At 40.7% G+C, this 112,367-nt stretch overlaps 1 protein-coding gene across 1 annotated transcript; it reads right to left on the bottom strand.

The window, feature by feature from the left end:
- Positions 1–28,110: 28,110 nt before the first annotated feature.
- On the bottom strand, positions 28,111–111,969 carry nalf1b (NALCN channel auxiliary factor 1b; the record flags this gene model as incomplete). Its single annotated transcript, XM_083908261.1, has 3 exons — positions 28,111–28,412; positions 30,630–30,801; positions 111,241–111,969. The coding sequence occupies 3 exons, from the start codon at positions 111,967–111,969 to the stop codon at positions 28,111–28,113; spliced, it is 1,203 nt and encodes a 400-aa protein (XP_083764387.1).
- Between the last annotated feature and the right edge of the window lie 398 nt (positions 111,970–112,367).

The raw sequence follows: 112,367 nt of genomic DNA, 5'->3' as shown, positions 1-112,367 counted from the left end.
TATTATTAGCAAATGCCAAAAAGCCAGAGAAGAGTGAGACTATTTCTTTAGTAAACCTATACTTTAAATTCTATTAATGCCCGAGAAGCTGGGATTGGCACAGTGGAGTGAGTAATGCCCAAAACATTTCCTGCCAACAGTCTAGTCCAGTGGCTGAAGGGATTTAAAATGACGCTGTTTTTTGAGTCTTTGAGAATTTGACTCTTTTGTTTGTGAGTGGCTAACTGGTTTACAAACAATGACATCATCACAGTTTCAACTGCGCAATCAAAACAGGAGGAGCACATTATTATGGGAGACGGGCTACAGTATACACCATTAACTCAACCCTTTGGCACCTAGGCCAAAAAGTCAGTATACATTTCAATTAAATGTTATTTTTATAGCGGCAAATCACAGCATACATTACCTCAAGGCACCGTACTGTACATAGCAAGGTAGAAACAATACAATATTTTACAATATAATGGAGAGAAGAGAAACCCAACAGTTCACACAATGAACAAGCACTAGGCAACAGTGGATAAAAAGCTCCCTTTTAACAGGAATAAATCTATGACAGAACCAGACTCAAGGACGTGCAGCCATCTGCCTCGACCAGTTGGGCAGAAAGGAATATGGGAGCAGAGGAGAGGTGTGGGATAGAAAGAGGGGAGAGGAAGAGAAAGTGGGAGGCGATGTATAGATGGAACAGAGTGACCAGGGCCATTTTGTCAGTAATATTGGTTGTGATATTTTTTACAGTATTACATTGCCATTTGTACACACAGTAGCATAGGTTGTTGAAAATAAATGCTACTGATATCAATATCATAACATAAGAATGATGACAATACTAATAGCCTCGCAACTGGATCTGGATCCTGCAGCCCAGGGGTCACCTGCAAGATGAGGGCAGAGGGAAAGGCACAAGCTAGGGAGAGAAGGAACAGGGTTAATGACATGCAATAATGTCATATTCAGTCAGTGAGAGGATGTGAGTGTGAGTGCACCACAGGAGTTCCCCCGGCAGTCTAGGTCTACAGCAGCGTAACTAAGATGATGTCAGTGGACCTGCTCCGGTGACAGTTAATGGTGGCACAGACCTTCCCAGCACCTATCTGGGCAGCATTATAAGATGGGATGGATATTCCCATATTCCCATTCTGCCAATGAAAGGAAAACAAAGGGTACTTTTAAACACTAATAGTACCATTAAGACTTATGGTTTTCTATGTTTTCCCTCAATCACTTAACAGCAGCCTTGTGACTTTAAAGTCTAACTTTGCAGGCTTGTAGTTGGAAGTAACTCTCTGGCTGTGAGCAAAATGAGAACCAACATTTTTCCACAGCCACAAGAAAAGTGTATCCCATTAGGAGTAGTCACTAGGTACTGCATTAGGTAGCCAAAACATAAGCTCAGGTAACAATTACAGAGAAGCAAATGTAATTCAGCAAGAGGAAGTGAGCAAGGAAAGAGATGCATTGTTGACCTTTTTTCACATTGACGAGCTGATGTCATAGGGCTGAAAGTATTTTGTAAACATAGGTCTACTGTTTTATTACGTTTGAACCCTGCCATGCTAAAGCACATCTCTGAACTCATCACCATGGAAACTTCCATCACCTGCTTCTGTTCCAGATCTTTAGATACTTGAGAATGCAGACTATATGTAATTTAACAGTATTGTGATGGCAATTTAAGATTATGCAATTATAAATATTCCATACATTCTATACTATCAGCTGCAAAGGAGAATCTGTATCTTTCTGGGTTGAGTATTTACTTCACAAATCCCATGGAATTATGACAGTTATCCCCTTTAATCTAAGAGTTAATTGAAATGTTTGGATTCCAGATTTTCCAGATTAAATTATGCATGGCTAACAAAGCAAACAGTGTGACTGTTGCTCTGAATATTGTGGCTTGTGCTGAGCTGGATATGGCAGCTGTCTAATTGAGGGAGTGGATTGGAAGAAGTTTCAGGGACAGGATCGCGTCACAGAAACATGTAAATGGGGGAAGACAAGTGACCTTTAGGTAATTTCATCATGACAACAGGATTTCTCCACAGGGAATTTAGGACATGAGTGCATAAGAGTCATGGCGTGAGGTGACAGAAAGCTGATTACTGGGACAATCAATAGTTTTAACATTTAACATTTAACTCATTAATTAATTAGTTTAAGTCCAGAGTGGTTTACACACCCAAGACCCAAATAAATAAATTAAGATAAATTGCACACAGGTTTGCACAGTTATTCCTCATAGGACAGTGTGTTGAATTCTGTTCATTTGGACAGACTTACAAAGCATTATCCCTAACCTGAACTATATACAGTTAATTATAAAAAGTTAATAACACATATACACACACATACACCCTCCCTAGACCCTTACACTAACCTTTAGCATCATAATTAAATGTCCAACCCAGATATAATTGTAACCCTAACCCTAAAACCAGGTCTTAACCATGAAAAAGCCCTTTAACCTCATGGGGACCAGATACAGAGATAGGTTTGTACGTTTTGTTGATTGATTAAAAAAAGGTGCACTTTGACAGGAAGAGCTTTGCAATTAAAATTTGTTTGATTACATTAATTTTAATTCACTCAATATTCTGTCTATTTGGGATTAGGTAAACATAATGCTTACGTTTTATTTAACCACAATGGGTGGATTTTATTCCAGACATTTTTTATTTGAAATGTAATTCAATATTTGCCTCAAAACCAATATATATTGAATATATTTTACCTGATACAATAAATTAATCTACATGACCACAGAATCATTTATTACAGTGATAGATCCTCTTCGGTTTTGCCTCAGTGTACACACACACACACACACACACACACACACACACACACACACACACACACACACACACTCTTGTACTTGCTGCATACTGAGGACCAGCATTTCCACTTTATTATAAATCAACACAATTACAAATATCTACTTCATGAATGACATTAATAAAGAATTACTGGTTGCAGTACCATAAAATGTCTGCAGGTGGAGCCCCAGAGCAAAAAGGGCTGGAAAACTTTTTTAATTTTTTAGATTTTCGGTCCAAAATTAGACGAAAACGTCATACTATAATATGTCGTCCAAAAGTTGAAAAAAAAAATTTGGTGCAAAATTTGACAAAAATACATTTGACCCAAAATTTTGGGTCCAAAATTTGACAAAAACGTCATACTATACTGTCGTCTAAATTTTTTTTTTTTTTACAAATTGAGTATAGCATGTTATAGCAACCTAAGGAAGAGATTTCAATGAAAACAAAGTGAGGACCGGCCAAAATGTCCTCACTCCGTAAAAATGTCCTCACTTTTTTGGTTAAAAACCCTCACTGGTCCTCGGTATGCTGCAAGTACAAGAACACACACACACACACACACACACACACACACACACACACACACACACACACACACACACACACACACACACACACACACACACACACACACACACACACACACACACTCACACACTCTTGTACTTGCTGCATACTGAGGACCGGGTTGCTGACAAAGTGAGGACCAGCATTTCCACTTTTATAAATCAATACAATTACAAACATCTACTTCATGAATGACATCTTTAAAGAACTACTGGGTGCAGTACCATAAAATGTTTGCAGGTGGAGCCCCAGAGCAAAACGTGTGTGAAACACCAGGGCTGGAAAACGGGTTTTTGTACCAAATTGAGGAGCTCTGTTAAAAACAGAGTATAGCATGTTTACGACCTAAGGAAGTGATTTGAATGAAAACAAAGTGAGGACCGGCCAAAATGTCCTCACTTCGTAAAAATGACCTCCCTTTGTTGGTTAAAAACCCTCACTGGTCCTCAGTATGCCGCAAGTACAAGAACACACACATACATGCATACTGAAATCCTAATTATAAATTCAATTTTAGCAAAACATTTATTTAATTAAAATAGTTCCAGGTGATGAGTGTTGTCACCTGCGTCTCACCCTCTAATGATTCCTAAGGGGGAGAAGAGGGAGTGATGCGCCAGCGTAACGCTGCTAAGTGTGTTTACAATCTCCTCTGTCTGCCTGTGGGATTTTGGTAAATTGCGATATAGACCTGAATTCTAACATGCTAATCAAAGAGTGAGACTGTTCCCACAAAAGGGAAATCAGTACTTAATTTAGCATTGAGCAAAACATGCACAGTACACTATAGAGTGTAGAGAGTCGAAGTCACGCATACATTTTCTCACACCATGTCTCATGAGGCTCGATTGAACCTCAGTGGAAAGACAAATATCTCTAAGCTACAGCAAAAACCTGCCCCAAATGGAGCTGGCAGCATGACTGAGCCAATGTGTCATGTTTTATTAAACATTAATATATCTACTTTCTGCCCTGGGCGTGAAAAATATCATCAGCCTTCAATTAACCTTGCAGCTTGTCATCTCCTCCGGCCCTTTCCTCTCATGATTAGAGGTGTGGATCGCTGAAGGTTGCTTTCATAGACCCAGCGCAGGTCGACAACTCAGGTAATCAAATCCATCGGCACTAATTACTGTCTTCCGTTCAGTGCCTCATACAAGAAGCTGAATCAGTGCTTGACAGAGAACAATGCAGCAAGCAACGGCAAGGATGATGCTGCTGTAACACACTTCCTTTACCAGTTAAGGTAAAAGAGAAATGTTTTTTTCATCCCTCTATTTTCTTGTCATAATATTTGAGGCAGCATTTTCCATATCTCACCCATTTAACCCTGTTTCCTGTTCCAGACTTCTTCACGTTTACAAGTTCATACATTTGTATTGTCAAATGTCACTATTAAGCACAATGTCTGTGAGATAAAACACACAGAAAATAAACTCATTGACTTAAAGGTAAGGTTGGAGATCCTGGAAAAAAAACTGTTCAAGCAGACGACATTTTGAATTCAAATGTCCAAGCCCCTTTAGTCAGACTTCCCGCCAAAGCTACCCCTCCAGAGTAGTGTTGTGTCGGTCACGAACGATTCATTCGAAAGAACTGAGCTTTTGAGTGAACGAACTGACTGGGATCCCTTCATGAACTGATTCGTTCCTTTCTTAGTTCCGTTGGGCTCAGCAGCGAGTGAGGTGGCCGGGAGTGGAACTGCCGCGTCCTGTGAGTCACTCGGGAATCTTTGGCGAATGACGTCGTGAATCTTCGCCAAATGACACCACCACCGTGCGGGCAGGGAGGGAGGTGGAGTCTGTCAGGGCATGGGAGTTTGTGCAGTCACTCACCCGCGAACGTACTGACGCACTGAACTGCGAGACTGAGGACGTGAATCTCGCGAAAATACTGAATCACTGAACTGCGAGACTGAGGACGTGAATCTTGCGAAAATACTGAATCACTGAACTGCGAGACTGAGGACGTGAATCTCGCAGACGTACTGAATCATTGAACTGCGAGACTGAGGACGTGAATCTCGCGAACGCACTGAACTGCGAGACTGAGGACGCGAATCTCGCGAACGTACTGAACTGCGAGACTGAGGACGTGAATCTCGCGAACGCACTGAACTGCGAGACTGAGGACATGAATCTCGCGAACGTACTGAATCATTGAACTGCGAGACTGAGGACGTGAATCTCGCGAACGTACTGACGCACTGAACTGCGAGACTGAGGACGTGAATCTCGCGAACGTATTGACGCACTGAACTGCGAGACTGAGGACGTGAATCTCACAAACGTACTGAATCATTGAACTGCGAGACTGAGGATGTGAATCTCGCGAACGTACTGAATCATTGAACTGCGAGACTGAGGACGTGAATCTCGCGGACGTACTGAATCATTGAACTGCGAGACTGAGGACGTGAATCTCACGCACGCACTGAACTGCGAGACTGAGGACGTGAATCTCGCGAATCTCTCCCTGGATTCAAGCCCCGGTTGGAACTTTGGTCACTCTAAATTGACCGTAGTTGAGAGTGAATGGTTGTTTGTCTCTATATGTGGCCCTGCGGTAGACTGGGGAATTGTCCAGGGTGAAACCCGCATATCGCCCTATGTCAGCTGAGATAGACACAGCACCCCCCCGTGACCCTTACTGTGGAGGATGAAAAGGTAGATACTGGATGGAAGGATGATGAAAAGCAACAACTACTCTCAAAAGCTCACAAAGACATAAAGTGAACCTACCTGTGCACTAGAAACAGGGCCAACATGGCATCACTTTGCAGCTTTTCTTGGCTTTCAGTTGTAGCGTGAACGTAGCACGTTCACTCTGGCCTTGGATCGCTCTGCATCAATTTATATCTTGGCTGTAGCTTTCTCCCAAATAAACGTTTTTGGTTTGCAACCAACACCTGTTGTTGGCACCTGAAAGCTACCAAAGGGCGAGTTGTGAATATGTACTCATATGTACTCATTATCTTCTTCTTGAGTCTCCCGTTATAGTCTTCCATTGTTGTTACCTTGACTCTTCTGCAAACAGCAGTTCAGGGCTCACCGTGGTAATGACATGTTCTGTATCTGAATGCATGCAGCCGCTCATCTGGCCTGGTGTCACACAGGTCAGGTTAAAGCTCATCCAGCATTGAGAAATACACATTCAATACATCAGTGTAAAGGCAGGTCACAGATGCTGAGTAAACACATTCCCTCTGGAGGCTCCTTGCTTCTCTTCAGTATTAAGTGAATCAAAAAAGAAAAAATGTAATTAAAACTGCAAGCAGCATTGACAGTCGCTCACACTATGGTGCACTGCAGCATCATCACATATTTCTGTTTAGACCCCCACACAATGCATTCTCATTCTGTATAACCTGACTGGAAGTTACAAACTTGGGGACAAAAGGCAAGTCCTAGTTCTGTTGAACTATAGTACCTACCAAGTCAGCACATATCGGGTTTTTCACTTTGACTTTACGAACCACCAGGATTCAGGATTTTAGGTGTCCATGTGGTGTGTTCTGTTCGTCTTGAACTGTTGGCATGGGTTTGGAGTCAGGGTGTCACATGACAAGTTAGCTATTTATTTTTAAGAAAATATATTCATCAAATCATATAGAGGTACTAGGCTAAATGAGCGTGCAGAACTTAGCAGGAGGTTTGATATTCGCTGGATATTCGTTTTGGAAAGACATTTTCTCAATCAACAAATAGACATTTTCCCATTCTAATTGCTGTAGTAGTTGCCAATGGTAGACAGCTACTTACTACAGGTGAAGTTTTGTTGATATGCCATTATTGTGAAAGAGTATGAAATGAAATATTTAAAAAATTCACCAAAAATCAACAAAAAGACATTAGAGAAAATTTTTCTCATTCTGATTGCTGTAGTAGTTGCCAATGGTAGGCAGCTATTCAACGAAATCACATTGCCATCGTCTGTTTGCCGTAGACGGCTTGTTGCCAATGGTAGGCTGCTACTTAAGGTGACTTTCGGTGAAACAGGGTGGGAATAATTCTGAAAAACACACCAAAGGCATCGTCAACAAGTAATTTTTTTTATTACAGAGTATTTTAGAAGAATAATATTTATTATAATTAATTTCATTCTGTTTCACAATAAGGGCACATATCAACAAAACGTCACCTGTAGTAAGTAGCTGTCTACCATTGGCAACTACTACAGCAATCAGAATGAGAAAAAGTCTATTTGTTGATTGAGAAAATGTCTTTCGAAAAACGAATATCCAGCGGATATCAAACCTCCTGCTAACTTATGCACGTTAAATAAGCGATATTAATTTCAAATATAAGATATAAGATGAATGCCATTGTTATTTTTTTGATTAATATTTGAAAATACACTTAAAATATCCTTTAATTGATTTGATGTGCTGTGTGACTGTGTCAGAAGAACCTAATTTCAGTTACTGCAGGTGTCCTCTGTGATCCAGACACCTGTCTTTGAGACTTTAGCATTTCTGTATTTCTACAACAGGTAACAATAGCCCGGCCTTGGACGCTCTTATCAGCCTATCTGATGGAAAACAGTTGTTGTAGTTTCACTGCAGGATTTGATAAGGACTATAGATAAGTGATACGGTTTCAACATCTGGGTGGAAAAGTGTGCAGCACAGACAATACTCAGCCTTGACGGTCAGACATCCACCCACGGCAGATTAACCGACTGGAATCTCTTGTTGACGCACTGATCTGTCGGGGCTTAACTGTTGGCTCAATACAGCAAGTAAAAGCTGGAGGAAAGCATGTCCAGGAGTCTTTACCCGCTGCCCTTACACTCACATCTCATCTCATTACAACATAGAAATATATGCAAAAAGACAGAGAACTGATGAAGCCAAAAGACACCTGACTTGCCTGCTTTTGTTTGCTTCAGTTGATTAATAACACACATAAAAGCAATTATGACGTGTGTGTTAATACAGATTCCCAAACTGCATGAACTTTATTTGCATATCTTTATGGATAATTAAATTTAAAAAGTGAATCATGTGTCAACGTTTGAGCGATTCAACTTCAATTTGGATTCATTTACATTTTCAAGTTCTTTTTAAACTGGCAGTGTTTTAGCAGCACGGAGCGTTAAATGCATTTACAACAGTTCATGTGCCATAGAAAATCCATGAATGTATAGAAAAAGCTTTGGTTTTGTGAATGTGTGTGTGAGTGTGGAGAGAACCCAACTGTGTTGCCAGCACTGATATTTAAAGGTCTGGGTAAAGCGGGCACTGCACTTTGAGCACAGCACGGGGTCAAAGCAAACACAGTTATTGCTATTTTTAACTCACAGAGCTGCTCAACAGCAGTTCATATTTTTACACCACTGAGCAAACTAACATTTCGGATGGTTAAAGCTCACATAGAGTGGTCCTACTACACATTATATGTTAGTTATGGAGGTCTACTTACATAGATTAACTTGTTTTTATGGTCAAAAACCTCCTAGTTGTTGTAAACAAGCTGATAGAAATCGTTTCCCAGCCGCGAGATTTGAGACTCAACTCTCTCACACAGAAGACAGTCTTGGGATTGGCCAGTACCTGGAAGTGACATATCAGCACACCTGCTCTCAGAAGCGCAGCTCCCCCCTCTGGAACGGTGGATGCACTGCTACTCATTATCAAAACATTGTTTTAATAATGATTAAAAATAGCTTCATCACGACTCCCCGCCGCAGTCCCTTTTATGACTTTGAGTCAGACCCAGAGTCAGAAGACACTGTCGCTCGTGAAACACCTCCACAACGGACGTTATTCTTCTTCTGCGGTTCAATGTACGCAACCGGATGTACCCGGACTAGTGCCCGGAGCAGGAGGATCTGCTGTTCCAGAGAACCGCTGTTTACGTAACCGGACCAGGGTGTTTTCAGAGATCTCGCTGAGCCCCAGATTACAATAAAACACAGCGTTCTCAGCAGTGGCTGAAATGTTTGTTTAGAACCTTCAGGGCTTCATAAACAAGGTAAGGACGCAGATAGACACTAAAAAACAGCGTTAATTGGAACTTCCGGTCTAGGTCGGCTTTAAGGAATCACATGTTTCCCTTCTGAAATATTTCTCCCACTCTTTCACTCTGAGGGAATTAAGCTTTCTGATGTTTTTTGGGGAAAAAACAGGAACACAATTTGAATGATGAAACCCATTATCAAATGCTTGACATACTTTTTTACACAATAGGTTTCTCTAGCAAAACCCCCAACGTCACTGTGTTCAAGGGAGTATAATAATCCAATTTATAACCTGGCTAAATATATATAATTAAATATTATTTGATTAGTTTAAAAACAGCTTAGACACTGACATGAGTATGTCCCTGAGTGGCCATCTGCTCTGGTGGGCTGATGAAAACATCACATTAATCCCCTTCACTGCCATTCTGGTATTTCAGTCTGAAAGCCTCCAAAATCCCCTTTTATAACATCAGCCAAGTGAACAGAGCAGACAGAGAGTTAAGCCACTCCAGGTTTGTAAAATATCCAATGTGAATCCAAATAGTTGCTTTGTGTTTGTGTGTTTTTTTCACTAGATTTAGTCATCCAATAGTTTCATCCCCAATACATATCCCAGTTAGTAAAACAAAATGTTATTGATTTCGTGTAAAAAGCGGGGACAACTTTATCTTCTAATGGTATCAACTCCTCTTGCTTCTGAGCACGTCATCACCTCTTTGCCATAATTCGATGCTATTGCTGTCACAGTACTGCAAAACCCCTGACTACAGTACGATTGGTTGTGCTGCTGCACTACGTCACGTTACGGAAAACACCTCCAGACAAGATGCTCAGCTCAGTCTGAGTCACAGCACATGCTGACAAAATGCCGCAGACTCAGCTAAGATTGAAACTGTGAAAGCGTGAAAATGTGCTTCTTTCACAAACGCACGAGTCGCGTTTTGAGGGTCTCCTGGTGCCATGATGACTCACAGCAGGAAAGTTGCCGGTTTGCATCCAAGTTTGGCCGAGCGTATGTGGGTTTTTGTGGTGTGCTACGGTTTCCTCCAACCACCCAAAAAACATGCAGAAGTTAAGTGGACGCTCAAAATGAGTCATAGGTGTGAATGAATCTATACATGTTGGCCCTGCAATGGACTGGTGTCCCCCACCTTTAGCCAGATGTCGGCTGGGATTAGCTCCAGCTGGAGGATAAAGGCGTAGACAATGAATGATTCAATGGGCACATTGTGTTGGACATTTTAAGACCACTTTTTAAGAACGTCTGAGATAGGCATTAATCTAGATTTATTGATTGATTTTGTGGAGGCTTGAAAACAGATAACTGTACAAATAAGTCGAATACAGAAGAAAAAAGTCCCTATTTTTATTTTTTTCCTTTTCCATGTAAAAATATTGCTTCATCACCCATGTAATTTAATTGCAGATAAGCACACACCATTCATGGTTGTCCAGACGACATTTCACATCCAAGCCGCTAGGTGGCGCATGGCGCTTGGGTAGATAATACCATTGCTGGCACGCACGCACAGATGAAGAAGAAATCCACCTGCCGTTAAGGTAACACCAACCCAACGTGAGTGTCTCTATTATTTTCACTACAGGTCAGTAAACATGTCATAAAATGAGTGTACATTCAATATTTCAAGAGTTGAAACACGTAACTGATAAGGTCGTTTGCACAGGTTGGTCAGAGTAACAAGTTGTTGTGAGAATCTTGTGTAAATGTAGATAGAAGACTCTAAGCTAACTTGCTAATGCTAGCGGACCTCTGTCGATTGCATGCAGTCTTCATGCAAAAAGTTATTATTTAAGTTATCAGTAACAATATGAATATATTCGTGTTTTTTGGCTTAAGAAAAATGCGTTTGCCAAGTAGTTTATTACACAAAATGGCTAAAGCACGTGTGTAAAGCATTGAAGATAACATCGCCAATTAAAGAAGCACATGCATTTTGCATGTAGTTGTTTTACAGCAACTGAAAGGGTTATGTATACTAATGGATTTTTTTTATGTTAGAGAAATCAAACCGGAACAAAAGCCATTTTGATGGAGTTAGATAAACTTTTGCACTGAAAGACAGTTTCTGTGAGACAGTAAAAACAAAGGTATTTATGAATTGTCATGATATGGTGGAAATATATGAGAATACAGAACCGAAGAATGGTTTGTTTATCTGACTCTTGAGTGGATGTGTATAAGGCCTAAGCAGCCTAACTGAGTAATCTTGTGCATTAAAAACACGAGAAGCAATTTTTTTGTATCATTTTGTCAGAGTAAGACTAAATCCTCCTGCTGTGAAGGTAACATCACCTTGACGTGTGTGTGTTTCTATTATTTTTACTAGAGGAAAAATAACTTGCATCTTTCCCTGACCGCCAAGTCAGGGATGTAACATTTTCAAGTAAATGAAAGTGGCAAACTAGCCTTAAAGACAAATTAGATTGTATGTCTCTACCAATGTGATTGCCAATAGGTAATGCCAGGACAATAACAATATATAAAACATATTGATTGCTGCCTGTCAAGATGATGTATGAAGACTCAAAAAAAACCAACTAAATCAGCCTGATTGAACCAAACATAAGAGCTTCGCATATACAGCTAAATTTAGACTCCCCTCTGCTTTGTCTATATTAGATTTCCTTTGGACAAAGAAAACACTTATGAATCACTACAATTCATCTTGACTTCAAGGACACAAATAAGGCAGAATACACCCTCTCTCTGTGTGATCTTTCTTTCATTAATCCGTCCTTTGTTCTTCCCTTTTCGAGAATAAAGTTGCCATATTATGAGAAAAAAAGTCATATTATGAGGAAAACAGTCACAATATTATGAGAATAATGTTGTAATATTAAAAGAATAAAGTTGTAATATTAATTTTTTAATCAGCCTGACAGTCGACCAATACCAGCCATTTCCTCCTCTGCAGAAGAGATTATTTCTGTGTTATTCTGTCTTCGAAACAGACTCAGCTTCTTGCACAATCTTTTCAAAGTCTTAATGCCAATGATGATATTGTGCTGATGTGCCAAAAGATTACTAAGTATTTCTTTAGTTGTGAAGCCCAAACCAAAATATATCTTCACAAAATACTCATCAAAATGCCTCATCTTGACATAGGTTGCAGTAAATCACCTGAGACTTTATTCTCATAATATTATGAATTTATTCCTCCACTTTGATCCCAATACTCCATCGTAGAAGAGAACGTTTATTTGATAGTTTATTTGATAGTGATATTGTTGAAATAATCACACCATAAATTATTCCGTCCTAACTCAATAACTGCTGTGTTCATAACAAGAGCTACAGACCCCAATTGTTTTCCACAGAAAACTTTATAAATTGATGGCTATGAGGTTGTTGAGAGGATTTCAACAAATACGAAGTATTTTAAAGAACAATTACAGACTTGATGCTTTAAGAAACCTTGTAACGGCCACAGTGACAGCTTAAATGAGATGTTTATTTCATGTCTCTGTCTAAAATTGATGAAGTTCATAGGCTCACAAAATGACAAAAATGTCACTTAATTAAATGTGATTATCATGTTTAATAGCACTATGGTTTGAGGTGATTAGCTTGACTCGAGCAAGACACAGCATGATGCTTGGTGATGTAAATGATTGCAAGAAGTTTTGTTTTCTAATAACATAATCAACCACATGCCCATTCTCACCTTTAATTCTTAACTGTTGTGTGCATGAGCTAAACCAAGCCGTATAAAAGTTGTAATTATCAAACCAACTGCACTGTCCTTCCATTAACAACAAAGAACATGATCAAAGTAAACATTTAGACCAATCTTATTATGGGTTACACAGATGTTCAAGTTCTGCTAAACAAATTATAGAGGCTATGAATAAGTTTAGTAGATCGAAATATGACATATTCAAATAACCCTGTCATTTCTGCACACCGTTCAGATTAGCTGCCCCATGATTAGATTAATATTCTGTTTTCAACAATTTGAATTGTTTGTGTTTTGCTTTGGGAAGGGAAAGAACACCCTGCAACAGATGTGACCAACCATTAGATTAATGACTTATTGTTTCATTTCCCATTAGATGTGGACTCCATACCCTTGGTGTGATGTGTTATTTACAGTATATGATTCATTGTTAGAAGCTGTTCCCCCAAGAACACAGATACTGATTACTTCTGAGACGGCGGTCCCTCAGTGTCTGTGACTTTGTTTTATGAGCACCAGGCATGCTGACAAGCTCCACGCAATCCCTTATTCAAGTTAATCACATGTATTGAACCGTATGTTTTCACAAATTCAGTTTACAGTTTTCTTCGGGTCACAAACCCCTGAGAGGAAAACAGTGACTATCGACGTTGCTAAATATAATACACTCTGTCACAGACCATCAGAGTGAGTCACTGTTGCTATAGCAGACGAACGCAACTAATTGTCAAACGCTGTGGTGAAATTATGACACCAGTGCTGGCTACGTATCGAGTTCAGACATTTTCTGCACAGTAGATTTTCTCTGTCAGTCTGCTGTGTTGACAGAAGACAACAGTAAAAACATTTATGCTTCGAATAACATTGGATATTAGCTCATAATTATAATTTTGATACACTATTTAAAATCAAATCAGGGTTCTCTAGAAATCAATGTTGTTACCATGAATCAGAGGGAGCATGCATGCGTTGAATTGCAGGGAACCTAAAATAAGAAACACACCAGATGGGGAGGAAGAAGCAATAATCATAATAATGTGCTCGAGACCGGAAGGTAGCCGGTTCAATCCCCGACCAGTCTGCAGCTGAAGTGCTGTTGAGCAAGGCACTTAACCCCCTCACTGCTCCCCGAGCGCCGCTCACTGGCATGGCAGCTCACTGCGCTGGGTTAGCATGTTCTCCACCTCACTGTGTGCTGTGTGTGTTCACTAACTCACTGCAGAATTGAATTTCCCCTTGCGGGACTTAAAGGGTTCTTAATCTTAATCTTAATCTTAAAATAAAAAATGTTTAAGCTTGGAATAAGTGACAAGATTAATAAAATACTTTTTTAAAAAGATGTATTTTCAGAGGGGATTTCAAAAGTTTGTTTGGGGAATTTCAGAGCCGAGTGGACGCCAGTGAGTATCTTCAAACATCACTGGGACGGAGTCATTTGACGGACAGGTGACCCAATCCAGAGCCACATCTCCTTTGCCCACAAAATTCAAGACATTCATCTGTATCTGGTTCGCTCAGATACTCAATCTGCCTTAATCGTACATCATAAAACAAGATACAGTGAACCTGAATTGTCAAAGTAAGCAAAATACTACAACTAGCCTTCTCAACAATACTAATAAGATACAAATTACCTTCATAGTTATCAATGTAATTTGAGGCAACATCTTAAATTCCTTCTTTATACGCTAGGGATGCAACGGTACAGTTTTCCCACGGTTCGGTATGCATTGCGGTTTTGGGGCAATGATATTGGTACGTTTTCGATATCTTAATATAAAACTGCTCAGACTAGCAAAGGCAATATTACATTGTAAAAATAATTAAAAGCACAGATATAATCACACCACAAACTTATAGTGCACTATCAGATCAAATGAAATGGCAAACATAAAACCACACAAATTAAAAATAAATAACATTTTAGCCACTCACAGAAACTACAAATGCACCATGCTGCTCCAAATGAGAGAGACGGGTGATTCCGCTTGCTCTTGGTGGCGCTGTAGAGCGAGTGCCTGTCGAATATCCAAAAAACCAACCAACTTCACTGCGCTGCATAACAGATGCTTGCACACCGTGGTTTATTTGTTGACTTTCATTTTCTCATTCTCATCGTAGTCTACGCTCACGTCTCTGCTCCTGAGTGGATCTAATCACGCAGTATTGTGTATTTTAATACATTTTGACAGACTGAAACGTACCAAAATACCGTTGTTTGCCATTGCGTAGTGAACCGAACAGGGTCTTCCCGAACAGTTCGGTAAAATACCGAATACCATTGTATCCCTATTATACGCTGAGCTCTCTGCTTGTACCAGTCCTTGGACATCACTCATTGAGATTTTTTTTTCTATTTTCTAAAGCTGTTTCCGCGTTTTCATGCAGCGTGTAAGTAGGCCTGTCACGATAACAAATTTTGCTGGACGATAAATTGTCTCAGAAATTATTGGGATAATCGATAATATTGTTGTTCTGAGATAATTTTCATCTAATACAATGATAATGGTATAATAATGCAGGTACACCTTTTCAAAGAGAAATAAACTTTTATTTTTAAAGAATATTTAACACTAGAACACAATAAATTAACAAACAAGCAAAAGCAATAAATAAAATAGGTTAGCTGCACTCTGCTGTGGTAGGCTACGTCAGGAGTCCCGCCTCCCCCCACACCATGCGACTGACAAGTGACTGACATGAAGGTTCACTCATCGTTACTCTGGCTTTACACGGCAACGCTCGTAGTAGGTTGCGTCTTTAGGGTGTCCTGCCTAAAAGTGGGGCGTCTAATTAGGGTTCGAGCACGACTGTGCAAGAAACCTATTGAAACTGAAAGAGTTATTTCTTATTATTTTCAGTACAGGGCGCCCGGACGCCCTGCTGGCTAAAAGCCTGTTCTGCATATATTCACAATTTCCCCACATTTGTGTGACCCATCTTCAAGACAAATCTGTGACAGATTCCATTTCGTGCATTAGACCTTCAGGCCTGTCCTTTGAAGTGCTTCCATGGTGATGAGATGATGGAAATGGGGAAACAGCACAGGTAGTGTGTGTGTGTGTGTGTGTGTGTGTGTGTGTGTGTGTATGTGTATGTGTATGTGTATGTGTATGTGCGTGTTCAAGTGAGTGTGTTAGACTTGTTTGAACCCCACCATTAGCTAATGTGGACAATGTATAAATAGACACTGTACCTCCATTTGTGGAGATATTGTATGTCCTCACCACATGGAATTTGCATTTTAATTTTGTTACTACTTTGGTCATCAAAACCCTATAGGTACATAACAAATGTGTTTGATGAGAATCAAAGCTTACTGTTGTTAACACGTCTGATTTCTGAATTCTTTAATCTCACACAGTCCCTTTTATATCCGTTGGCTCAAGTAATGACGTATGACGCGTCTCCAGACTGTTCATCAATGGATTTTTATAAACGACACCCTGCCTTATTAAAAATGCAACTGCTTCTCATGGTGTTGATGTCTTCCTAAAATAATAGCTAAATTATCCTTTTATGAAATAGATCTCTAGACCACTGGATGAACTAAAATAACTTAGTTATTAGTATTAGTATAGTATTAAAAGTGCTCACTAATGGTCTTCCTGCTTCAGTAATGGTGGTTTGTATAAAAATATACATATACATTTTATATTTTCAGGATGTGTCCCTCCATTTCAGATCTTTTGCTAACCATTGCTTTCATGTAGATGGATCCACTGTATGTATATGACGGAGATGTGAATGTGAGACAAATAATATGCTTATTTACTCTTCACTGATTTAAACTCTCATTACATGTGCTTCTCTCACACAAGAGCTGCGGATGGAAAATTGTTCCATTCACGAGATTACTTGAAAATACCAGCTTACCGAGACTGAATACAAATGAGCCATATGCAGATAAACAGCAACAGGACAAATCTGCATGTGTGCATGATCTCATACAGGCTGAGCTACAGCCAACAATCATCCACTGAGCTTTCAGTACACCTTTTCTGACTGAGTGCAGCCAAGTTATGTTTGTGTTTAATTGCTGTTTGAGGAAATTGTTCTATTTACATATTGTGGCTTCTATCCGATCTAACTATCCTCTCAGGTCATTTTGTCTAAGTCCAAGACATCTGAATCAATTGCTGTGTCTTAAGTGTAGTAATTTGTTTCATTGCACTACTCCATCCACAGTGAGAAGTCTTATGCACTACTAGTACTACAAAGCTCATTTAAAACAGCTGACTGCAAACCGTGGACAGTTGCTCTATTGAATTGTATGAATTCAGTTCAATAAAATGTTATTTGTATAGCGCCACAATCACCACATACATTAAGGCAGAAACCTTTACAATATTATAGAGAGACATTAAACCCAGCAGTTCATACAATGAGCAAGCACTAGGCATTAGTGGAGAGAAAACTATTGCTTTGAACAGGAAGAAATCTCTGACAGAACCAGACTCAAAGATGTGCAGCCATCTGCCTCGACCGGTTGAGGAGAAAGGAAAAATGGGGGACAGAGGAGAGAGCCCAGATGCAGATAATTGTATAAAGTTAGGTTTGGCAGGACAGTTCTGAATCAGTTATGTTTATAGTACTACAATATCATTAATACACACAGTAGTAAAGCATACTGAATTGTATCATATCATAGCATTATGCAAAAGAATCATAGCATAACTATGATGACAATACTACTACTGCTAATGATGATTATCATCATAGCCTCGCAACTGGATCCTGCAGCCCAGGAGTCGCCTGCAAGATGAGGACAGAGAGAGAGGACAGGAACAAGGAGGCTAGGGAGAGAAAGAACAAGGTTAATGACATGCAATAATGCCATTTTCATACCCTGAGTGTAAGGGAGTGAGTGTGAGTACACCACAGGAGTTCCTCCAGCAGTCTGGGTCTATAGCAGTGTAACTAGTAAAAAGATTGTTCAGGTTTTTGGAGGGAGGGTGTCCTCCTCCTGAACTGACATTGGGAGCTGGTTCCACAGCAGAGGAGTCGGAGGTACCTAGTAGCTGGTACTAGGTACCAGCTACTTGCATATACTCTGGTAACCACACGTAAGACTACATTTTAGGACCGAAGCGATCAGTTGGGATGATGAGGAAAGTTATTTCGGGTATGAAGGGACTTTGTACATGAGGAGGATTTGAAATTGAATTTAAAACTGTATAGGTAGCCAGTGTAGAGAAGCTAACACTGGAGTGATATGGTCTCTCTTTCTAGTTCCTGTCAGAACTTGTGCTGAAAAAAAGTAAATAAGACGCTCTATAATGCACATTCTTCTTCAGATTGAAAATAGCACTTCTTTGGGTGGCGTTTATCTTTCATCCAGACATATGACACTGACTACTGGAGTTTATAAATCTAAATCTGTTTATACAACAATTCTGAAAAGTTGCCATAGAATAATCCACTAATGGGAGATTATGAGTATGTAATTGACAAAAGCATTAAAAAATGTGTTGCAGCAGCAAAAGTTATGACAGGTTAAGTGCAGATCCTCCAGGCTGATGAGCACACACACCAACACACTTACTGTTCAAATCAAATTATTGATTTGATCACGACTTCACAGATATGAAACAGCACCTTCCATGCAGGCGTCCTCTTTGCTGTTATAATATGATGCGGTTTTGCTGAAGAGGGGGTAATGATTATGGTTAATGTCTGCTCCCTCCTGGTTGATGGAGCTAACCAGCACTGTATATTCATGAAGCTGGTCATATTCAGTTGAATGACATCATCCTGTTATCAAACAGTTATTGTAATTGATTTAATGGACTAAACTTAATCCTGAGGTTATTCATTAAGCTTGCTCGGGTGAAATGACTAATTTGGCTTCATTGCAGGTTCAAAGCATCACCATATAATGTATGGTAATGCGCGTATTATATAGTTATGTGCCGTGTTTTGCTTTGTTCCATGACTCAAAACATGATCCCATGTATTTGCACAGGCACATTACATGTGTGGGAATGAGAGACAGAAAAAGGAAAAAACAGAAAGTAATTAAAAAAAAAGAAAAAAAAAAAGTGGGCCCTTATTTCTTCCCATTTGCCAAATGATGTGAGATGAGTGGGGAGTGTGATTACTGCAGGCACATGTGAGGTGTGAGGAATCTATGCAGGTTTTGTTAACTGATGGATAGGGCTGTGTGCTGTAGTGTGTGTGTGTGTGTGTGTGTGTTTGCCTGGCAACCAAATTATGCTGTGATTCATGTCCTGCAATCTGCCTTTTGTCAAAGAGGAACATTTTCACAATATCACCGTTTTCAGCATAAATAAAACCCGGTTGTTGTTTTTTCGTTACTTAGTATTGTCTTTAGTGGCTCCGTGTGTCTGTCTGTTTGTTTGTGCTTCCACACTTGCCAATATGACCAACAGAGGCTTGTGAAATCTGCCATTTCTGATTGCCTTGTTTTTAAAAAAAAGGTATATTTACACATATATAGACATTGTCTCTGTAATCCTCTTTCCTCAAAGCAGATCTGAAAGTTTATCTATTGATGAATTTAACTCCTTACATTACACAATATAGAGTGATGTTGCTTTTTGAATGATGGAGAAGATGTACAAAGACATTGGCAATTCTAAGACTGGTACATATTAGGTATGGGGCCGATCCAATCCAGTATCGGGTTCCGATACACACCTAATTCAATGATCGGAAATTTCCGATCTAACTGTAGAGATTTCCCATCTGATCTGTTTTATTCAATGTTGTCTGCTGAAATGTTTCCACAGGTGATTCCCTGACTGCTCTGATAGCTGATTGCAAAAAGTGGAATGGATTTCCTGATCCGAGGCGTGTCTCAATGAGACGCTGAGTAATGATGCATGCCTCTGTTAAGGAAATCCATTCCACAGTTTACAGCCAGCTTGCGGGCGAGCATTATTGACCAGGAGTTAACCAGGAAAATGAGCTCCGCAACCTCCTCTGCAGCCGACGTAATCCCAGCCATCACAGTTTTAAAACGCCTGCTCGCTGAGGAGAAGAGTACCGACAGTGGCATAAAAACAACGAAAACCACATTCCTCAAAGCCAGGGTTTACGTTAGCCAATATTTGCTTTTTGCCGTTGTCACGTGAATTTTGCAAAACAAAATATCACCAATTTGCCAAAATGTCCGATGGAAAAAATGCCAAATAATTACATCAATGATTAACGGGCCGTCCACACGGAGACGGTGCTTTAGGACCTGAAACTGTATTATTTTTTTTTAAACGCCTCCCAGAGTGGGGAATTCGCAAAAAGGCGGCCTTGTGTTGTGTTTGGAGATTGAACATCCACTCGTCGTCTGTGATGTTAGATGGATCTCACTCGTGCGACAGAATTGTACGTTCTTGTAGTATTTAGCTTTATGACAGAAAGTTGCGAGATTTGTCACTGTTTTTAAAAATGTAAAAAAATCGCCAGGGGTCTGTTAAGCCGTACATATCATGCGTGCCTGTAAAGGAGTCATATCGGAATAGTATCGGTATCGGCAGATATCCAAATTCAGGTATCGGGATCGGAAGTGAAAAAAAGTGGATCGGTGCATCCCTCGTACGTATGCATCGAAATTTGTCGTTATGTTTTCCTTGATTCAATCACTGCCACAGTGGGCTGGTGAACTTAGAGGCAATAATACTCAAGGCAGCTCTCGGGACTAAGCTTGTTTTTATTGATGAAATTATTACATTTAGCTTCCAGCAGTGTTCTCCTTATCCCCTTTATTAGAATCCAGGGCCTATGGATTGAATGCACTGCATCAGTAACTAAGGGATTATGCGACAGGTAATGCATACACTTCTCTGTCTGTCACTGACACTTACATAAACATTCACCAGTCAGCTCCCATTTCATAAACTACACTCCAGCATCTGTTTTATTCTGCCTCATCCACTAACTGCTTAAATGTGAACAAACTGCCCTTTTTTTGTCTGTGTCAGCAATGATATGGATGACGCTTGTTTTGTCTGATGTGTGTAATATAGTTCCTTTCTCATGAGGCAACTCCTTAGATTCCTGTAATCCAAATGTGGTTATTAAAATCTAAACACACACACTCTGCTGTAAAAACAAGAACAATTCGAAGATGTGCCAGAAATGTGGTTTTTTAAGCTGTTGCATAAGGAGTTTGGAGGCTGTGATTTGGTGGAATAATAATAATTGACACAAGCTGATGTGTATCAACTCACTAGTTTCATGCGCGACATAGGAAGTCATTTATTCTAAATGAAGCGATTAGAGTGCAGTCGGCAGTGTGAAGGCTTGTGGACAGAGGTTAAGGTCACCAAATTCAGTTTAATTTAACTGTCAGAGATTGGTTTCCTCACAGCTCACCTTTGACCTTTTGGTTCGCAGACTGCTTGAGATTTGAAGTAAAATGGATGTTGTCAACTGGGAACAAATCCATGCAATAATATGTTTCCATGCCAATAAGTCAAATTAATTTAAATCTCTTTGCTATATTTCTTTTTTTAATGCGTGCATATTGACTTCTGTTGGTGAGTCCAGGGCAGCACAGCACTTCATTCAACATATATTGAGTGGCTTTATGTAATCAAAGTATCATTGAAATACAAATGACTAGGGATTGTTGTTGAAACATAATGATTTCATTCACATAGCCTCAGTAGCCCACACCATACTCACTCACTCATTCACTCAGCATGCAATCTGAATGACAGGTGGAATATTGGATGCCGGCTATTGGCAGGCTAGCTGAGGATTAGGATTCACTGAGTACTTCATCTCCCCCGACAAACTGAAATAGAAAAAGGATTTAATCCGAAGAAGAGAAGCCGATGACACAAAGCTGTCATTACAATAGTGACTTTTGGAACTGTCATACAGCGGCGCAGGCAGCACATCTCACTGACCTCTACAGAAGTTGAACGTGACAAAATAGATGGTTACTGCAAATTGAGAATGTGATGATATTAAATATTAAAATGTAACACCTAGAAGGGCCAGCGTTTCACCGACAGCTCAGATCGAAGGTGTCGTCATTTTTAATCTTGTTTGACATTGTTTTGAAGATAAAACCAGGGCACATTTCCTGAATAATTATTAACTGATTCCTCTGTTTGAGGTTTGACTCTGTATGATTTCAGCTAAAAAAAAAAAGAAAAGTAGTAAATCCTTGTGGATATTCTGTCTACATGTAGCTACTTATATAGAGTTGAGCCAGAACTTGTGCCATCTAATATGACAAATATGCCAATGCTGCCATCTTTTGGTCTTAAGAGGAAATAGAACGTGTCGTCTTTATTTACTTGTATAGATACAAGGTATGATAGGTATATTTTGAAGTCTGTCACAAAACGCCTTTGACGCCGTCTGTTGTGTTTGGTTTGGGGCTTGATTGACTTTTATAAACTGACTTTGTTTCAGAAAATATCAGATCTATGAAAGTCAATTGGAAAATGGAAGATCTATTTGTCATAGAGAGTTGATTTACTCTCTGAGAGAGAATCTAGTCAGTAAATACTGTGTATCCAGTGACTTTACACATGAAGTGTATTTGCATCATCTGTATCTCAGCCTGGAATTGGAGGCGTATATGTTTCTGAAAGCAGGAGATCTTTTTTGTTGTTTTAACTTTTTTAATAGGATATCATGTGGCTGTCAGTCACAGTTTTTTTTGTAGATTTCATTGTGTATGAGAGAAGATGCTTTAGTAAAACATTTGAAATGAAGAATCTTGACTTTTTGATGAAGCACACATCAGCTGCCCTTAACACCACAGCTTATGTGGCCTCCTTTTTGACGAAATAGACTCATAGCCACATTAACAAGCTCCTTTGAAGAAAACATGTCCACCATTACCATTGTTTGGAGAATGGAAATATCTTTGATAATTTCCCTGTTCTTTTGCACCGCTAAGAAATACAAATATTCACCCTTTCATTATGAGCAAAAACATTTTTTTAAAGGCGCCATATGTAAAAATGTGGCCAAAAACAGTTACTACACTCGAATTCAAAATACAGAGGTCTTTTAGGTTTCGTTTTCTCCGCCATTGTGGCTCAGACTTAACTGGCAACCCGTGGTTACTTGGCAGCTGAGACTCTACTGACTGCAATGATTGGCAGACGGTGGTAGGTGGCGCCACATACCAAAACAGGAATTCAAAGCATAAACATGATTTGCAGTCTGCAAAATATTTTTTTTAATGCAAATATTTTGTCTGTACTGTTGTTGGTTGTTGGTGAGTTCAGTTTGTTATGAACATTATTCCTGAGTCTCTGTGACATATTAGGAGGATTTTATGGCCAGTTGCTTTAGTTTTATTACATAATGCACCTTTAAGCGTTATCAGTTTAAATATAATGTATGTTTGAACTATTTTCTCTTTTTTTATACATACATACATGCATCAAATGTCATTCCATGCAAGAAGACGTCAGTAGAACAGATTATATGTCTGTATTTATTTTCATCAGAACACAATTTTTAATCATCGTAGCAGTAGTTTTCATACTCGAAAAGATCATGACTCGTGAGACTGCTTTATAAATCATTTCATCAAAGTTGTTTGTAAAAAAATTAAAGAAGTTACTTGAACTAAAGCTTCTATAATATTACAATATACTGGTAGTATAATAGTAATCATAATAATCATAATCGCAATGATACTTCTATATGCCTTTGAACCTTTTTCATTACTATAATCATAAATCTTTCGCTTTTACACACATGCGCACACACACACCCACGCACGCACACACACACAGAATCACAACCTTTCACAATAAGGTTGTGAAGCTATAAGGATAAGTCTATTGGTTAATTCTCACATTCTCTTTTAACATCAATGATTTCAGACACTCGAAATACAAAAAAAAAAAAAAAAGTAACTGCATGACATCAACTGAAAAATACACGAGGAAACCTTGACGGAAAAGACATACATTGTTCAGCATACTAGTGAAAATATTTACAACCAAAAACAGGAATGGGCTTCTGCATAGATCCACAGGATAGAGAACAGAACTACTGTGAAAACAGAGAGGCTGAGACGGGGGTGGAAAAAGGAGATATTTGTGTACATGCCATTTAGTGATGGGTGCACAAGAGGTCGGAGCAAGAGGCAAACACAGTCTATACTGTGTGTGCAGGGGTGAAACAAAAAGTTCTTAGGTTGCTATGTCAACTGCTACAGACCATTGTCTGGGATCTAGACTGGATGTTCTGTGTCGGGGCCTATTCAATTTCTTCTCAGTATAATGCAGTAAAACATTTACATATCAAAGTGTCACGGCTGGTAAAGGCTGTGCACATTACCATCAAAAGCCAAATCTGACTATATTATCGTTTGGGAAAGGTCTTGCACACAAAAATGTCCGTCATCCTTGCTGCAAAACGTGTCATAAAGGGACAATGATGCGCAACATATTTGGACAGCATTTGCACCCGTGCAACCACAGTAAGGCCGCACTGCTGCATGTAAAGCAGATATGGCCTCTACGTGACTGTGGATGGATAAATTGATGTCCAGCAGCAGGTTTTTTGGTGGTGGTTAGATCACAGCATGGCCACGGACAGGATCGTCAGAATGAAATCGTGCGTATGTCGCTATGAGACCCCCTTCGCATGAGCCTGTGGTGATGCTAATATGGCACATTTCTATGAAAGACCCTGTCCTTTTGCCCATCCAAAAGCAACGTCCGATATGAATTAAGTTGACTTTCCTCATACAAATACACACATGTATGCTTTGGCACCAATGTCATATCATTGTCGAACTCTTTCACTCTGCTTCTGACCTCTTTTATCTCATTTGAGACAAGGATTTGGTCAATTATTTTAAACACATTTACTGATAATCTGCTTTGCGTCCCGGGGCCGTGACACGGTTAATTCATATTGTACTGCAGCTTCAGGACCGCAGTGAATAATGGGACTGTTGTAGCCGATCCCTGGAGACAAGTGGAGGTTTGCCACACCTGTCCTGTAGGCACCAAGGTCATGGCAAAACTAATGAGCTCTCCAGAGAAGACATGGTAATTAGACACACACACTCACACACACATACACTTTCCAGCCCAACTTCTCCTGATCCTTTTGTATCTGACAGTCATTGTGTGACAGGTCTTCAGCAGCAGTAACGATGTGAAAACAATCAAATATCTCCATCTACTGGTGGCCAATAATATAGCAGCAATCCAAGAATGGGCATGGGTGTGCTGTGGGGTATTTCCACATTTTTATATCTGAGCAGGAGCTGAACATGATGAAGTGTCAGGAAAAAAAGAGCCAGTATACTTGTTCAACAGAAAGAGTACGAGTCATGATGAATTTAAATCCTCAGTAAGCTGTATACTAAAATTCTTGACATCAGATATGGAATTGGACATCTCATTTAGTGAATCAACATCAGTTTTTTTTGTTTTCTTCTAAATACCTGATCTCACAGCCTTGTTCATCAAAGAGACACAAAATCAAAAACTAGAAACTAAAGCCCTTTAGGTCATACCATTTCTTTCTGTCCACACGCTGGTCAACATTTAAAAGCTTAACGTAAGAATCAGCTGACCAGATGATTATCGCGTTTGGCCACTGGTGGTTAATCGAACAAACCCTCTGCGTTTCTGTTTCTGTTCGTGCTCTCTGGTAACAGCCAATGGAACGCCTCTGATCTGCAGGAATGTAAACTATATATATAACAGAATATGAGCCATGTTTTTTTTTTTTTACTGTATGTCTGTTTACAATCCAGAGCATTAGAGTGTGTCTGACTATGTTGATGATAATGTACTGTTTGTCTTCATAAGCCCTTTTACTTAATGATAAATTTGTTGGATGTTTTGAGGAGGAAAGTACAAGAGAGAGTGGTGGGCATGCTACAGAGAGCTGATTTGGGACCGGTGCAGGGAGAGGCTCTGAGGATAATCATGCCTCCACATGCAGTTCATGACAATCAAGTCACATGTCCTGATTCATCAACAACAATAACAACAACAGAAAAACAAAAGAACAGAACATGATTTTCATTGATGAGATGTTGAATGTCACTCTCTACCTTCTGTATGACTCACCTATTAGTGGGTCCAGCTATTTTCCACTATGCTACTGCAGGTAGCATCATGCTACCTTTCTAGGGAACATATTGACATTTCTATGTTGATCCTAACAGCACTGGGATCACAATTTACGAATTATAAAATGACTTTAAATGTAACATCCAGGCAGCAGGTTTTGCCCATAACTGGCCTGAGGTTACAAATACACCACTGATATACTTTTGGTTCAGGAGAAAACAGCTAATTATTATTTTTTGTTTGTTTTGAAGTAGTGGTGGTGGTGGAATATAGATCTTATTGCATATGTTGCTGTATGCTTCAGGCATTATTTTGACTGGATACTGCATTTAAAAAATACAGAACAACAAAAGCGTCCATGTCTGGAGCAACGAGGATCAATTCAGTTTATAATCCAGTGCTGAAACCCAAATGTCAGTTAACTTTGCTCATGCGTGCGGCTGAATAGTGACCAGAATCTGAATGACATGTTGGTTAAAATGCCTGAAATAACAATCTTTGGTTAAGACAAGCTTAAGACAGCGTCATGTTTTGTTGTGTGAGATAAATATTCTTCCCTGTGTGCTTTTAAAGTCCAACAATAAGTGGCCGATTGCTAATGCAACATGTCTTTTCCTTGTCTTTTGTTCGTCTTTAATCGAAATAGCTGTAGTTGTGTGCAACTTGCAGAGTCCTAATTGAACTCCTATCCATGAATATCATGTGCACAGAATCCAAATGGCAACCGATTATATTGTTGTTTTGAACTTTAACTGTCAGTTTGTGAGGTAAAATTTTGTTTGATCATATGGCTAAGCCCTGTTTTATTTTGTTTTGTCATTGATTCTTTTAAAAATGTCAGCACTGTCTGGCTATAATGGAGTCAAACTGGATACTTTACATTACGAATAAGCTTTTTAATCAATTATTTATAATATGTCATGCAGCGTAAAAAAAAAAGTCAATGCACCCTAAATGTCACTTATAAACCTTCATTGTGTTTATACACCCAACCTGGTCTGGTTGACCTAGGGTTTATTTGAATTGACAAGGCAATGCAACATAGTGGGTTTATCCTTTTTTGAGTGCTGGTGACAGAGGAAGAAATCCTGTTTGTTTCCTGATGTTTTCACAGTCTAGCCAGATGTTACTGATGCTAATAACAGAAATTGTTTGATCCCTATCAGAAAGGAAACTAGTGTGACTGAGTGAATATTATCTCACAAAACAAACTGAGGGAAAAACTAACTGTAAACCTGCTTTGTTATTATGCCAGAACAACATTCAAAAACCAGGTGTCCAACATCACCAGCATGGCAGAGCTAAGTGACACTTGATGAAAAGAGCAGGGTCCATACAGATTTCATTGCTGCACCAGTCTGTCACGTAGACTTAAGGGTTCCTGTCAAAGCAACACACATTCATCTCTTCATACACACTAAAGACATGCATACAAGCACACACACACACCCGCACACATTATGCACACAACACATTCAGTCCACACACACACACATTTGCAGCTAATTCTTTTTTTTTTTTCCTTTTCTTTTTTTTTTCTTTTTTATTACACATTATCTGTTTTATTCAGAGAACACATTTTCTTCCTGTATGAGAGACTTGGGGAAAACAAACACAAAGGATGAACATTAGAAAGAGAATATGATTGTGATATTCCATAGTCAGCCAGTGCAACAGAAACCAATAATTGGAACACAGTGTAAAAAAGCGTAGTGAGAGAAACTCAGCCGTGAGTAAGCTGATCTTCCCACTCAACAAAGGCTGTGGCATTGTCCCCTTTTCCTAGCAAAGGGACTGGTTCAAGTCCCTTCATATGTCTGTTTGTGTTATTATTTATTTGTTTTGATTGATTCGTGTGTCTTGCGTCCCACATTTTTTCCATTTGCCAGAAAAAGCGTTGCAGAACGTCCACAGGCTCACCGCTCCTGTGGCTGTATTTTTCCCACATCCGCCGGGTTGCCATGGTGAGGGAAATCCCAACCCTAACACCCTCACCTCCTCCTGGCAGCTCCATCACTCCTCATTGGCAGGGCTCTCCTCCAGAGGTGTGATGGCAGGGAGGCCCAGTCCTGTCGCATTATGGGATGCAGTGAGGCTGGCAACAGTGTGTAGAAGAACAAGAACCAGCAGGCAGAGTTTGAGCCGGCTGTTACACAGTCTGCAGGCCGCCGAGGAGCTGAGGGAGGTTCGATGCTGGCACGGCGGGTGAGTTCTTTTCAGGGTTCCCCAGGATCGGTTGTCCACTTTCACGTCCCACCGCACATCACAGCACTCTGCTTCTGGGTCAACACCTGATGGGTGGTCCTCTAGTAGCCCTGATTTGGTGATGGAAATATGCACCATTAGCTCTCACGTTGTCACGCATATCATGTACATGCTTCCTGTCGTAGACTGTTCATTTTTACAACAAAAAACTATAGATTTCATTGAGCATCAACTGCTTAATAAGCATAATTACTCTTATATTGGAATTATATAATAAATTAAAGGTGCCATATGTAGGAATGTGGCCAAAAACAGTTACTACATTCAAATTCAAAATACCGAGGTCTTTTAGGTTTCCTTTTCTGATGTAACTGGCAATCCATGGTTGCTCGGTAGCTGAGACTCTACTGACTGCAATGATTGCACTGATTGGTAGACTGCAGTAGGTGGCACTACATGCCAAAACATGATTTCAAAACATAAACATGATTTGCAGTCTAAAAAAATATTTTTGTCTGTACTGTTGTTGTTGGTGAGTTCAGTTTGTTATATGAACATTATCCCTGAGTCTCTGTGACAAATTAGGAGGATTTTATGGCCAGTTGCTTTAGATTTATTACATAATGCACCTTTAACTACATACATTATCAATTCTTAAAAGTCAATGTTAACAGGATTCCAATCAGTTTTGTGTATATATATATATAATATGTATACAATTTTTTACTAAAATCTTTAAGTGCTGGTTAGACAAAACACTTTTTTTGTTCTTTGTCTCATGTGTCTCCACTTCTATTCTACCCTGCTTAGCTTCCAAAATTGCAATTAAAATGTCCAAAACAAAATTAAGAAACATTTTAAATACACATCATTGGAAAAGTCTTCCAAATTCACCTGTGCAACACTGTCTGTCACCATCTGGATGTAAACCTCACCTCAGCTGCATTTAGAGCAACAACACCACACAGTCAGCAGACTGACACTTACCACTGACATCATAAGCAAAGGGTGTTTGTGATGATCTGTGTATTCGCCGGTGTGAGGGAGTGAACTGCGAACACGTCCATGCCCACTCAGCACAGTTTGATTGTCAATAGCTTAACCGTGACAAGAGGAACCATGTAATTACAGAGAGTTCTATGTTTGCACAGTGAGTGACAAAACACTGTATGTACATTCATATAAGGCACAACATGAAGCACTGGAACAGCTACTGTCATCACACTCATTCACTGTTTTCAAGCAAATGTTGGATCATTCCTGCTGAAACCATCACTATGTCCAGACAAGAAACTGGTCAGACACTAACCTTAACCCTAAATTACTCAAATAAAACATCTGGTTGACACGCTCTTTAAATTAAATTAAATGAACACGGACACTGTTCTTATTTTATTTTTCTCTCCTATGGCCATAAATAATCTATACTTTCTTTGATCTGTATTCTAATGTTGAATGAGAATGTCACTGAACTGAGTTTTAATTTACAGTCAGAAAGTCAAATTGTTCCTGTTTGATTTGATTTAGAAATTTTTACATAGTTGGTTTTGGCTTTTTTAATGATTTGTTGATAGAAACAAAAATGGTATGGTAACAATTTAAATACTGTGCACTGTACTGTGCTTTCAAATTGTCAGCGTTACAACTATGAAAGACTGTGGCCTGATGCCCAACTTGACCAGCAGAGGGCAGCATCAACACGTTGTGTGAAGTGTGAGTCTTTGCATCATGCATTTCTCACATCTCGAGGAGAAACATCAACTCACGTGGTCACGTTGTGTAGGACTCGCTTCACGAGAACGTGGTCGTGCAAATATGTAGGACACAATATGAGACCCGTAACTGGTGCTAAGTGCTGACACTGAAATGCCAATTTCACTGACAACAGTCCCCCAGGGTGCTGTCCACTGCTCAGTAAAGACAGAACATACTGAGTTACGGTCAAAGTGTTCCACCATGCTGCTAGTGCTGTAACTAAGTGGCAACAATTAGCCTGGTTGTCATGGTGCATCACCCTGTTAGGCTGCTAATTAAAGAGAACATCCTGTAACTGTAAAGTGACAAGTGTTCACTGTGTGTCCATCAGCAGTTTTATATCTCTGAAGTATCATCGAGTAAGACTCTGTGCTCCCTGTTTGCCCATTAGGTGCAAAGTAACTTCGGCCAAGGGCAGCATCTACAACACACAGGGTGAGCAGCAGCGGAGGTTAGTACAGTTTGTTATTCATGGATCTGAGAGTCATGCTCGTTTATCAAAAAGTCAACAAGCATTCATTCGAAGACAAAACGTGATTTGCAAAGAGTGCGACATGGGTTTAACTTATTACCTGTGCATATAAAACTGGGGCTGCCTCCATGAATGAGATCATCATTGTCAGGCAGGACGAAGGGGCACCGCTGCTGCACCTCCAGGCAGTACTGACCGCAGGGGATTCGCTTGCTGCAGTGCATTTGGGTGGTCTGGAAGTACTGAGAACACAGCCAGGGCTTATAAACCATCTAGATAGGAGACAGACAGGTGAGGGCAGGGGAAAGAGAGAGGGAGAGAGAGGGAGGGCAGTGTACAAAGAGAATATCGATGAGTTAGTGAGCGCTGCCTTGGATGATACACATTCACTTATGCACACACTTAAATATACAGGCATCATCCGTGACCCCTACAGCTATTGATTCACACAGTACTGAGCAGATATCCTGGTGAGCCTGCTACTGTTTAATGGCTGTGGCTACTGTGTACAGTCATACCTAATCTCCTCTTCAGGGCAGCTGAACATTTACTGTTCACTGTGCCTGCCTCGATTCCTACTGTCGTCGGAAGCATTGACTTTTGCATTCAGTAAATACAAAAGCGTGGCAGGCATGAGAAGCGTTTAGCATCACAACTCTTTAAAGGTCCAGTGTGCAACACTTAGGAGGGTGTATTGGCAGAAATCAAATAGACATAGAGTATGTAAGTCTGTATACATGTATAATCACTTGAGAAACATATGGCTTGTTTGATGGTGACTACCATCTTGCTCTGACATGATTCGACAGCATCCTGAGTGGATGTGTTTGTGTTTTGAAGTGGAAGCTTCATTAAATTTAATGTATAAATCACCAAAGGAGATGGAAGAAACTGCAGAGAGAATGGATGAGGTTAGAGATTTGAGAGTGTTCACATCCTTTTTTTCCGGTCTGCAATGTCATCGTTAGATGGCGCTAATTTATTACTAGTGCTGGGCACGTTAACGGCGTTAATGGCGTTAACACATGGCACATTTCCAAGATGACTGACCGGAAAGAGATGCGTGCGACACCATGTTTAAAGTTCTCTAAAAGCATGTGTCAAACTCAAGGCCCGGGGGCCAGATGTGGCCCACCACGTCATTTTATGTGGCCCCGCGAGAGTTTAATTGGTCTTTATAATCTGTGTTAAAATAGGTCTATGCTGCTTTAAGGCGTGCGTTGACCATAAACTACATTTCCCACAATGCATGGCGATTGTGTTACCCGCAAAGTGACGGCATCCCGCCACTGGATCGGAGTGTATCATTGTATATGCATCATGTGACGAGTGAAAGTAATAAATACAGAAAGTTATTTAGCAATATGTTACAGAGTAGTAACCTTTATTTTACATTATCTTTGGTTACATTTGGTTACATTTATTCTGTATGACAGTTTCATCTGGCCCTTTGAGGGTAACCATTATGCTGATGTGGCCCTCAGTGAAAATGAGTTTGACACCCCTGCTCTAAAGTAACTCAAAACTTTTAAAAAAAATACACATACGCAGTATATATACGCAGGTTATTTGTAGCGCTGCTCTTTTCGTTTAATACAGAGCTAACAGAGCTAACTGTAAACGGTACCTGGACTCCGGTGCCGCGGCATGAAAAACTGTTACTTTAGAGACTCATTTTAACAATCGGAAGTCACATAAATATGACTATTTGGCACTAATTATTACACATTGGACCTTTGCAGTACCCGAGGACCTACAACTTGTTTAACAGCCTTTATAGAACTGAATACATTCAAATTCACATGGCTAAGAACTTGTTAATGAAATCTATAACATCGAAACAACAACAAACAAACAAAAACGTTTTTGTGCCAAAAAGGCACAGTTTTGTGTCTGTTTATATCACAGCCCCAACATAAGGATTGATCCTCAACAGAAGACGGTGTGTTCTGTGGTCATGTGTAACACGTATTCGCTGTATTTGGCCCCATTAGTGAGTCACTTTAAAACCTGCGTGGGAAAAGCCGACTCGGCCATGAAGAATAACAGCTATACTGTACTTGTAACATGCATGCATCACTGAAATTGAAACACATTTGGACGACCTATTAGAGACAAAATGACACAGCTTTATAAATACACAAGGATAAGTAGAAAACTTGTTTCAAGTCCAATTTTATTAACGTTGCTTTTACTGTAGTCAGTGGAGCAAACGTTTAATACATAAATGAAAAGACAGCCGATACTTCTGTTGTTGTTTGGTATGCAAGTGCATATTAAGGACCATTCATTCATTCATTCATTCATTCATTTATCTTCTACTGCTTTATCCTTGTTTTGCCTGTTAGGAATAACTTGTAATAAGGTAAATGATGCCTCTTTAAGTCAGGAAAATAAGGCATTAGTGTATGCTTTTCTTTCATTTCACACCTTACTGCACATGTAAAGAGGATGTGTTTGATTTCAATAAAAAAACAAAAAGTTACACTGCATTAAATGCATTATTCAGAACTGGAATGGCAGCAAATTACCCTCGGTGAAAATATTTAACCACGATCTTGAAAAGTACCTATTGTCTGGTGCTCAAATCGCCTTCGGGTCTGAATAATCTGTTGCTCCGCTGCATCGGAAATGTTGCACTGTTTATCATTGTGTTGTGATGAAAAAGATCTCTTCAAAAATAACACTGTTAATTCCTGGGTTGTGTCATAAGACGTGGATATTAGAGACGGTGAACGCATGACTAAACACAAACATGCACTGAGACTGAGGCTGTACAGTAAATTACTATGAGATCTAATAATTAGATTACCACCTGAAGATAGGGCTGGTTTCTAAGGACACAGCACACACACTCACTGCCTCTCTCTCTCTCACACACACATGCAAACACACACTGCTCATCTCGCAAAGCTGTTAGCACTACGTAAATGTCATAGAAAATGTGGTCACATGACTCTGTGTCACATCTTGCGTACACGTCTGTATGTTTGTGTGTGCGTGTGAATGTGATTGATATGTGAGAGAGTACACTTCTGTCTTCTTCATTTCTGGTGTTTAGATAACCGCTCATCCTGAAACTGACAGCGCGGGGCGATGAAGACACACGGGGCAAAATGCAGGCTTTTCTCTCATTAAGCAAAACACATCGCATTCCACTAAGATGCTGCTGGCAACGACTGTGATCTCGTGTCTGTGCTGGTGCCTATTAAACACTTCCCGATTCTCGCATGGAAAAAATTCAGGGTTTGCACAGTTGTTTGCAAAGAGGCTCTGATATAAAATCCCTCCAAAAAATCAAAAGCTGAATAATCAATAACATCACTACTGAAGAGATTATCGTTTTACACCAGCCGACGTTATCCGTAATTATTATACTCGCGGCGATTCAAAAGCTACATAATGTGAAGCCTTAGAAGACTCATGTATTCTCTGCGGGAAGAAATGGACCGACAGAACAACGAGGGAGCTGGTATACGTGATGTCAGTGGAGTCAGTGGAAGCTGACACATGAAGAGAAATGTTAAATGACATCATAAATCAAGTGAGAAGGAGGTTCATTTGTCCATAGACCCATTCAAATATAGTTGTTCTTGCAACCAGTGGAATCACCCCCCATAGTGGTTAGCACTCTTGCCTTTGCAGCAAGAAGACCTGGGTTCGCGACCCAGTCGGAACAAGCGTCTTTCTGCATGGAGTTTGCATGTTCTCCCCGTGTGTGCGTGGGCTCTCTCTGGGTTCTCCGGATTCCTCCCACAGTCCAAAAACATTCAGATTTGGGGGATATGGTCAATTGGACACTCTAAATTGACCATAGGTGTGAGTGGGAGTGAATGGTTGTCTCTATATGTGGCTCTGTGATGGGTTTGGCGAACTGTCCAGGGTGTACACCACCTATCGCCCTATGTCAGCTGAGATTGGCACAACACCCCCCCATAACCCTCATGTGGAAAGTGGTAGAAGATGGATGGAGTCACCCCCTGGTGAATACTCAGTATATTCTTACTTTCTGCTTTTATATAAGGTCAATGGCCTTGACTTGAGCCCAAAATGGCTCTGTACATTTTGTTTGCATCGACCACTCTTTCGGTAATACTTGTTTACAAGGACAAACAACTACAGTAAGTTAAATCTAGGTGACACCTAGCCCGTAAAACTAGAACAAAAAAGGGCAAACACCCCCCCCCCCCCCCCCCATGAGCCTGACATGGGGGGGGGGCTGTGGTGTGAAAACACCACAGCTCTTTTTGGCTGTCTGCCACACACTTGTGTCCTGCACACAGCGGCGAGCAGTGAAGCCCACTCCTGCTGCAGCACAGATCATTGCTCCCTCAGCCATCGCTCGACTGTAGACCCATGACTCCCAATTTATCATCATGCTGTCAAATCTCAGAGAGAGAGAGAGAGAGAGAGAACGTGGCGGCAATGAGAGAGACGGGGAGAGGACTGTCATGATGGAGATAGTGAGATGCACCCTCTTCCCCTCCATTTATATAACTTTCTCATATCTGGTGCATTCTTCCATGCCCTCGGGGAGAGAGTACAATACTGCTTTCTCCTCAATCACCAGGAAGTGTGTTAGAGGTCAGCCAGCTGGCTTTAAAAATTCTGTTTGCCTTTTGCTGTCACTTATCAGTTCCTTTTACACGTTTCGTATGATTTTTGCTGTTTTACTCACTTCATTGCATTATATGTCACATTGAGGCCGTGTCAAGAAGGTTCACAATACAGGCGTTGGGGTCACATACTCTGTTTGCCTTTAGTTTATTTATTTATCAGAGACGGGACACAATAATCAATTTCAGTGGTTATTGGGTCTCAGTCATCCATTCGTGTCAATCACTTTGCCTTTGCAGTTCTGTCCATCACTGCGATGCTATACTGTCAGCTCATGCAGATCTTTCAGATTAAGGACTTAAAGTAGACATATTATGCAAAATCAACTTTTGAATCATTTAAATCCTTATAATTGGGACTCTGGAGTTCCTATCAGTCGGCAAAGTGTGAAAAAGATGACTCACTCATGTTTTTGTGGTCCTCCTCAGTCTAAGTACAGGAGATAAAACACGGGATGTTGACTTCCGTGCTCATTGGGACGTCACAATGCGCTAAATTCCTAGAATTGTTATCTCGTGGAGCTCCGCTTTGTCCGTAAAACAGTGCTGGCGAGGGCACCATTATCCGAAAACCGGAAGTCTGCTCAAAAGTTCTATTCTTGGCTCCACAGTGCAGCACAGAGTTCTACACAAACTTCCATCCTCAGAGGATTTATCTGTCCAGTGGATACATGTTATATATGACGGCAATGTGCCTGCTAGAGCCTGCAAATAATCACTTTTCCAAATGCTAACTGCTTTTAGCTCCCAGTAGCCTACGTGGCTGATGTCATTTCCTGCCCCTTGAGTTTTTTTTTGTTTTTTTTTTCAAGGTGGACCATTAAGGTGGACCTAAAGAGATACTACTAAACAGAGCGTTCTGAACAGGGCTGTTTTGGCAGGGTGATTGAAAAGCATGTCACAGACATGTTCATTAGGACACCAGGGAACTAGGTTAACTTGGAGAAATAGGGTATAATAATGTCCCCTTTATGGTCCAATGTGTAACATTTAGCTGTAGCAGAAATTCAATGTACTTCCCAGGTATGTTTGGTTTTCATAGCCTTAGAGTCTTTAATTTTGGCAAATGAATTGCTTTGTAAATGGCACCATGTTGTGCTGCCATGTTTCTACAGCAGCCTGAAGCAGACAAACCAGTCAAATCATGTGTTTTGATGAATTTTATGGCAAAAACTTACTATGAAAAGGAAAAAGAGCATTTTCTGTTTAAATCTGTAGTCCCACCATAAGATGTCACTTCTCTTTACAAACCAGACCTTTAAGGGAAGGAAGGTTTTTTCATTCATTTTAGATATATCACTACTAATACAACATTTCAGTAATAAAGGTATCAAGGAAAGTTGAGATATAGTGCAAGAAAGCACACTATTGTAGTTCTATACAAATAAAACTGGTCTATTCCTAGATCTTTTCTACGTCAGAAGTTTGTACATAATGTTAATATTGGAGTTTGTTAACGACTGACATCTGCTCAAATGCTGGAGTGTCCTTGAGAAAGACGTCGGGTTCCTAACTGCTCCCCGTGTCTGTATGCAGAGAAAACATATAAAAGAATGAATGTATGCAAATGTAAAAGAACAGGTGCAATGTAAAATAAACGTCCTCATTAGTATGAAAAATGCTTGTACGCGGGGACTTCTACGTTCAACTGTGGGCTGTACATTCTGTGCTCAAATCTCACTTCCCAAAGCATGTGCGTCAGCTCAGCACCAGTTTACCGAGAAACGGGGTATTTAGAGGTGAAATGACTGTAAATAAAGTAAATGGAAAAAAAAACAGAATGGAGAGGAACAGATGCAAATGTGTTAGACTGAGCGTGGATTTAAAGTTGCTGGGTGAAATATGAAGAACGCATAAAAAAATGAGCAGCTGGAAGCGTCTCCAGTTTACTGCTAATCTGGAAATCGAATCGACTGTCAGGTGTCACAAAAATCAGGAGCTGAACTTGGTTGTTGAAACCACAGCTGTCAAAAGGAGATGAAACTTTGCTTTCGAGTGAGCCAATTTTAGAGCTTCAACTGACACACTCTACAGTGAAAATGCTCAATATTTGTGTTAAACCCGACTCTCATTGCTACTCTTCTGGTGATCAACAGAGTTGAGACTCAGCTGTGTCCCGGACTGGATTATTTCATTACAATAGGCTATTAAGGTTGTAATTGATGAAAGGCCTTATTCTGCCCTGTGGTATTGGTTTTAAGTAGCCCCAGATGGCCCTTCCTTGTCAGTGCCTCATCTTTAATGCTTTATCTAGACTTGTGGCTGTGGCTAAACTGCTGACAGAGACCTACTCAATCATTGCGACTCATTCTCCTTCAGCATGCAGTGCATTACAACAGTGAACAGAGACACTCTGACTGACACATAAACGCATCCAACATCTCACGAGCCACCTTGTCAATTAACTAACGCAGCCATTCACTGCTCCCCTGCATTAAGGCAATGCTCTTTACTTTTATCCTCTTTTCCGCTCTGTGTATTTAAACAATCCTTGGCGACCAGGACAAGTGTAAAGCACAATAGCCTGGTATTAGCGTGCCTTAAAGTTGCGTGAGACGGGGGCAATGGGATTAAAACATCAGAGGCCAACATTGACAACTAAGACATGCACAGGTGTTTTCTTAATGATCAAAAAGATGAATGTATGTCCTGCTGTTATGATGAAACACATTGATAACATGAAAGAAACAGATGAAAATATAATAACCATGGTCACAGTGCCACCATAAAGACTGTGAAAATTATAACGTATTAATGCAGAAGTGGAAATGATCCGTTTTGACAGATTGACGGTATGAGGAGGGTGGAATAGAGTGGTGGTGTTCTTTAACAGCGGGCGAGTGGAAATGGTTCATGTCTGAAACTGATTAACGGCTGATCCCCAAAGTGTGCACCCTTTGTTGCCAAAGCAGTTATTGCAGAGGGTGGATTGTGGTACCTGCAAAGCGACGGAAAAGAAGTGTGGTGAGAGTGTGTGTGCCTGATATTCCTTATGTTGTGGAGACTGTGTGTGATGGTGGTCAGTCAGTATGTTTACAAGCACAGTTTAATCGCGCTAAGGTCGTAGTACGACTGAGACGGGCAACAGGACAACTCGCCGAGTCCGAAAATCGATTTATTGGCTGTATATACGTCTGACTCTACCTCCTCAGATGGCCCTGTATCTCTCTACAAGCTAGTGCATATTGAATCAGTTTCCTGTTGAGCTCTAGGTCACAGAACAACAAACAGAGAGCGATGAGATGGACCGCGCTGTGGTTCTGTATGTTTCGTACCTGCTGTACATGTTAATTGTCATACAAATTAGATGGGGCATGTCTCTTGTGGCGTGCTGTGTTGTCCGCAGACAGACGCCACCGCCACCGAATGATTTCCGTTAACAGTACTGCAGTTTATTTTACACCATCTACATCTATCGCCAAGTTCAACGCTAGTCTGACTAAGCCTATAAATGCAGGTGTACTCAGACTATGAATCACATCATCCAGGTCCGACCAAGACTAGCTCAACTTCAGTCAGACTAACATGTTTTTGACTTTAAGGGTGCTTTCACACCACTAGTTCGATTATTTGCTCCGCACCAGGCAATACAATCGTTATTATGTAACATATGACTCCAGTGTGGTCCGCTTTCACACCAGCAAACAAACCAAAATTGGCACGATTGACGTTTCATCAATGTGTATATATCTTCCGGTAGAAAAGCGCCACTTTTACAGTTTTTTACTCACTATGGAGCAACATGTTCGCACATTGCTACTTGCTCTGACCTTCGTTTATTACATTCTCTGTATTGGCCATTTTTGGCAAAATATCCAATTCGTGAATGAGTCGCGGCTGCGTCTGGAGAACAATCAGCTGATGCACTGGAGTCGGCGAAGACGTATATCGCGTCATTTCAGGCAGAGGAGACGCGCTATTTTCATGAATGTGACGAAGATTGCTCCAAAGACCTACAAGGTAGGCTATGTCCATGGCATTTATTGCGGAATATGGTTTGGACCCGAGTTCGCGTTCTCACCAGACGGACCGCACCAGAGTCTGACATTTGGTGCGGAGCCAAGCGGACCGTGACCACCTCTTTTTAGCGGTCTCGGTCCGCTTGATTTGGTGCGGACCCGAGTGCGATTGATGCTTTCACACCAACGAAAACGAAACGGGCTAGAGTTTTTTGTTCGAATGGATCGTTTGCTGCGCACCAACTGCTGTTGGTGTGAAAGCGCCCTAAGAAAACAAAAAGATTGTCTTAGTCCGACTAAATTTGGACTTTAAACATGCATGTAAACAGACTGAATGAGTCACTCTGTCACAACGGGCTTAGTTAAGTTTTTTTTTTATCCAAGGCTTTAATCTCACTAACATAATAAACTGCAGTTGTATTATGACCAAAGTTTATATTTCACTTCGAACATGTACACATCCAACCAGTCAGAATGCATGTTGATTGATTTCTCCGAGAATGCAGTTCTTTAGTGTAAAATGTGAGTCAGCGTTGAGTTAATGGCATCAGTTGCTAGTTTCAAGTCTTCTCCAATAGCACATGTTGTCCAGAGGCTTGAAAATGTTCGATCTGATACTAATGGGTGGACACTTGGGTCAAATAGAAGGTTTACTAAAAGCTATTATGTTATCTTTTGTTAATCCCTGCAGCCAGTGCAGCAGTAGCAGCAGTAGGAGTAGTAGCAGCAGCAATGCCTCTTGGGAGTTCCACTACAATGGGTTAAGGGAAAGCAAAGGTTACACTAAAGATAATCTGATACACATTCACATTTGCCAATAAACCAATGTTCACATCGAACAGCGAAGTCGGTGAATATTGAAGACAAATGAAAGCACCGGTCCCTGTGAGGAACGTTAACAAATACTTAATGAAGTATCATTGACAGCAAATTCCATGCTAACTTATGCAGATGGAATACAATTGACTGTGATGTATATACGTGCATGTGTGTGTGTACTGTACAGTAAATGAATGCATGCATGTATATTCACTAGCCTGGAGGCAGCACCTGGCAAACATGCAAAGTGTGTCAACAGCACTGACACAGAGAGAATGCAACGTTACTAATGAGCGAAACAACAGGACAGACATGAAATAAACATGCAGGTTTAGCCAAGGTGGTTAGAGGAGCCCATGAGAACGCAGTAATGAAACAAAAGAATGAGCGAGACATGGCACAATACATTGATTGGAACTGAAGTGAAGCAGAAAGCACTCATTCAACTCCCTGAGAGGCATCTATTCAATTACATAAATGTTACATTTGAATGACTATAGACACACAAGGCTCAGTTTCTAAATAATGACACACCGGCTATTTTTCGGGGATGCATTTAAAAAAAAATCAGCAAAAATCAGCAAACACAGACACACACGAACCATCAAAACATAAACTACACTGCATATCATAGTAAATAAGAGGTCAATCCGTCAAAAGAAATTATTATTGACCCTTAACAGATCTGTGCCGCAGGCAAATTGCTGTGGGACTAATACTCAACTCCTTATATGGACATCCTGGGGTAGAATATCTTCAGGCTTTCCAAAATGCATTTTTTTGTCTTCTTATATGTGCAGAACACATAGACCTTGGCTGCTAATATTGAGAAATCGAGCTATAAATTCGTCCGATTGATTTCAAACTTGGCAGGTGTCTTGCTACAGGCACGAGTAAGTAGAGTGCCATGTTGTTTGGATGAAGTAATGCAAAAGATAGCATTAAATATATTGGTTAAAGAAGCACACACAGGCTTTAGCTGCTCTACTGTAGCCACTCACCCTCTCACTCACACAGCACTGTGAGTGAAACAAGGCGCGGTGAAGCTGAGGCAGGTAATTCCTTATGCCTGATGTAGTATATTTGCATATCTAAATTTCTATCAATTGAATGTGTTTTATTAAAATTAACAATCACCACTTACAAATATAATTGGACATACATTCAGCCATTAAGGGGTTAAGTGAGATTTAGTACCCGGTGAAGAAGAGAGAAAGACATGAGTGGCAGTTGAACCTTAAATCCACCAACCCTGAATTGTGTCCTAGCACAAAGTTCACCAGCCTCTTATGCCAGGCCACAATTCAGTGTATGTGTGCATGTCGAATAGCAAAAACAATGCTGCAGTATAGGATGACATGAAAAATTTATGAATGAAAGGTACGGTCATCGCAGTGTGTGAATTAATCATGAAAAATCATGAAAATGTATTTCATCTACACTGGTGGTGTTGACAAGCTCTAACCATGTGTCAAGTGGTGATGTGCTGCAGTGCCGACGCATTCAGGTCCTCCTGTCAGAATGTCAGAGCAGTTGATAAAATAATCAAGTGAAACATTATGCGCCCCCCCCCCCTCCGCTATCTGTAAAACTATTGACAGGCACACATCAAGCCGCAAACAAAGTCATATATTACTCAATTTGTACTTTTAAAACCACTGATGTTTTATGTGGCTGATGATGGAGTGAGTCATTTATAAAGTGGTGTCATCATATCGACGAAGTGAAGTCCACGCAGGGCCAAGCAGGAAGAGGAAGTAGCAGATAACAAATGATATGATATCTCACACTACAGTTAACAGACAGCAGTAAAAGAGGGAAAGCAAGATTTTAACATACAGCACTGCTTGTACTATTTAAGTGCTGTGCTATTTATATTGCATAATAACAATAAAGAATCTTGAATCTTTAAAGCCAATGTAAGTGTGCTACTGATGTCTGTCTTACTCTAATTGACTGATCACAAATGTTTACACAAACCAATAAGCCATAAACTGTAGAATCATGCTGAAACATCATCCACACCTCAAAGCTGTACTCGATGACACTTCTACCTGCTGTGCTTCCAGGGTTTCAGACAGGAGACGAGAGGAAAAACTCTCAGAGAGAGTGATGGAGTGAGAGGTGTGACAATGAGGAATTATGAACAAGGGGATGGTGATGGATAAAAAAGGAATAGGCCATTTGAGGCACATCCATGCAGACAAAACACTTGCCATAAAACTCATTTTGTTAATAAATCAAGGTTATCGGGATGTAATTCACTGACACTGTCATGCTGAAACTCCCACTGCCAAAGATAAGTATCAGCGACATGAGAGTTGAATTGACACACATCGATTGCACTTATATGTTAGGATGGCTCCATAGCTCTTTGTCTTACCCCGAAACTGATCACAACCTATCATTTCCACAGTATTTTTCTTCTACATATTTTAAACTATAAAGCTGTTGACGACACATTAGTGCTGCTGCACAAACACCTAACCATAACCAGCCATTTCGAAAACATGTTGCTCTAACTGTGCAACAAATATTCTGCTAAGCAGCCCACAGCACGACTCAATTAAAATGATGTTGCTGCTTTTTATTTAGATCTTAGCAGTCTGTGCTATAGTGAGGAAGGATGTTAAGGTTTCTGATACTGCGCCAGTGAGTTTGACCAGTATATCACACAGATACTGAGTAATCGCATCAGCTCATCCATACGTTGTCTATGCGTGTGCTTGCCTTGTATCTACAGCCCGGTTATCTGCAAGCTTTCTCCATTTCCAGCCATTGCAAATCTGCATGTAATCTCTGCAACAGACAATGTTTCCCCACAACTGCACAGCAACATTATCAGCATAACATGTTGATATTACTGTCAAAGATTACTAACAAAAAGTGGGACTATATTATAGTGTCACTTTTTGTGTATTTGGTATCTCTCCTGCCACCCCTGAACCCACCTCACCTCACACTGCATCCGCTCCTTTGGCTCCCGCTGCAGTGTGTGTGTGTGTGTGTGTGTGTGTGTGTGTGTACTGCAGCATTCGGATGAAAAATTGCCCTGAAGTGGGGGTTGGCACAAGGTTGCCAGCAGAGACATGACAGATACACACACTCACCTTCAGACACACACTGTACTTGCTCCCTTTCGAGCTTTAAGCTTTTTTTCCACATACTTATGGGCATCACTCTATAAAGCAAGTTGTATCTGTGTGTCTGTCTGTCTTTCTGTGACAGGCATATCTCACTGACTGTTAAGCCCAATTTATACTCCTGCGTAAAGTGCTCTACGTAGGTTACGCTTAGCCTGTCAGAGAGCCTCTGTGTCGTCTCCGACTGCACAAAATATTTTTTAAGTGTCCGTCACTCCGTCAAGGGACAACGGAGACGGCACAAGCTGCGATTGATCCTCAGGACAGGCTGAGCTAAGCTGCTCTGTGCCGGCTCACAGTGCACACCGAGCGTCCACAGAGGCGGAGATGATCACCGCCGACAACGTTGCTGCCAAACTATAAATACGTCATATCTTATCACACACACCACCTGTTTAGACTCTAAATGGACAATTTCTTGCCTCAAATTATCTTAAAACTGCGTTCCGTGACACAGAAAAGTGAGAAACGGCCACTGTTTCAACAACAGTCTTTCTCTCTCGGACGCCATTGCTTACTGTAGCCAAAAGCACAACAACCTTGCGCAGCGACCCCTACTGATCGGGCGGGAAATTGCAGCGCGTATCCGTCCACGACGCAGAAGTATGAAGGTTTGAGGGGTGTCTGTGGTTACGCAGTCGAATAACGTATTACGCAGTCGGAGAAGTATAATGTGGCCTTTAGTCAGATCGCCCTTAGACTTTGGATATGGGTTGAGCATGGCCCCGATGGTGTGCATCCTTGATTGCACATTTTTTGGAGTAATTTTAATTATCGCTGATTTATCATGCTGCACTTTCGCTGATTTATCACGCTACACCAGGCAGGCAGTGGCTCATCAGCAGCAGCTGTGCTGTCTGGAGCTGGGAGGTGAGGGTGAAGAGGCTGTCCTCACGGTGGGTGAGATTTTCACACGGTTCACCGCAGAACATGGTGTTATACTGAAACGACAAAGTCGGTGTCCATTCACCAATACGCGAGCACATGTTTATTTTGCATTAGCATGCTGTTACTTTACGGCTAACTTGGCGAACCTGTTTCCAAAGGTTATCTAGCGAGGCTACGATTAGCATTAGTGTAGGGATAACTTAATACAAACACTGTGCAACCTCATTAGGCACAAGGCAAATGTTTTCATTTTCGATTAGTATTAGCGTAGCAAGATGTTGTGACTGTCAGCCACGCCAGAGGTGTTTGCATTATGTTAGCCTCTACGTTCCTTATCATGCTTTACCATAACTGAAAAATCTTCTTCAGCTCCCACTATAGGAATACATACTTCCTACGGGGACCGCACTAGTGTAAGTGAATGAGAGAAGAAGATAGAGACATTAAAAAAAATGGATGCGTGGTGTTAGCATGGCTTGCAGTAAAAACCTATTATCAAAGCTTTGTCCTCCCATGGTTTCACTGACCCAGCCCGGCCAGCTGTATCAGACCTCTTAATGGAGGGTAGAGCTATAGAATTGCGCCCGTGTTCTAAATGGGTCTCACAGTTTTCGGTTTAATCCTCTATTGTTTTCCAGTCACATCGATTATTTGCTCATTTTGTGTGTGTGTGTGTGTCTCGTAGAGCTCGCATTTTATGTAAAAAAATATGAACATACATACATACAACTGTCCCTTTAATAACTTCTACCAGATGTTTTGCATAGACATGAAAGATCAAGTCAAAGAAAAAAGAAGGGGAGGGGATCTTCAAAGAAACTGAAACTTATCTCAGGATTTAGTTTGGGGAATCAAAGCTTTTTCCAAATCAGATGGATTTAATTTTTTTTTTAGTTATAATCTAGTGCTTGGGTAAGAAGAAGAAAACAACAGATGGACATGTAAAGGTTAAATATCCTGGTAATAGAAAAGTTTGCAAACAAGATGCAAATCAGTACGGTGTTTTGCAAAATATGTTTATAGACTATACTTAAGTAATGTAAATCTGTATTTCATTTTCCTGTAGGTGTGTTTAATTATGAAAAGCAGGTTGTTTATAGTTATATATATTCACATGGGATGAGAAAGTTAAGTTAAGTCTACCCACTCCTTTTTGAATATGTTAAAAGTTGTTATATTGTTATTAGATAAAAATATATTTATTTATATACTATATTAGATTTTTGTTTTTCATATATACATATATATATATATATATATATATATATATATATATATATATATATATATATATATAGTTTTAATTCTTCACATTCTTCTTAAATGTGTTCCAAATAAACGTTCATTCATAAATGAACATATAAGGAGGAGAATCTGTAGCGCCATCAGTCACTATGGTCATGTAACAGAAAGAGTTAGAGGTAAATGCAGCACAATAGAGACAATCAAGTATGTTTTTAATAAGATAAAATACATAATGCACTGATGTTGCGATGTTAATCTGCAAAAAGAGGTTTTGCCATGGGCTGTATGTACAGTCTCTAGGTACACAGTAAAAAAAAGAAATCAGAACTAACAACTGTTTAATTATCAGATAAGAATCCAACAGAATTGACTATTGATAATGGAGATCTTGTCCGGACTGGTCCACACACACACACACACACACACACACACACACACACACACACACACACACACACACACACACACACACAGAGAGAGAGAGAGACTGCGCTGAGGTGACTACTGACAAGGTATTTTATTACCTTATTAAATCAGACACTAAATTTACAATGTATTAGGTCATTATTTGAAGGCAGATTAAATCAATTAAAAGACATCTGCTATAAATAGATATTTTGTAATTTGAGTGATGTTTTTTGTAATATTTGTTAAAGTTAGATTTTGGAAAGATTTGACCAAAGGCATTTTCTTTATGAACTATATTCATTTTGTAAACATTAAAACAGCCAGTGGTGAAATAATATGGAGATAAATGTTGTTGCTTGAGGTGATATATTTACTGTAACAATGACTCAGTTAAAATGGTGAATTGAAAACATTTCAATAAAATAGGAGTGTTAGCACGAATTAGCCGTATTAAGTGTTTTGAATAAGAAATCCCTTTACATGATTATACAGTCTTCAATTCTCATCAGTAGTTATGACTGATATAAAAAGACATTAGTTAAGTGCAAGGTAACTTGCCTCAGATTGTTAAAACTAATTGCTTACACTTTTATGCTCAATTTGACAGGGTTTTCGACCACATCTCACCGGATTAAATATCAGCTGAACAGTGTGTCAATCACTGTGACATCTTTACCACGCATTGATGTGATGCATCCATGCATTTGAGACTACACGGCCATTATTGTACACATGTAAGACAATGAAATCAATGGAAAGTCTCCATAAAACATCACGTTGCAAACTCTGCCGACCAACCATGAAGGGTAAAAAGGGTAATTCACTGAATATATGGGGGTTGTGTCATGGCTATGGATTAACACATGATTTATCCGATCTATATTGTTGCATCATGCTTAGGACAGACAGGAGGTGCTGTTGAGGTGGGTCGATGATGACGCCTTAAAAGCAGCTTCTTATTAAAGGGGGTTGTTAACTTGCTAAGGATGAAACAGAAACGTAAGATTGAAAGAGTTTATCAAAGACCTGACATTGACTCACAATCTATTCATACGTTTTACACTGTCAGATACTGTACATTTGGCCGGCCAGTCTTCCATCAATTCATGTACCAGAAATGCTTTTCCTAGATTAACCAGGTCATATTACTTTCTAAACGGATGCTAATAGAACGTGTGGGACAACAGAGACTGCAAGAGCTGCAATTGGTCCTCAGGACGGGCCGAGCTAAGCTGCTCTGTGCCGGCTCACAGTGCGCACCGAGCATCCACAGGCGCGGAGCTGATCACCGCCGACAACGTCGCTGCCAAACTATAAATACGTCAAACCTCAAATTATCTTAAAACTGCATTCCGTGACACAGAAAAGTGAGAAACGGCCACTGTTTCAACAACAACAGTCTTTCTCTCTCGGACGCCATTGCTCACTGTAGCCAAAAGCACAACAACCTTGCGCAGCGCCCTCCTACTGATCGGGCGGGAAATTGCATCGCGTATCCGTCCACGACGCAGAAGTATGAAGGCTCGAGTGGTCTCCGTGGTTACGCAGTCGGATAACGCATTACGAGAACATTTTAACTGACTGAATCTCGATTAAAGTTCTCCTTCTCCTTCTGTGCTCTCTGATGTTATCTCTTTATCACAAATAAAGACAGGGAACTGGGCCAGAATTTGGCTAGTGTTTGAAATGCAGGAGAGGGGGAAAAAAAACTGCAAAGGAATGTCAGAATCTGATGGGGTCACATTGTCTGGGCCAAACCTGAGACATAGTCTCTTTGCTGCTCCCAATTAGATTGAAAACTACAGGCAGAAAGTCGGAGACTAATGCATTCAAACCAGGCCATATCCCACCTCTGTGCTCGTCAGAGACAGAGCAGGAAGTGGGAGAGCAGAAGAGAAACACGGAGACGCAAACATTAGAACACGAGAAAGGAGAGACCGAAGATAAATTGGTCAGCCCTCCCCCTCCCCCTCCCCCTCCCCCTGCCTCTCTCTCAGGACTGCTGTGCGAGACTGCAGAAGGATTCTGATGTTCTCATTTATGTCTTAATGATTGGGTTAGTATGCAGCTTGTGCTCTGCAATGCTGTGCTTAGACAGAAAGCAAGATCACAGAAGCACACAAGCATATATGGGTGTGCTCACACACACACACACACACACACACACTGCAAGATGAAGGGATTAACACAGAGATGAAATGCATGCAGCGGCACATACACAGATATACAGTGAGGCCCCAAAGTCTGGAACCACTAGTGAAGATCATACGTATTAGCATAATTTTCATTTGTGTCAAAAGTGATGCCAAATTCTGTTTACATTCAAACACCAGCATAACAATTAGAGTGAAAAGTTGACTCTTCAAAGACTGCGTACACGTGTTTCAGATTATTAAGCATATGAGCCAGTTCTCATCATCATGAAGTGAATTTTGTAAGCCGTGTTCCGATTTAGAGGAAAATATGATAATGCATACAGCATGTGAGTGGACACCAGTGTGATTGACAGTTGGTGTCGTCCAATAGGAGCCTGGTTTGCAGGTGACACACCAAACCACAATTCTGGATGCTTCACAATGGGAGTCCTGATTCTTATGATCATGAACGGATGCCTTCATGTAGCAGTCTTCTTGCAATGTTTTTAGGTGTTTTGGGTGTTATTATTAGTGGCATGATGCCATTTCTTGGACAGGATGGAGTAATGGTAAATGGTCTCTTTTTATATAGCACTTTCTATTCTTGATGACCACTCAAAGCCGCATTTTTTAAAAATCATCTTATCTTTCATACACATTTACACGCTGCCGGCACAGAAACGTGGGATTGTCAAGTGTCTTGCCCAAGGACACATAGACTAGCGGAGTCAGTTTGGTTTTACATTTAGTTAAATATATTGACTGACCTAAGAACAGTGTGTGGCGTCTTGGATATTTCTTGTTAATTTTTCAGATTATTTAAAAATGATGGCGCTTTTCCACCATACCGTTCCAGCACGGCTCGCCTCATGTCGGCTCAACTCAACCAATGTTCTTTTTTGCTTTTCCATGAGGGGTAGCACCTGGTACCTGCTTTGGCGAGGTTCCAAGTCGGCTGAGCCGTTACTAAATGTTATGTCGACAGACTTTCGACCATTGATAGGCAAAGTGTCGTCACCAGAAGAGTCATGAGAGAAATGTTCGACAAATAAATGAAATCGAAAAATGCTGAACTGTAGATCAGTTAAAAAGACTTAGAAATCCCAAAAAAGTGAATTCATAAAAAAATCACAATATTTAACAGAGAATAGAGTATATTTTGCTACAGCAGTGTTGAAAACACCATATTTTAGCATTTAAATATTTTGAATAAACTGATTCTAATGATGCAATACTTCAAAAACAACTGTCACTAGTTTGTGTGTGTCATGTAAAAAAGCACATCATAGCAGTTTCATGCTTCCTTGATGTGGCGACCCCATCCGTGTTGAGGAGGCTCTAGTTATAGTAATGGAAAACAATGTGATCTGATCCCAAACCGAGTAGAGCTGAGCTGAGCCATGCCAGAACTGTATAGTGGAAAAGCGCCAGTAGAGATTCTTCAGTGTGAGCTCAGATTTAGTCTTTATTGAAACCACAAAGATTACACTGAATATCCAAAGCACTTCCATTCATGTGCATTTGCTCAACATTGTTTCATGAAACAGTTAGCATGTTGCAGCATGCTATTCTTAAATGTACCATTACTGAGGGGAAAGCCTGGCTGGACCGAGATTGTAATCGTTTGCCTGAGGCCAAATGAGAAAATAGAGGGAGGCAGAGGAAGAGAGATGGTGCTTGTACTGGCATGTCATGTCATCACGGGCGCTTAATGCTAGGATGAGCATCATTTTAGCAAACACCTGTATCATTTCAATATTTTATTAAGGCCAATTACTCGCTTGTTTATTTATTAATACGATTGCAGCCTCCAGTAGAAGCTGCAGCAGCCTGTATCACAGAGAAATGATGGTTGGTGCAAGCAGAGGACGGCAGAATAGAGCAGCAGCCCCCACACTGCTGCTGCTGGCCCACTGCAGGGAGATGGATCCAGTTTACACTGAATTATAATGATAGCTTGGTGAGTATTATCATGATTATGAGTGAAGCATTGAAGGTCCTTGATGATTGTGCACACCAAATGCAAACCCATGCGTATCCATGCAAACATGAATGTGTGAACAGTTCTGCTCAGAGTCATAAAAATACTCTTTTAGAATTATACACGTGAAATGATTGTTAGTTAAAAAACCCTCCCCCAGATAGCGATCGTGCAATCAGTAACAGTAGCAACTTACGTGTCTATTTTTATATGCGTTTGTGCAATGTTGTCTGTTTTTTAAATCACAACAAAAACCCAGCATCTCACCTATAAATATGTATTAGTTGATGTAATGATGTATATATGTATACAGTATGTATTGTTGATGCATTGACTTTGCCCACACAATTACCAACAGGTGTGGGATTCAACAGGCATAGAGGTATTTATTATAATACAAAATGTTCTTTTCCAAAGTACTTTTCAAGATTCTGAGGCTAAAAAAAAGGTATACAATCTTCAGTAGACAGTATCACGAGAACAATTGCTCATTCTTGAGTTTTATTCAACAGGTTATTAAAATACTAACATCAGGTCTGAGTTCCTCTCACCACTCGAGGCAATATTTCATGACTCACTTTTAAACTACTTCCTTTTTTTTATTTTTTTATTTTTTTAAAGGTGTCTTTGCAGGATTGAGAGTCAGTGCTGGTGCTGGAGTAGTGATTCTTTCTTTGAATGGACCTTTACTAGTTGTTGGAGCTCTTTCTCTCTCTGTCTCTCTCTGTCCTGTGATTGTTGTATGAAGGGCCAGATTTTACAAAAGCAGAAGCAGAAGTTAAAGGAGATGCAGGAGTGTTATTCTCTCTTTCTTGGCAGTTCCTCTACATTTTGCTGGAAGGTCGTAATGTATTTATCTGTAATTGCAAAAAAAAACACATTAAGTGCTTAACAACTGTACATTAGTACTTGATAACTATTTATAACACAATTCCAAAATCTTACAGATGCTTTTTTCCACAATTCTGGAAGATGTTTTGACGTGTACATGCACTACAAATTCAATAACCTATGCTTGTGAATGTGGACCATATGTTCAGACCAAGTGATGACAGGTCCATTAATCTTTGCTATATACTGTATCTCATTACAACCGACTGTGTAGGTACACAGTAGTGTTCCATTCCCTGCTGGCTTATTACAACTCAAGGGCCCACTCGAACCACCTTGTCTGCAATCCCTTATCATCAATCTACACCATAGTATAACATATAACAGAATACATTCTATGCTCACGTTTAACAGTTCATGACAGAAAAACAGAGATAGGGAGTGAGGGTGGCAGAGACGGGTGCATTAACATGTGTTCTTTTAAGACCCACTTCCTCACATCCAATATTTAGCCTAACAGGAACATGGCTGTGTTTCCACTGGGCTTTGATGACAAAATGGACCATCTAATATAGTGTCATTGGGCAGATGAGCGCTTGCCTCAGGGCTCTGCTCACCACTGCTTAGAGGAGTTGATATATGAGATGATGAGAGGGGAGCAGGAGGGAGCAGAGCAGTTTTGGGGGCAGCAGCACTTTCCCATAATAGCAACACTGCAATACCTGAAAAATCCATGATCACTATGCTGTGTGTTTAGCACAGCTGCACAGGTGTAGCAGGGTTTTATAGAAACAGGTTGGGCGGAGCATGTGCGTATTCCCCTGTGGTCAGGCTTGCCATAATCCTGTGATTTTCCACTCTGTTGCTTTCATTGTGAGGAGGAGAGAACACAGGAACTCTTGCTGCGCTCTGCTCCACTTCCAAACTCACTCCACGTAACAAAGGCTAATAGTGCACTTCAGCCTCATCATGTATATGTGTCCTCTTCAGCATTAATCACTAGTCACCCACTCACAGAGGCCTGGCTTAATGAGGAACGTTCTCACCAAACGTCTGCCGTGATGAAAGTACAATGCTCCAACAGATAACCCATATCTCACTTCAATAATTGCTAGCTTATATCTCCTTGCAGTTCGTGGGGTTCTCAGCTGGATGTCAAAGTTCAGGGGCCTTTCACGTAAATCTTGTAAGAAGTGAGGTTATAGTGCCGACCTATAGAGGGATCACAACTCTGGTCAGATGAACAAATTCAGTTCAAAGTTGCATTTTCCTTTAAAGGACATATTGTATCTGGTGATATTCTTATTATCAATTAATATGTTAATATAGTAAAATGACCACAATCAACAATACACTTCAATGCAAAAAAAATTGACGAAATGTATATTTGTCTATCCGGTAACACTTTACACACTCTTGAAAACCTAGCTCTTCCAAGAGCATCTTCTGTCCGAGCACCTACCCTACCCTCTACCCCCTCCCCTGCATCTCCTTCTGCGCTGACTACTTCTACGTAGCTTATTCCTCTTTTGTAAGTCGTGTTGGATAAAAGCCTATGCTAAATGTTTAAATGGAAATGTATAAGTGGAATGTATGAATGAATGATAAATGAAACATATACAATAGAAGTTGCGAAGACTTGCAGTGGAATAATGGCCACAGGAGAACATTTTGATGTCATATTAAAAAAAAAAAAAAAGCAACCTTCAACTATTCAGATATAAAAAGCACATGCAGGGCACTGTATTCATACACCCCGGCTGTAATCATCTGACTGCAGCCAATTAATCACGCTCCACTTTTACACCAAGGCAGTCCATTTTATATGAGACTCTTTCCTCTCTCGTTTCTTGCACCAACACCAAAGCTGCCTCACACCACTGCTGCTGCTTGCACAGTTTTGTTGCCACCACCCCAGCCCGCGCCAGAGTCTAACAGGCTCAAAAGTTTCAATTATTTTTATACTAATCCAATGTCTTGCTTAGGTTGCGATAGCTCAGTGGTATAGTCCACAGTCCTTGGTGTGGCAAGCTGGGGTACAAATCCCGGTCAGGGCAAGGTCAGCTAATACCTAGTGTGGACCCCGAGGCAAGGCCCTTAATGCTACTTGCCTTTCAGTGTCCGGATATATCGGTTGCGTCAGGAAGTGCATCTGGTGTAAAAAAAAAAAAAAAAATCTCTGCCAAACAAAATTTGTTTGCACCAGATAATGTGCGGGTGATCCGATGTGGCGAGCAGCCGGAAGTCTTACACACACACACCGTCTTGCTTAGGTTGACTCCTGTATAGGGGATCCCCTGCATCATGCTTCTAGTTTGGCTTAGCAGGAAGCTTAGCCAATCCAGGAAGCCTATAAACAAAAATGTGCTCGCCACATCAAAATATCTGTAATTCTAATGAGCTTATCCTTGAGTGAAAGTGGTATTTGTGCCATATGTAATGTAATTCCCTTAAGTTATTCCACAAAAACGCAACAGACACAGAAACCTTTACCTTTAACCAGAACACAAAAATGCTATTATGTAATCTGTTTATCAGTCAAAGTGAGCATTTGTGTCATATTTGAAGCGATTCCTTGGTGGCATTACCGAGAAATTCCATCGATACACTCATCTCATTCTTATTCAGGAGTAAAGTAAGGGCACACTCATTAAGAATTACAGAGAAAAGGCTGGTAAATACAAACCATCCATCCATCCATCATCTACCGCTTTATCCTCCACCAGAGGGTCGCGGGGGGCCCTCTGCCTATCTCAGCTGACATAGTGCGATAGGCGGGGTACACTCTGGACAGTTCACCAGTCCATCACAGAGCCACACATAGAGACAAACAACCATTCACTCACACTCTCACACCTACGGTCAATTTAGAGTGACCAATTCACGTAAATACTAGAGCTGGTTGAGTCATGATTCAACTGACTCTTTAACCCGTGCCTTTAAATTAACCCATGAGTCGTGAGTCACTAGCATCATTAACCCGGATCAGTTGAGTCATACTACAACTTCATTTAAACACGTCGCCACACACAAACATCTTGCAACATTAGCTACTAGTCTTAGCCATCTTAGCTGTCAAAAGTTGTAAACTTACAATTTCGACGGCAACCACAACTCCACATGTCAACTCAAGTCCAAGATAGGAACCTGCAGAGCCATAAACAGAGCCGCGACTCGCGCTAATCAGCCGGTTACGTTGTCATGAGTGGATCTGTAGAACTTCCGGCAGAGCTGGAAACAGCGCTGAGTCATGACTCGTCATTTTTTATCATCATTTATTAACTCCACTTTCATCGAAGGGAAACACTGCAGAAAACTACTATGTTTAGTGGTTAGATACAATGGGGCTAGGACTGAGTTTTCTTGGCGATTTAGCAATACTGACTCAAGTGAATCAAGTGACTCGCGTAACCCGGATCATTTGAGTGAGTGACTCAGAATAAACCGAATCCTTAAAAAGAATTGAGCTTGCCAGGCCTAGTAAATACAATCCCTCCCAGAGATATAAAATATGTTTGTCTGTGACGCAGTGTATCATCTAAACATATTCAGTTTAGCTCCTAATGTTGAAACCCTCATTGGCCTGTTTATTCTTTGTCCTTTTTACTGTCGCCCTGCTGTCACTGTCCTGTTTCAGTTGTGCTTCTCACTGTTTGTTGTCTCCTTGACGTTCTACTGTGTTTGCTTAGTTTGTTTACTGCCATAATCTGCTACTTCATTCATTAACCAGATCTGTACAGCAAAGGATCTCGGCACCGCGGCATGGTTTACTGAGCCACGGAAATGTGTTTTATGACGCTGAAAATTTGGAACAAATTTTTGCATAGTCACAATCCATGGTAAATGTGTTCTATCCATTATGTAAATGAGTCTGCAATGAGAGCTCGTCCTGAGAAATTATGAGAGCCCAGCACACATTTACAAAAAGCCCATATGTGCATGCTCCACTGAACTGACTGCAGTGGTGGCACCTGTAGCTAACATGAGTTACCATGACATTATGAATGAACAGAGAGCAACAGCATGTGACAAAGCTGCACATGTGGTTCTTAGCACAAAGACTATGCTGACCTTCTTCAGGTCTTTCTTCTGGGAGGTGTAATGATCCCCGCAGGTCTTGCCCTTGGCGAGGTTAGCGACAGCAGATAATCATGGATAATGTACTCACTCCTCGGGCCTCTAAACATTGCCACATGGTACATACATGATGCAGAACCACTTCCGTATCCTCTCCTGGCGCATATACACGCTTCTACGACCTCACATTCCCAACATTTGCATTTAAATTGAAAACCAAGTAAATAATTCCTTAATTCCCTGAGTGTCCACAGTCCCATATGACCCCACTCCACAATGTCCTCTCCCACACATAACACAAGAAGAGAACATGTTTCTTTTTTTTTTCCTGGATACCATGCATGCTTCACAACTCATCTGCCTCCCCCACATACTATGCACAAAAGGATGGACGACATGCATAAACACAAACAGACGAAACACACAAAGCCATATCAGTACCAGAGGAGAACATGTCAGGATTAGATCCTTACATGTCCTTTGTGTTCGCCCTAATGACAACACACATTTTGTGTTGTCATTAGGGCGAACACAAAGACTCCTGCACTGTTGTGAGCTCTTTTCTTTCATAGTGATGACTCCATTTCGAGGCCAATGCCTGTGGACCGAGGACATCCTTTGCTCTGCAGCTAATAATAAATCAAGGAATCTCTATCTCTTTCTTTCTTTTTGTCAGTTTGTCCTTTGATTTTCTACCACTGCTGCTCTAACACAGTTTCAGTTTGTCACAGACCTGTAATCTGTACTGGCTGCTGCATTGTCATCGTGTCTGAAACAAGACACACACACACACACACACACACACTTTGATGACATCATCAGCGTCTTATTGTTTTCTAACAACAAAGCAGGAAGCTAATTTTACATGTATGGAAGTGATCCGGAGACCGTACTTTCATGAAGACTTTCATGTGACATTTCAAAAAAAAAGAAAAAAGAAACACTGCTGAATGTCAACCACACAGTTACACAGTTTTTTCCATTTCATTTTCATTTGTATTCTTCCTTATTTCCTTTTTTTTATCCCTCTCTGATCTTTCTTCTTTTGCTCAATCCACTGTCATCTGCATTTCAACCTGCAATAATCTGTACGAGAGTGATTTTCCCTGTCTTTTGGGTAGGTTCTTGCATAACTACTGTGTATAGTGTGCATCAAGGTCTCATCTCTGACCTTGTCATTGCTCACATGGAATCATTAAGTTCAGCGCAGCAGGGAGTGTGGAGCAGCAACACCTCGATCTCTAAGGGAAAGGTTGACTTAGCGATAGAGCACCGTGATGCTGCATAGTATTCAGTGTGCATGTTCTTGCATCAGATTAAAAGCAAGCGCACTAAGGTTGGTTTCAAATGACACGTGACATGATACGTTCCTTGCTCAGTGGGACACTAAACACATTTAGAGTGTTTGAAAACACGTGCATCTACTGCCCCAGGTGCTAAGCGGCCTTAAGTGTTTTTTTTTTCTTTTTCAGTGTGGAAGCTGTTACATAACTTAAGGGAAATGCCAGCATGTGCAAAGGCTGTGTATCCACTGGTCCACCTGTGTAGCATCACAGTGGATTGTGTAAATTCAATCTAAAGATGAAAAAGGAAGCTTCACAGTAGTATAGATTGGTATTCTTTGTTTGCAATATTAACTTCCTCCCTAGGCACAATGGACATGGGGAGATCTTATGAAAAGAAGCATCCCAATTTCCCCACAGAATTGTTCTTAGCGTAATTAGCTGGCTAATCGATGGTAGGAGATCCATCAGCTAGCTCCCGGAAGTAGTCATGGTCTTGGAATTGCTGTCCGTCTGGAACTTAAAATTGAACGTTTTTAAAGTTTGTCAGATTATAAACGTTGGATACTTTCAATTATTTTGTCGGATGTTGACAGGGAGAACTCGGGGAACGAGTTCCAGACGGATAGCGACTCCACAACTTCAACAACTTCCATTGAGCTGTCACTTCAAAACTCAGTAGCCAATCAGCAGGCAGCTTCCTCAGGCATGCCCGTGGTCAGAACCACAAACAATTCATAAAGTGTTACTTGCTTCATGAAACAAACCTTACCCTATATTAGTTTGGCCTTGTATTTCTGACAATATACAATGAGCCCGACTATGATGCAGATATGGCAAATATGTACGATGTGATGGTAACACATCATAAACAATCATGACTCTTAGGGATTCACTATATATCTCCACTCTATTTTCATCATATTATACTTCAGTCTCATAATTTATAACGTGTCTTCAAGTCTCCTCATTTAAATAAGGTCCCCTGACTCCCTGCTCTCCTAAATGTCATCAGCATGCAAATGCAGTAGTCACTAACTTCCAATAAGTGGCTTCTACCTCTAAACCTTGAAGGGAAAGGTTCCTGTCTTAATATGCTAAGATGAGCTCTCCTGGCCTGTATCACTTATTAATAAAACAACTAAGGGGTCCACACTCTAGGGTTTGATCAATGCTGAATCACTTAATGTAGTTCAGTAGGACTCTGTGTGTGTGTTTGTATGCATGCTAATGTGAAAAATATTAATGACTGTTTGTGTATTTACTTCTTATATGAACTTGATTGATGATCGTTTGACCTACGATTAATAGGGTTGGCATAGAAAATGAGGAGCTGCATAAATATTTACACGCGGTACATTGTAATTACTCTGTACATCTTGCAAACAGTACACGCCTTAAGAATTTCAATGAAATGTTTAATTCATAACAGATAATCTGATATGATCTGATGCACTCTGTTGACTAAGCAGTTTGAGGTGCATTTAACCACCCCCAAGGTCTTACTACTTACTACAACTGAGGAAACTGAAGTCATGTCCTTAGTATTTTTCAGAGAATTCAGGACTTGAAACAGCCGGGGGTGACTTAGATTCTACATTTTAATAACAAATGTTCTAAAGGCAGATACCTGTATTGTGGACTTGTAAACCTGTAAATGTGGATGATTCAATATTTTGCCATCTGAATTGTGCAGTATAAAAGCTTTAAAGGGGACATATGCAAAATCAACTTTTTAATCATTTAAATCCTTATAGTTGGGACTCTGGAGGTCCTATCAGTCGGCAAAGTGTGAAAAAAGATGACTCACTCATGTTTTTGTGGTCCTCCTCAGTATAAGTACAGGAGATAAAAAAAAGTTATATTTTTGGCTCCACAGTGCAGCTCAGAGTTCTACACAAACTTCCAGCCTGAGAGGATTTATCTGTCCAGTGGATACATGTTATGATATGACGGAAATGTGCCTGCTAGAGCCTGCAAATGATCACTTTTCCAAATTCCCAGTAGCCTCTGTGACTGATGTCATTTACTGTCCCTAAAGTTTCATTTTACTTTTTTTTTTTTTTTTTTTTTTAAGGTGGACCTAAAGAGATACTACTAAACTGAGCGTTCTGAACAGGGCTGTTTTGGCAGGGTGATTGAACTGCTGTGGTGCTTCATCCTTAAGGTATTTTGACCAAAGCATTTCACAGACATGTTCATTAGGACACCAGGGAACTAGGTTAACTTGGAGAAATAGGGTATAATATGACTACTTTAAAACAATGTTTCTCACTCCTGGTCCAGGGGAGCCACTGTCCTGCATGTTTTAGATGTTACTCTGCTCCGACACACCTGATCTGATATCGCTGTGTTTTCTCCCCTTGTACACTACTAAATAAATGTGTCATTAAAAAGTAAAGAACAAAATGCAAAATAAAGTCTCTGCACTTTGACACTTGTATAAGAAGTACCAGGCTCTGGGCTGCATAATATTTAGAAATAATATAAATGGACTACTGTGAGGGAAATAATTAATTCCACAGACTAAATTCCGAAGACAGGAATATGTGGTTTGTCAGGGAAGAAAGTAGTAAAGGGCAACATGAGAAATGTCACAATTTGCTGTAAAGTTACCAACGTTAGTAATAGAGTGACTTCTTGGTATTCCAGCTGACAGCTTAATATTCTTTTGACATTAAATTCACCATTCTCAATTTTTAGCATATTTTTCTGTGCGAGTTATCCTTAAGTATCTTCCTTTACAGATGCCCTGCTCTTCAATGAAGGGATCTGTCTGTCCTCTAATTCTTCTGTTTTCTTTTCCTCGAGAGACAAAGACAAGGCTCGTCGTCATTTTTTTTTTTTTTTTTTGCTGGTTTTTTCTTTTGACCTTGCATGAAAAAGTGATTTCATTGAAAGAGCTTAATGCTCCCTAAAAAATTGAGTTAATCAGTAGTCAAAATGTCTTCTATTTAAGCCGTTTTGGTTTCAGGAGCTTGGTTAGTTAGCTGAGCTCTTCATTTTATATGGGTTTGTGACTTGGGTCAGAAACTGCATGGAGTTTGCATGTTTTTCCCGTGTGTGCGTGGCTTTTCCAGCTTCCTCGGACAGTCCACAAACATGCAGAGGTTGATTGGACACTCTAAATAATACTCTAAGGGCCTGATTTACTAAAGCTTTTAGATTAGCGTTGATGCTGATCTACTAACAGGGCGCAACGAGGCGCGCGTCCCTCAGACGGGCAAAATAGCACTCGCAACCCATTTAGCGTTCTTGCCTTAAAGGTAAAATGTGTAGTATTTATGGGTTTATATAACCCAAAATCCACTTTTTTATACATATTATGTGCTCCTGCATTGTCTAGTCGCTGTATAATAGTTTTTGTTTCATTTTCGTAGTGTTTCAAAAAGTCATGTAAAATAACATGACGGCGGACCGCGGTTGCATAGCCACTGTTAGCAGCAAGACGCCATGTTTCTACCGGAGCCTGTAAGGACAAACGTGAGAGAACAAATCAAGCGTCTCTTTACTTGTAGCGGAAGTCCCGCCTCCTCTCTCTCCACTTCGTCTTCTACGGCCGCGGTAGCTCGCCCACTCCCTCACCTAACGAACCTCATCTGCTGACACGGAGAAAGACAACGAGGACGACATTTGACCAGCTGCGGATACCGTAGCGCTCAGGGAAGGGAGGGGGTGAGCAGAGGAGCAGGTCTTTGTTGTAAATTTCAGCCTCTCCTCTAGATGGCACTATAAACTACTTATTTCCCCTTTAATGCATATGCAATATGGGGCGTTTACACGCTATTTGTAAATTCAGTATTTGTAAATCAGGAAATTACGCTTTTCCAGAGCATGTTCAACTACGCGTTCACAGATGACGCACATTAATTTCTTATTTGGTATATCTGAATAAATTAAATATAGATATCCATAGGATAAATGCGTGTTTGTACTGGTATGGGCTTACCTTGGTCTGCAGTTTGTGGTTCAAGGAGGGGTCGTACCTATGTTCCCCGGTTAAGACCGGAGGAACAGGGAGGAACCCCGCTTAGCTTAACGGGTCCAGCTCTAACCTGGTCTACTCTCGGTGCACGGCGAAGCGCAGGTGGCACAGTGCGCACACGTCACCAAAACCTCACAGGCAGGTTACCCTAACTCTAACCCTTCCAGTTCCAGACACATTTAAATGCAATAAATAATCACAACAATCACTATTTAATGTAACTATCTGAATCAGCTATAGATATGTCATCTATATCGATTGTTCCGTCGCCTCTTACATCAGATCAAAGGCTGTTGGCACGCGTAATGGAAACTCAGCCTGACTGAATGAACACAGATGAAACCAGGGACGGACTGGGACTAAAAAGCCGTTTTGATGATCCACTTTATTTATTTATTTACTTATTGACAAAAAAGTGACTCATCCATTGAAATTAGACCTATGTGTAATCTTGATAGAAACTGCAGAACTCGCTCCCTGGCAGCTGTCAGTGAGCTGCAGGTGAGTCAGGAGGAGAGCGCAGCACCTTCTTCTTTTTTCTTCTTTTTTTTTTTTACAGCAACATCCATTGTCCATAGTTTTCTTTGTTTGATACGTCAGGTAATGATGGAGCTGTCCAAAATACCGACGCAGGATTAAAATAAAAATAATATAAAAAGGTCCTATGGACCCGGGGAACAAGGACGTTATATATCCCTCGATCTCAGTTATCAGCTCATCGCTGAACGTCACTTTCTGTTCAGTGGCTTCAAATTTAATTCTGTGCTTCCGTTGAGTCTGCTCTTTCTCCATGACAACTCTTGACTCTTGAAAATCCTCATTTAAATAGGGCGGTCTTAACCACTTCTGCGCCTGTAGTCAATTGCGGCCGCAATCTTAGTAGTTCACCCGCAAAACATAATCCAGTAACAGGCGCAGTCTTTCTGCTCGCGCAAGCAATTTAGTGCTCGCTATTTGGAATCTTAGTAAATCAGGCCCTAAATGTATGACTGTAGGTGTGAGTGTGAGAGTCAAACGTTGTTTCTCTCTATGTGGCCCTGTGATGGACTGGCGACCTGTCCAGGGTGCACACCGCCTTTCGCCCTATGTCAGCTGGGATTGGCACCAGCGCCTCCACATGACCCTCATGTGGAGGAAAAAGCAATAGAGGATAAATGAATTAATGGATGGATATATCTTTAGAAACACACTAGTCGATGTAACGACTTCGACTTTTGGTGGTAGATATGATAGGATAAGAAGGCAGCATGCAGGTTAAGATAAATAAACTGGGGTGTTTTGAGTTAACAGCTGCAAGAAACACCAACTCAGTGGAGCTGCTGATGCTTTTCCTTGCTACAGTAGCAGGTTATCACCCCCTTTCAGCACATTACAAACAAACTAACAGCATGATTTCACTATAAGCTCCATTGCTCTAAGCCCCTGAAGGCATGCAGATGTGGTTTTAGCGTCCAAACTGTGCACTTTTGTGCAACTGTGTTGAAAGATTGGAGTTTTGCAGTTTACCTGGGCGTCTTCCCTCACACAGCACACATAGAGGCGGCAGCTGAGTCGATGCTTGTTTGAGATAAATACAAGCAAATACATAGAGACATCTTACTTCTGGAGCACTGTTTGATCTGCGTCTCAGTTGACCATGTGTCATTGTTTGTGGCAGCTACAAAGAGTATGGCAGCGCCGTCACAGTATATTTACAGTAGATGGTAAAACATTTGTTAACTACACACCATCTGCTGCCGTCTTTGTTCCTGAGCTCAATTTTTATGCTTTGTTCCTGACGGGAGATATTTTCCACCTTGGGTCATATTTCCCACACATACAACTCAATAACAGGAGCCTATCTTATGTACATTTAAATCTCCGCCATTATGTCTTATTAGCAGATAATGTGCGTTACTGAACAGAAGAACCCTGTACGGATCTTTGTGTCTGAGATCTGTGCACTAACAACACATGCTGACAGATATGAGATGTTTCAATTTCTAATCAGTAGCGTTTGCTTTAGAATCTCTACACCAGTGATATAATGGAGTGCCCACAAGTGCTACTGCTCTTTTAAAAAAGATCTCTTTGTGAGATTGAAATGATATTGCCTGTTTCATTCAGAGGCTCAACTGCGATGCTAACAGAGGGGTTGATTTGGCCCCTTGAGGCTCTAAAAGAACTCCTAAAACTACTACAATCATGTTTTCATGATTTAAACTGTTTCAGTAAAGCTAATATTACAAAATTAAATGCATTGTTTTGCATATACCACATGATGATGTGATTAAAAACCCATTTTACTCCATGTAAAATGTCCTTATTGTCTTTCATTTTTTTGCCATGTATGGGAAAACGAACGAAACAGAGGAAAGTGGGTTTGTATGGTGTTGAATAGTAAGAAAATGTCAGAATGAAATAGAATGCATGATTTGTAGGATAGAAAATACATCTTTAATGGTTAGCCTAAGAAAAATGCGTATTACAGATGTATTTGTAACAGTGGCTGCATTTTTTGGACAAAATTCATGCCATATCACGAAAATGATTACGCTTGCGTTAGGGTTTTAAATAACAACTCCTTTGATAGATTAACACATAAGTTACTGTACATAATTCTGCTTTAAATGCAGCTAATAAATGTGTCACTGCAAAACTTATTGAACAAAACTGAGAATATCACCAAATATTTCCTGCAGGCTTTGAGTACTGGATATGTTTCATCCACAATAGCAGCAGGGTTAGAGGTTCAATAGACGTGAATTTGTCCACCACTTTGGTGGCCGACCTGGCTTTTCCCTCCGGTGCCATCAGCAATAATTTTGCTTTTGTACGTTTTACAGTACAGATGACAGGTCCTACAATATCAATGAAATGCCTCAACCTTTGCATGTATGTATAAGTCATAATTCCTACGCCTTACATCGCAGCTTTGCCTTGTGTTTGTTGTTTATTCCCACACCCTCTTAAACACAACGACATAATTGCCGAACATCAGCATGATAGCGTTGTCATTGAGCAGGCTGCTGACATTCGTATTTAAACGTGAAGCACAGCTGACAGTGCAGGTCGTGTAGCGGTACAATCTTCGCTCGTACTCACCGGGCGTTGGCAGCAAGCCGTGCTTTTAGACTGATTTAATATATTGACAAGCTGGAGAACATAAATAGGGTCATTATGCAAATCGGTCTTTCAAATGTAGTCTGCGTCACTGTTTGGGTGGGTGCGTTTGCATACTGTATACGTTGCTCCGCTTGTTTTGATGTACGCGACGTCTTGCCGTTCTCAGTGACTCAGTGAGGATAATACAGTCTGTGAAGTGAGAGAGAGAGAGAAAGAAAGAGAAAGAGCGAGGTGGGGGGATTTGGCTCTCATGCACTCGTTGAGCGTGCAATGAGAAAAGAATGTAAATATACCCAGAGTGAATCACCTAAAATGCGTAAACGTGCTGGAGTAGGATGTTCTCAGCCTTGAGGTGGTCTGTGTGTGTGTGTGTGAGAGAGAGAGTGCATGAGAGAGCGAGAGATTCATTTGCCCAGCAAATCCATACGGTGTGTAAGTCTAACGCTACCAGTACACACACACACACACACGACAGCATGACTTTGAAGACTGCAAGGTCAACTCACATTTGCCGTGTCATCAGAAATGTAATGGTCACGGTTAGTGTGTTACCCTAATGACAGCAGGACAAACGGCTCCTACAATAACAAGTTTAGTGACTTGTGTGTGTGATAAACACACACACACACACACACACACATATAAATATATACCCAAAAGAAACGCATGTGAAGTGCTTGTGTAATGACTGAGTGAGGGAGACAGATGGTGAGTCATACCCCACTTCAGATTGCCAGCACTACATTTCCCATGAGGCCACTCGTAACGCCTGCTGTCAGAGGCAATGTTCCTCCTGTTTTTCCGTGATTGGAGTGCAGCCTCTTGGGAGGAGGTCAGGTGTCAGAGCAAGAGAGGGTGACCAAAAGCAATACATCACACCGAAAGATTATGAATAGCATCGGTTAGTTGTGTGATTAATGGAGTCGACGGGTTACTTTCGAATTAAGCAGTCGTGTTTATTCTCTCAGCTGCGCCAGCTTCTCCGACTTTAGCGTTATTTATTATTTCTTACATTTCACTGAGTTGTTTCTTAACAACGTTCGATAAAGCATCAAGCGGAAATGAGCCCGAATTTCGACGACGCTGTTGCCTGTGCATGAAATCGTTGCGCATCATTAACATCCATCATGCTTTATTTCTTTAAAGTGCATTTGTTATTTAATCGTTTTTAAACAGGGGTTCATAGTGTGAGAATAATGATGCTGCGCTGGCTAATCCAGACCGATGGAGGCTCACCGCCCTCTGAGGCAGCACAGAGATTAGTATTATTTCCTCAGGCTTGTCCCTGTTCAACCGTGGTGGAGAATGGAGACTGGAAATGTCTTTACAATAATTTGAGCTGTGAATAATAGCTCCATTTTATTGAAAAAAAATAAATAAATCTATTTCATCGTGCTTTACCCTGGTCAAAGTTCTGGCTTTGTAATTGTATATTCACAGATTTGAAGCGGAAAGCAGAACAGTGTATGTGGCATATTTGCTTATAACTAAATATGAATAGATAAAATAGACAAATTACATATACTACATACCCAGTGACCGTTTATATATTTGTATTCCAAGTTCCTTTCATGAAGGTCACCAACCAAACGTTTGCATTAAAATAATTCGCAAAGACTCGCTTCAGTTTTTTTTTTGTTTTTTTTCAGCAAAATGACTTTAATATTTCCATCTTTTACAACAATAGAGTAAAAGGCTCTCAACAACACCTTGGGCACTCTGCATGGTCACCACTTACTAACACCCCCTCTGTAAAGTACCACCTTTAAGAAGCTTTTTCCAGCTCTGTGAGATTCTTGGACTGTGTTGCATAAACTGCTCTTTTGAGTTATATAAACATTGATGATGTTAAGATGTGGGGACTGTGAGGCTCATGGCAAACCTCGTCCCTGGGCCTCTTGAGGTCGTCCACTGTGGATTATGAAGTGCGTTTTATTATCACCGTCCTGCTGCAAAAGCTGTTGTATCACTGACAACGGTGTGGCGTTTTTTTTCTGTGTTTAACACAAGCCGCTCTTCCCTCTGCGCTGAAACTGAAATACAAAGCAAGATCGATCCACCTGCATGCTTAACTGAGAAAGGAGAGGTGTTTTGATTTTGATTTTCTCAAAACTCACAGTTTTCACCCCCCACAGGACTTGTTTCAGCGCGACATCGATCTTGCTAAGACGTTACCTAACTCTATGACTCTGAATTGAGTGGAGTTTTCTTCTGAGGACTCGTTCATGAAAGTCATAATTGTTCAAGTGTCGCTGCATAGCAGAGCAGTGCATCATCACCACCCAAAAGTCTGCTAAAGTCTTTCTGAAAGCATTTTTCTGTCAACTCCATCTCTGTCTCCTAATAACATGACAGACTGAGGAAAGGCTGTCTTTGTCTCCTGCTTTGTGGACATCTTTTTTTTTGATTTTCAGAATTCTGGGTATCTGATGAGAGAAAGATATTAAGATACTAATATATAATATATATAAAATGTCTCTTAACTTGCAATGTCATTTGGGTACTAGTATTTAGAGACTTGGATCGATGCACGGGTAGCAGGTGAAATGCAAGTTTGTGGGTATCATTTTCTGCAGAGGTGGAAAAAGTACTAAAATATTGTACTCAAGTAAAAGTACCAACACTTTGATGATATATTACTCAAGTAGAAGTAAAAAGTAGTTAATTTGAAGTATACTTTAAAGGTGAAGTAAGTAGTTTATAGTGCCATCTAGAGGAGAGGCTGAAATTTACAACAAAGAACTGCTCCTCTGCTCACCCCCTCCCTTCCCTGAGCGCTACGGTATCCTCAGCTGGTCAAATGTCGTCCTCGTCGTCTTTCTCCGTGTCAGCAGATGAGGTTCGTGAGGTGAGGGAGAGGGCGAGCTACCGCGGCCGTAGCAGACGAAGCGGCGAGAGAGGAGGCGGGACTTCTGCTACAAGTAAAGAGACGCTTGATTTGTTCTCTCGCGTTTGTCCTTACAGGATCCAGTAGAAACATGGCGTCTCGCTGCTAACAGTGGCTATGCGCGGCCCGCGACCATGTTATTTTACATGACTTTTTGAAACACTACAAAAATGAAACAAAAACTATTATACAGCGACTAGACAATGCAGGAGCACATAATATGTATAAAAAAGTGGATTTTGGGTTATATAAACCCATAAATACTACACATTGTCCCTTTAAGTAAAAGTTACTTAGTTACTTTGCGTGGGCTGTGAGGGTAGTAGAAACAAGGGGTCACAAATCCAAAACTATTTTGGAGCTCACGTGCCCGGCGCGACACAGGATATTACGTCACTTTTGGCGCGCGCCCTCTATGTTCACGCGCCAGTGCTGGTGATAATCACATCATCATTCGTCTGGTTCTGGTGTATATTTTCCCCCTGTAGGTCTTCATTGTGCTGAATTTTTATTTTTACTCAGTAACTGATAGGATTTATAAAGTAACTAAGTACAATACTTGAGTCAATACGTACTCAAGTAAAATACAAAATCCTGATTTTAAATTGTACTTAAAAAATACAAAATACACAAAAAAAAGTATTCAATACAGTACCTTGAGTAAATGTATTTCATTACTCCCCACCTCTGCTTTTCTGGCATAAAACACTGAACTAGTCAGGACCATTCATCCTCATGGAGACCAAAATATAGACCCAACGAGGCAGAACCTCAAACTGAAGAAGTTTAGGACTAAGATTTAGGGCTAAACTGGTGCAAACCTCTGTTTGTCCTCATCTTTAGAACTATGAGCTGTCAGATGCTTATGCTGAATGCTCATGTGTAAGCAGTTACAGCCTGGAGGAACAAGAGTATTGTACAGTAAACCATTCTGCTGTAGGTGTTTCATATTGTCATATTTGGCCTGTTTCCAACTGATTGAGCTAAATTGGCCAATGCGTGAGTAAACAGGAAGAAATCGTTCATAATCCCACATTTAAAAAAAAAAAAAAAAAAAATGGTTTCCATGACAACTGAAGACCTAGTTCAAACAACAGCTCTTGTTAGGAAGTATTAGTGGTGAACCAGGTTTCGCAGTTTATCACAGCAGAATGTGGCACATTTGAAATCTGCTTAAATATCTAATGAGTCAATATGTTCAAACCAAACATCAGAATAGGGATGAAAGGTGATTTAACTGACTTTAAACAAGGCAAGGTTTTGGCATGTCATAGTTCATATTACATATATTGCTGATTTACAGATAACAGTCAGAAAAGGAGAATATATCCAGTGAGCGATAGTTCACCGGCTGAGAGAGTTCAGGGACCAAGTGGCTTGTTTTACCAGCGTGCGTGTCGCTCTTAGTGATACAGGACCTGACAGATATTTAAGAACATGCCATCAATCGGCACAATCATTAATTATCATTATCATTATCTTAGCTTATCTGAGTCAAACCGGGTAGCAAACTGAAACTGAAACTACCCCAGAGGTAGTGAGAGGAAAAAAAAGTAAAAGTGACTTATTCTTGTTTTTAAAGAAGTATTTGGCTTAGTGTTTTTTTTGTGGGTATGATTGAAAAAATGTACATCACCACTAACGTCCACACTCAATCTAAAATTCATGCAGCGACGATGTTGTAAAATTCATGCAGGTGTTAATTATTCATGTAAATACTTTGTGAGAGTCACTTAATAGCACTTTTGCCGCATTGAAGAGTTGACCCTATTGAAGGAGGAAACGGGAAAAGAGTGTGAGAAAAAAATAAATAAATGCAGAGATTAAACCACAGACATTGTGAGTCTTCTGTGATGATGTCTTTCTCCATGCAACAGCAGGCAAAGCAGGCAATTACATGGGTCCAGCAACCCCCAGATCCATTTAGCCTCGGGCCGCCAAAGGCTCTCTAAAAGCTCCTGGTGTTTCTAAAAACACTGCACGGAAAAAACCCTGTCAGTCTGATGTTAAATGATGTGCTTGATTCATTCATTCGTTCACTTAAAACAAAAAAAAAAACCTGCCTCTAAGCATAATTCAGTCAGTGATTTTACTGCCACGACAAAACACTGTATATGTAAGAAACATGGTAGGCAGTGGTACAGTCAATCATGTTAAATATACAGATATGGGTTAAGGCATTTAACCAGCTGTCAGAGTATTATTTCATTACAATAACAATATGAAGTGGTTAATGTAATGGAGAAGAGGAGTGGTTGTAGTGACAAAGCAGAGAATTATCACTTGACTCTGTAGTTCCCCTCAGCTCCACTATTTATAGCAGTTTGACTCATTGTTTGCTTGCACCTTTACAGTCTAGCATCACTCTGACTTCCAAAAAAATCGCTGTACTGTCTCTTCTCAAAAACCAAGCAGAAGACAGACACAGTTACCAGCTATAGCTTGTAAACATAAAAGAAAATTTACCAAGCAAGTCCAGTTGCCTACAGCTAACTCCTGAAGATGACTGTGACTTGGACGACTGAAAACCTTCACGGACATTTCTCAAGCAAGTCTAGTAATGGAATGAGTTTTTGTTTTACAGTCACCACCCACTTCCAGGTACACAAACGTGTTTATCTAATTAGCCAATGACATGGCAGCAATTCAGTGCATTTAGGCATCTAGACATGGTCAAAATGAACCGCTGGCGTTTGAACTAAGCATCAGAATGGGCAAGAGCATTGATTTAAGGTGGGGTTTGGTACAGTACACATAGAAATAAGGGTTCCAAAAGGGTCCTTCTACAAGGGCTGAGGTTGTAACCATTTGCTTCTGAAAAACCCTTTCCCAAAGAAAGGGATTTTCAAGGGTTCTTGGTAACACTAATGGTTCCAGTAAGAACCATTTTGATCCAGAGAACCCTTTAAAACCCCTTTCACGAATAAAGGGTTTTAAAAGGGTTCTTGGTGGAACCCTCCAAAAAGGGTTCCAGGTGGAACCTTTATAAAAAAGGTTCTACCTGGAGCCAAAAAGGATTCTCTTATAAGGGCAAGCCGAAGAACCTTATATGGTTCTACTTGGCACTATTAAGGGTGTAGGGTATGTTTTTTTGTTGTTTTTTTTGCACTTGTTTCCATTAAGAACAGTACCAGAATAACCAGTACCTACAGTTTCATTTTGGCACCCTTCCCTTGGGTTATTAGTGTCAAATGGTACAGTAAGGTCAGCGTGGAGTTGAGCCCAATTTATACTCCTGCGTAAAGTGTTCTGCGTAGGTTACGCAGAGCCCTCTGTGTCGACGCAGAGTCTGTCGCACAGCCTCTGCGTCATCTCCGACTGCACAAAATATTTTTTAAGTGTCCGTCACTCCGTCAAGGGACAACGGAGACAGGACAGGTCGAGCGAAGCTGCTCTGTGCCGGCTCACAATGCGCACCGAGCGTCCACAGAGGCGGAGCTGATCACCGCCGACAACGTCACTGCCAAACTATAAATACGTCAAATCTTACATACATACAATACACAAACTACATGTTTAGACTCTAAATGGTGAATTTCTCGCCTCAAATTATATTAAAACTGTGTTCCATGACACAGAAAAGTGAGAAACGGCCACTGTTTCAACAACAACAGTCTTTCTCTCTCGGACGCCATTGCTCACTGTAGCCAGAAGCACAACAACCTTGCGCAGCGAGCCCTACTGATAGGGCGGGAAATTGCAGCGCGTATCGGTCCACGACGCAGAAGTATGAAGGCTCGAGTAGTCTCCGTGGTTACGCAGTCGGATAACGCATTACGCAGTCGGAGAAGTATAATGTGGCCTTTAGTGTTTCTTCAACGCCCGAAACCTTGATGTTTGATTGAGGCAATCAGCCACAAACCGAGTAAGAAAACAAAGCTACTGGGTGTCCTCCAATGTTGTCTGTTGTCGCCGTTCATTGTCGTAGTTTGTTGTCGTACAGGTACTGTTCTCAGTCAAAATGCAAGCCTGATCCAGAGCTTTACCATTCCAAACCGTACCATAATGTACCAAACCATACAAAATCACACCGTACCATGATGGATACACAAGTGACTCTTAATGTGGCATAGTTGTTGTTGCCATATTGGCAAGTAAGTGATTCATAAATTGTTGATCTACTGGAATTTTTCAAACAAAGAATGGTCAAACATTTAAAAATATCCAATGAGCAGCGGTTCTATGGGTGAATATGCCTTGTTGATGTCACAGGTCAGTGAAGAAGGATCAGACTGTTTCAAAATGATAGAAAGGCAATTATAATTTCTTAAAATCCAGGTATGTAGAAAATCAACGCACAACATGTCACACTTTAAAACATGGTTTAAAGCAGCAGAAGACGCTAAGATACCTAAAGAAGTGACTGGAGCAAAAGACCATATGATCAAATACATGGTAATATAACTTATCAGCTGGAGTTTTTTTTGTGTAATGTACCTGAAGTTATTACAGTCCAGAATGAGGTTAACAGTTTTTCCTGTTAACCTCTCGCTCACACAAGACTGCACTCTTGTGTGCACGTGTGCTGTTTCGCCTCTCATTTAATTTGGCTAAACTTAAAAGCTTCCGAAGTAGACTGAGGTAATAACTCTCAGTGGGACTGACAGTACGAGCAGTGTGATCAGATTAACAGACACCATTGAATTAAACGTTATAAAATTACTTAGTCTTGACTGAAATTTGTTTTGTGAAATAATTCCACTTATGTCTGTATAATGTGAGCAATTAAATACCAAATCAAGAATTTGACCTTTTCTAAAACTGAAACAGTGACTCTTTGGGTGGTTTGTTTTGTGCAAAGAAAAGAAGGAAAAAAAAATACCACAAACACAACACAGATAAACTCGAGACAGACAATCACAGAAGAGCACACAGGTGTACTTACATACAACAGATTAAATTTACGGCAGCCTAAGCCCAGTGAGCGGAGCCTAGAGATCATCCATGGCGTGCGTTTAGAGCTCCCCCAAGACCATTAAATCAGCCCAGAGTGGATCAGGAAGTCGTCACCATAGCGACAGGAGAACTGGGGGGGGGGCATGATTTACAGTGGCCCCACCAAATGCGACAAATGCTGGAAACGCATTCAGCCACCTCTTTCGTCACACACCTTTGTGTCTTTCCCTCTCTCTCACACACATTCACGCTCATTGTCATCTTCCTTGTTTTCCTCTTCTTCATTTAATTGCGGGGTAGATGGTAAAAAAGCTGTTCTTTTTGGCAGAGCTCACGAACAGAAGTCAGGAGCCTGCATCGTTCCACTGGCTGAGGAGGGACAGTGTGACAAAAGACTATAATGCACATACTCTTTTACTGCCAAGTTCACTGAGAGAACTTCATTAAATGTTTTCCTATTAACATTCAGGATTAGTTACTTCCGAAATACAAAGTTTTCCCATAAAAGTCTGCTTTCCCTTTCGGCTTTTCCTCATAGGAGAACCCTTTTTGGCTCCAGGTAGAACTTTTTTTTATAAAGGTTCCATCTGGAACCCCATTGGAGGGTTCCAACAAGAACCCTTTTAAAACCATTCATTCAGGAAAGGTTTTTTTTAGAAGCAAATGGTTCCAGGTAGAACCTCAGCCCTTGTAGAAGGACCCTTTTGGAACCCTTATTTCTAAGAGTGTAGTTGAACAATATTAACGGTTCTAGTTGGTTCCAAACTATTGCAAATGTTTAATATGACAACTAACACATACAGCATGTAAAATGTATGTTTCTCCTGAAATAACCTTTGTAAATGTATAAAAAAATTTCCATTAACTTTTAATCATTCATTCGTTTTAATTGTCATTCATTTTCTACCACTTTATCCTCCACGGGATGATCACAGGGGGCTGAAGTCTTTCTCAGCTGACTTAAGTCCTTTGCAGGGCCAACATAACCATTCGCGCTCAACCTCACGCCAACAGTCAATTGTCCAGTTAATCTGATATGCATGTTTTTGGACTGTGGGAGGAAACTATAGACTACCCAGGGAAAACCCACAGGCACACAGGGGGAGAACATGCACCCTCGACACAGAGGGGCGCCGGGTCAAACCGAGATCCTAACCTGTGACCTTCTTGCGGTGAGTCGAGAATGCTAACCGCTGCGAAACGTGTCTTGAAAACAAAAACTGTAAAAGGAATAAGAGGGGATGAGGAGCTGCAGGTGACGAGCTGAGCACCTTCAAGTGTGACTTGACTTGTTCATCAAACAACAATGCAACTGGCTTGCAAGTAGTACGTTTTGTTATGTCCTTCTTTCCATGGGCCACAAAATCTCTTTAAACATCTATGATCGAAGGCAGGGTTTCTCACTCCTGGTCCTGGGGAGCCACTGTCCTGCATGTTTTAGATGTTTCCCTGCTCCAACAGGGTGTGTTGCAGGACAGTGCAGGACAGTGGCTCCCCAGAACCAGGAGTGAGAAACCCTGATTCAAGGTGTCACCAAATCCATAAAGAGTACATTTGTATGGTTAAAATTGTTGTGGGGTCTATGTTAAACATTCTGGCTTGTAAAAGACAATGGAAAAGTAAAGCAGAGTCTGGAGCCAAAACTTTTCCTACAGTTCCTAAAAAAAAAAGGGTTTTGGCAGCAGCTCCAGGTGATGGTTATTTTCCACATGGAAGGTTTGTATATTTCAGTATTGTTGCCATCAGCTCTCCATTTGCCCCAAAGGCAAACGAAATGTGAATGAAACTCGAGACAGAAGGAAGGCTGTAGGACTCCAGAACAGTGAATCTATATAAGACAATAGGAGGAGATGTGAAGTTGGGGGGTGAGAAATAACTGGTGCAATGCAGGTAGGTGAAGAAGAGATTAAACGGGGGGGAGAAGAAGGAAGAGAGAGCACCCGGCCTCTGCAGTGCTTTGCTGTAGGAGAACATCAATCCAGAGCCCACTTAGCTGCCATCGCTGCCTTCACACTCCAACAGGGTGCTGTATATGTAGAACCAAAAGTGAGCCTGCCCTGCAGCACTGTACAGCTAACTGTGCACTACACAACGGCATATTTTTGTTTCTGTCAGTATGTCACTGTGCCTCTTTCAAGTTGGTTCCGTTGTTGTTTTTTAAACGGTCACAGTTGTAATGACCCTGTAAACCCTGCCCTCCTCCTGTGACCCAGCTGCAATCGCTTCACAACTGACATTGCATCGTGTTACTGAAGCAGTAAACTCCCAGATGTGACACGAACAAGAGTCCACTCCAGCTGTCCGACGCAGAACATCCGAAACACGATCCATTGCTCGCAACGCTCTGATCTGTTCGGCTATGGCTTGGCATCCGTTTATAACTTGTATTCTAGTCCCGTTGCCTCTGTGTTGTTTGGTTTGCCTCCCATTAGAGTGTTGACAGACAGTGGATGCTGCATGCTGTGGAGATGCAGAGAGCGTAGGAGTTGATGGCTAGGATTATGCCACACAGTGCAGTCGATGCCGGCTTTATCACATTTAACCATTACTGTGAGTCTATCAGTATGAAGCAAAGCTTTTTTTTTCATTAAAATGTGCACTAGCTTAAATAGTAGCTGGTGTATTTACTATGCTGTAATATATATACAATTGCAAATGCAGCTAGCAGAAATAAACACTTCTTCTTTATCTTAGGTGCAATGTCATTTTAATACATTCAGATTTATTTTCATTATCTTTATTTCACTGATTCAAAGAGTTTTCAATTTCCTTTTTTTCCCTAACATAAAGTATGAAATAATGCATAAAAGTTGATGACAAAAACATACGCTCTGTTTAAAAAATGCCTTACTCACTTCAGCCTCATACACCTACAGTACATCTTTCTGTCTCTCTTTATCTCCCACACTGCAGATGAACTGAAGCCGTTTTCCTTATCCGTCCGCTCTCCTTTGCCTCCTCTGTGCTCTTTCTTTTTTCATTCTCTTCTCCCCGCACTCTATTTTCAGAGAATATTATATAGCATCTGTTGATAGGTCGCATATTTCTTTTTTCATAGGCTACTCGAGCGAAAAAGACATGACCTTCAGTAATGTAGACTGGCTCTGTTGCTCTAACGATCGATATGACCCACTTCGAGAAATCTCTACATTGCTGGTTTGACATGCTGTATCTGTTTAATGCTGTTGTCTAATGTTTCATACAGAAGTATTCAACCTTTCTATTATTAATGGTGGTTAAGCAGAATACATCATTAATATGTCTTTGCGTGTCGTTTAAAGGCAGTGTTATATTTCCAGCATCCAACACTTTGAGGTCTTCTGTGGTCAATGTGATGTAAATACTTGTAATCCTCTAATGTCTATATATACCATTGCTATAACGCAGTGCTCACATTTGCATCTGCTCCGGAGAGAACACAGCTGCTCTGTTTTACGCTAAACAGCACCCAGACTTTATTGGTTGCCACCGCCACATTTTATTTCATGCCAAAGCAAAGCAGAGACTATTTTCTCTCTACCAACGATGCAATTAACAAGCATAGCAACGTTTCCCGCATGTTACCGAAAGTCGTGCACGCGCTGAAAGCTGATGCCCACAAAAAATAAAACTTATACAGGGATCTACGGGGTATTTCACATTTCAGCCAACATGTACTGGTATATGCCGAGCTCTAGTACACAGATACCGTAACATCAATGTCCACCTGAACCCCTGACATCAACTGCACATGCTTCAGGTAGTACTGGTGATGCAAGAATGGCACATGCTCATATTCAATTATGAATGGAACCGTGGACGTGCACATTATCAGTACGTATACAGTGTAGTTCTCTGTGTCATTTCCCCATATGTTTGTCAGGGGTAGGAATAGAACTTAGGCGACTGTTCAAAAGTTTGGGGTCACTTTTTTCCTTATTTTTGAAGGAAAATCACTTTTTTTTCAATGAATATAACATTAAATGAATCAGAAATACACTCTATACGTTGTTAATGTGGTAAACGACTATTCTTACTGCAAACGTCTGGTTTTTTAATGGAATATGTGCATAGGTGTAGTTGAATCACAACATAATAGAGGCCTATTTCCAGTAACCATCTCTTCAGTGTTCTAATGGCACATTGTGTTTGCTAATCGTGTTAGAAGGCTATTGGATGATTAGAAAACCCTTGTGCAATGATGTTAGCACAGCTGAAAACAGTTTTGTTGGTTCTTTGACCAAAGCAAAGTTTGAAGGGCAAAATTATAATTTTGAATAAAAATCATTATTTCTAATCTTGTCAATGTCTTGACTATATTTTCCTTTCATTTTGCAACTCTTGAATGATGAATAAAAGTGTGACTTTAATGGAAAACACAAATCAAATCAATGAGTTGCATCATGAGAACAGACAACACAGAAAACAACCACCACAACACAAGCAAAACAAGTCACTAATTAGATCTCAATTTGAGCAGCTGCAGTCATCAAGAGAATGGGTTTCTCTGTCCTTTAAAATTGATTTAAATCCACTTAGGGTGAACAGTTCAGACATTTTCAAGTCATTTTGATAGTGGTTCCAGGACGATGGCCGCGTATTTAAAAGCTTTTTCCCCCCCATTCTCTGTTCTCACACTCGGTATCAACATCTGTTCTTTGAGAACAAAGAGCATAGTGAGTTTGATTAAGAGCCAAGAGAACCTTTGAGAGAACACTCAACAAATGTAAACCTCATAATGTTATAGAGCCACCTGTTAAGACCAGGCTTATTCAACCACAACAGGACAACAAAACACATTAAATAGAATATGTTAACTATACAAGGAAGAAATGTGGTAATGCAAAAAGAAACACCAGCAAACTTAGTGAAGAAGATTTTACATCCTTTTGTTGCCATTATGGATACATACAACCACAGTCTAATGAGTTTATATTAAAAAATAAATCTGGGAAAACTCAACAGGAAATCTCTAAGACTAATGTCACCGTCAAGTCTTACCACTTGAACTAACTCAGACCTTCTCTACACTCTAAAAGTGTCCAAGCAGAGAAAAAACACATGATGTTCAATTGTGACCTTGATTATTGTAACTTTTACAAGTTTAAATGAAAGTTGGACGAACAGTCTGAAGATTATTGATGTTTGCAGAAGAGAAAACTGAATGAAAGCACATTTTATAGACTGGGCTGAGATGTTTGTGTTAAATCGATAAATGCCTCTTTTTTTATTATTGTGGTCTTAAAACAAGACCAAGAGTTATTTATATTATATTAACTCTTTGGCACTGTATTGTGCCATGTTGCAAGTGCCACAGCAGTGATGCTTCTGCAGCTCTGATCCAGCACAACTGTCTCTCTCTCATCCTACTTCAGCAGTTCTGGATGCCATCTCCTTCCCATTGCCAAAACCCAGGCTGTTTTTCTCTTCTCCTAACTGGATTATTAGTAATCAATAGTGATTATGGGGTGGAGCTGCCGTGGCCTGTAGCCGGGGCAGCGTGTGCCAGGAGTCAGTAATCACTACAGCAGATGGTTTGGCAAGGTTCTCAGCCAAAAGAAGGAAAAGAAAACACGACTTGCAGGTCGTCACAAATACACGAGTCGCATTTATTACACAATGAATATTGACCAAGAAGTTTGACTTTAACAGATTATATGAAAAATCACCATCTCAACAAAAAAATCACAATACTATATTTTCCTAAGATTGTTTAGCCATAATCCACACTAGTTTCACTTCAAGTTTCAATGAAGGAACACAAACTACATCATACTGTACAGATCACATGGATCCAAAGGAACCTGAATACAAAAGAATGATCTAAAAAAAGATTATAGTTATCACTCGTGGTTATTTCCTAATACCCTAGGGTTCCTTCATGCCACAAAGACAATTAGTAGCCCCGAATCATCGCTGGCTAGAAGCGGGAAGAGCAGGAGTGAAAGCTGCTAAAAACAGCTGCAGCACAACTCCCTGCGTCGATCCAAGCGGTAACAGATCATTTGAAGTGTAAAAGGGACTCGAGCTCGTACAGTTGCAGCCGTTTAAAAAAAAAAGCCGAAGGTGCAGATGAAGTGGAAAGTGCTGCCATAGATGCTGTGTGTGACAGTTTGGATTTATAATTAACTCTGACAGGGACAGGACCTTATGTTGTTTGACTTCAGCTACACTTTGCATTAGTAAAATACAAAAAAAAAGCAGAAGGAGGTTAATCTGATAGTAGAGATGTGAATCTTTGGGTGGCTCACGATTTGATTCGATTCCGATTCTTAGTGTCACGATTCTCGATTCAAATGATTCTCACTTCAAAAATTGATACAATGCATAGTGTGTTAAGGCAAATTATGGCATCAAAACAATACAGTTTGTATAAGATAATGTGACTATGTGATCACACAAAGGCAAACTGAAGACAAAAGTTAACATTTATTCATTCAAAACAAATAAAATCTTACTTACTGTACAAAACAATAACTTGCATAAATAAAAGCTTACACTAGCTGCCTTTTTCTCCCAGAAGTTACACAATTTCATTCATACTCAAACAATGGGCCATGTCAGTCAAGCAGTTCATGGACTTGAGCTCATATTTCATTCCAGTAGTGATGACTTCTTACCCAGAAATTGCCCTCATTTGCGTTATCTTGCAGTGCTTAACAGTACATGTAAAGGTACTGATGGACTTCCTTATTTAACTCAAGCAAGTTTCCATTGCTTCTCCGTTGTCTCTTTGGACCAAAACAAGAACATGCCACTAATTGGACTGGAAAGTGTTTTGCTACGGGGAGCATATGCAGTCGGCACGAGTATTCGTCCACACTGACAAGCCAACCTGTCACCATTGTCTGTTTGATTTTTGGTCCTTGATACAAATCCTAGCATTAACTTGAGTATGATTTTCGTCAGTTGAGTAGCTAAATGAAGAGCATATTATTATCCAGAGCAAATAATCATTTTTATTATTTAACATTGTAGAACACAATACTTCCACACTGCTGTAGCCACATTATAGGCTGATGTGTAAAAAGTGATAATGAAATACAAGTTTGGATGATGCACATGTCCAGCGTTGAGAACATCAACACCAACCACTCGGGCTGATAAATAATGTATAGTTTATCTTGGAATGATTTCTACTGGATGAAAAGACAAACATGTATTTACTGTGCTGTAAATGAACTGTAAAAACTTTTATGCAGCTACTATTTTTTTATTTTGCACAAGCCAGTAAACGAGTCAGGAAAAAATAAGCACAGAATCCTTTTTCGGACCGTCTGATGCATTCATGAAGAAAGAGTCACATATATTTGTATGTATATTTTACAAGATATCACAGTAAAGCAAGAAAACTTGCATAATCACCTCTTTCTGTTGTGAGTATGTAAACACCTGTCTCTCTCACACACAAAAGTTGTTCCCTGTATAACTGTATACAGTTTAGCATAGAGAGCAGAGCAGAGAGACAATGATCCACATGAGCTGACTGATGCTTTATTAAGCTTATCAACCTAGAAGGGAACAGAAACCCTAGTTCTCTGCACGACAAAACAATGAGAGCCTGGACCAAGGTCTGCATGTTAATTTGACATTCTCACCTTACAACATGCTTGTCGATAGTATGCCTGAAATAGCAATCAGGATAATTTAAGAACTGACAAATGATCAACAACACAAAAGCAGAGTCATTTTTAGCAACAGTATTATGTCAAAACCTTTTTTCCAATTATCCTGACTCTCTCTCTCTCTCTCTCTCTCTCTCTCTCTCTCTCTCTCTCTTGCTCTCTTTCACACAAATAGCACACATTCATTTTGTCTTTCCCATGAGGTAACTGGCATTTCTGTTGATTCTCTCTGAGGAAACCAACACCTCCCACTGCTTTCCTCTCTCCTGCCCTTCTTTCCTTGTTTATTGTTACCTCATGTCTTCACTCTGCTCCTCTTCAGGTCTCAAAGCTCTATTTATTTATTTTTTTGTAGAAGAAGACAGATTAATTTTGTACGACATACTACAGTACCGGTTTATGCAAGAGACAATGACAAAGTACCAAAAACCAAAATTCACACAACTTCAGAAGAAGATTCCTTTCTCTTCACCTCAAAATAATTAATATAAGCGCTCTACAGCTCTCCCTACAGTTTAGGAAAACATATTTTTACGACACCAACGTAAACGTCCATCCATCTATTGTCTGTCGCTTTGTTCTCACTGTTGTAAACACTCACCACTGACGCCGCCCCCCCCCCCCCTTCTCCTCTCCTGGCCATGTGCATTTGTTTTCAACAAAGCTGGAGAACACAAGCTGTGGAGCTACGTCCGAGGCTGGTCAGCATCTGTTTTGCATGTTTCTGTGTTTTTGAATTGTTGCCATTCGAAAAAAAAGGCAGAAAAATTGGTCCGATGTTTACTCGGATGTGTGGTTCCTCACCTGTTCAGACCGTCATTTCCTCTTCCTCCCATTTTTGTTGGCTCTGCCGTGATGAACATCTAAAATAATGATATCATTGCATCGATCTTATAGCTGGTACCTGGGGTGTGAGTGTGGAGTGTAGTGAGTGCTCTTGCAAGTCCGTGTCTCAGGTTTTGCAAGGCCGATCTTCTGCTAACACACGGTCGCAGAAGACAATGGTAACAATCACAACAACTCCAAAGCTGGTAAATTAGGGTAAAATCCTGCATAAATCTGCTTTTAAGAAAAAAGTCAGCAGGGTGACATGACAAGGTGTAGTGAATCTAACAAAAACATAACGGCCCTGTCCCATTTCTCCCCCTTAAAATTTCCACTTGGTTTGGAGTGCCCACCGTAAATTCCCATCGTTGAGGAAAGTGGCTTCCCTATGGAATTGGGACACCACTATATGCAAATTAACTTAATGAACATAAAGAACGTGCTAACCTACGTCACATGTTGACAATTCTACCGGTGGAGCGTGCTACTATTTTCATTCAGGAAAAATGGATCCAGCTGTTGTGTTGCCTGTTGCGTTGGCTGTGTTTGTTTTTTTCCCAGTCTGAACAACGAACAGAGGAGAAGTTTCTCCGTCCTTGTAAACGCTATATCACGTATGTCATTTAAATCTGACAAGTTCAGGATATGCGTGTTCAAGTGGACGCCGGTACACACATACAAAACACTGACAAAACTGAGCTACATGAGGGGCAAACTCTCTCGAAGCACTCGACAAATAACCACTAGCTAGCTAGTTAGCTAGCTGCTTTCATAAATTGTCAGTACACATTGCTGTTCAAAGCTCAACGGTCCTTTGGATGTAAATCAAACCAACATATCCCAACACATTTCGACATTGTTACATTCTTATTTGCGAAAATATACAAACAAAATTGTTCCTCTGCAGATGTGGCCGCCATCTTTGTTGAAAAAAATCAGCCGGCTCGCTGAATTTGCAAAGCATCATGGGTAATTTCATCTTCCACTTCATTTTAAATATTTTATATTTCTTTTCATTTTTTATTATTTTATTTTATGTATGAACAATAACAACAATCATTATTTTATTTTTTTTATTTTACAGTATAGTATAGTATAGTACAGTATTTCAGATACAGGCCTCTACCAAACGGTTGAGATGTCTGTTCATAATAAACCTGGTTTGCATAATTCATAAAGTACAACATTCAGAGCAAGTCACATTAAGTGTTAGTGAGTTCAGCTTGATGTATTGAGTTTCAATGACTTAAATTGTGTTCGACCAAATGGTTGAGAAGTACCTTAAAGGGTTAAAATAATTTGTTCTGCACATTTACTCACAAGAGTGACTTTTATTACAAATATGTTGGGTCCACTCTGCTTTAAAAGTGCTGATGTCAGACTGTAAATAATGTCCTCTGTCCTTGTTTACACCATGGTCCACATGATCCATGCAAGTTTACCTGATTACAACACATACTTCTCGTCACACCTTAAATATCACAGAGTATCTGCCATAGTCCTGGTAGCTACTGTGCTTGTTTTGAAGTGCAGGCCAGCGGAAATAGGCTGGTGCACTAAGTGATGACTGTGCTGGCCACAGTGACACCCATGAGCCTAGAGCTACAGCACACTCGCTCAGAACGTAGCACACTTTCTAATTAACTAATGAAATATTAACCACCTCTTCATTCTCCTTCTATTCTGTCTGACTCCATCTACACTTTTCTCTCCGTGTTTCCTGTTACCCTCCTATAACCCTCTTTACCACCATTTTTCATAAGTGTTTCATGTTCTAATTTACTCTGTAGATGAATTCATGCCTCTAAAAATGGGTTACAGCTACACAAATGTGATTGTGCATTCCCAAATCTCTTTTTTTCTAAAATATTGGTTTAACACAATTATTGAAATGGAATAAATGAAGACATTTAAACATGAGGGGGAAAAAAGAGAGAAAAGCTGATTTTGTGTCACTGAAAACAACACAGGACTTTCAGTCCAGTGTTAGACTGTGTGTGTGTGTGTGTGTGTGTGTGTGTGTGTGTGTGTGTGTGTGTGTGTGTGTGTGTGTGTGTGTGTGTGTGTGTGTGTGTGTGTGTGTGTGTGTGTGTGTGTGTGTGTGGCAGGGGTGTGAGACAAGTATTTTTCTTTCATGCCCATAAAGCATATTTTAGCAAAGATGAAAAAATGAATATTTTTGTGAATAATTAAGGGGCTTTAAGAGCCACAATGCAGATGCACAAAAGACACAATAACACACACTAAAGGACAGCCACTAGGTCCATGTGCCGCTGTGATATTGGCAGCCTATCAATAAAGCTCTGGAATAGGCCAGGGGGGCCGGGGCCACATGCTGCTCTCCCAGGTGCCTGATCTATATTAAGGTGGGTTTCCAGACCAGCTGAGCCAGCAGGGGCTGCACAGTGAGGGGAGATGGGCCAGCCTGAACAGTAGTAGGCAACCTCCTGCCAAGACTTTCATAATGGGAGCACTTAATAGCCACACAGACGCATACGAGCAAGCAGGTTAACACGAACAATGAAAAAATTTGATTTTAACCGCACAATGTGACGCTTCACTTTTCTATTTAAAGTTGTGACTGATAGTGTCAGGATATGAAGAAAAGAAGACCCAAAAGTAGGTCTGCTGAAGTAAAAATAAACCACATGAGTCTTGATAAATTTAGTAAAAAAAGAAGAGAGAAAAAAAATCCAAAACAGATGGAGGTGTAAAAGATGTGATATGAGCATAGAGACTCATGAGGGGGGGCAGGGATGGTTGGAAACAGGTAAAACACATCAGGGCAGAGCAGACGATCACAGAGAATGGAAATAAGAGTTAAGAACCAACAAGGGAATAAAACAGAACCACTAAAAAAAATGCAAATCTATATCAATATATCAAAAACTCCAAATCAGGAAAAAGTCCAAAAGTGACATACCATGACATATAGCATGTGTACAATTACAGCATCGTAATTTAATTCTTACAAGTTTGTCTAAAGCTAAGTTTAATTATAACTTTTTAAACAAAATATTTCAAATATATTCCAGTACATGTCGGAAATACAATTATCAGAATAACTGGAGAATCACTTTTAGGGTTTTTTAGGGTGACTTCATGCCAGTTTGAGCAAGATCCTTTTGTATTATAAAATGTATCTTTGGCTGTTTCACTTTTGCATCTTCGTCCATCTTTTACCCTCAGAAAACCTGCATGTGTGTATGTGTGTGTGTGTGTGTGTGTCCTCTCAACATCAGTAGTGGGTAAATCATGCAGGGGACAACTAATACTCAGGTTCTGTTACCTTTCATGGCACCGAGTTTATCTTAGGTGACAAAGCCTCCATTTGAAGCAGGCTTATGTTAGAGACTGGCTAATTCCTAATACTTCTACAGTGATGACAGCCAAGGCCGCAGTCATTATGTATTCAGTTTATCTGTCAGCCTGTTCCATTCTCATGAACAGGTTATCAAAAACTGACTTGAACTATGGGATGAACTAATTACCTTTTGGTGCTCAAGGTTATAAAACTTTTTTTCTCAATTTATCACACTACTTATGATTCATTCATTCATTATCTACCGCTTTATCCCCCACATGAGGGTCATGGGGCTGCTGGAGCCAACCCGAGCTGACATGGGGTGAACCCCGGACAGAACCCCGGTCCATCACAGGGCCACGCACAGAGATGAACAACCTTTCACTCTCACACCTACGGTCAATTTAGATCTGTCCAATCAACCTCTGCAGGTTTTTGGACTTGTGGGAGGAAACCTGGAGAACCCAAAGAAAACCCACACACACTGCGAGAAAATGCAAACTCCACACAGAAAGTGTGGACACAAATCATTTATTCAACTAAACTGATTGCATATTCTACCAATTGTTCGACACAATTCCCATAGTCCAAGATTTGGCAGATTTGGGGATTAGGCAAATTGATTTTACATGTGCGTGTGAGAGTGAATGGTTGTGTGTCTCTATGTGTCCCTGCGATGGACTGGTCCAGGGTGTACCCCAACTTTCACCCTATGTCAGCATGACATAGGGTCATGTGGAGGATTAAGCGGTAGAAGATTAATACATGAATGAATGTTCAACACCGTAACCCAGAAACAGGTGAGATTGTGACTATACTTCTCATTTTGTTTGGACACTAAATTATGTTCACTTTCAAACTGATCCAATGTGCACGAATTGCGTCATGAACACGCAGGTTGGGCGTGCAGCCCAACTTTTGGAACCAAGGATGCGTTGTAGGTGGAGTATAATGCTGTTTTCCAGAGCCCATCCAAACCAGTTGGACGTGGGACTTACCCTAACCCTACAACTAGAAAAAGTGCACTGGAATGCCTGTCGAAGTGGGACCACCTACTCGCGAAGTCGAGGCTGATCGATCTACCCCAACTTTTCTGCGTGTAGAGTTGTTTTAGAAACAGCAATTTTATCACAACCTGTTTTTCATGTTATGGTGTGAAATTATGTCGTCGTTATCTGTTAGCATGAAGATATGTAGGGCTACGGTAAAAGTATACTCATGGCGTTACATATTGATATGTAACGCTTTTACATAATATACGGCTCGCTTGTATGCAAGTAGACTGAATTGCTGACAGTCAAAATGCCTCTTCAAACATAAGTCTAAAGCGCCGCGATCTCTATGTTTTCTAACATTCGACTTCAATTGCTGGAACGCTTTGAAGTATGAGCTAGTACAATCCAGGTAGGATAAGTCCCACATCCCATTTGTTTGGATGGGCTGTGGAACGCACCTGGCGACATTCAAACAGGCTGGCACTCCTATTCCCATGCCCGACTGGCCTTTCATTTAATGAGCCACTCGAGCCGCACGTGCCGAGGGAGATGTTGTTCTCTTCTTCTTTGGTAGGAATGCGTTCTATTCCCTGCATCCAGACTTGTACCGCCACCCGATGGTGAAGTGGGATACTACAGGACCCTGACGCGAGAGTATACCAGGGTACGCGCAATGCGACGTATCCCGGGGCTTTAACAATGACAAATAACGGAGCAAAAACAAAAAAAGGCACAACAAAGTAATCCCTTAACTCCTTCATATATTGCAAATCATGGCGTTAGTATAATTCAAAAATGCCAAATCCATTTTGAGATGAGAGTTTTATGTCAGACTGCAGGGGTCTGTAAAAATCAATGGTGAATAATTTAAACCAGATGTTAGTAAGCATTATCGTAATTTAGAAATATACAGTAGTATCTTGTAAAAAAAAGAAATAAACTGTTGTGATTATTCATAAACAGTATGTTTAGATACGGCACACTGACATCTGGTCCTTCTCTTCCTCACAGCACTCTCGTTTGAGGAACTATGCTTCCCAGAAACGAGGCGGTATCATTCATATTCAGAGGGTATTATGTCACCGAATATAAACTTTGTGTCCTGAAACATAGCAGAGCAAGCGAGTATTGTGTTGCCGTCAACATCACACGCAGGTGCTGCACAAGAAACACTCACATATGGAGGTTTTATGAGGATAAGAATGAAAATGAAGATGCAGAAGAGGATGAATCATTTAACGACAGGAGAGGGAAATAGTGTATGACAGATTCACCCTGGGGACTTTTTACATTGTTAATATAATTCAGTGTTACTTTTTAAAAAATCCTATCTTGTTGATAACGGTCTCACCTTGTGCTGTCCAGCTTTATCAGTGCTGTAAACAACTGCTAATGGAAATCGAATTTTTTATCCTGCTGCTGCTTCACATCAAAAGCAAAAAACACTGTTTTTCGTGTAGTAACAAATAACACGATTTTGACTATGGCTTAAGATAAAATGAATGTATGTCTTTGTTTGTGCATTGTTTTGTTTATAGCAGCTTTTGGGTGGTGATCCAGACATGGCTATGTAGTTAGGATTTTGAGCTATATATACATACATATATATATATATATATATATATATATATATATATATATATATATATATATATATATAATATGACTGACCTTGTGAGATAGGGAAGTGTATTGACACTGTGGGAAACTCATAGCTCATGTGGGCTTTGGCAGACGGTTGATAAGTTGAAGAAACTTCCCCTCATCATTAATATCTCCAGCAGTGCTGCTCATGTGATACATAAAAACTTAACAGATTCAGCCACAGGATAGAATCTTTAATCTGTTTTTTCTATTTATAAATCCGTAAGAATAGAATCAAAAATGTTTAACTCTCAGTATTAATACAGTTCCCCCACATTAGAAATTAAAGTCTCCAAATAACAATAAGGTTGAATCAACATCTATTAAAGCTGTCATTACCATAGAGTGGGTCACATCATTTTTTCTTTTTTCTTTTTTACTGCTTAATTCTTTTTTTTTTCAGTAAAAAACAATATAAAATGTGACAGAAATGGCAATAAAAAAATGGTAGTGAACATTAAATTCTGCCAAATTTAGCTCTTGTTACAATTTATATTCTGTGTATTGGGTCATGATAGTTTATCATCTTCAAAAAGTGGGTCCCCATATAAAAAAAAAAGTTTGGGAAACACTGTCCTAAAAACCAGGAAGTCACATTGAAATTAAAATCTCTTTTCCATAAGTTATACATAAAATGTTGAGAGTATGTGCCGCCATGTAAACATGCCCTTGTCAAATTCTAGGTGCAATAGCTAATCAAGACTCTATAATTCTTCCAAAAAAAGGTGCTTCATTATGACCGCGACTGTCAGCGGCTCATAGTGCTGTAAGGATTATAAAGCCAATGAGTCTTAAGATTTTTGATTCAGACCCATGACTACAGTTGAAATTCGAGGCATAATTGCCTGAAACTGCCATTAACAAGGCAACCATACATATTCAGCAAGGCTCAAGGATAATCTCTCGTGGTCTCTTCCCCCTCCCCCCCTCCCCCCTCCCTCTATCAGGAACACCTGGAAAGGACAAAACCTACCTTTCATCAGCGGAGGTTGATAACGCCGTGGCTTCAGAGAGGCCTCAGTGACACAGGACAAAACATAAACAGGTGTGTCTGACACCAGCTCCATCTCTCTCTCTCTCTCTCTTTTGCCCTCTCTGTTTGTACATGGGTAAAACAACACACACACATGCACATGGACAAACCTGCACTCACAACTGAGTAGGAAACCTGAGGCTGCAGGTGTGATCTGTACAGCTGTGCAGCTGCTGCAATATTGTGACAGCAGACACTGTATGGCCTTTAATCTAATAATATTGGTTTCAGTATTATACACAGGGCAACACAAAAGACTGTAAATTGCGCATTGGATATGTCCAGACAGACTGGCTATTGTTGAACATCGGAAATGGTTGAAGTTCCTATTGACTATGCATCTTAGCCATAATATATCAATACACACCATTCTCAGAATTTCTTTTGCAGCTTTGCAACCACCACCACCACCCACTGAATTACTGTCTGTCAGTTTGATCTCCTTTCATGTCGTGAGTGACAAGACTAAGGGGCTGAACATGCAGCGGCTACGATTTTTTTTTAAAGCTTCCATAGAGTGTTCCTGTCGCACATATATGTGAGTTATGGAGGTCTACTGTGTTGTTTTTATGGTCAAAAACCTCCTAGTTGCTGTAAATGAGCCGATAGAAATCTCTCCTCACTGAAGCTCTCATCAGTCGGGCTGTTTCAGACTGAAATCTCACCCCCAGAAGACAGATTGTGATTGGCCAGTAGGGGTGCAACGGATCAAAAAACTCACGGATCGGATCATTTTTCGAATCAGCAAAAAAAAAAAAAATTGGAAAATAATTTAAAAATAAACGTTCGTTTATAAACACTTTTAAATTATTAAATTAAAATACATAAAAGCAACTTAAAGTACACAAGGCATAATATCTTCTTTTTCAACACAATTAATGAAAAACAGCTTAAAGTTGCAACATAAAAAGGTATATCTCCTTCCTTTTCAAATTCAAATTGGGTGAATTCAAATTTACTACATGTGCAAAGCACCCTATCTGTGGGCCCAGTCCTGAACTGTTCGTTTCAAAACTTTAGGGCTTCATAAACGAGGTAATGGCGCAGACACAGACCAAAAAACAGCCTTAATTGGAACTTCCGGTCTATGGGAGCTTTAAGAAAACACAGGAAACCAGGTTGTGCTTTTAACCAAGGTGCTTGTGAGGCTGCACTTCTGCCTCATCTGTCGCTACTGAGCAACCGAAACCTGGAAGTTGCAGATGTGACGGAAGTTGCTGCATTTTAATGAATTCATTAAAGCATTAAACTACGAAAAACTATCAATTTCCTGCAACGCTTTTCCCCCTCACCCACAGCTTTACTATCTGGAGCATTTTTCTCTTTCACCAACTGACTCAAGGGCTTTGTCTGGATGATGGAGGTTCAACGTTTATTTCAGAGTGAGCAAAGACCACTTTGACCTACTTCTTTGACCAAGTATCATAAGACGCGCTGAACGCACTCTCTGCATTCCAAAAAAAAAATCCTCTCTGTGTCTCTCTCGCTCTCCTTTGTGCACACATCTGACACATGCGTCCAGTGAAATATATTTGTATTTAAATTATTAAATAAAATGAATAGTATTAGAGTTTTTATTGTATTTCTATCTATCTATCTATCTTTCTATCTATCTATCTATCTATCTATCTATCTATCTATCTATCTATCTATCTTTCTATCTTTCTATCTATCTATCTATCTATCTATCTATCTATCTATCTATCTATCTATCTATCTATCTATCTATCTATCTAATCACATATAATGACACCCACCTGAAGTCAGACTGCCTGAAAACAACATGAGCATTTGCATATAGAGCACGAGTGTGACATCACATAACATTACAGTCCATCCATAGATGGGTGGTGTTGTACCAGATGTGAACGAAATCAGCTTAAAACTGCTTTAACCGACACAAAGGATAACTACTATAACCTGACATCTTCAGGTCTGCTGCTATGCTCATAACCAAACCTTGTATTAGGAACATTAAAAAAAACAACAACAAAGAAAGCACTTTATTAAATTCTATTATATTCTATTATTCTAATACAACCAAAGAGCCTCTGAAATGTCTTTGGATCAGACACTGATTCCAGTGACAGTAATATGGGTGCTGAATATAGAATGGAACACTCAGACAAAAACAACAACAGAAATAATATGGTATCAACCCAAAGGCCAAATAAGATCAATATGTAATCCAAGTCAAATCCAGATAATGTAAAAAAAAAAATGCTTTTTGTCAACTTTTACTCTGCAGTAGAGCTGGCTTTGGATCTTGGATGCTGCATAATACAAATCAGAGACTCTGTTTCTTCCAGAAACAAATTAGCTGGTGTAGGAGCCAAGTCCCACTTCAGGTGCCAAATTTCGCTGAGCTTTACTGTTTGTTTCAGCCCCTAACCTTCGAAATGGCGAGAGGCAGAGTATACTGTATATACTGTATATATATATATTTTATGCCTCTCCTATATTCGTTCTGTTTTTCCGTCTGCAGAGAAACTGCAGATCTGCGTCAGCAATGACATATGAGACGAGTCTCATGGCTCTGCTATCGCGGTGTTGTTTTTGCAGCTTCACTTCTTTGCAGACTTTTTTCACTAAACCTGCTTTTATGAGATGACAAAAAAAGAAAAACAGCAATTGCAGAACATTTATTCAGAAGAACAAAATAGACCTCTTCCAACATCAGGTCATGATGATACAGTGATGATGAGATACTCTATTCATTGCAAGACAATTTGATTCATGACACATGTTTCAAACACCTTGCAAAGTGCAGTCTGAACTTATTGCACTCATAGCTCATAAATTGGCAAAAGAACAAAGAAAAAGAATGCAGAAAAATATCTGGGCTAAAAATGTTTGGCTCCTCTTGAATCTTGAGATTAAAAATAAATGTAACAAATAAATATTAAGCTGCGTCATATCCAGCAAATGCATCGTTGAATGTCTATCTGCAATATTTCTGCCCTTTCCTGGCAGCATCCATGAGTTTTTTTGTCGTTGCTATGTCCACAAGCTTCTCGATGTTTGTTGTTTTTATGTTATCTGTAGAAACATGTCTTTTAACATCTTTCAATGGTGCCTTTTCCCTCAATGTCACAGCGTCAAATAGTGCAAAACCCACAGAAGTCAAGTTGTCCTTACTACTGTTGAGATAAAGCCATGCTCTTTTGACAATTCAATAACGTTACGTTTCAGTATTTCTGTGACGTTAGCCACAGCCGGTGAGCATCAGCAGCAGCACCTCTTCTGTGCGTAGCCCACACTTGGAAGCCTTGTTTTCATTTTTAACCAATGATACATCAGATACATTTGATCGACACAGTACAGTGCATCTGGAAAGTATTCAAAGTGCAAAGGTTGCGAATGCTTATGCGATAAGGAGATCGGAAGTTATGATGTGTTTCAATGCAACTCCAATAGGGCTGCAGCGATTCGTCAACGATAAAATTTAAGCGTCGACGTGTCGTGTTATTGTTGTTGTAAATCACACACCGGCCACTTCATGCTCAGCTGTAACACACACTTGCGCTATCCAGAACAAGCTTCATGAAATGCTGCTGTGGGCAGTATTGTACACTGTTTACATGCCGCAAGGGAAGCAGAGAAGAAGAACGCACAAATTATGGCGGAAACAGACGAAGAGTCTCGAAAACTCCGACCCAAAGTTTCTAAAGTTTGGGAACAATTCATTGAAAATAAACCAGATAGATATAAATATATCTATTATTATGGTGCTAAAAGGGTTCATTTCAACCCCTGTCAAATCTAGCGTTTATAATGAATTGTAAACCTCTTTCACTTATCAACTGTGTGATTTGGAGCATATTAATTCGATATTTAAGCTGTAAGAAATATGTGACAATTTGTTTCAGGTATTTAAAGGTGTATTATGTAATAAATCTAAATCAACTGGCCATAAAATCCTCCTAATATGTCACAGAGACTCAGGAATAATGTTCATATAACAAACTGAACTCACCAACAACAACAGTACAGATAAAATATTCGCTTTAAAAATAATCTTTTGCAGACTGCAAATCATGTTTATGTTTTGAAATCATGTTTTGGCATGTGGCGCCACCTACCGCCGTCTACCAATCATTGCAGTCAGTAGAGACTCAGCTGCCGAGCAACCACGGGTTGCCAGTTACGTCTGAAAACCAAACCTAAAAGACCTTGGTATTTTGAATGTGAGTGTAGTAACTGTTTTTGGCCACATTCTTACATATGGCACCTTTAACTGTGATAAATGTTGTGTTATTAAAGCACACGCGTGAGTCCACTGTATGTAGGTTAAACAGAAGTCCAAAATAGGTTCTGACGAAGATGATCGTGATTAGTCGACTAATCGAAAAAATAATCGATAGTTGCAGCCCTAAACTCCAATAAGGAAGACAACTGAGGCAATACACGCTATTTCAAATCCTGACTGCCCGGCCTAAATCTGGACGTATGGCCATCGTAACTTTAACATGCAGTCCAGACCAGCTGTGAATCTATCTCTTAGTGAGACATGGTGTACTGCCTTAAAGCGCCATAATATACTGCACAGGATATCATTCCATGGGCACATCAGAGATGATTAGCTCTGTATTGGCATGTTAGTATTATCGTCTCCGAGTAGAAAAGCTGTTAGGGCTATCTGCTTGTGTGTTAGCATGCTAGAGAATCCAAGGGTGCTAAAGTGTTAATGGCTGATGAGCTGGGATGTGTGAAATCAGACAGGACCAATCTGAGTGCAGAGACCCATATCCTCCTCTGACCCACTTCACTCACTCGCTCTGGTTGTTTTACTTATTGTAACTGCTGCAAACAACTCAGTCTAACGCGCTGCAGACGAGCACTTATGGCCAGGTGCATTCACACAGAATCCGGGTGGGTCAAAGGATGGGAACACACACACACACACAATGCAGGGTGATGAAGGAAAGAAGATGGAAACAGAACAACAAGCATCTCATTTTACACCAGCAGTGGCCATGTACTGTGATTTCAACGCAGTTCAACGGTCAACGGCACATTTTTCACTGAATTCCAGCCCGTTTCCTGTTACTATAGAAACCTATTTCTTCCATCTTCCCAAATCTTCCTGTCTTGCTTCAGCATAAGCTTCCTCAAATAGTGTGTCTAAATACAGAACTGTTAAGTTATTTAATGAAAATGTGGTGAAGCAAGAGATGACTCATCACATCTGGCAAATCACACATCATTCTGTTTTAGCCTTATGCCTCAACTTTTAAATATTGCAGCTCTCTTCAATGGAGCACTTGTGCAGCGTTTGACTGATCTCGCCAGCACGAGTAATGAAATCAACGGCACATCAACGACGACGACGAAAAAAAATAAGAAATTGGTGCAAGGAATAATTTGTGGTGTTTACTTAGGAAGCCTTTACCCCCCTTCAAACACACACACACCGACACACACACATATACACACAGCCATGGTGGGTACATTTTGCTGCAGTGGATGTGTCGTTGGTGTCTTCACAGTGACACTGGTGCTAAGTTACACTGCTAATGAGAACTTTAATGTCACCCACACACACACAGACTCCGAGCAGACAGATTAGAGCTGTGATTACACTGAGCCCCATGAACACACAGGAACACAATAACACACACACACACACACTGAGTGCATGCCCAACTCATATCCACACATGCTGGCAAACAAACAGAAATGTATTCATGTTTTCACAGGCAAGATTTATAAAAGCATCATGTGCTCCACCTGCAATCTTGTTTCCCCCCAATACTGTTGCTACTGTAAATGCAGCATTAAGTGCAAGAGAGAGAGAGCGAGCGAGCAAGATAAATTCAGACAGGCAGTACAAAATACTTTCTGCTTCTACAGGATGTAAATTTAGTCATCCGCTCATTTCCACTGTGGTCCACATGGACTAATAGGCGGACAAACGTGAGCACACCTCCAGTTTGACTTCACAAGGATTGTACATGCATGCTGTGTGTACAGTAGCACAGCATTTTCTAGTCCAGTTGGTGGCATTCTCTTGAAAGGAGACAATGTTATGCAAGGAGGTCCACCACTACCCACACATGTACAACTCAGTAGGAGTGGGTCAAAAATATCGATTTGATGATATGTTGCCCTCTTTCCTCCTGCAATAAGATAATCGATATGGCAAATGTTGATATTTTAAAGAATATGAGGGATGAATGAGGGAAAGTTACCTGACCGAAAGGGGGGGGGGGGGGTTTCAGCGGGATAATGGTGGAGGAAGCTACATTAAGAGATGCCCCATCCACAGTCAATACATAGACTTTATGCACTTTGGTCTTTATAATGTGAGTAACAGAGATTCCTGCACTTTTAGGTAGATATCAACATAGGTATTGCTACTGTCTTGCAATATATTTATTATCACTTCATCGTTGTATCATGATGTTACTGGTATCGTGGACCATGTATCGCGTATCGTGAGGTACCCTGTGATTCCCACTCCCGAAAGAGGGTGAATTGTGGTGAGAAATTGCCACTATGTAATGAGATATTTTTAAAAAAGCAAACGCGATTACCCTGCTACACCCAACATGGATTTTTACCAAGAATCAGTCTGCTCTACAGTATGTGTCAGTATTACTGTAAGTTACAGTGCTGTAGCAACAATTTCTTCTGCTTATCTCTGTGCAAGTGCTCTCCATGGTCCTGAAAACGGCATCATACATTTCAGGACTGGTTTCAGAGATTGGTTTGCACCAAATTTGAATTACAAATTGGCTTTGTGACAGGTAATGTGATCTTGGCGTCGCTGTCACTGCCGTTTATAGGATACTGAGCTTTAGCACAGTACGACGTGTATTTCACATGTGCTGAACAGCCACTCCACATTATAACATTCTATCTACCAGATTGAGAACATAATGTGCGGAACACAAGACTAAAACGGACCCTCTTTAGTTATGAACTGAAATGTGGGCATATGTATATGTGCACGTAGAAACATGAAGCAGCTCTCTATGGATGTGGAGCTGTTAGCTGGCGATTTACATGTTGATTCAAATGGAATTTTCTTTGCGTGACATTATATTTTGGTCTGTTGCGTTACTGTAAATGACTGTGATGGACGAAGCCTTTTAGCTTAAGGGTGGTTTTCATCCTGTTATGTATCTTTAAACATAAGAATCATTCATTCATTCATTCACTTATCCACATACATGCAAAGAAAATCCACTGAAGCACTGAAGATAGAAACAAAAAACAAGTCAGAATCAAATGATAAGACTTTAAAAGCTTAAAAAAACACACATGCAGCACTTAATTTTTCAAAAAAAAAACAATGCCATGGATAATTGGTTTGGTGAAGAGATGTAGAAGCACATGCTCAGGTTGAGAGAAGCCTATTCTAGAGGTCTGTGTCTGTTGTTGTTGGATCGGTTCAATGAAAGCACCATTTTATAACCCTATAGCAAAAGCATTAATATTGTCCGAGCCAGCAGTTACAGCAGCCTTCATCGCTCATGTGTGTAGTTATTAAAAAATGCACTGTAAGACCAATATTCCCTTTATTTAGCTCTGTATTTGGTATCCAGTTCATGACACTTGATATAGAGCTAACAGCCCGATGATGCGTTTAGGGAACAAAAACAGGGCAATGAGCTAAAATGCATCACAAAGCTCTGCAGAGCGGAATGAGGCGCAGATTTAAAAAAAAAAAGAAAAAAAAAAAGAGGCACAGTTACTGCATTATACGGTTGTGTATTACATGGGCAGCAGATGGAAAAGTCACATCAGGACAGAGAAACAACCTAAGACAGAAAAAGAGATTTGTGTGTTGCAGGTGTGTGGATAACGGATGGGGGTGGGGTAAAAGCAAAGTGATTCAGTCCTGCTGTCCTCTGTACAGGATATGACCCCCATCATCCCTATCAATCAGTCACAGTCATTCCCTTTGCCACACTTGTGTGTGTCTTTAATCAAAGCAGGGGTATATACTAAACGTCCCACCGCCGGCTCTCTTTCTGCTCCCCCAATATCCTTTAACACGTGTGTCCAGCTTCCCATGTTTCAAATCATCATCATCCGTTCTTCTCCTCTGCACCACCTTCTCATTTTGTCGTTCCTCTCCACCTCATCTCTTCTTTATTCGTCACAACTCCACCTCCCAATCTCTCGCATGCAATACCTCATCCCCCCCGCGTTCAAATGGGAAATCAATAAGTCAGTTTGTGTAAGTCACTCTCATTCTCTCACTCATTCATTCCATTTACTCCCTCGCGCAATCACACATGCAGTCACATCTGCGTGCACAGTCCAACAACACTGCTGCTAACTCACAGAACATCATAATAGATGTGGGGAATTTTCTTTTCTTTTTTATGTTCTGTCTGACAATTTCACATGACCGTTTCATCCCATACTATTTAAAGACACTGCACTGCGGGTATGAAATAACACACGGTGGATTATACTGAGGGAATTAAGCTCAAGTGCTGCAACGCATACCATAACTGACTGACTCCAAGGGCAAGAGGACATCGGGGAAAAATATCGAGCGCAGACATTTGTGTCCAACTGAAAGTGAGAACAATGAAATTTGATAAGGAGATGGATTAAGATAAATGTGAAAGCCTGTGTCACTGTTTGTTACAATTCCATTTCACTGTGTCTGAAAAAGTGCTGCGTGATTCTTACAGAAAAGCAGCTACATTTGAGCAGCAACTGGACAATTAACCAGTTTTCTAGCAAGTAACTAAGTATGATTTTACCTTCTACACATTTTTGTTGTTAAAAGTCCCATATTATATCCTATTTCCCCAAGTTAATAGTTCCCTGGTGTCCTAATGAACATGACTGTGACATGCTTTGGTCATAATACCGTAAGGATGAAGCACCACAGCAGTTCAATCACCCTGCCAAAACAGCCCTGTTCACAACGCTCTGTTTAATAGTATCTCTTTAAAAACATCAGCCACAGAGGCTACTGGGAGCTAACAGCAGTTAGCATTTGGAAAAGTGATCATTTGCAGGCTCTAGCAGGCACATTGCCGTCATATGTAACATGTATCCACTGGACAGATAAATCCTCTGTGGCTGGAAGTTTGTGTAGGACTCTGTGCTGCACTGTGGAGCCAAGACTAGAACGTTTTGCGGACTTACGGTTTTCGGATGCCGTTGCCCTCGCCAGCACTCTCACGTGTTTTTACGGACAAAGTGGAGCTTCGCGAGACAACAATTCCCGGAATTTAACGCATTGTGACGTCCCAGAGAGTGCGGAAGCCAACATCGCGCTTTTTATCTCCTGTACTTAGACTGAGGAGGACCACAAAAACATGTATTTTTTCACACTGGTGGCTGGTAGGGCCTCCAGAGTCCCAAGTTTACGTATTAAAATGATTAAAAAAGTTGATTTTGCATAATATGAGACCTTTAAAGTACAAAGCATATATATATATGAAAAAAACGTCTCCAAAAATTCATGAATTAAACCTGTTTTGCTTCACTGAGACTGCCTTTTAAGAACCAGAACCTTGACAAATGAGATTAAGATTTGTTTCTACCTGATTGACATGTTTTTAAGAAAGGATTTTTATTCCTACACAGGAACATACTTTTCAATAGATTTTGTCAATGGGAGCCGCACTGGTTGAAACATGCTGAAAGACGCAATGAAAGTCGCAAGGCCACAAACTGATTGTGACTACATTAGGCTTAAATGATATATTCACTTGACAAGTTTGTTCCCTGACCTTTCTATTTTCATATTCTCTAAATTCTCAAGTCAGCTTTCCATCAGAATATAGCTGCCTTTTTCCATTATATTAAAAGCTGTAGAGTTTAACTTCTGTTGCCAAAACAATGCTATAGCTAGAGCGCTAAAAGAAGGATGTGAAGGGGCACTGCCATTAAGAGAAAATATAGGAGACGGCTTTATCCAAGCAAAGAACCTGCGCAGGTGGATTCGGGCTACAAGGAGCATACGGATGTTTCTAATAGTGTGAGAGAGCAGAGGGGGGCGAATAACCAGCTTGATAAAATGAAAAGACATAATGATGCAAAATGAAATATGGGAGGAAGGGGAACAGAGAAGACTCTTGAGATAGAATCAAGAGGTCAGACAGTGCAAGGACTGTATAGAAAAACCTGTACAAAACCCTCAATTTCAAAGCAAACACGACAACAGTTTGAATCCCATTAAAAGCCTCATTCTTTTTGCCTTTAAAGGCAATGCAAATACAAATCACCAAAGTGGGACTGGAGGTAACAGTCGGCATAGAGCAACTTTGAAACATTCCACCTCAGTCAGCAATATCACAAAGTGAGATTCTGGCGCTCGTGTGAGAGCTGCGCTGAGTGAATACTGGCTCGAAAAATATGAACGTCGTGCAAAAGCCTTCACTGAAGATTATGTTGTCTGAAGTGTGCAACAGGGCTGCTCACTCAAATCAGTGAAGAAACCTCTGGAACTAAATTAGCTATAGTTTTAGGTCATGTATGTTTCCATTAATGTCACTATTTGACTCATTAACAACCTGCAGTCCTGTCTTGAGATGTAATGTTTGCATGCTCAAAAAGAGACAGGAGTCAATGGTATTTTATAAAAATTAAAAGAGAATGTCAGTAATAACTGCTGAAAGAGACTGAACGGTAAAGATGGATTTTTTTTTGTTGTTTTTTTTCTACGAGTTAGATACGAGCACCTATAAATGCAACGGCGCATATTTTGTGCAACCCGAGTTAAAAGGAGTACAAAACAGTGAGGTACCACAGAGTGTCGCAGGGGTACGGCAGCAAGGGACAGGAATGTTCCAGTTCGAGCGCTGTGCTTTTGAGAAGTCAATGACAGATGAATAATTTACAGAGAATCAGTCAGGGTTTGTCAGTGCCTCTGTAAAGCAACACCGCAACAAAAGAAAAAGACACTTTAAAACCATCATCCAAGTTGTACAGGTTGTTCCCACACAGATTATAAATGTATTAAAAGGTAAAAAAAAAAAAAGTCTCAGCTGCAGTTGGACAAAATGGACAAAGGAGTTAAAGACAAAGAAGGCTGACTTCAGCAGGTAAAACCCCCCCATTGTCCCTTGTCCCATTCATCTGTTTCACACACACACACACACACACACATACATACACACAAAACGCAGGCAAAAAAAGCCCATTATGAAAACCCGATCATTAGGTCAAGCTCCCATCCATTCCTTTCCAGTCTTGCTTTGTTCCTTTTCCATGTTGCATTTGAAGTCATCAATAACATCTCTTTGCCTCTGCCCCTCCCACCTCCATCCACAATCAAATTACTTTGTCAGAGTGAAGGAGGTGAGGGGGGTGACCATTCTGTTTGCTTGGCTTCAGCCCACTCGCAAAAATCCTCATTTGGACCACAAAACATAGGCCTGACATACTTACATACGAGCTACACCACACACCAGAAACGCTTCCTCCGTGGTGAAGGTGGTTGCTAGGTGTCACTGGAGTAACAATGTGAATAATCAGCCTCTCTGGCTCTATAATGAGAGCTGTGAGGAGGACAGCACTAACTCATTTGCATCAGTGTAAATGGAGGCGTTCAGTAGAAAAACCAGTGGAAAAAAATGCTTTTTAGTTTACAAAAAAATATAAACATTAAAACTGCACATGAGTGATTGTGACCCAGAGAGCAAATTTGCAGCCATGCATTACTGGAAACATGGAATTGTCATTTTTCTTTTCTTATTTTTACCAGACAAGAATATGACAAAATAAATAAAAAAGGCATTTAGTTGAAAGCATACTCACATAAAACTATTGGTTTTGTTCTTTTTCTTTAGTTGACATGGACAATAAAATGTCCACCATTCATTCTTTATTCAGTTAGTTATTGCCTTTAAAGCTCTCTCCACTGTTTCAGTAAAAGGTCCAGTATGTAAGAATGAGTGCCATCTAATAGTGAGACTGTGGACTGCAACAAACAGAGGACTCCTGCACTCAACTCGCTCTTTCCCAAGTGCGTCAGGAACGACCGTGGCCTTTCACATACAAAAAGGGGTGAAGAGCATAGTCTAGGCTAACCCAGCCTCATCCCAGGAGCACCATATAGTGCTGCTCTGTCACATGCCTCGGCGTCGCCTGAGAGATGCACAAAGTATCCTCCCGCATCAGAAAGAGATGCACCGACTCCAGTGTAAACAATCTGATGGCGCATTTAGACACTCAGAGCAGGGGTAAATTAAAAGTCAGAGTTTAGGATTAGGGACCAGGATAGGATTGAAGATAGGGTTAGCATAAGTTAGAGATTGTGGATATTCACTGTTGGCTCACGCTCAATTATAAATAATGGAGTATATAACACGGTTGGTGTAGTGGTTAGCGCTGACCCCGACCGTTTCTCTAGTTCTGCACGGAGTTTGCATGTTCTCCCTTATGTGTGTGGGGATTTTCTCCGGCTTCCTCCTACAAAAACATGCAACATGGGGATTACCTAAAATTGGACACTACATTGACCATAGGTGTGAATGTGAGAGTGAATGGTTGTTTGTCTCTTTACGTGACCCTGTGAAGAACTGGCAAAATTGTCCAGGGTGTACCCTGCCAATCGCCCTATGTCTGCTGAGATTGGCACAGCACCCTCCGCGACCCTCATGTGGAGGAATAAAGCGGTAGAAAATGGATCGATGGATGTTTTCCTTGACAGTGACTGCTTAGTACCGGCTTGACGTTTGCAGCGATGCTTAAATGTGCAAGGACTCTTACGGCAGCTGCTCTGAGCATCTGAATGCGACGCCAAGGGACGTGACAGAGCGGCAGTGTATGGCGCTTTTGGAATGAGAGCAGGCTGAGTAGGCCTCCACTTCAAAATGTGAATGGTGTGGCTTGTTTTGTCTGTACGGGCTGCTGCAGAAATATGGCATCGCAAAGGCGGCAGCCTCCATAAAGCAAGGCCCTTGTCGAAAGTGCGCATGTAAAATTCCTATTCTGTGCTAAAAGCAAATATGTACTGAAACGCACAAACGTACGGTTGGTCTATTCAATTTCCAACAATAAAATGTTGAAATGTTGCACACTGGAGTTTTAAATGCATGACATATGACGAGGAAATCAATAACAACAGAGCATTTTTAATGGTGCAACCGCGCCAAAATGCACTCATGAATGCACACATGTGAAATCTCTCAATGAAAGCACACACACACACACACACACACACTGGTATGATTAAAATGGAAAGGATTATGTGAGACTCCGTGCTTAGATTAATTGTTTGTATGACACCCAGGAAAAAACGAGTATATGTGAAATGCACGTAAATCACGTTCTGTGCCTCTTCTCTTTACTTAAGTTGGTGTCAGCTTCTCTCTCTTGTGTGTGTGTGTTAGATCCCGTTTATGTGCAGTATGTGTGTGAGCTGACAGATATGAGACTTCATGTACATGTGTCTTTCTTCTCTGGCTATTCTCTCTGAATCAGGACATGCTGTGAGCAGCTGATGATGATGATGATGATGATGATGATGGTGGTGGTGATGACTCAGTAATGTGAGAATGTCACCAGAGTCTGGGAAATGTGACTGTTTTCTGTCTCCCTGCCAGTGATACTCACACTGTAGTTTTGTCAGCACACTTGCACCATTGCTGCTGTCAGTTTCTTTTTGTTCTTATCAACTCACATCTGGTTTTTATCTGCAGTCGAGGTGTGCGGTGTGAGACGAGAGGAGATTTAACACACTTTTTTTTGTGACGTCTTAAATCCACTTGCCAGATCCCATAACCGATTATGTTATAGGACCTAGAGTCAGCATTCAGACCAGAGTGCAACGGTGATCCACTCGAAAACTGCTGGCTAAAAGACTATGCACACTTGCACAAACACATGGTTGATTCATGGGCAGACGAGCAAGACAATGGTTTGCTCATGCTTCTCACTCACGCTGCTCCCTCGCTGATAACTGACCAGAGGTCTTTCAGTGGTTGTGCTGATCAGGGATCTGATAAAAGTGCCACCACAGCAGTATATAATGTCTTCTGTATGGCTTTTACATCACTGTCTTACTTTGTCCCCGTCGATTTCAATGAGACTGACTCTTCACGCTTGTGCGTGACTTGTGAGGTCTGAAACAAAACGAACCATGGGAAGAAAAAACAAGTACGCCATATCCCTCAATTATTATGTTACAGTGGTTACTATTGTACTTCAGTCTATCTTTAAATTGGTTAAGATGAAAGGACCAGCAGGATAGATGATGAAAAAATTCATTGATGAAAGGAGGCTATACTAGTGGTGTGTTGTAGCATTGCAACAGGAATGGTAAATTTCTTTCACCTAGGTCTTATTGCCAGTTAAAGGTCCCATATTATGCAAAATCAACTTTGTAATCATTTAAATCCTTATATTTGGGAATCTGGAGGCCCTAACAGTCAGCAAAGAGGGGAAAAAATATGACTCCCACATGTTTTTGTGGTCCTCCTCAGTCTAAGTACAGGAGATGAAACATGCAATGTCACAATGCGCTAAATTCCTTGAATTGTTGTCTCGTGGCGCTCCGCTTTGGCCATAAAACACGTGAGAGTGCTATCGGTATCTGAAAACCGGAAGTCCAGGAAGTCTGCGAAAAGTTCTATTCTTGGCTCCACAGTGCAGCACAGAGTTCTACACAAACTTCCAGCCTCAGAGGATTTATCTGTCCAGTGGATACATGTTATATATGATGGTAATGTGCCTGCTAGAGCCTGCAAATTATCACTTTTCCAAATTAAATGTTAGCTCCCAGTAGCCTCTGTTGCTGATGTCATTTCCTGTCCCTTAAGTTTCATTTTACTTTCTTTTTTTTCTTTTTTTTTAAGGTGGACCTAACGAGATACTACAAAACCGAGCGTTCTGAACAGGGCTGTTTTGGCAGGGTGATTGAACTGCTGTGGTGCTTCATCCTTAAGGTATTTTGACCAAAGCATTTCACAGACATGTTCATTAGGACACCAGGGAACTAGGTTAACTTGGAGAAATAGGGTATAATATGACCCCTTTAAAACTGTTTCTTTGTTTTTTTGACCAGTGGCAATGTGGGATAAGTTGCTTCTTCCGCAGACTGTTTCATTATGTAGTTACTTTTAATCAGACAAAGGATTATCATGGACATACAGATTACATTCAGGTAGATTTTCTTTTTCTGATAAACAGCTTAAAAGGAAGTGCTGCCTTAGCTCAGGGGAACAATATAAGCCTAAGTCCAAAGCAAAGAAACCAACCGCCCCCTAAATGTAAACAGGAAGTGGTCGGAGATCTCATAAAATAGGCTGAAGGGAAAAAGGGATGAGACGTGGTGCATCTGAAGATTGTGAAAAGAAAGCTGCACTCAACTCAAAACCACACGGCATCTTCTTTATCTGTACAGTCAATCATAATTAAGATGCTTTTACCTGCAGGAGAGATCGTAAATGAAATGTGACCCGTTCTATATTTTGCCCGATATGTACAAAATCACTGAACAGCTCAATGACACTGCTCTAAAAATAGTGAAACTTTGCACTTTGTGTTGCACAAATGGTCGTCACAGAGCTGCTTCGGTGAAGTTCTGATTAAATAGACGACGTTTTCATCAGTGACTCATCCCACTGAGAAGCAAGTTTGTCTTCCTTTCAAATAAACAATTCAGTCGACTGATCAGCCAAATTAACGTGCATTTCAGAACAAAAGAGAACAGGCTGGAGATGTGAAACAGGGCTGGGGTGTATTGTAGCAGGAGTATTTGTCAGACTAGTGCAGTGCCTGTAGGAAGTATGTATTCCTATAGTGGGAGCAGAAGATGATTTTTCAGTTATGGTAATGCATGATAAAAGTTAACATAATACAAACACTGTGCAAACTCATTAGGCACAACGCAAATCAAATACGGCCTTGTAAAGAGATTCCAGCGTGGCTGAGAGTCACAAAACAGCTAGCTAGGCTAATGCTAATCATAGCATCGCTCGCTTACCTTTTGGAAACGGGTTCGCCAAGTTAGCCGCAAAATATGGTAATGCTAAATAAATATGTGCTCGCGTATTGGTGAATGGACACCATATTCTGCGTTGAACCGTGTTAAATGAGCCGCTGCCTACACGTTGTTGACACTCTGACTGTTGCTACCTGGTGTAGCGTGCTGGTGCAGCGTGATAAGCGAAAATTCTATTTACTCCAAAAAAAATGTGAATCAAGGATGCACACCATTGGGCCATGCCCAACCCATATCCAAAATCTTACGGTAATCTCACTAATGGTCAGCGATATATGCCCGTCACAGACACACACACACACACAGACAGCCACAACTTGCTTTATAGATAGCTGGTTAAAATCCAGTTGCATGCTTATGACGCTTTTCCACTACACAGTTCTAGGACAACACGGCACAGCTCGACTCTACACGGTTTCTGTATCAGGCTCGTCATTTTTCCATTACTCCACAGTACCTCCTCAACGTGAGCGAGGGTCGCCATATAGCACAGATGCACGAAACTGCTGTGACGTTGTTTTATATTCAGCACACACACAAACTTGTGATGAGGAAAGCAGTTCTTTTCAGTGTACTGAATCATCAGAATCAGTTCATGAAAAAGACCAGTTCATTACTTCCTGCGTGACCGCAGCGCAGACTCCGTTTGACACTGAGCTAAAATACGTTTGTTCACGATTGCAGGCTTTCAGACTCCTCTGTTAAATAATGAGATTTTTTAGATTAACGCTTGTTTTCAGGATTTTTAACTGATCTACAGTTCCGCATTCTTCGGTTTGATTCCTGTGTTGGAAGTCGCGCTCATGAATCTTCCAGTGACGACACTCTTGGCCAATCAGTGCCCGGCAGACTGTCGGCGTCACATTTTAGTATCGGCTCAGCTCGATTGGAACCTCGTCAGAGCAGGTACTCAAAAAAGCACCAGGTTCCAATATCCTTATTGAAAAAGGGATATCTCCACACGGGGGCGCTGGGGCCACTGTAATGACATTAATAGTTAGCTATGAAGATTAATCCATTTTTATATATACGTTATATGGTCTGGCTAAAAGATTATTTATTACATTCAGTCATTCATTCGTTGTCAAATATTATATACTCTTTAGAAAAAAAATACAGAAAATGTATTTGACAAATGACTAATTTGCATGACTTTGCATCATTAGTTTTTAACAGTTTTTTTATATCAATATAATCAATTTCCGCTCTCTCTAGCCACTTCTTTCTATTCACAAAAAAATCAACTTAACACATCACCCACTCGTCAAATTATTCATGTAAGCAAAAGAGACATAGGAAAAAAAGTGAGACAAAAAATACATTTGTAAAGTTCATAATTTGTATAATCTCAGACTGAAAAATCTCCAAGTAACGTATATATCTCTGTTTCTGAGTACAATAATTCACTGGATGTGTGAAGCCTGTTCTTGCAACGCACACGTGGACAAGCACATGCAGTCGCTGACTTTTCAGCAGACCTAAGCAGTGCCCACGCATCAGAAAAATAGGACATCACTCCTCCATATATTAGCTGTGTGAAGATAAGGACTGATTCTGCATGGTGGGCTACAAAACAGTGTAGGGGAATATATGGCGAGAGAGAGAAAATTGTTGTGGATGTGTTGATGGGAGCTGAGGCCCAAGGCAGTGACGGAGAGAGCCGTACAGTCTCATGTATACGTAGATGGGGAATAGAGGATGACGAGGAGGCGTTTCCATGGGAGTGCTGCCGTGTTCTTCTCGAACAGACGCATTCCCTTATCTCCTGCCAGGGGAGAAACAAACACTGGCAGCTCAAACGAAGGGGAGTTTCCCTGGATCTGTTTGAGCTGCAGAAAGAAACAACACAGTCCTAAATTAATTTGAGGGGGAGAGAGAGAGAGAGAGAGAGGAGTGCAGGACTTAGAGTGGGGCTGTGCCATCTGTGTTTATAGCACAACAATATGTACATTCTGTGCTGTGTTTAAATATGCTTTAATCCTTATGCGGATATAAATAGGCGTGGTACAATATGCATTTCTATTTAAAAAAACAACTGTGTGAACAGAAACATGGTGTATGTTGTGTCTTCTTATAGTAAACTTTGCGTTTACCTAAAACTTATAGTATGATACAGACAAATAATTCATATTTAAATATTAAAGGACTCATATGAAATACCCCATTTCTCCAAGTTAACCTAGTTCCCTGGTGTCCTAATGAACATGTCTGTGACATGCTTTGGTTAAAATACCATAAGGATGAAGCACCACAGCAGTTCAGTCACCCTGCCAAAACTCTTTAGGTCCACCTTAAAGGTCCACCTTAAAAAAAAAAAGGAAAACAAAACTTAAGGGACAGGAAATGACATCAGCCACAGAGGCTACTGGGAGCTAACAGCAGTTAGCATTTGAAAAAGTGATCATTTGCAGGCTCTAGCAGGCACATTGCCGTCATAGATAACATGTATCCACTGGACAGATAAATCCTCTGAGGCTGGAAGTGTGTGCTGCACTGTGGAGCCAAGAATAGAACTTTTCACGGACTTCCGGTTTTCGGATGCCGTTGCCCTCTCGCGTATTTTATGGACAAAGCGGAGCTCCGCGAGACAACAATTCCAAGATTGTGACGTCCCAATGAGTGTGTAAGTCAACATCGCGTTATCTCCTGTACTTAGACTGAGGAGGACCACAAAAAACATGAGTGAGTCATATTTTATCACACTTTGCCGATTGATAGGGCCTCCAGAGTCCCAGATATAAGGATTTAAATGATTAAAAAGTTGATTTTGCATAATATTGGACCTTTAAAATAATAGAAAGTGGACCCCACTGCATCTGCTAACTAATAAGTACTGTATAACAATGGTTGTTTTTTATTATTATTATTTGGAGCTGCAGTAGCAGTGCCAGTGGCGCTCAGTTGGTTGATTGGTCAATTATCTTAAAAAAATAATAAAATACTGGGATCATTGCCAAGAAAAATTGCACAGACAATTGTGGTAGCCTCCTGACTCATTCCCCACTCACTGTGCATCTAGTGCCACAGTGTAATGTATTTTTCCAAGACCAAAAAGGTGACGTCAAGGTTCATCATTAGCACTCGTTGTCCCCCTGAAGAGCATGTAATGCTGTTGCAGAATCAAGAAAGAAAATTAAAGGTAGATTAGAATTAAAACTGGCTAAACAAAAAGCTGCTACCAAGCAATAATTTTGTGTTTATAATCCAATATCAATAAATCTTAAAAACAACAGCACTGTGTATGTAATGCTTAGTTAAAACACAAACCTTAAACAGGGCTCAACTGAATGTAGACACAGAGAGTGATAATGGAGAGGTGATTGAATTCACAGAGAGCCAGAGAGGTTATATGAAGGAGCAGACAGTAGGATCTGTGTGGACAGGCCTGTAATTGAAGGGACGGATAGGACCTTAACCTAGATCAGTATCCATCACTCTAGCTGCAAAAGAGAGATCAACACCCATACATCCAGAAACGACGAGGGGTGAGAAAAAAACAAGGCCTCTAAATGGGAAGGAAAGGCCATGGGGACGAGGGACGGGAGTGATGTAGAGGCAGATACTGGCCACATGTGCATGTGTGATGTTGGTTCCCCCAAGAGCTCTGACACTGATGGGAGAAAGACAGAGAGGGAGAGGATGTGAAAGTAAGCGAGAAACAGTGACAGATAGAGGGAGAAAGGACATCAACATGTTGAGACAGAGCCCAAGAGACACGGCCACTAGAGAAGCAGAGAATTATGGGAGTGCAAATTAAATTACACCGGAAGGGACAGTCAGGTCTGGACCTGCAGGAAACACTGCACATGGGACTCTTTGTATATGTGTGCCTTTTATCTATGTAATATATAAATATATATATATGGATCTGCAAGTGCACACTAAGCAAACACACATATAATAAAAAAATGAATAATCTGTTTCAGTTGCTCATCATCTGTATGAGGTAAACCGCACACTGCACCAAACGATCGGCTGTTTTCAATATTGAATTAGAGATTTTGTTGCCGTAGACAAAAAAAAAATCCTGATTATTATGCAGAAATGATCAGGAAATGCAATGTCGCAAAACACTTTGTCTCAGTAGGCAAAGCACGGGTGTTGCGTTCAACGTTAAACATGACTTTGATTAGCATGTCCTCGAACCTAATCCTGTTTTGTCCCGACACCTGCTGATACAACCCACCGGATTGTCTCCTAAATTGGCAGCAGCAGATATGCCACAGACAACGTGGTGACATGCAAGTGTTGAAAAAACGAAACGCTAATTTACAATCTGACAATACCACAGTAATGGGTTGGTTTTGGTTTGGTTTATGAACAAAAACAAGTAGGTTAATAGAAGGTTCTTGATTTGGGTCCAAAAACTTCATGTCCCTTCACATCCTTATGGTCGATATATAAAAGAAACCTACAGAATACATTCCCAAATCCACCACTTAATTTGCATCCACACCAGTATTTCAATGGCTCTTGCAGGTCACATGTAAAATCACATGTGGAAATTCGTTCAGTCGCATTGGAATAAATCCTGCTCATAAATAAACCAACAAACACATGGGTTTGTTAAGCACCACGGCAGAGGCAAGCAAATGTTTACCTTCATTCTACAAATATTGGAATTCAGTCCAATAAAGTAGCTCCTGCATTAGCCTCATACTGTATATACTGCACAAGTATTTAAAGCTCACATAGAGTGGTCCTGTTGCACATATATGTTAGTTATGGAGGTCTACTTACATACATTAACTTGTTTTTATGGTCAAAAACCTCAGAGTTGCTGTAAACGATCTGATAGAAATCTGTCTTTTCCAACGCTGTCCTGAGCCACGATATTTCAGACATAAATCTCACCCCCAGAAGACAGACTGTCTTGTAATTGGCCAGTACCTGGAAGTGACATATTCAGCACACCCGCTCTCAGAAGCGGAACGGTGGATGCACTGTTACTCATTATCAAAACATTGTTTTAACAGTGTTTAAAAATAGTTTCTTCACGACTCCCCGCCGCAGTCCCTTTTATGACTTTGACCCAGAGTCAGACCCAGAGTCAGAAGACACTGTCGCTCGTGAAACACCTCCACAACGGATGTTATTCTTCTTCTGCGGTTCAATGTACGCAACCCGATGTGCCCGGACTAGTGCCCGGAGCAGGACGATCTGCTGTTCAGGAGAAATGCTGTTTATGTAACCGGACCAGGTTTTTTCAGAGATCTCGCTGAGCCCGAGATTACAATAAAACACAGCGTTCTCAGCAATGGCCGAACTGTTTGTTTCGAAATTTCAGGGCTTCGTAAACAAGGTAATGACGCAGATACACACTTAAAAAACAGCGTTAATTGGAACTTCCGGTCTAGGTCTGCTTTAATAAAATTAAAAAAAGAACATCAATATCCATCCCATCAGGGCACCTCCACAACATCTGCATTGCTCATGATACAGAATCCAAATTGGCAGCGACCATTTAGCGCTTACCATCGCTGATGGGCGCTCAAGCTCAAGTTTTGTCAAAATGTCCGTAATGTTATTATCATGTGCTTCATTTGTTCTGCTTCCTAAGATGCTTGCTTGTGCTGTAATAAATTTTATTTGATTTTTTTTATTGACAAAAATTTGTAAACCATTCCTGTGACAGTAAATGAGGCACGATCAGTATCATATGGTCATATATATATGTATATATATATATATATCTTTCTTTCTCTTCTTCTTCTCACCAAACACCCGTAGCAGCACAGCACACTTCAACAGTTTGACAAGAGCCAGTGATGGAGAGCCAGTTGTTTAAAACGGAGAGGTCTGAGGTTAAAGATATCCGAGGCACAACAGTTAAATGTGTATTTATTTCGAGCCGTCTTTTGTCTTTGTTTGTATTGTCCAACAGAGTGGGTCTTCAGGGAGCAGTGGTTGGTGATGCAGGCCTGAGGTGCTGTGTTCACAAAGGTCACACGAACACTGAGGCAGATTAGCGATTCAGATTGGACTAAAAGGAGCTAAAAAGGCTGCTGTGGCCCTGCTTCACTTCTTATTACATTAGCAAAAAGTGGGAGAGCAAATGCACACCCCTGATTAGATCAGACACAAGCAGCTGTAAGATGTTTCAGTAACTAGATGAATGCATATAGCCACACAGCATGTACTGTAGACGCTCCACTATGACTCATGGTAAACAAATGTAAGAGCAGCATATGATTCCGATTCCGAAGGTTTTTCCACGGTAAATACTTCTCGTAACTCTTCTGCTTCACACTGACACACATTATCAGCACTAGCATGCTAACATGCTAACCATCTTCCCTTGCCCAGTATCCATCTCGTAGAAAATGACTTTGGGTTTCAGCGTCATTACTATAGCACTTTTTAGGAAAGGGCTTCCTTCTTTCTAAAGTGTATCCCCTGATTTGTGTTATATAGTGTTGTCATGGTGACGATGCAGCTCTCCTAGCATTAGAACAGCTGTCATGACAATTCAAAAAAAAATCTTTATATTCAAGAGCAGGGAATTGGTGAAGAGAGCATCAAACACAAAATATTGTTCAGAAGAGGCAACAGTTAATCTGCCACGCACAAGTAAAACTAGAATGCATTTCCGGGGGAACTGCAGAGTGTGCTTGCTCCGGAGCAGCTAGTGGAACAGGGTGTGTTGATGCTTCAGCTGAGAATTTCATCAGTACTTCATTTTTCAGATCTTGTGCTTCCTCATATTGGAGTCCCGAGTTCATGTACAAAGTTTGGTTTCCATACGTGAAAGCGTTCCTGATATATGACCCAACTTCCTGTTGGGCGGCTACGTCACCGATTTCATGTGGCTGTGACGGGCAAATGCTTCCGAAAATCAAAAATCCTTCTAGTAACTTTTTTGAGGCTTGCTACAAGGATCGTGTACGTCAAGTTTCGTGAAGATTGGACAAAATTAGTGACCTGTGAAAGTTTAGTTTCACTTTCTATTCAATCCAATATGGCGGTAGTACGACAAGGTTCAGTAACACTATCTTCAATTTCCACACTACACCGCTTCCGGCCGGACATTCCAGAGTTGGACCGGTGGAGATATCTCAAAAGGTCTAGGAGCAGGAGCTGACCAAATATCTGGCTGACAGGAATAAGAAAACTTAAGAAGAACAATAGTGTGCTGCACTTCAGCAAGCAAACTAACTAAATAAACTATAGATCTACTGTGGTGTTGTATCTATAACATGATAATAGATTATTACAATTATTACCAATGTTCCACGCTTTTAATACGACCACTTCTAAATCCTGATGATGGAAGACTCCCTCACTGCAAAATATTTACTTCTTTCAGGTGTATTCAACCACAGAGTTCATGAACACCTCTAGTTTAGCGAAACGGATGGGAACACAGTTTCGGACACAATAAATGAAACCGATTCAAGTATGTAAGAATGTGGTACAAAAACAGTTACTACATTCAAATTCAAAATATAGAGGTCTTTTCTCCCCTCCCCTTTTAGGTTTCGTTTTTTTTTTTTTTTACGTAACTGGCAACCCGTGGTTGCTCGGCAGCTGAGACTCTACTGACTGCAATGATTGGTAGACGGGGGTAGGTGGCGCCACATGCCAAAACATGATTTGCAGTCTGCAAAAGATTTTTTTTAATGCAAATATTTTGTCTGTACTGTTGTTGTTGGTGAGTTCAGTTTGTTATATGAACATTATTCCTGAGTCTCTGTGACATATTAGGAGGATTTTATGGCCAGTTGCTTTAGATTTATTACATAATGCACCTTTAAAGCTGCAGTGCATAACTTTTGGTGACTCAGAAGCAGATTTGAACCTGTTTGCTTGACGCACAAATTAATCACTTCCTGTGTGCAGCATGGAGACGTCACCGGGCAACACAAGAACAAAAAACATGCTGCATAAAGATGTATAATCTATATCAGGGGTGTCAAACTCATTTTCACTGAGGGCCACATCAGCATAATGGTTGCCCTCAAAGGGCCAGATGTAACTGTATGAAAGAATAAATGTAAACGCACTCTCAGTTTATAGGTTATGGCTTTTGTGAACACATTCTGCTGAGATCGCAGTTTGCCTTTCAATTCTTTGACAATTTGTTGTTTTCCTTGAAGGCTAACTTTGGCATACTTAACTCCTTCTTTGGTGTCAAAATGCCTCATAACACAAAAGACATACCGGTTTTCCTCCTTGAAGCACAAACATGTATTCCCCTTCCCATCTTTCTTGAAACTGCCTTCCATCTGCATCAATCTTTCCCTTCCTGGATATTTTGGGATCATTAGTGGATATTTCAATCTCAATTTCATTCATCGCATGATGCACATACAATGATACACTGCAAACTAGTGGCGGGATACCGTCACTTCACGGGTAACACAATCACCATGCACTGTGGGAAATGTAGTTTATGGTCAACACACCCCTTAAAGCAGCATAGACCTCACGGGCCACATAAAATGATGTGGTGGGCCACATCTGGCCCCCGGGCCTTGAGTTTGACACGTGATCTATATGAATGTTAAAGTCACACACTTGTATATCCTCACTGTTTCTACAGGTGTGTTTACAGTGGACCTCGGGAGTGTAGACGAGACAAAGCGTGTGTGTTTGTAGATGATGTGCAGCACATGTGCACAGACGACATGTTATTGGAGCAACAAGCAAAACGGGGACAACGCAAATCCTGGATTAGATGCAGCAAATCACCTGAGAGCTATTAATGATATTGAAATGAGAACCGGTCAATAGAAAGACAGCGCTGTGGTGGAAGCCTTTCTTCAAAGGTCAAAAGTCACTTCCCTCCACAGCCACAGTTCACAAAGTTCACACCAGAAGAGACTTAGAAACACAGATAAAGAGAAAGAAGAAGAAGAATTAGAGAGAGAGAGAGAGAGAGTCATGTGGTGACCTCAGCTCTCTTCCCCTCATGATGTTTTGATGAGGTCAAACTGCACGTGATGCAGTAAATGCACAGGGAGCCTATAATGCCTATAATCTGAACTAAAAAAAAAGTTAAATACAAATACAGTATATACTTATAGATACGATCAACGGTTGCCATGACGACTGTAAACCTATCCCCCTCCAAATGCACTAGCGCGTATGCGCGTGCGCGACGTGGCCTCGTTAGTCTCCTACCTTGCATTCCTCCATGCACGTCCTGACAGAGTACACATCCGTCTCGTATTTCTGAACCAGCAGTTCAAACTCCCGGTAGTTCTCCTCCGCCTTCAGGTCGAGATGCTGATAAGCCCGGACGCACTCGCTGCATCCCAGCAGATCCTCTCCCATGGCCATATCCAGGGTGCAATTCATATCGACCGGACTGGTAAACCCGTAAAACAAATCCAAAAGTGAGTAGGAATTACAAAAAGAAAGGTACAAATCGCTCAGATTCACGTACGCCAACTGTGGCCCCTTTCCCCCTCCACCGGAGAGGCCCAGGCACACGGTGTCCGCGTCCGTGAAAGTAAAGCAGTCTTTGGACAGGCTGTCAGGGTGACAGGCGTCCATTCGCCGCAGAGATTTGGTAGAATTCCCTAGAAAAATAACATCTTGCTCTCTGGTGAGGAGGTGGAGGTCAGGTGATGTTGGGATATGATGGTGTTGAGAGTTTGGATACGCGCCCGTGTCCCTAATCGCAAACCCCTCGTACGAGCGCTTGTCTCGGGTTCGCGTCAGTTTCGCCTCGGCGCAGAACCACAAGTGATCGGAGAGCAGGACGGTGATGAAGAGCAGAGAGGCCAGCGACAGTCGCCATCTCTGGGCCCGCTCCGACTCGGTAAACGGCTTCTCGTTATCTCGGGGTGCAAACCAGTATTTTGAGCCTTCATCATGCTGCCGACGCATCCAAGCACCCCTGGTCATATTTTAGAAAAGTGCTGCCCTGACCGACTCCACCGCGGGGGCTGCTTTGCCACAATACTCATTGATTTAGGGGAGATGGAGTCCGGTTGGTTCTCCTCGGTAACGGTGGGGTGCCGTGCCTCCGCCGGTCCAGGGCGCTCCTCAAACGCGCCCGCAGCAATTGGTGCTATTCCGATCCAATTAGCGCGCCCGCACAGATTACGCTTCTCGCTACCGCATCCCGCTTCTCCATGGCTCTCCGCGGGGAAACGGCGTCCTCTTTGACCGCATTGTCCACCTCTCCCAACCGTCCCTCCCCGGGTTTGCGCTCTCGTCGGGGGGGTGCAGGGAGACCAGCTGTTGCGAGCCTCACTGTGAGGCTTGTGATGCTGCGCGTCCGCCTGCCGCTCGGTGCGGAT

Source organism: Microchirus variegatus, assembly GCF_963457635.1.
Source record: "Microchirus variegatus genome assembly, chromosome: 22".
Classification (NCBI taxonomy): domain Eukaryota; kingdom Metazoa; phylum Chordata; class Actinopteri; order Pleuronectiformes; family Soleidae; genus Microchirus; species Microchirus variegatus.
The sequence above is the reverse complement of the archived record's forward strand: the minus strand, read 5'-3'. Positions and strand labels throughout refer to the sequence as shown.